Source organism: Notolepis coatsorum (assembly GCF_963971535.1).
Source record: "Notolepis coatsorum genome assembly, chromosome: 17".
Classification (NCBI taxonomy): domain Eukaryota; kingdom Metazoa; phylum Chordata; class Actinopteri; order Aulopiformes; family Paralepididae; genus Notolepis; species Notolepis coatsorum.
In genome coordinates, this window is record NC_140181.1 from 23,007,297 (window position 1) to 23,117,298 (window position 110,002).

A 110,002-nucleotide genomic window follows, 5' to 3' on the forward strand; every position below is an offset into this window, starting at 1 on the left:
CTTCCAACTGAGGGCCCAGTGTGTGTGCCATCTTCCAGGTTATATCCACTCATCCAACTGACTGCCCACAGGTGTAATCAAGCAGGTGCAATCAGCTCAATCAGGAGGATGAGTGGTATCTGGGAAAAGAGAAAAGAAACAGAATTAGAAGATGACACATCACACAACCAAGAATAACATAACCCATACTCATGATACTAATCTGATGTTCACATGGTCTTCCAAATACAGTAATAATGATAATGACCAACCCACGTACGTCACACCCCCATTACAAAAAGATGTTAACCGGGACAGGACACTTGCATTTCAACAATGGGGTCAGTCTGGCGGCTGGGTGGCACAGCGGAGATTGCGCTCGTCACCAATGCAAGAGACTCCGGTCTCGAATCCGGGTGTCAGCAATGCATTGCCTCCGGCTTGGGCCAGCCGTCATACTAACTCATTGGCAGAGTTAGAGGGTGGAAGTCGATGGGTGGGGATTTGGATGTTGTGGACAGCGACTCCTACAGGTCGGTTGGGGGACGCCTGCACAGCAGAGACAGGAAGTAGCAGGGGTAGTGTGAGCCTCCCACACGTTACACCTCGCCAATGAGAGTCCGCGCTGTCTGGTGAAAAATGCGACAGGCTGCCTCCTCGTGTACCGGAGGGGACACGTGATGCAAGGCTTCTATCCACCCTACAACCCACCAGTGGGGGGCATAGTCGAGCAACATTCAAGACAGGGGAGGGGAGAATTGGAAATATGAAATTGGGATGGGAGAAAAATAAGGAGAAAAAGTGGATAAAAAAAAAACAATGGGGTCAGTCAGGGTTTCGTTAACTATGGGTCGTGGGCATGTCTCTGGTGGGTCCCTATTTGATAAGAGTACCAGTATGTTTAAATGTGATTGGGTCCTACAGTAAGACTCATTTGCTCAGATTGCGTCCCATAATGGGAACATTTAATATTAATATTCAATTATGTTACGTTATTTCCATGGCCAAGCTAAGTGAGTTAAGCGAGTTAATCTCTCCCAAAGCTAGAAACCAGAAAAGTAATAATAAAACATGTAATGTGATGTCATCAGGTATAAAGTTTGGAGGTTCTCCATACTTAGACAATGAATGGGAGATGGTGTGAATGTGTAGTGCATAAATATTATCTGGGTAAATAAAGGATAATATGTCCTCCTCTCCTCCCTCCCACTCCCCTCTCCCATCCTCTTATTTTGTCCACTCCTATTATCTCCTCTCCTCCCCTCCTCTCCTATTATGTCCTCTCATGACCCTAGCCATAGGCCATAGGAATTGATTGATTGATTGAAAAGTTTATTAACAGATTGCAGAATGGGTACAGTACAGTACAGCTCAATACATACTATTGTTAAGGGGATGCAGACCAGAGAAAGACTTTCATCTTGTTTACATCAGGGTCCCCCATTTTCAATTTATCATATGACACACACGACATACAGATAGACAGTACTGCTACATCTATACATTTATGACATACCAGATTTGCAAATACATACAATAACATGTATGCATACTTCAGTTGGACTTAGTTCTCCTTTAAGAAGCACAGTCCTCTTTAAAACAAAAGTATTGTCCCTCACCTCCTCTCCAGCCATGACATCATCCTCCCCTGATTGGTATGCAGTATGGTATGGGACAAGGGTAACATCTCTCTCTCTCACACCAAAATAATAATGTAATTCATAATAATTTAATTGGGACAGATGAGAATACTCATCCTCAATCATTTGCAGCTCATATGCATCAAGGACAGAGGAGAGGTATAGCTTACGGGTAAAGCACCTTGATATTCATATTTCACCCCACACCAACATACACACACACACACGTGCAGCACAGAGTAACACCAGAGAACACTACTCCTGTATATAATGAGAAGAGCAAGTTTTGAAAGGAGACATTTGTAACACTAAACAGGTCTGGGAACACGTCTACTTCATATCATCTCTGGAGTCACAGCGTAATGAGCAGAACCTTTATATTCCTACAATAACACAGCAGTTCAGTGGTAATATACACTCCCCCGCCGCAGCCTGCCCTTTCACAAATGTCATGAAGAAGAGGAGAATTAGCATAATAGTGTAACACTTCCTGCTTCTCATCTGGCCAGTCGCCAGGTCACCCCTAGTGTCTTCTGAGACCTGCAGGGTAGTCGACGGTGAGAAATAGCCCTCTGCACGCTTGGATAAACATCTTGAACAGTGGGCGCAGTGCCCGACGTCCAAATCAATGTCTCCGAATGGGATGAGAGCTGTGATCACAGTGAAGCTGCTATATTGAAGTTCTGATAGACCCTGGAACAATGTGATCAAAGTGAAGTAGTTTTATTTAAGTTATACCCTGGAACAATGTGATCACAGTGACGTAGTTTTATTGAAGTTATAATAGACCCTGGAACAATGTGATCACAGTGAAGCTGCTTTACTGGTAATAGTGAGCCCCTAAATCAGTGTTTTCAAAGTAAGGCATTAGAGCAGGTCCCATGGACTAGTGGTTGTTTGACAAATGTAGGCTATCCTCCACTATTAGGGTCAGTGGAATAATATATTGGTGTTAGTTTTAATGAAAGCAGTGTCTGGCCTGGTTTGGTGATACTGTTTATTTATATCTCCACCAGGCGGAACGCTTGGGGACACATATTGTATTCAGTTGTGGGTGTGTGTCTGTGTGTGTGTGTGTGTATGTCTGTCTCTGTGTGTATGAGTGTCTGTGTGTGTCTGCCTGCGTGTGCGTCTGTCTGTGTGTGTGTCTGTGTGTGTGTCTGTCTGCGTGTGCGTCTGTCTGTGTGTGTGTGTGTATGAGTGTCTGTGTGTGTCTGCCTGCGTGTGCGTCTGTCTGTGTGTGTGTCTGTGTGCGTGTCTGTGTGCGTGTCTGTGTGCGTGTCTGTCTGTGTGTGTATGTCTGTCTCTGTGTGTATGAGTGTCTGTGTGTGTCTGCCTGCGTGTGCGTCTGTCTGTGTGTGTGTCTGTGTGTGTGTCTGTCTGCGTGTGCGTCTGTCTGTGTGTGTGTGTGTATGAGTGTCTGTGTGTGTCTGCCTGCGTGTGCGTCTGTCTGTGTGTGTGTCTGTGTGCGTGTCTGTGTGCGTGTCTGTCTGTGTGTGTCTGTCTGTCTCTGTGTGTGTATGCGTGTCTGTGTGTGTCTGTCTGCGTGTGCGTCTGTCTGTGTGTGCGTGTGTGTGTGTATGCTCAGCATAGCCCCGTCAACTCTCTCATGGCATGCCTTTGACTCTACAGATTGCTATTTGTGCAGCACCTGGCACCAGAGAGGGAGAGAGCTTACCCTGGAGAGGGAGAGAGCTGCTCTGTGCTTCCCTGAACTCCGAGTTGCATGTGATGTGTCACTAATAGGTCAAATCTATCATGGTCCAATACCAATACAACTTGACATCTTCAGCTTCATCTCCACAGACAGCATGATCAGGTGTTGACATGTCTTGAAAGAATATAAGATGCCAAATTGTAATTCCTGGTAAAATATCAATGGCTGCTTGTTGGCAATTTGCATATTCATAGATCCTTGCATCTCAATGAGGGTAAAGGTGTAGAGATGCTGCTAACATTATAAGTAGTTTATTGAATCATTTCATGGAGAGAGAAAAAAAACATTTATACAAATTTGTATTCAATATATAACATTTGTAAGGTTTTAAAATACATCTGGGAGGGACGCAACAGATTAAAATGGTAACAGATAGATAAATGAGTGTGTTCACCTGCCCAGCAGAAATAGAACAAGCTCTACATCACATTTCATTTCAAGTCCATGCATGTGCAACAAAGGTCTTCCACACACTCCCAGAGGCATGACTTTGACCATACAGATTGTTATTTATGCTGAACTCCTCTTGGAGGCATGACTTTGACCATACAGATTGTTATTTATGCTCAACTCCTCTTGGAGGCATGACTTTGACTATACAGATTGTTATTTATGCTGAACTCCTCTTGGAGGCATGACTTTGACCATACAGATTGTTATTTATGCTCAACTCCTCTTGGAAGCATGACTTTGACTATATAGATTGTTATTTATGCTTAACTCTTGGAGGCATGACTTTGACTATACAGATTGTTATTTATGCTGAACTCCTCTTGGAGGCATGACTTTGACTATACAGATGACTTTGACCATAATCCTGAGAACCTATCATGGTCACTATAGACCCAGGTAGTCATGTGATAGTCCTAAGACCCACCTGGTTCTGGACGATTGTTTCCCTATGGTCTTTTACCATAGGAGATTATCAAGTTTAGTTTAGTTTAGTTTAGTTTACTCAGTTTATTTGATCAGGGACAGTGCATATCAATCAACAGTTTATACATTTATAAATGAATACAATAAATATATGTAAATATGCCAACATTAGCAGGGTTGCTATAGTTTTCAGTTGTAGTCCCTGGGCTAGATGTAAGCCAGAAAAGAAACAGAAAAATAGAAGGATATTAATATAAAAACAGTTTAAAACATATTCTGTACATTCACTCTCTAGGCATTTGCGCATCTATAAAAATAAATAAATAAAATAATAAATAAAAACTGTACAGGGACAAATCAAAGCTATACATGTATAAACACTGTATAGGCAGGCACACATATGGCAGGCACACATACATAGTCATAAATCACATAATCAGGACAAGTAGGCAAGCATACAGGGTCTGGGCAGCTGGACTGCGACGTGACTTGCTAATGGTCATGGTCACAGACCTGATTTTGTAACAGCCATGATTTGTGTGTGTTGTGTGATGGGATGGTGTTCCAGAACTCTGCAGCTCTGATCGAGAAGCTGGTTTATATGGTTCCACGTATTCAAGTGGTCTGACATTTGACGGGAGCAGAGTTGAGCATAATTAAATTAGATCCATGTTTTTACATTTAAGAAAAACAAGAAAAGGTCATGACTGTGTCAAAGATTGGCGAGGCTTATCTTTGCTTATGGTGTTATAGTAGCCTAAGTTACGACGAAGTAACTATGAAACACATTTTCTCCAAGATTAAGTTAAAACATTTACCTCTATTGGTTGTAACAGTATAATAATGAATGGTTCTATACCTCCTACCTACATGATACGGTTTGGCTGTACTACTAATAGTTTTGATCATCAATGAGTGGCTACAATGGGGAAAAATCACAGGTGGAACCAGGTCTATTGTCCAGCTGTCATCCACGAAACGCTAACTGTTAAACGTGAAACGCTAATGTGAAACTCGTATTATAAATTGATACATACAGTATAATGATCTAGGCACAAAAACAATTATATTTTTCAGCAAATCTCTTAGATTGTCTTAGACGAGATAGAGTTTTGGTGAAACTAATTTATGGTGAACCGTTTAGGAGGCAAACGTATAAAATAACCGGCTTGGTTATTGGCTTAGAGGTGTTCATATATCCTCAATGAGGGCAAAGGTGTAGGAATACTGCAGAGACATTTTCAGTAGTTTATTGAATATATTTGGAGGAAAGAGAAATAGTTCAATATCCAACATGTTTAAAGTGTTAAAACACGTGTGGAGTGGACCTGGAAGGTTACTGGGTGCAGGTCACACAGACAGGAGGGGCAGCTGACGGCGCTCAGGGATCGACTTCCTGGACAAAAGTTCATTATTACTGCTGGTCACAGACCTAGAGCAAGAACACACACACACCATATCACACACACCATATTACACACACACACACACACACACACACACACAGCATGTCATCAACACATACACCTGTATCTGCTGCAACATCACACTGCCCAGCATGGGCTGTAAGGGTGCAGATATCACCTCCTGCTGACTCACAAATGCCACTCTGCCTGGCCTCCTGCTGAGAGGAGGAGAGGCAGGGAGGAGATGGAGAGGAGAGAGGGAGGGAGAGAGAGAGAGAGAGGGAGAGAGAGGTTGGAGAGAAAGGGGGAAGATAGAGAGATAGGAGGGAGGGAGATATACTGTAGAAGAGAGAGGGGGGAGATAGACATAGAGGTAGGAAAGGGGGGGTAGGAGAGCAAGGGAGGGAGATAGAGAGATAGGAGGGAGGGAGATATAGAAGAGAGAGGGAGGGAGATAGACATATCTCTATTGTCTATCTCCCTCCCTTCTATCTCTCTCCCTTGCTCTCCTACCCCCTGGGCCCCCTCTCTCTCCTACCTCTATATGTCCATCTCCCTCCCTCTCTCTTCTATATAGGAGACAGTGGGAGGGAGGGAGATGGTAAATGATAAATGGACTGCATCTTCCAACCACCCAAATCGCTTTACAATTTATGCCTCTCACACACACACACACAGACAGCGACCAACCAGCACGGAAACGGAGAACGGTTGAGAGAAAGAAAGACTAAATGAGAGTGAATGAATGAGAGAGAGAGGCACACAGAGGTGAGTTGGGAGAGAAGCAATCCAATGTTTAGTTTGGATCGATGCCAGAAAAGAAAGAGGAAAAGTAACTAGAAAAGTAAGAAAGAGAGAGAGAGAGACATGCACAGAGAGAGCAGACAGACACACACACACAGATGGAGAGAGAGGGAGAAAAAGAGGCAGAGAGACAGAGAGAGAAAGCGAGACGGAGAGACAGAGAGGGAGGGAGAGAGACAGAGACAGCGAGGGAGAGAGATAGAGAGAGAGCGAGAGACAGAGGGAGAGAAAGACACAGAGAGGGAGAAAGAGCGAGACAGAGAGAGAAAGACAGGGAGAGAGAGCGACAGTGGGAGAGACAGAGAGAGTGAGAAAGAGAGATATAGAGGGAGAAAGATGCAGAGGAGGACAATAGATTGTCTATTGTTTGTTTTCTTTTTCTTTCTGATGACAGTAATAAACAGAAAATAGTATTCCTGAAACAGTGAGACACCTGCCTCTGGAACCACACTCTCCACACGCTCGTCCATGCTCGTCAGAAACGGAGGGCTGATGTCATCAAAGTCCCACTATTATACACGTTGCTCTGACCCTGGAAGGAATTATAAGAACAATACTTAAAATGTTGTTGTCAGCTGTCCAGAGGAGTCTTGAGTTCTATGTTGCAACATATCCGCCTATTTACATATATTTACTATTGTATTCTATATCCATTTTACCTCATTTAAGGACGATTTGGCTGGAGCAGCTGTTACTGTATATGTATGAATGCAGGCTAGATGTGTGATGCTGGACTTAACAATGGATACCATTGTATGATTGCAAGATAGATGGAGACATTAATTATGGACCGCTGCGGATCAGTGTTGTCTGTGCATTGTTAAAGTGTTATTTCTTTGTGGATCTTTAGAGGACTCTATCGTTGCAATGGATGCATATTGTCTTGCATGGAATTACACCATTCATAATTTATTTTGTACCGTTAATCCATAGAATGCATTACCACCAAAGGGATGAACGCGTGTTCAATGAAAAGCAATAGACTTTATTTCCAATGCAACGATTCCCCTCCTATAAACATACATCTCTCTCCCTCTCCCCCTGACATGACTTGACATTTCATCCCCATGCAACCACAGTCAGACTCTGCCACCTGGTGTCCATGTTGTGAACAGCAAGCTGTCTTTATTACTCTGCATGGATACCGGTATATTTCTGTAATACTAATCAACTAAACTAATGGCAGGAGACATGAGATTGGCCGCCACAACCTTTCACCCTTCATCACAGTCCATCATCACAGTCCTTCATCACAGTCCTTCATTACAGTCCTTCATCACAGTCCTTCATTAGTCCTTAATCATAGTCCTTCATTACAGTCCTTCATTACAGTCCTTCATCACAGTCCTTCATCACAGTCCTTCATCACAGTCCTTCATTACAGTCCTTCATCAGTCACAGTCCTTCATCACAGTCCTTCATCACAGTCTTTCATCACAGTCCTTCATTACAGTCCTTCATTACAGTCCTTCATCAGTCACAGTCCTTCATCACAGTCCTTCATCACAGTCTTTCATCACAGTCCTTCATTACAGTCCTTCATCAGTCACAGTCCTTCATTAGAGTCCTTCATCACAGTCCTGGTAATGATTTACTTTCATGTATGCTTTGAAAGCCATTATAAGGCATCATAAACACTTTATGAATACAGGTTCCAGTTTCTCACGCAAGGTTGTATTTTGAGGATGGAATGCTCTAATGATGATGTGACAATGGCTACTGGTCATTGAAAGCTATACAGAGTCCTAGAATTGGCACTCCCTGGGTTAGGGGTTTGATTCCCACCAGGGGAACTGTAAAAGCACGTTATAAAATAGAAAAGAAAGATATGTATATATATAAAAACCACTGTCATGCACACAATATAAAACAACACATACTGTAAGGAGTTGAGTACTATAACTGGGGCAACTGTATAGCAAAGATCAAACTCAACAGTCATACCAGATTGGTAATGTATTATAATGCATGTTATAACGCATGGCATTTTTTTTACGTGACTATAGTTCTAGAATAGCTGTACCGACTGTAAATATACAGTTATCCTGCCTCACAATGCATGTCAAGTGAAGTGTTTGCGTGGTTGACTTATTTCACTATGACATCACAACGTCAAAGCCTCTTTCAAGAGAAGTCAGCTCACTCTGCTAACGGGGACTAACCAGACTAGCAAGACTGGGGAGTCATACGTATCTAAGAATCCGTCTTACTGTACATATCATTGTTTTTCTTTCATATTTGAAGTCACTGGTAAATTCTAGACAACACAGATGAATGGTTAATGTGGTTAAAAAGGACAGTTGTCCTTTTTTCTGCTTAGACCCGCTTCTATGCACTATCCATTGGTTTCACAGAGTCCATTGGTCAGCTTTGTTACCATCCACACAAAAAAGTTCAACCCGGGCAAATCAACGTTAGCCACATCCTTGGCAGCAACACAATCAGCCAACCTAACATTACCCGAGGCTCTCACAATCAGCCACACTAACATTACCCTACGCTCTCACAATCAGCCAAACTAACATTACCTGAGGCTCTCACAATCAGCCAAACTAACATTACCTGAGGCTCTCACAATCAGCCAAACTAACATTACCTGAGGCTCACAATCAGCCAAACTAACATTACCTGAGGCTCACAATCAGCCAAACTAACATTACCTGAGGCTCTCACAATCAGCCAAACTAACATTACCTGAGGCTCTCACAATCAGCTAAACTAACATTACCTGAGGCTCACAATCAGCCAAACTAACATTACCTGAGGCTCACAATCAGCCAAACTAACATTACCTGAGGCTCTCAATCAGCCAAACTAACATTACCAGAGGCTCTCAATCAGCCAAACTAACATTACCTGAGGCTCTCACAATCAGCCAAACTAACATTACCTGAGGCTCTCACAATCAGCTAAACTAACATTACCAGAGGCTTTCACAATCAGCCAAACTAACATTACCTGAGGCTCACAATCAGCTAAACTAACATTACCTGAGGCTCACAATCAGCCAAACGAACATTACCTGAGGCTCTCACAATCAGCTAAACTAACATTACCTGAGGCTCTCACAATCAGCTAAACTAACATTACCAGAGGCTCACAATCAGCCAAACGAACATTACCTGAGGCTCTCACAATCAGCTAAACTAACATTACCTGAGGCTCTCACAATCAGCTAAACTAACATTACCTGAGGCTCTCACAATCAGCCAAACTAACATTACCAGAGGCTCACAATCAGCCAAACTAACATTACCTGAGGCTCTCACAATCAGCTAAACTAACATTACCTGAGGCTCTCACAATCAGCCAAACTAACATTACCTGAGGCTCTCACAATCAGCCAAACTAACATTACCTGAGGCTCACAATCAGCCAAACTAACATTACCTGAGGCTCTCACAATCAGCTAAACTAACATTACCTGAGGCTCTCACAATCAGCTAAACTAACATTACCAGAGGCTCTCACAATCAGCCAAACTAACATTACCAGAGGCTCACAATCAGCCAAACTAACATTACCAGAGGCTCTCACAATCAGCCAAACTAACATTACCAGAGGCTCTCAATCAGCCAAACTAACATTACCTGAGGCTCACAATCAGCCAAACTAACATTACCAGAGGCTCACAATCAGCTAAACTAACATTACCTGAGGCTCACAATCAGCCAACCTAACATTACCAGAGGCTCTCAATCAGCCAAACTAACATTACCTGAGGCTCTCACAAGCTATAATAACATTATGTAATAACGTACAGAATCAGCCAACCTAACATTACCCGAGGCTCTCACAAGCTACAACATTATGTAATAATAACGTACACAATCAGCCAACCTAGCATTACCCAAAGGCTCTCACAAGCTATAATAACATTATGTAATAACGTACACAATCAGCCAACCTATATTACCCAAGGCTCTCACAAGCTACAACATTATGTAATAATAACGTACACAATCAGCCAACCTAGCATTACCCAAAGGCTCTCACAAGTTCATCACATCTAACGTTAGCTAACCCCAAATTAGCCACCTTGAATCCTGTACCGTTAATCATTCATCATATTTATTATCGTCACTTGTTGTCAGCTTACCTCATGCCTTCAAATGATTTTCCTTTCAGTAAATAATCCATGTCTCGTCACTGAAATTACGTCTGTAAATTGCTAAATTATAACAAATCTTCTCCAGTTCAATTGATTTTAATTAACAAAACAGATGTTAGCAATATAGCTGGCAAAATCCCCATACATGTCGGTAAGCTAACCCCCCTCTCTGAGACGGTGTGTTTACATACCAACGTCATAGTGAAATATAGATACATTCCTGCTGTGTTCATATGCGAGTTGTGATACAGGGTCACTTTGCAAGACTGTGTCTCAGTGTTGACAGAAGGGTGGGCAACTGGGCATCAAAGGTGTTTTTTCTGTTTTATGTGTTTCTGTAAAACATTTTAAATACATATGGTTTTTTATATTCACATTATTGTATCTACAGTAGCCTATGTGTCTTGTGCTTTTACAGATGCATGCTGGGAAATAAAACCCTCGGTATTGTGGTTGATTCATATTGATGGGACTATACTGTATCTGTCTAATTAATATGCATTTTAGTTGTCGCTCGCTGTACATTTTATTATTGTTTGTACATTTGGTCATTAAGATTAAGATTAAAATTAAGATAACAACTTTAGAAAAGCTGCTTGATTTTAACCATTGATGCTCATGTTCATACATGGTTTAAAAAAATTTATTATATAAAAAATCTAGTTATATACCGGTATATAAATTACCGGTTTCCCATGAGTGGCAATTGTCAATAAATAAATAAATGGCTGAACTAGAAATACTTGACTTCTGTAGGACACTAACAATACACATTTGTATCCAGATGTTTTGTACAATGTGATCTTGTCTGTCTCTGTTTAGCTATGTGTGTATTAGATACACATTCCATCAATTTGGCCTAACAGAAAAGAAGTCCTTGTAAGTAACTCCTTACTTAAGGCATACAGCTGTAATGAATTATACTTACATGTAAGTGTTGTACCTATCATAGTATCATAGTATTTCCATATGTTTTAGGTCACTACAGTGATGGTAGTGAGCAAAATATTTAGTAAATACCACAATATTACCATTGTGTTATGGTTTAAATTAGATTATACCATGGTATTATAAGTACAAACGTGGTAGCATGGTGATGCATAACTTATACCGTATAAAGTATTTATACAATGGCTGGTGCCATGGTCAAACTGAAATAAATCAATACATCCAATATACTGGATTATTACTTATTATAAGTATCTTTATAATACTTTATAGCTGTTTGTGTTAAGTACAATGTCACAAAAATCCTGATAAATCGGACTATATAAAAGGTAATGCTGTTATATATAGTATAGTATATACTGGTTGTACTGGGCTGGTTGTCATTGTATATACTGGTTATACTGGGAAGGTGGTATCTGTTCATTTGTTTTGTACATGTTAAGTATAATTGGAATTCAATTAATTGTGAAAAGACTATACATCTACAGTAGGCACATAGCCTCTGTGTTGGAATTTCATGTCTAGCTATAAGTAATGTTCATTTTTTTTAAATGGATGTCTCGTTTCTTTTGATATGGTTCATATGAATAGTTATTATGTGATTTAACTATTATTTACCTGCATACATATATAGATACAGAATATATTATAACTATTATGTTGATTGTAGAGAATGATGATTGGAATCATTGAGGTGAAGAACCATGAACAACCATTGACATTTTTACGTTAAAATGTTATACTGTTCATACCTGTATTTTCTTCAATTACATGGGGTCGGTTTCACAGACATGGTTTAATCATAGTCCTGGACTAAGGAATTTCTTTAATAGACATCTCCATTGAAAGAAGATTTTTAGTTGTGTATAACATTTTCATTCAAAATTATTTGAATTTGTTGGTTGCATCTTGGTTGATTCCAACATTTGTGAACGGACTTCCGTAGTTCTTCATCTGAATGCATCATGTAAGGTGTCTGTTTGAGTCACATGCTAATATTATCATTTTCATTATATGGATTTATAATATCCTGTGCTGAATGCTCTGAAGTTCATCCAGCCCACTTGGTTGAATAATGACTCTGTGAGCAGCATATTAAAGCACTTTTAATACATAATGCTTGATAGTGACCTTTCTTTTTTGCAAGACACTACACAGTATATGTTTTGGGGTGGGGTATATGTCTTGGGGTGGGGGTATATGTCTTGGGGTGGGGGGGTATATGTTTTGTGGTGGGGGGGTATATGTTTTGGGGTGGGGGTATATGTTTTGGGGTGTGGGTTATATGTTTTGGGGTGTGGGTTATATGTTTTGGTGTGGGGGTATATGTTTTGGTGTGGGGTATAATGGTTTTATCCCGGATGGGATGAAATGTCCTGATAATACTGACAGCATTCAGAGAGTTATTGAGAGACTGACTGACACTGTTGCCTATTGAGTGACACTACAGATTTTTAGATGTGGATGACATCACATAGCCTGACCCGCCAGATGGTTTGTTACACAGAAGGAACACACCAACTTTTGGGAACATTAGCTTATTTGCAGTCTTCCCCAGAGTCAGACAAGAAGATAGGTACCCTTCTCATCTGTGTGCATGCACTACAAAGAGAGAGAGACCCGCAGCGGACTAGCTAGTTTACACAAGGACTGGAAGTGGATATACGGACCATTAGCTTACCGTCAAAAGTAATGAAATACACTCCAAACAACTCCAAAACCAGCCTCGGCCTGTTCGACCGCCTCAGCCTCGCTTCTTGCCCACTCTACTTCCAGAACCTGTAGTTCCTCCTCCGTAAATGCTGGTTAAAATAGCTTCTTGATCTTGGTTTAAATGTGAGGTCAGCAGGCAACAAGCAGGCAGGTGAGGTCACCAGGCAACAAGCAGGCAGGTGAGGTCAGCAGGCAACAAGCAGGCAGGTGAGGTCAGCAGGCAACAAGCAGGCAGGTGAGGTCAGCAGGCAACAAGCAGGCAGGTGAGGTCACCAGGCAACAAGCAGGCAGGTGAGGTCAGCAGGCAACAAGCAGACAGGTGAGGTCAGCAGGCAACAAGCAGACAGGTGAGGTCACCAGGCAACAAGCAGGCAGGTGAGGTCAGCAGGCAACAAGCAGACAGGTGAGGTCACCAGGCAACAAGCAGACAGGTGAGGTCACCAGGCAACAAGCAGGCAGGTGAGGTCAGCAGGCAGGCAGGTGAGGTCAGCAGGCAACAGGCAGGCAGGTGAGGTCACCAGGCAACAAGCAGGCAGGTGAGGTCACCAGGCAACAAGCAGGCAGGTGAGGTCAGCAGGCAACAAGCAGGCAGGTGAGGTCAGCAGGCAACAAGCAGACAGGTGAGGTCACCAGGCAACAAGCAGGCAGGTGAGGTCAGCAGGCAGGCAGGTGAGGTCAGCAGGCAACAGGCAGGCAGGTGAGATCAGCAGGCAACAAGCAGGCAGGTGAGGTCAGCAGGCAACAAGCAGGCAGGTGAGGTCAGCAGGCAACAAGCAGGCAGGTGAGGTCAGCAGGCAACACGCAGGCAGGTGAGGTCAGCAGGCAACAAGCAGGCAGGTGAGGTCAGCAGGCAACAAGCAGGCAGGTGATGAGTGGTCCTGGACACCAGAGAAGACAATTGATTTCAAGCAAGAAAAACAAACAGGAAGAGCTGAAGGCTAACTTGAGGTCTAAAGAGTGGGCGAGCTGGGCTTGATAAGCAAGATGGGTGATGAGCGGCATGGGTGTAGACAGACTGAGCAGGTGAATGAGATGAACCCATGATGAGGAGAGGAAAAGGAAGATGCCCATAATGTGTCACATAATGTCATATTATGGTCACGGGAAGCTGCTGTGATGGGAGAGCAGACACACACCAGAGTGCAGCGGCCAGATGATACCAGTACCTTCACTCTATGATACCAGTACCTTCACTCTATGACACCAGTACCTTCACTCTATGACACCAGTACCTTCACTCTATGACACCAGTACCTTCACTCTATGACACCAGTACCTTCACTCTATGACACCAGTACCTTCACTCTATGACACCAGTACCTTCACTCTATGACACCATGATACCAGTACTTTGACTATGACACCATGATACCAGTACCTTGACTCTATGACACCATGATACCAGTACCTTGACTCTATGACACCATGATACCAGTACCTTCACTCTGACACCATGATACCAGTACTTTGACTCTATGACACCATACCAGTACCTTCACTAGTATGACACCATACCAGTACCTTCACTCTATGACACCACGATACCAGTACCTTCACTCTATGACACCATACCAGTACCTTCACTAGTATGACACCATACCAGTACCTTCACTCTATGACACCACGATACCAGTACCGTCACTCTATGACACCATGATACCAGTACCTTCACTCTATGACACCATGATACCAGTACCTTCACTCTATGACACCACGATACCAGTACCTTCACTCTATGACACCATGATACCAGTACCTTCACTCTATGACACCATGATACCAGTACCTTCACTCTATGACACCATGATACCAGTACCTTCACTCTATGACACCATGATACCAGTACCTTCACTTTATGACACCATGATACCAGAACCTTCACTCTATGACACCATGATACCAGTACCTTGACTCTATGACACCATACCAGTACCTTCACTCTATGACACCATACCAGTACCTTCACTCTGACACCATGATACCAGTACCTTCACTCTATGACACCATGATACCAGTACCTTCACTCTATGACACCATGATACCAGAACCTTCACTCTATGACACCATGATACCAGAACCTTCACTCTATGACACCATGATACCAGTACCTTCACTATGACACCATGATAACAGTACCTTCACTCTATGACACCATGATACCAGTACCTTCACTCTATGACACCATGATACCAGAACCTTCACTCTATGACACCATGATACCAGTACCTTCACTATGACACCATGATACCAGTACATTCACTCTATGACACCATGATACCAGTACCTTCACTCTATGACACCATGATACCAGAACCTTCACTCTATGACACCATGATACCAGAACCTTCACTCTGACACCACGATACCAGTACCTTCACTATGACACCATGATACCAGTACATTCACTCTATGACACCATGATACCAGTACCTTCACTCTATGACACCATGATAACAGTACCTTCACTCTATGACACCATGATACCAGTACCTTCACTCTATGACACCATGATACCAGAACCTTCACTCTATGACACCATGATACCAGTACCTTCACTATGACACCATGATACCAGTACATTCACTCTATGACACCATGATACCAGTACCTTCACTCTATGACACCATGATACCAGAACCTTCACTCTATGACACCATGATACCAGAACCTTCACTCTGACACCACGATACCAGTACCTTCACTCTATGACACCATGATACCAGTACCTTCACTATATGACACCATTGTTACAAGCTGGCTCAAGCTTGCAACAAGAAATGGAGACACAGGCACAATTTAAGAAAATAACAAAAGGAATTTATTTAAATATACGAAAGAAAAGTACAAAAAGAACTAAATGTCAGCCAATAGGGTGAGTATCAGTGTGTAGGCAGTGCATGGATGAGAGCGTATGTGCAGCATGAATGTTGGAAGTGTAAAAATAAAGGCAGGCTTCTAAACAAACAAAAGTAACAAAAAAGGTGGAGAGAGAAAGGCAAGACCAAAGGAAGCCTCCTTGTATATAGGCCTGGGACACACTGGCCCAGGTGTGCCCCAATTGCCCTGATGACCCTCCCCAGCTCTGCTCTGCCAGCTCCACCCACCAATCCTGTGAGACAAGTAAGCAAGCAGAGCAAGCAAGCAAACCGTGCAGGGGAGGGTCGTCACAACCCCTTCCATAAAACAGGGACCCTAGGGTCACCGGGGCACCTTCTCCTCAACACCCACACGTTGCACAAACCATCAACAACAATCCACATGTGTTTCCACAGGGCTGACCCATCATCGGCATCATGGCAAGCGATGTCAACACCACCACTCCAATGCTTACCACTCCGTCCTTGGTCGCCTCCATTCCAACCACTCCAAGAACAAACCCACATCAGCACTAGAAACAATCACCCTGAAAATCTGTTATTCTCAGTAAAAGACGCCAGAACTCAATCTGCCATATAGCTCCCATGCACCCACTGCGCTGGAACCCCTGCGCATGGACAAGCCCTACTGACTGTTCCGACAGGCCACAACCCCAACCCAACCCCAATCTTCCTGGGAGAAAACATTTGACAATACCAGCTTGGAAAAACAACTCTGGAGGCAAAACCAACCAGATCAGCGAAAGGTGCACAGACCACACGGAAAAGACTACTCTTCTCCACTGTCAAGAAACTCCTACAACCCCCGGACAATAACTCACTCTCCTCCCCTGACCTCTGCAACTCGTTTCTCCTCTTCTTCAATAATAAAGTATCTCTAATCAACAGCTCACTGACTGCCCGCATCGCCAATTCCCCCACCCTCGCCCCCCCCCCCCCCCACCAACATTTTCCCCCCACCTGACTCCATCCCTCCCACCCCTTTTACTGCCTTCGCCCCAGTCGACTCCTCCTTCATCATGGACCTCATGACCACCTCCAAGACCACTACCTGCTCCCTTGACCCCCTACCCACTACTCTCACCAAAGCCTGCCTCCCTGCTCTCATCCCCCACCTCACCGCCCTTTTCAACCAGTCACTATCCCTAGGCCACGTCCCCTCCCCCTATAAACTCGCCGCTGTCACCCCTGTCCTCAAAAAACCCACTCTTGACCCATCCAGCCTCTCCAACTACCGCCCCATATCCAACCTTCCTTTTTTCTCTAAAACACTGGAATGCATTGCTGCCTCCCAACTCCACTCCCATCTCCAGTCCAACACCCTCTATGAACCCCTTCAGTCTGGCTTCCGTCCCGCTCACAGCACCGAAACTGCACTGGTTAAGGTCATCAACGACCTCCTCATCTCCGCTGACTCCGGTGCCCTCAACATCCTGATCCTACTCGATCTCAGTGCAGCCTTTGACACAGTGTGTCACTCCATCCTCCTCCAAAGGCTGCACCAACTGGGTGTTGAGGGCACAGCACTTGGCTGGTTCTCCTCCTACCTCACAGACAGACACCAATTAATCTCCCTCTCCGGCCACACCTCCTCCCCCTCCCCAGTCACACAGGGGGTCCCCCAAGGCTCAGTCCTTGGCCCCCTGCTCTTCATCTGCTACATTCTCCCCCTTGGTCACATCATCCGTAAATACCACCTCAACTTCCACTGCTATGCTGACGACACCCAAATCTACATCAGTACACAATCCCCCCACAGCCCACCCCTCAGTCACATCGAATCCTGCATCACCGAACTCCAAACTTGGATGACTCACAACTTCCTCAAACTGAACAGTGACAAGACTGAACTTCTCATCATTGGCACCAAAACCACCCTCACCAGATCCGGACCCATCACACTCACCATCAATGACTCCACCATCACCCCCTCCCCCTAGTCCGAAACCTTGGTGTCCTCCTTGACCCCACCCTCTCTTTTGACCCCCATGTCCGCTCCATTGTAAAAATATCCTACTTCCACCTCCGCAACATCGCAAAAATCCGTCACTGCCTCTCCCCCTCCGCTGCTGAATCCCTCATTCACGCCTTCATCTTCACGCAACTCCCTCCTCACTGGTATCACCTCCCGCTCCCTCCATAAACTGCAAATGGTCCAAAATTCAGCCGCCCGCCTCCTCACTAACACCCGGTCCTGCGAACACATCACTCCTGTCCTCCACTCCCTCCACTGGCTCCCGATCAAACACCACATAAACTTTAAAACACTACTCCTCACCTTCAAAGCCCTCCACAGCCTGGCCCCCCCCTACCTGACTGATCTCCTTCTTCCCTACCGCCCCACCTGTTCCCTCCGGTCCTCCTCCACTGCCTCCCTTACTGTCCCGACATCCAAGCTTAAAAACTTCGGAGATCGGGCCTTCTCTCGTACTACACCCCGACTCTGGAACTCCCTCCCCCAGTCCATCAGAGACTCCCCTACACTCTCCACCTTCAAAGCTCGCCTCAAAACCCACCTGTTCTCCCTTGCCTTCAACCCCCCCCCCCCCCACCCCCCCTCCAACCTGCTTGATGTCCGTCTCCAGTCTTTTTTGTGCTTTCATGCTGTCTCCCCTGTTCCCCCCATGGTCTCATGTTCCTTTTGTTTTTGTTTCTTTGTTGTTTTTGTTTTTGTTTCTTTGCTTTCGTTTCTTTGTTTGTACTCCCGACTACTGTCAGCGACTTCGGGTTACTGAGAAGCGCTATATAAATTAAATGAATTATTATTATTACTCAATGGTGTATTTATTCAAGCGTTCCTTGTACTTTTTAAGTCGTTTTTGTTGTTCATCTATCTGTCTCCTGAGGTACTCCTGCATTATATAAAAAAAAAAAAAAAATCACAGTTGGTTCTCAGCAAGTAATCTATTTCCCCCCTCCTTCTCAATGTCCAGATTCAAATTACTTTCGAGGGCGGCCAACCTCAGCCCTGTATGGTCAGTCTGGACACATTTTATTACTAGTTGCTTTGTGTGGCGGGTGGCATTAATGAGAAAGGAGGAGGGGCCTCAATGAGCCAGGTTCCGTTATAGGGGGCTACCTGCGGGAGGAACGTTAGTTGGAATTGTTTGTTGCGGCCGGTGCAGTGAGGTAGGTGCACACCTCACTCCGGGATGCAGGAACAAGCATTGCACACTACGGTAGGCATTGGTAGTATTATGGTTTAGGAATAGCGGGTTTTAATATGTGCTGTGCAATATGTGTGACATGGAGTGTTTGTTCCAGATCACTTGCCTGGTTCCCAGCGGGATTGAAGGTAGTCGGTAGGATAATAGGACCACCGACGGACCAGGTATTTTAATGTAGCACTTTGTTTTAGCATGTAATGTTGTCTAATAATTATGTGTTATTGTTTTAATAATAAAGTGTTTTAATACTGTTGTGTTTGTTTCCCGGCAGAGCACCAGTGGTCCAGCTGCTCTGGTCGTGAAACACGTTTTTAGTTATTGTTTGGTAGTTATAATTATGTCTAATCCGCCCGGGCCAGTGGGCCGGTAGACGGGCAAAAATAATTGGGTCTTGCCCTTGGGGCGGATTAGTTTTCTTTATCTACGTTTGTTTGTTTATTGGTGTGTCCGTTTCCCCCCCCACCATAACACCAACCCATGTACCAGGTACCTCTCTCAAACATGAATACGGGCAGGCCTAGTGTGCCATATTATATGGATGCCGTGGTTATGCACACGTGTGCCAATGTTTGATAAAGTTGAATCACCGAGTGGTATGATATCCGTTTACTTCATTGTGAGAAGTTTGATATCTCTTTTTATACAGTTCTTGAAGTGGTATTTATTGATGTGTGATAAAGTTTCCTTCATTGTGTGAAGTGCTATTTATTGACATTTGATATCGTTATGAAGTGCTATTTATTGACATTTGATATCGTTCTCCTTCATTGTGTGAAGTATCACCAGGTTGCCGTGAATCAAACCCTGCCCGGTCAATGCTGATTGGGGTTCCTGACATGAGGTTGAAGTGGGCTTATAATATTTTCGTCCACCCCTTTTTATATAATAAATACGGTTGTTAAATTAACCTACACTCTGTGTCTTTCTTAAAGCTAGGAACTTAGCGGGTGTAACATTTGGATACATCATCTGGTCCCCAAAAGACAGACTAGTAGGCAATGAACTGTTTTGCCTTGCAGCGGAGCCCTTAGCAGAGTGGGAAAAGGAGTTCTGGGCTGGGGTGAGCGGATGATAGGGGGAAAGCCTCTCACAGGACTGGAGCAGTTTCCTCCCTGGAAGTCAAAACAATCAACAGTTTTAGGTCCTTGCACGATCGATTTTCCTTGGCTACTCTCCGACTGGGTCTCTGGTTTCCTCTTTCTCCCCCGGGACGAGTGTTTTTTTCTCCGGAGTCGAATAGGCCAGAGAGCCGCCCTTTTTCACATCCGATCCCAACAAACCCTCCTGAATGGAATACCCCTGAGCTGCACTCTCCATCTTATCAGCGGGGAGAACCTTGCAAACAAGTCCTGCAATGTGGGATCCTTTCGTTCCTTCACCAACTCACTACGAAAAACAGACAACGGGAAAGCAGGCACAGGAAAAGCAACATCTTCTGTTGTGTTACACATATCTCTACCTACAGTGGCTGTGGGGTGACAGTGGCTTGGGAGGTAGAGCAGTCATCAGGCAATCCGGAGGTTCCTGGTTCGATTCCCGCTCCTCCCGGGCAGCGTGTCGATGTGTCCTTGAGCAAGACACTTAACCCCTAATTGCTCCTGATGAGCAGGTTGGCACCTTGCATGGTTGCCTCCGCCGTCGGTGTGTGAATGAATCTGTGAGTGAATGGGTCAAATGTGAGTAACAAAAATTGTAAAGCGCTTTGGATAAAAGCACTATATAAAAAAGTAGCCAGTATACCATCTACCTGGGTCAGTGTTTTCACAGCACAGACTGGAAACACTTCTGGGTTACACTCACTCTTGTTGGGCTCCCCCACAAGAGGTGTTGACATAACCACCAGTGAAGGTGGTACATCAGGCCAGACATGTCTACCAGGGGCGGATTTAGGATTGTAGGAGATCCGGGGCTTAGCCCAGATAGGTGCCCTTTATTTTACATTTTTTTTTTGCAGGCAAGGGGTGGTTTGGCACGACCCCCTCCACGGCAGATTTTTTTTTAATTTAATGAACCTGTACGTGCAATTTCCTGCAATATAGAGCCTTCGATCTTGACCAATAAAGCTGCTCTTTTCACTATAAAACTCAGTTAACCATAACGTAGTTATGGTTAGATTTATATATTGGGGGGGGGGGGTATATCATATTTTTCATATAATCAAAAAGTGGTGCAGCAAGATCATACCTTTGCTCCCCCAAGTTCAATAGTGGGAGAGCAGAGATGCTCCGAATGCTCTTATGGCCAGGCGTCTATGATTCACTGATACAAAGTAAAATAGTGCAGTGCAATAAAATAGTTAGTAAAATAGAATAAAATAATGCAATAATGCATTGCAATAAAATAGTTATCATCGTATTTTTTCGGGAGGCCGGTAAGGAGTGCATTACAGTAGTCGAGTTGGCTTGAGATAAAGGCATGGATCTGGTTTTCAGCGTCCTTTTGATTTATAAATGGCCGTACTTTAGCTATGTTTCTAAGGTGGAAGAATTAAGTTTTTGTCAACTTGTTGATTGTGATTTAAAGCTTAGGTCTGAGTCTACCATAACACCAAGACTTAACTCACTCAAATACAGTTAGCAGCTGGATAGACCACAGATGGAAATTAGCCTCTGCTAAATCTGGTGCAAACATATTTTCATGTAACAATGATGAATTGAAAAGAATTTTTTATTTTATTTTTTTTATAAATAGATTCGGGGCTTTTCAGAATACATTCGGGGCTTGAGCCCAAGTAGCCACCCCCTAGCCCCGCCCCTGATGTCTACCAGCCAAGTTATTTCCCAAAATTACTGCCGCTCCTTCAACAGGCAGCGAGGACCAAACTCTCATGGACACCACCCCTTGCACCAGATCAGAGAACATGAGTTCATGAAGAGGAACTGACAAAACTTGCAACCCCATCCCACGAATCAGACCCCTACGACCAGTATCCGACTCCGATGTAAAGGGCAATGCGGATTCCAAAATGAATGAATTGTATCATTCTCACAAGATTCTAACAGGTACCTTGGATTTATTCCCCACCAATAATGTAAGGCGAATAACCATCATCACTTTCTGTTGTGAAGGGCCAGATTAAACTGAATATATATATGTATCGTTTGATATACTTTGTATATTATTTATATATATACACGGAATATCCCTTTACCTGCGTACAAACCAGAGTAATATTCGCTCTCCTATTGGACAGCGCCCCCAGGCGCCAACGCGCAAGCCCCCAACGGCAAGTTCAAAGACAACTCCAGGCATGTCAGAACATGCCCAGAGTCTGCGTAGTAATACGAGACAAGGACTGAGGTTGGGACTAGATATTCACTTAAGTATAAATACGGCGCAGGTGTAAACAGCAGTAATTCAGTTCAGTACCTTACCACCTTCACCACGAGTCAACGTGCAGTGAAGTGAGCAACCTTGCATCTAAATAGAGCATTGAGAACCGCGTGCGAATAGAATGTTAAAGTGTCAGAGTTTAATGCAGTAACGTTGAGTTCGACTTAATCTAATGTGAAGTAATAGTCGATCATTTATTGTATATCGTGCGGGCACAGTTCTTCCGTGTGTAGCATTACCCATCGGTTCGTCGTGTCTTTAGCTAGTGCACTTATCCAGGCTGTGTGGCCTAAATACGTCGCCCACACCCGAGGAGTCCTAGGCGAGAACCGTTGGACATGTACACAGGAGAATTGGCACCGGCGATTGCAGAACCATTCCTGGTTGGATTATATTGCTTTGGGACCGTGACCACCGGAGAAGAGCACCGTTGATTTCCACTATCATTTGGGATTTAACCTCGTGAGGATTACCACTCTGGCCTGCCTCGTGGAAGGGGCTGGCTAGCTGTCGTCAATGCTGTCGAGCATCTTGGATTACAACTTGCTTTACAGGATTGCTTTTGTCTGCGGATCAAGGGAGTACAAGCACCGACTCCTGTACCTGGAGCCTCTTTATTCCTCGTTGACTCAGACGGAGTACCCGAACATTCCTCTACCCATTGTCTCCAGTTGGTACCGGTGTTGCCCTATATAATTGCTACTATACAACAGGTGGCGTCAGCTTAGACCCATCGTAGGATTCCTACTATTCTTAGTGACTTATAATAATAATAATAATAATAAATCAAATTTATATAGCGCCTTTCATAGAACCCAAGGTCGCTTTACAATCAGGACAAAAAATAGGGCAAGGAAAGTAGGGGGGGAGGGGGAAGAGGGGATGAGGGAAAGTAGGGGATAATGGACCTAATTTAATCTAAAACTAACTGATGGGGAAAGCCTTGGTGAAGGCTGACTTTACGTATATTCTTCGCCATACAAGCGCGACCCTAATTCTCATTCTGTAACCTAACGTTGCCTAATAATAATAAATTACCCTCCAATAGTATTTCTGTGTCAATGCCGTGTTCTTGTGAGTGTTCACCATCTATATTTGATGTACTGTTTGGCCAGTAATTAAAGTACATAACTAGCAGTGGTTTAATATATCACAATCTTTAATACAGTCAGGGTTTTGTAACCCCTCAGTTACAATTGGTCCTTCGAGCCGGAGGGTATCAGTGTAATATTTAATATAATATTAATATTAACCATGGCCAGCGGTGAACACTCCCCAAGCGGCTCTCCAAAGCTAGAACGCCCGCAGCACAAACGTCAGCCACCTCCATATCTAGAGGAATTCGCTTTCGTTCTACCCCCTAGCTTATCTAAACAGACGTTAAATACGGATAAAGCGGATAGTCAAAGCATGTCAAATCCTATCGACTTGGCGACCCTGCCAGTAGAGACCCCAGTGGGTTCAAACGAAACTGACTCAGCTCACGGGGGGGACCAGGTGGGACATGACATGACTATACCTCCAGACAGCGTCACCGGGATAGACCCCGGAGCGCTCCAGGATAAAGAAAGCGCTCCAGGGATAGAACCCGACACACAACCAAGAGAAGAGAAACGCGCCCAGGAGATGGACCTCGGGGCGCGCCAGGAGAACGGATCTCCAACGAGCCTTGTCAGCACCCGATCACCTCCGTCAGTGTCATCCCCCAGCGAGGCGGACCAGATACTGGCGCAAGCCTTGATCGCCACACTGACAGCCTCCACCGAACGCGATCGGCTTCAAGCAAAGACGCTTAGTGAGCGCGAACACTCCGCCACGGAAAGAGAGTGCCTCCACGCGCAACTCCAAGCGCAAGCCCTTAGTGAGCGCGAACACTCTGCCGTGGAACAAGAGCGCCTCTGGGCGCAACAATTAAGTGAGCGCGAACACTCTGCCATGGAACGAGAGCGCCTCCAGGCTCAACAGATGAGCGAGCGCGAACAAAGAGAGCGCCTCCAGGCGCAACAATTAAGCGAGCGCGAACACTCTGCAGCGGAACGAGAGCGCCTTCACGCGCAACTCCAAGCGCAAGCCCTTAGTGAACGCGAACACTCTGCAACTGAACGAGAGCGCTTCCAGGCGCAACAATGGAGTGAGGACGACCGCATAAGACTGGAGGAGAGGCGCCTTCAGACGGAAGAGAACATCGAACGAGACCGCGCCAATGCACAGCGCGACGCCGCCAATGCCCAGCGCGAAGCAGAGCGCGACCGGCTGCAGGCGCAGATGATAGAACAATTGATTGCCAGGGCGACACCCCCTCTCTCCGCACGGAGCTCCCGGAGATCATCATGACAAGGATCTAGGGCACCTTCCCCTCCCCGACCGGTCCATACGAGACCCAGCCACCGGGAAGAACCGGCCTACGTCGACGAGAGACTGACTAGAAGACTCCAGGACCTAGAAGAGGAAGAGGAAGAGGAGGAATGTCAAGCCCACCAGCAGCAACGTACTCTGGACCAGGAGGCCCAGTACAGCCCCGACTTCAGCCCCGAGTCACTGCACTACAAACCCCGACTCAACTCACGGGTGAGTTTGACGTACAGTCAGCACCGAGGAACAGCACCTGGGGACCCGGCCTCTGGTACCCACAAAGTACTAACCCACGACAACACGTACGGGGAGACTCGCCCAGGAGGCCTCTTCCCCTACGCTCACCAATGTGCCAGCCATCCATGGCATCGTACCTTGGCACACCGGCGTTCCCAGACTTTACGCGTGAGGACAGAGCACAGTACACGGAATTACGCATGTGTTTGGAGACTATGATGTCCGACGTCCCCGACGAGTCGTACAAATATGCCATCCTCCTCAAGCATCTCAAGGTGCCCAGAGCGCATAACATAGCGCTGGCATATTCCAACTCAAGCACCCCATACTCCGCGGCTCTAGTGGCCCTCGACCAGCGTTATGGACGCATATGGGACTACGTGATCCAAGAAATAAGGGATATCGACCGCCTCCCCCCAGCCAAAGACAATAGAGCACTGGATGACCTCTCTATCAAGGTACAATCCCTAGTAGGGATGCTGGGGTCCCAAAGGAGAAAGGGAGATATGAACTATATGCAAATTCTAATGTGGAGCGAATACTGGAGAAGCTCCCTCCAGCCCGCCAAGAGCGTTTTCGGCGGCAGAGAGACCACCGTGACCCCGACGGCCCCGAGCCATCCCTCCTAGACCTGGCCGCTTTCCTCGCAAGGGAAGTCAGCAGCCTACGACTGGACACATTCGTGTGGAGTGGATCTAGCCCAAGAGATGGACCTCGGAGGTCCAACGATAACCGCCGGTCAGTGACCGTTATGCACCAGGCCGAGTCAGTGCCGCAGCACAAGAACCACAGCACCCCCCCGACCAAGGGGAAGTGGAAGATTGTATGCCAGTACTGTGAAAAGGAACATTGGCTGTCTCAATGTGACACTTTCAAGAAGCTGACCGCTGACGAGGTGAGTCAGTGGATCAAAGCCAACCGCCGCTGCTTCCGCTGCGCGCACAGCCATATGGCAGCTGAGTGCCGTTTAAAGAAGAAATGCAGCAAGTGCGACGGCGCCCACTTGGAGGTCCTACACGACAGCAACAAGAAGAAACCCGTACCCCCAAGCAGCTCGAGAGTGAACGTCATGTACATAGACCCTGCGAAGAGCGGGAGCTCCCGAGTGCTCTTGAAGGTGGTCCGAGTGATATTAAGCTACGAGGACAAGGTCATGGACACTTACGCCGTCCTAGACGATGGGTCAGAAAAGACTCTCCTCCTCGCATCCGCCGCAGCCCGGCTGGGTCTGCGGGGGAGCGAAGAAACAATGACAATCCGTACCATTAGAAGAGACCTGAAGACCATAAAGGGTGAAAATGTCTCCTTCACGATAGCAGCGGTCGGGCAGCCCGAGAAGCAGTATAGCATTACTAACGCCTTCACCAGCCACGACATAGGCCTGTCACAGTACACCTACCCCATCCCAAAGCTGATGGAAAAATACGTGCACCTACGTCAACTACCTATACCGCTCATCGACGACGCCACCCCGACCCTGCTCATAGGATCCGACCACGCACACCTCATCGTCCCAACGGACCGGGTCCACATCGGGCCCAGAGGCTGTCCAGCAGCGGTCGAGACCCGCCTGGGTTGGACACTACAAGACCCCCTCTCCGGGTCTTCCAACCGACCGACAGCCACTCGCTGCCTCCACTCAAGGATAAACGAAGAAGACACAACCCTCTTACAGCACGTCGAGAGGCTATGGACATTAGACGCAATGCCCTTTAAGAATGAAAAGAAACTTGTTCGCTCAAAGGAAGACACTTATGCCATAACCCTCCTCGAGCAGAGGACAAAGAGAGTCGAGGTCAATGGAGTGATGAGATACGCAACTCCACTCTTGAGGCGAGAGGGCATGCCCACCCTCCACGCCTCAAAAGAAGCGACAGAGCGATATCTACTGAACACCGAGCGGCGTCTAGCCAAAGACCCCACTCAAGCCACTGTGTACCGCGCTGAGATCGACAAGCTGATCACAGCGGGACACAAAGAAAATTGACATTCAAGAGGCCGACCAGACGATCGAATCATGGTACGTGCCCCACCACAAGGTCCACCACAACGGCAAGGATCGCATTGTATTCAACTGCAGCTACCAGATCGGACTACAGAATCTGAATAAAGAACTCTTGCCCGGCCCAACACTCGGCCCCTCTCTACTCGGCGTACTACTACGTTTCCGCCAAGACAAGGTGGCCATCAGCGGCGACATCAAAGGGATGTTCCTGCAGGTGCGACTAGTGGAGGAGGACAAGCCCTTGCTGCGGTTCCTATGGAGAGAGAGGATCAAAGATGAGCAACCATCCATCTACCAATGGGAGGTCCTCCCCTTCGGAACCACATGCAGCCCATGCTGTGCTGCGTTCGCACTGCAAAAACATGTGACAGAAGACCCTGAAGCTGACGAGGAGGTCAGACAAAGTGTAGAGAGGAGTTTCTATGTGGACAACTGTCTGCAAAGCGTCTCGACGCCAGAAGAAGCCGAAACCCTCCTACTCAAGCTCCGCGCCTCACTGATCAAAGGCGGCTTTGATCTCCGGCAGTGGGCCAGCAGTGACCCTCAAGTACTTCGCAGCCTCTCACCAGAGACAAAGGCAGCAAGCAGCGAGACCTGGATGGCGACCATCCCAGGTGAAGCACAAGAAATGACATTAGGCCTAGTCTGGCGCTTCAAAACAGACTCGCTCCATTACAAATACACACCCCTGACCACGGAGCAGGGAAGGTCGACCCCTCTACCGACCACCAGACGGAGCGTATACAGAACACTCGCAAGGCAATACGACCCGCTGGGGTGTATCCTACCTTACACCACCCGGGCAAAAATGATTGTACGAGAGCTGTGGGACAAGGAACAGGGCTGGGACGACCCCATACCCGACCACCTCGCTTCCATCTGGAGAGAGTGGGAGAGAGAACTCAACTCGCTCCAAAATGTGAACATACGCCGAAGCTACTTCCCACCAACAGTGCGGCTGGAGACGTGCCAGATGGACCTGCACGTCTTCAGCGACGCCTCAGAAGTGGCCTACGGCTCGGTGGCTTACTTGCGGGCCCGAGAGGAGGGAGGAGAAATACACACAGCCTTCATCCTGGCTCGCTCAAGGATAGCCCCCCGCAAGCAACAATCGATCCCGCGTCTAGAGCTCTGCGCAGCTCTGGTAGGCGCGCAACTCGCCACGTTAATCCAACGTGAACTCACCATCCCGGTGCAAAGAACAATCTTGTGGTCAGACTCCATGACCGTACTCACATGGATCCAGTCCGATTCTTGTAGATACAAGGTCTTCGTGGGAGTCAGAATCACAGAGATCCAAGACCTAACAGGATCAGCGTGCTGGAGGTACGTGGACACGAAACAGAACCCAGCAGATGTCATCACACGGGGGATGTCCCTAGATGACCTCACACGTCACAATATCTACAGTGACGGTCCTGAGTTCCTCAAGCTCCCGGAAGAGTGGCCTAACCCCACCCCTCGGGAGGCTAGTCAAGAGGAGGCAGAGATCAAGAAATCTATGTTCTGTGGGTTGACGCACACCCCAGTCCCCACTGACCCTAACATAGACGACTGCCCCACCTTTGAGAGTGCGCAGTTAAAGACATTCCTGTGGCACCACCCTGAGGTTCCCCCCACTACCGACATTAACGCAGCTAACTACGAAGAGGCAGAACTCCTTCTGCTACAGCGAGCCCAAAGAGACTCGTTCCCCGACGAGCTAGACTGCCTGCAGGGAACAAAGCCAGTCCCGTCAGACAGCAGACTGCTCCACTTGGCCCCCGAGCGCGACACCCATGGCCTCATCAGGGTGGGTGGTCGTCTGAGACGGGCCCCGGACTTAACGGATGACGTCAAGTTTCCTATAGTCCTCAACAGCCGACAAGGTCACCGAGCTCATCATAAAGAAATACGACGAGGATGTGCACCACGCTGGGGCAGAGAGAGTCTTCGCTGAGATCCGACGTCGCTATTGGATACTGCAAGGAAGAGAAGCAGTACGACGCTTCCAGCGGACCTGTCTAGACTGTCGCAAGTGGCGAGCACAGCCCAGTATACCCATGATGGCAGACCTGCCTCCCTGTCGCCTCCGACTCGGCGATAAGCCCTTTCACTCCACTGGCGTGGACTGCTTCGGCGCGCTCTACGTGAAGAAAGGAAGAGGGACGGAGAAGAGGTGGGGCATTGTATTCAAGTGCATGACCACCCGAGCAATACACATAGAACTCCTTCCGACCATGAGTATGGACTCATTCCTCATGGCCTTCCGGAGATTCACAGCGCGAAGAGGAAAACCGTCTACATTGTTGTCTGATCACGGGACAAACTTCAAAGGCGGAGAAAGAGAGCTGAGAGAGAGCTTCCAAGCCATGGGTCCAGAACTTAAGACCCACCTCGCTCCTTCTCAGATCGACTTCCAGTTTAACCCCCCGAACGCCCCTCACTTCGGGGGAACCTGGGAAAGAGAAGTACGTTCCATAAAGACAGCTCTGTACGCCGTGCTTGGGGCCCAGACCGTGGCTGAAGAAGTCCTCACGACAGTCCTCACAGAGATCGAGGGAGTATTGAACTCAAAGCCCCTCGGTTACGTCTCAAGTGATGTAGCAGATGTCGACCCAGTCACCCCCAACACTCTCTTGATGGGGCGGCTGGACCCCGCGCTCCCACAGACGGTGTACAGACCCGAAGAAGCGAACGGCCGAAGAATGTGGAGGTACAGTCAAGTATTGGCTGACAAGTTTTGGAACAGTTTCCACCTCCACTACCTACCGTCTCTCCAAACCCGCCAGAAATGGGTAAAAGATAGAGACAACTTACAAGTGGGCACAGTCGTTATGATCATAGACTAGTCACTACCCCGAGCTATGTGGCCGGCCGGCCGCGTAAGCAAAGTGATCACTGGTGCCGACGGAAAGGTCAGAGCGGCAGAAGTTATTGTCCAGGGACGGACCTACACCCGACCCGTGGCGAGGCTGATAGAATTGCCGAGGCTCCCTGACTCCCTTGATGATGATCATGACCCACTGACTTTGTAGATTGCCCTACTCCCCACAACAGACATTGAGCAGTTGACAGGACTATTAATCTGTCTTCCTTTTAACTAATTAGGTGCGGACTAATTAGGAGGCGGCTGTTGTGAAGGGCCAGATTAAACTGAATATATATATGTATCGTTTGATATACTTTGTATATTATTTATATATATACACGGAATATCCCTTTACCTGCGTACAGACCAGAGTAATATTCGCTCTCCTATTGGACAGCGCCCCCAGGCGCCAATGCGCAAGCCCCCAACGGCAAGTTCAAAGACAACTCCAGGCATGTCAGAACATGCCCAGAGTCTGCGTAGTAATACGAGACAAGGACTGAGGTTGGGACTAGATATTCACTTAAGTATAAATACGGCGCAGGTGTAAACAGCAGTAATTCAGTTCAGTACCTTACCACCTTCACCACGAGTCAACGTGCAGTGAAGTGAGCAACCTTGCATCTAAATAGAGCATTGAGAACCGCGTGCGAATAGAATGTTAAAGTGTCAGAGTTTAATGCAGTAACGTTGAGTTCGACTTAATCTAATGTGAAGTAATAGTCGATCATTTATTGTATATCGTGCGGCCACAGTTCTTCCGTGTGTAGCATTACCCATCGGTTCGTCGTGTCTTTAGCTAGTGCACTTATCCAGGCTGTGTGGCCTAAATACGTCGCCCACACCCGAGGAGTCCTAGGCGAGAACCGTTGGACATGTACACAGGAGAATTGGCACCGGCGATTGCAGAACCATTCATGGTTGGATTATATTGCTTTGGGACCGTGACCACCGGAGAAGAGCACCGTTGATTTCCACTATCATTTGGGATTTAACCTCGTGAGGATTACCACTCGGGCCTGCCTCGTGGAAGGGGCTGGCTAGCTGTCGTCAATGCTGTCGAGCATCTTGGATTACAACTATTGCTTTTGTCTGCGGATCAAGGGAGTACAAGCACCGACTCCTGTACCTGGAGCCTCTTTATTCCTCGTTGACTCAGACGGAGTACCTGAACATTCCTCTACCCATTGTCTCCAGTTGGTACCGGTGTTGCCCTATATAATTGCTACTATACAACAGGTGGCGTCAGCTTAGACCCATCGTAGGATTCCTACTATTCTTAGTGACTTATGCTCTTGACTGACTTTACGTATATTCTTCGCCATACAAGCGCGACCCTAATTCTCATTCTGTAACCTAACGTTGCCTAATAATAATAAATTACCCTCCAATAGTATTTCTGTGTCAATGCCGTGTTCTTGTGAGTGTTCACCATCTATATTTGATGTACTGTTTGGCCAGTAATTAAAGTACATAACTAGCAGTGGTTTAATATATCACAATCTTTAATACAGTCAGGGTTTTGTAACCCCTCAGTTACAACTTTCCAATATCGGAGCTGCTAATGCAGCAGATTTTGTATGAAACCTAACTGCAGCAATAGGATCAGCCTTACTACTAATAGGAGCAGGTGCGACCAACTTCGCTTTTGCTCTTTTAGGGCACTCGTTCTTCCAATGACCTTCCCCCAAACAATGACAAACTCAACTACGGTCTATTCTATTTTACCACATGAACCTAGATCACACTTAGATGAATAGGCTTCCGACTCTCTCAGACATTTCATTTAGGAGATTACCAAAATATTTCTCTCTGCGAGCCCAATCACTCTGTGCACACTCTACGAAGTTTCCCTTGTGAGTTAGAACGTACTCAACTGCCATCATGGCAGGCTCATAGGCGGTTTTCACTTTCCTCTCATTGATATACGTGGCTACACGTTCAGGGAGGGTATTCTTAAACTGTTCTCTTAAGTCTTCTAGGTTTTCAACCTCAGATGCAACACACCAGCGGTTAAAAGGTTATAGTCTTTAAAAAAAAATTTTACTTATCCGTAGTTATCCGTTCACGGTTCTTGCTAAATAAAAACGTCAGTTTTAAACAACTTAATAAAACACCTGCTCCATTTTTTGTTTCTCAGTCCATTCACATTTAAGGAAGTTATTGACACTTTAGGCTGGTAACGATATGCCTCCTAAAGTGTGTAAACGGAAGTACAGGCTACATGCTTTCCGGTTTCGACAAAACAATTATAGAAAAGTGCACACTATTTCCTCGTTTAAGCCACTGCAACGGCTTTGCCTGAAGAATTTACTACATGACTGGGATGTTTTAGCTTGTTTGCAACAGGGTTCGGGAAAAGTTTGGTCCGTTTGGAGGCAGCTTCCAGCGGAAGTACATCGGAAATTCTACCCCATACACACTTTCGGCAGTAGTTCTTTACCAGGCTTGATCTCATGGAGGAGATAAAACTGGGAACGAGGTTATTGACACAGTAGCACACATGAGGAAGCAGACGATGCAAAACATATTCCTGACACCTTCTTACTTCTCTCAATTTCCTTTTCAATAGGTTGATAGTCCCCTCACTGATGTCCATCTCCGGCAGACAGCTGAGATGTCCTCGAAGACATTCTCCACGCCCGCAGACTGGCTCCCCGTCTCAGGCACCTCCAGCCGATCACCTTCTCACCCATGAGACATGCTGGTGCTTTAGTAGGACATCTAGTGGCTCAATGTTATCTATAGCACCTTTAAAATTAGTACTATGTCCTTAAGAACAACCAAGAATATAGCTGCCTTCACACAGCACCTCGTTCAGCCAATAAGGCAAAAACACTCAAGCCTGTAGATTCAATTTATTTAAGGTGTACAATTTTACACATCCTTCCTGTAAATCCTAAATCAAACAGGGGAAAAAATATATAGTGTATAAACATTTACAATTCATTCTCATGTACAGGGGGGAGCAGGGGGGGTTTTAATGGCACAAGGACGATCCCGGAGACTGAAAAATAAAAGGAGCAGAGATTTTATTTGCAATGCACATAAATTATCATATTTACATATTTGCTTGCTTTGCTACTGCTTGCCTGGGATTTCAATTCTTGATCTACCCAGAACAACATGATGATGAAACAACACTTGCTCCTTTTAAGTCCTGCAGCCTTTTTGCACACTACTGAGATGCACCATATCGGGCTGGATTTAGCGAAAGCATGTTGTGCTGAAATCCCACTTGGTTCCACTAGAAGCCACTGTAGTGTTTCCCCACTTCTATTTCCTTGAAGCGGTAATGTGCTGGAACCAAGGTTTGCTCCCATATCGTTTTCCAGTACCAGTACCTGGTAGAAACCAACATGTTGAAAACCAGTGGTTGAAAGTGGTCCAATCCTAGATACATTTTGGGGAATGCAGACCCTAGACTTGCCAACACTTGCCAAAAAAGCTAATTTCTCTGCCTCCCAAGTTACAGAGCCATCTTCTTTCAGTGGTGCATGATTAGTAATTAACTTCTTCCCTTGTGCATGTCTTAGAAATAGGATTGGTTTAAGTTTAGTTTCATGGACATCATTCATGCTGGTAAGGTCTATAGCTTCCTCTGGGAGAGTCATATGCTTACCGGCATGACTGACAGCTGTGACACCAACCGAGCCAATTCAAAAGTACCGGTATCAATGGATTAGGAAGTTAGCTAGATAACTTGAATCTAACAATATCTTTTCACATTTTCATATTGAATGTGTAAAACTAAACTTGAATATTCAAGTTTAGGAATGTGATTCCGTCGTACACATTGCCAATTGTTACGTAGTTATGAACCACAATATCCAAATGTAGTCAAATTGCTTCACAAATTCACCACTGGGAGTGGAGTTTAACCAACTCTCCTTCATTCTGTTCCACTCCTCGCATAGCAGTGCTCCCAGTAGGAGAGCTTCTGGGTCGAGAGCTACAGTAGTTCAGACTCGGATGTCAAGTCTAACCTCTTACAGACCAGGGTTGAGAGATCAAGCAATTCATTCACAAAAGTGGATTTTCCTTCAAATTCTAAATATTGAAAAACCTTTGGCATGAAAAGGGACAGAGAACGGATGCTCAATCACCAGCAAGAAAATGGCAATTTGTAATTACATTTCTAATTGAATTGGATTGATTCCAACCCTGTCGCAGACTCAATTGACCATTCACACAGAGGCCATTTTGCTCTTCTTATATCATGCTCAGGATTGGATTGGATCAGGAAAGGAATCCCGTCCTGAGAATGACATAATTATGGGCAAAATGGCCACCATGTGAATACAGTCAACCGTGACATCTGAGTCCGAGGAGACTACAGGGAGTCATGAATGAAAGCAGGGACTCTAGCCTCCGCTCTGTGGCGAGTGTCTGACGGCTTGGATGAGATGCCGTGTGTGTGCCCGGGATTAGCCAAGGGACAGCGTTTCTACCGTTTCTATATGAATTGAGTTTTGCCACAGATTCATCAAGTCTTCAAGTTGGATGTTTTCTAAGTTTGGATTGTACTATTATTGTATCAACGAAACGGATACCGATCCCATGGTTAGCAGTGAATGATGTGCATCAGTACACAGGTATCATTACATGTATCATTTATGCTAGCGAGGGCTTGTGCTGCCTCAACAACACTTAGTCTCATGGGCTCCTATCTAAGAACATCTGTTGTTTCTCTCATTGGGCCGACTTCGAGTCAAAGAAATAGTGAAATCAAACTGTACCAATTTGTTTCTGGGGATCCCCTGGAAGATGTTTGCCAGCGCTACCGATCCAAATCAAAAGCACGTACTTGATTTGGACGAAAGAATGTGTCACACACATGATTAAGTACTTCTCCCTAGTAAAGCACCAAAATACTTCAGTACACTGAACCACACTCAATATTCAACTCCCTTCACCGCTTCTGTGTTTTGGTATAGGGCAAAAAACCCATCATTATGATTGATCTTTTATAAATATAAAATAGATTCAACGTGTTAAAAACTCTCCCAGACTCAACTAAAAAGGCTACATATATAGAGCTACACGTAATTTCCTCCGAGCCTTGGCAAAAGATGCATTTGAAATGGCATTAAAAGGGGAATAATTGAAAATAGAAAGAATTATTGGATTCAGTTTGCCTCGAATTAGACATTTTCCCCTTGGCTCTGGGGCTGTTCCGCCTTCTACTTCTTCTTATCGTCGATGCTTTAAGTTGTTTTGGGTATACACGTCAGCTCAATGAATCAATGTAAACATGCTAAATCGAGCGTAGTGTGCACTATAGCATAGAACTCTGAGTGCATGTCAAAATATTTGATGCCATTTCAAATAGTAATTTCTGCCAGGACAGCTTGTCTCGGGCACAGCCTTACAGTCATTCTCTGCACACGTTATGTTAGTTTAAACAACACCACCCCAAGGAGGACAAGGAGGATGTAGGGTTTGGTTAAGTTGATATTATAGATAAGATACAAACATCTTGCTCTCCCAGAGCGCTCTAAACTAGGGCTCGGGTCAATTCACTTTCAATTCAATCTATTTAACGTAAACGATGTGAAACAGTGATTTTGCCCATTTCCCAGGAAATGCAAACATTCACCAACTCCACAGTGAATCTGCACATTAACCAGGAGCTACACATTTCCCATGAAATGTGCAAAATCATGTTTTTTTTTTTATTTACTGCAAGATATCAAACTTATTAACAGATAGTTGGGGATGAATGCTCCATCGCCAGCATATCATATAAATGTATTGAATTTAAAGGAAATTGACCACTCAACTCTGCTCTCAATATGTTTGATCTTGTATTGTAGAATTAAGACTGGCCCTATAAAACTAGGGTCATTTTTAAGTCACATCTCCTTATAAAAAGGACAATTCTGGTTATCTGTTAACCTAGACCTTATGTCTCCATTACGTGGCATCATACCAATTATGCTGACCTAATTGCTGTCATTTGGGCCACTATTGAGAGAGCTATGTTTTAGGCTCTCAACCTAATCCAAATGACATGTTTTGAATCGATCACGATGATGCCAGGTGATAGAAAAATAAAGTCCAGGTTGAAAATAGCCTGAATTATTCTTAATCTCTCATACCATCATAAATATTGGGGGATACAAGCCCCACACAATCTTTTAGCGATTCACAGATCAAATGCTATGGAGATAGAAACACAAGACACTCAATACACCAGTGGCTTTTCCTCTGTCCGTCTGAATAGGGCCGTCCTCGTCTAAACAATTAAACCAGTCGACTAATAGTCGAGACATTTTCCAACCAATCGATTAATTTGAAATTAATTGGTTGATCAACTGATAAACAAATCTGTAAAATCTTGAGTTTCTCACGTGCAATAATGCAAAAGCACCTCCTTAAAAGGTATAATCCGTAATGCCATCAAACAGCGACCTCTAGGCAAAAGAGGTCTTCTTGGCAATGCGCTTTGTTTAGGTTTGATGTACAAGTTACAGAGAAGGTGTTTGTATAAGACCCCGTCCTGTATACCCACTCAAATTCAAGCCACACATCAAACCAAAACAAAGTAGTGTAAAGAAAGCAGCACAGTACCAAGAGGGGCTCCCCTTTGCCCTAGAGATCACCGTTTGATCGCATTACAGATTCTACCTTTAACCAGCAGTGTTGCAGTGCTAGTTTTGGAAGTGGGGGAGCACACCTACTGTTTGACTATGATTACAGAGTGTAGACAGTGCCTACATTTGGTTTCATCATTTGAAAATGTGCTGCCCCCACTACAAACCTGATTAACAGAGATGTGCTTATTTTTTCAGGAAATAACTCACAATAAAAAACATAACAATCGACAAATAAATTCTTGGTGAACTAAGACCAAACCGACTGATTAATTAACTATGAGGGCCCGGGGTGTCAGCCATACCTCTGACAGCGCCAAGACTATCTATTGTGGTGTAGGGGTCATTCGGGATTACACGGTCATCACTCAACTGATAATCAATATTCAATAATAATTATTATGAATCTGTAATCGATATTAAAAAGGATACTGTGGCATTTAGAATTTAGGCAGAATTTTATACCTTTAAATGATCTTTTCACCAGGCACTTCATTATGTTTTTAGCTTACAGTTAGTGGTGCCCCTTGGATTCAGTGACTGCGAACAATGTTAACAAGCGGATTATAATTTTTTTGGGGGGGGGGGGGGGGGGGGGGGGGGGACTGAAAAGACAAATGTACTTTCCCAACAATATGACAAGTGTCTGGTGAGAAAAACAAAAACAAAGTAAAATTCAAAACATCAAGGTATCCCTTTAATGTAACAAAGCTTCTTTGTTTTGTTTGTGAAACTTTCCCCCGCCCTGAAACCAGTTTACCTTAGAGCTGGGTATCATATGAAATGTTTCTATAACGCTGCCAAACAGATAAACAATATTATTTTCGATACCTTACTTTGCTGAGTTATGTATTGTGTGCTGTAGGAGCCAATCAGGGCTTTGGTACATTTTGGAAGAAAAGAAGAAACAGCCAATCACAAAGCCTTATATCTTGTTACAAACATGCTTATTAGCACACCGATGCCAATTAGATTAACTACTTAGATATTGAAATATGGCATTGAATGACAGCATTTTTAGATACTCGATAGTATTGAAGCAATTTGATCGATACCATAAAAGTATTGAATTTCGATACCCAGCCCTACTATCGATCTTGCCGTTACACGGTCAGATGGTCATTCCGGGTAAGAAGGTCTTTCATTCCCTCAAACGGAAAAGCTTTGGAACACACAGATGTCGGTAAAGGATGCTAGGGGGAAACCCTGTTGTCCTATCAGTATGACGTCATAGAGGATGGGTTTCCAGATTCCATGCATAATATGGAGGACATTCTGAGAGACAGGACCGGCTTCCTGTGGTTTTGGCTAGAATTATAAGACGAGGAGTCGGGAGAGCGTCGTCATAGAAACGTTCGATAGCTTCCCCATGACAACCGGGGAAGACCAATCGAAGTTGTGAGAAGTAGTGTCACATCCCCTGGGGTTGAACATCTTCTGTGTGAGAATGCCGAGGCCATGTCCCAATCCTCGCCATAGTATTCTAGTGTTTTGGTTTTGATGAAAAGCGGAAAAACAATAAAATAAGGAAAAACGAATGTACCCACCAGGCATCGAATGGTTTCTAGGGCCTCATGTGAGCAGCGCTAACATGGGTCAGAGGTCAGGACCCCGAGACCCAGCTCCATATCAACAACATGTACACAGCAGTCATGTGTGCACAAACACGTCGCACATGTGCACGTCTTCAAGAGGCTCCCTGATCTAAAGACTGGCAGCATTCCTTCCTATTTAGACGCATCTCCTCCATCGCTCCTCTCATTGTCCATCCATCCGTCCGTCCATCTGTCCACCTGTCGGTACCCCCCACCCACGGGTGTCTCACTCCTGTCCGAAGCCTTCGGTCTCCTCGATGGCAAACATCAGCTTCTCTTTCAGCTGCTCATAGCTCTTGTAGGGAGGCAGGTCAAGTCGGTTGAAGCTAGGAGAAAATGTTTTATATTTAAGCCGACAATAAACTTACCAGTCCGTGGGAGACAAACAAAAAGCTCTGTGTGTTCATTGAGAAGTTAAGGAACCCGACAACAGTATGGGGAATGGGAAACGGATACAGATCAGCTAACCCAGCGGTTGGCCAAAAACACATCTCTCGGAATTTTAAGCTAGGCTAGTGGTCTGTACACCGCTTCCATTCATTTGTGCTAAGATAGGCTAGCTTGCAGCCGGATAGCTTTCTACTGAATGCACAGGAGGAAATTGGTCTTCTTGTCCGACTCTGGAGAAGACAGGAAGCAGCATTTCCCCATAATGTTGACGTGTTCCTTTAACCTCATAGCGTGCACTGGCATGTATACGTGCCGCTTTGCCCTTGCGAGCAAGTCACAGCACTTTGCCAGCGTCTAGCGCCTCGGGGGGCTGCACGGTTTACTCAATCATCTCTCAAAGACCCATTTCTGAACAGATTTTTATAAAATTCTGACCTGTACTACATAAGACTTCAGGCTATGGAATCCACCAGAGAAGAATGTGAGTACACAAGTTCAAGTTCAACTCAAGTTCAGACCTCTGTTACTCTAAAAGTGTAAAACTGTGTAAAAAAAAAGTGTAAAACTGTTGCACTAAAAGTGATTCTCCTTTTTTGCATTAGTAACTTCAGAATGTTATATTTCAAAAGAGACCAGGCTCATGCATGTGCTATAAGTATAAAGCTAAGCTTTGCAAAAAAAAAAGTATGCAGTCCTCAAGTTCAAGTAAAAACAAAAATGGCCACTTTTCTGGGTGCCTGTTGAGTGCCACGCCCCTTCCGGGAAGTGACCTGGCCTTGCCGTCCATTAACCCCATGTAAACGTAGTTGTAGTTTGTAGAGCTAAACCTATATTTTATAGTATAGCTATGGGTCTAATAACCCGGTCGAGTCTCAGTGAGTTGCTTCCAGTCAACGTGCAAAAAACTGATTATTTTTTCATCCGTACATTTCCGTTTTATACCGTTTTGAATATGAATATAGTTTGATTGCTTCCGAGTAATTCCAGGGAAAAGACGCGAAAATAGCGTTTTAGTGTAATTCAATAAACACGTTGTAATTTTTCGCCTGATTATCGGATCTTCCTGAAATCAATGCTAGTTCATCATCATTATCCTTCCTCGTGCAAGCATGCAATGTGGTTTAGACCGGCGTGCCAAACGGCAGACAGCAACACACATAAAACACAGATAGCTTCAATCGTGGTAGAAATAAATATCAGATCAACGCAAGCTTTCATATAGTGTCCTTACCTGGTATCTGATGTAATGCAAAAAAAATTATCCAATTATCTGATCGCCATTCCAGTTATCCACAGCAATCCTGTCTCCGACGTTGTTGGGCATTGCACTTCAACGGGCGGGCGGGGTCAGTAGTCAAAACCATCCCTACAAGCGTGTGTTTTGCCGGAGTGTTTAGGACCCGCCCCCACGCCGCAGCTCAGTAGAGAAAAGAAACGAACCCGTTTCTAACGGGGTGCAATAATGGCTGAAGGCGTTAGAGGGCGGTATAAGACCGCCTGCGAACTCAGACACACTCAGAACAGTATGCACAAGGTGCCCCGCTGAATTATGAATGGCAATAGCGATTAAAATAAATACTGTGAGAAAAACTTAGATCTACGTTTCCGGCACTCAACGATTGGGCGACAGAAACGTAGTTCTACTTGAACGGCACCGGAAGTGTTAAGACTTTGGGTGCCAAAAACGATTAAAGTCGTTTCTGGGCCTAAGTCGTTCAGTGCCAGAAACGTCTTAAGTTGTAAGTCATTTCTGGGTTGTTATTCCTTTTTTTCGATATGTTTATTCATTATCCACCCAGGGAGACTGTTGTACCATATGGAATGAGTCTGAGGTCCCCAAGGTGCAATACCGGCTGCATTCCGCTAGACGGCGGTATCGAGCACCCTTTGTGACCTTGTATCTTTCTCTGTGGGATGGCCACACGTCTCCGGTTTCATGTTTCCTTGTCGGGCGAGGGCAGCTGTTCTGCCGGGTTCCATCGAAACGTGTCAAATAACCCCGATCCATATGTTGTGGTGGATTATGCCGTGAGCCAAATGGACATTGGATGTATCAGATGGCGATCAAACAATTGGAATATTATTTTTGGAATACTCCCGATCACAGGTAAGAATGATCTGACGTCAATTTTAGCTTGATCCTGCAATGCTTTTACACCAATCGGGCTGATAACCGTTTTTAGTTTTCAATGCGAATGCCGTTACTGACAATCAAATAATCAGAAACGAACCTATGATATAGATTTGATTTCGGGATAATAGCGTATAGAGGCAAGAAATGGCAACGTCTATAGTGGAATGGACGTATAGGGCTTTAACCCAGCATTTCATGAATTACCCTAGACCGCTCTAAAACCACTTATATTCACCACGGTATAACACGGGAACGTATGGATGGAAACATTTATTCTTTTTCACAGATTGAACGATAGATAGGTGAGGTAAAATGGGCCATAGTATTGTATTCATAGCTATAATATAGAATATAGTTATAGCTCTACAAACAAGGTGACGGATCCCTATCTATCTACTGGTGGCGTCGCAACAGACGGCTTCGTCTAATAGCTGGCACTCAAAGTGTTAAGAGGTTAAGGTGGAAAAAATGTATGGTATTATATCTATTTTGAATGTTTTATATATTTAATATTTATATATATTTTCTTTAAAACAGTAAAAAAAAATCAATTATTTACACATTATCCAAAACACAGCTCTACTGTGTTTATACACAATACACTAAGTTACAGTCCCTAGATAATAATGGTTTGGAGCTGTGTGTGGTTTCAACTCACCAGGTGTGACTCCTGGGAAGCCAGTTCTCTTTGCCCACCTTCTCTATACAGAACTTCTGGGGACCGTTGCTCCCTGTGAAGACAAACGTATAACAGCACTCAATGTAAACTCCTATATAAAGTAAAACGTGGGATATGTGGACTCCGAGGTACTTGAAACTGTCGACTCTCTTGACCGGTGCCCCGTCGATGCTGAGGGGGCTGTAGTCCCTAGGCCCAGACCTCCTAAAATCCACAATCATCTCTTTCATTTCGCTGACGTTCAGGGAGAGGTTGTTCTCCCGGCACCACAGCGCCAGGTTCTCTACCTCTCCCAGGTAGGCCCTCTCATCGTTTGCAGAGATCAGGCCAACCACAACTGTGTCGTCAGCAAACTTGATGATTGTGTTGCTGTTGTGCTTTGCCACACAGTCATGTGTGTAAAGCGAGTAGAAGAGGGGGCTCAGAACACAGCCCTGGGGGGCCCGTGTTGAGAGTGATGGATGAGGAGGTGCAGTTACCTACTCTCACTGGCAGAGGTCGTAGTTCAAGCCCAGGTCTCTGAGCTTGACTACAAGCTTGTAGTCAATAAATAGCATTCTCACATAGTTCCCCTGCCTCTTGTCCAGACGTGTTAAATGTTAAAATACGGAGCAAGCTTCACCCGCTAACCCACCCACCCACCCGCCCGGCCCTGCACTCCTTCCGGTCCTCCTACTCACCCAAGAGGTCAGCAAAGCCTCCAACAGGAAGTCGACAGGTACCGGTGACAAACTGCAGCAGCCGCATCCTCTTCTCATTGTCCATCTCCTTCATCAGCTGCAGGACAGAGGGATGTACCACTTAGTCTAAAACAACTTGCTAACACTTTTTCATTCTCTTCTCATTGTCCATCTCCTTACCTCTTAACAGGTGAGGTACCGTATTCGGGCCGAACATATAAATTAGCGTTCGAAAGATCTATTTGTTGCCGTTCAAACGCCACCTCACTCGACCAAATCCGTGCCTCGGTTCTCGAGTTACATGACGATGTGTCAGGCGAGCGTCTTTTTACACGTCAGATGACCACCCCGAACTCGCGACACTCCAGAACTGCCAATCATCCGCTGATGGCGAACATTATTAGTCAGCGTTGTAGCCAATGATACCCCACGTGGGGGGTGCGAATAAGGGATCTAGGTGAAAGTTGACGAGCAAAAACCAGAAGTGAATAACACTTCAGAATGAACGGCCGTGGATGAGGAAATGGATTTTGGAGAGCTTTTCTTTTTTTTTGGCGCACGGTTTACCCGAATCTCTCTCAAAGACCCATTTCTGAACAGATCTTTATAAAGTTTGGACCTCTACTACACAAGACTTCAGGCTATGGATCCACAGTGTTTTACAGCTTATACCTTTTTTTTCTTTTTTGCAACCACTACAGAAAGATGCGAGTACACAAGTTCAACTCAAGTTCAGACCTCTGTTACTCTATTTCATTAGCACTAAAAGTGATTTTCCTTTTTTGCATTAGTAACCTTAGTAGAGTAGAGACCAGGCTCATGCATGTGCTATAAGTATAAAGCTAAGCTTTGCAAGAAAAGTATGCAGTCCTCAAGTTCAAGTAAAGAAATTGCCACTTTGCTGGGTGCCCGTTAAGAGGTTAATCAGCTGCAGGACAAAAGGATGTACCACTTAGTCTAAAACAACTTGCTAACACTTTTTCATTCTCTTCTCATTGTCCATCTCCTTAATCAGCTGCAGGACAGAGGGGTGTACCACTTAGACTAAAACAACTAACATTTTGATAACCCAACCCTACAAATAATTTACAAACTAAATGGTTTACAAATGCTTTCTAAAGTATTAAAAGCTATTGTAAATGCAACTATGCACCTATTATTAAAGGATTTGTAAACTATTTAAACAGCATACAATTCTCAATATGTCTTTAAATATGTGTCCACTACATAAATGCTGTGTCTGTGACTTTAGTGTTCTTGGTCTAGCTCCATGTATTCCAGCTATCTGCGGTTCAGCTCGTCCATTGTGATGTCCTGACCTGCCAGAACCAGAGGACCTGCTTGCTGCTGCGAGCGTAGTGTCTGTAAATGCTGTTCCTCTGCCAGTCCGCCAGGTCGATCTCCTGCATGCCACACAGCATCACCTGGAGGAGGAAAAACTCCAGTTCAGATAACCAATATTCTAGCTTGGGGTCCCTAACAACTATATACTGCTCTACACTTTCAGCAGGCACATCTCACAGCATTGGCAAGAAAAGGCTACAACTTTTTTTATCCATAGAATATTTCATCCCTTTTTCTATCTCAATTCTGTAGGATTTCCATGTATTTAAAAAAAAAGCGATACTATTTAAGTTATACTTAATTAATCCTCTGCATTTGACCCATCCTAACCACTCCTAACAGGCACTTTGGATACAAGTGCTATATAAATGCAGTCCATTTACGATTTCCCTAATGAATACATTTGGTAAATTTCCCCTTCAATTAATAAAGGCTCTTTTCTTCCCATACCTCCAGCTCTTTGGCGTCAAAATACTGCAGATATTGCTGAGGAAGGACCTCGTTGAAGCCTTCAAAGAAAGCCTGCGTCTGCTCCTCCACTCCTCTCGACAGCCTCCACTCTGCTACCATCCTGTAGAGGGAGACAATCACACACACAGTATTAGACAACAACATGGATAGAAATACAACCTTGTAGGGAAGCAAAGCTAGCTACTGATTAATATTAGATATCATGCCGATACCAGGCTAAAATAAGGTATAAATACTTGTGAAACATTCACCAGCATCAGTTAAATACTGATACATTTTTGTTTGTGGGATGTTTGTCCATCAGCCATTTTGGCAGATAACCAACCATCAAATGATTTTAGGATCATTTCTACATCATATCCATCTGGCTGGTGGGATCTGGTGAAATACTGAGTTACAGTAGGCTTGTGAATTCTGGGATCCACCAGGCACTATGACTGATGAGTATGTTTCCCGTCCTGATGCACGCGCACGCACACACACACACACACACAAATAAAATGATAACAATTAAATACAAATATAGAAACACCTGATGTACTCCTCCTTGTTCTCCTCCGTGACCAGGATGTCTCCTCCTTCTTCTTTCAGCTCATGGGTGGTGATCTCTCCCAGGATCTCCTTGTCTACCGAGAAGAACATCTCCAGACCACACTCCTCAATGTTGTTGTCTCTGTAGAAGAGTAACACACATTAGGGACTAGTTGTAGAACTCAGGGTCTAGTGAAGAGGAACCTACTTGATCCAGATCAGAGAGTTGTAGAACTCAGGGTCTAGTAAAGAGGAACCTACATGATCCAGATCAGAGAGTTGTAGAACTCAGGGTCTAGTAAAGAGGAACCTACATGATCCAGATCAGAGAGTTGTAGAACTCAGGGTCTAGTGAAGAGGAACCTACTTGATCCAGATCAGAGAGTTGTAGAACTCAGGGTCTATAGACTCCAGGTCCTTCAGGGCCCAGGGCTTGTTCAGCATACGCTTGTAGAAGGGCAGCGAGAAACCAGTGTCGATGAACTTCCCATGGAACATGGCCTGGAGGAAGAAACATAATGTAGACCACTTCATCTCAGAGACATAGACCACTCAATCTCAGATCTATAATAACAAAAGGAGTGTTTACGCATTGGTTCTTTAAACTGGATTGTACGGGACATGAACAGAAGAAGATGAGGAGAGACGGAGAGAGAGATACATACAGTTGTCTGTATTTGTGCCTCTAAATCATATCAAAATAAAACATTCCAAAAGATGAAAAGCACCTAATAAAATGCAGCTGAACAACACCCCCCCCCCCCCCCCCCCCCCCAAACAAAGCCGTAATGACGAACACTCAAAACCAGAAGCCTTTCAAAAGGAGACAAACCAAGTTGTGTCACGTGAACTACATAAAGCCTGCGATGATATTATCGCAAATTGCCCCTTAATTTGGCCCGTGCGAGTGGAAAATAATATTTGGGGGCAACCTTGCGAGTAGTGATTTCAACCCTTCATTCGCATTTCACTCCTAAATTAATCCATACAAATTGGATTAAAAAAATTGTAAAACATTAGCCTACAACCAGGGCTGTACAGTTCGACATTATGTTGCGGTGCTATGAAATAATCTGTCTGCAAATGAATTTACTGCGATAGCCTGTGTGGAAAAAAAGATTTGCGTGTGAAGTGAATCTGGGCCACGCAACTTGGTAGTTGTAGTCTATCGTGCGATTAAATACCATGTCCCGCCTGCGTAGAGTCCATACATCCAACACCAAATCCCATAATTCCTAGCGAACCATCGAAACTGAATGTGGGCTATGCATCGCCAAATAAGAACTTCGTTTCAATAAGTTTAAGCCGCTAATTTTGCTCTGCAAGAACAACGGAGCGGATATCAGTACATCTTATGACAACCACGTCCGATGTGGAGAGATGATAAGAGACCATAGCCGATTAAATTAAGTCGGATCTGGCAGTGACTGATGATTGACGGGGACACGAACACTTCTAACGTTCAGGTTCAGCCATGCATTAGGTGATCTCACCCACTATTAGGACGTTTTTCCAATACTTAAATACTGTCTACTTAAATTTCCCTCCGGGGATCAATAAAGTATCAACCTATCTATCTATCTAATAATGAGACAATATGCAAATAAGATAATACTAATAATTGTCACGGTTCCCCGTATGAAAGTGGCTTGCAACTTACTGCTGGTAAAATCACTGTTTATTTCTCGTTTTGCATAGCATTACATTCCACTTCTATAAACAATCAAAGTCCTACCGTAAGAGCCTCATACGGGTCAATTAAAGCTTTTTGATTAGTCTTTCCTTCGAGCTAAGTTGAACTGAACATTTCACTGTCAAAAGCGCAAATGTAAACAAGGTTGCGTCGCAACACGGTTTTCAAAATCAAAGTCACATATACCGTACTTTTCGCACTATAAGCCGCACCTGACTATAAGCCGCAGCAGCTAAATTCAATGATGTGTACATATATAAGCCGCACTGTACTATAAGCTGCATGTGTTTTAATGTTTAATTACCATATGTAAGGAGTGGAGCCTGCGGCTTAATTTGACTCAACACGGGAAACCTCACCCGGCCCGGACACGGAAAGGATTGACAGATTGATTGCTCTTTCTCGATTCTGTGGGTGGTGGTGCATGGCCGTTCTTATATTGAGCTTTAAGTTCCCACCTCTACAGAGAATGACTCCCACCTCTACAGAGAATGACTCCCATTGGGACACAATACTGTCGGACAAATAACAAGAATTAACTCATTTACAAGTTGTATTAAGTTTAGCAAATAAGGGAACAGATAAATAACATTTCAATGCAGTAAAAAAAAGCAATATTTCAATTTTCGGGTTTTGTCCACATATAAGCCGCACCGTTATATAAGCCGCAGGGTCGAAAAATGGGGAAAAAAGCAGCGGCTTATAGTCCGAAAAGTACGGTACACATACCGTAGTAGGCCTCTCAATTCTTATAAAAAAAGTCCCGGATATACATAAACATGGCATAGTCAGATCTCTATAAACGGCCCAACACATTGATCACTTTAGGCACACCCTGAAACCAGTAACATCACAAATATGAAGCGGGTAATTACCCATACAAATAATAAACCTTTCATGGGGTTATTTACAATAATAATAATTCATTTTATTTATAAAGCACTTTTCATTGTGAAACAAAGGTATGCAGAGTTTCTTGTCCTCCTGATTAATGCAATGGTGTGTGTGTGTCTTGTGGTGATCTCATTCAAGGAGCACTACAAGCGCACGCACACACACACAGTTTGTTGTTTTTGTTCTATTAATGATTTACACACTCTCAGTTGGTTCATTATAAAAGATACAAACCTGAAAACAAACGCACTTAAATGTTAAATAAAAGGACCACAGTAATGAGGCAGGAGGAAATTTTTTTTTGCACTATAATGGTAAAATTGTTATTTAAAAATGTGCCCCTAAAAAATATTCTTTGCCCCTAAATTTCTCATTTAGGGGCAAGTGTGCCCCTAGTGAAAAATCTTAGCGTACAGCCCTGACAGTGATAGTCTCTTCTTCCCTTTTTTTTTTTAAATTTAATTTATTTATTTTTAACACTTTCAGTGCCAACAACGAGATTTCTCGTTAGTTCATGCCAACCGTTGAGTGCCAGCCGACGAGAGATCTAGTTTTTAATCGTTATTTTTTTTATTATCGATTTCCATTAATTTTATCATCAATCTAGCCTCACTTTACCAGTGGGGATCTGTCTGAACTCGAACAGGGAAAATACCGCCCCCTATTGTCTCTACGGATGGTACTGCACCCCTTTGGATTGGATTGAATGAAACGCATGGAGAAAAAAAAAGTCCTGCTTCCACATTTTACTTGTCAAACATAGCACAAGTCCCCTCCGGTACTTGAGGTAACAGCAGTCGCATCTTTTCACCTGCGCAGCTCGATCTCTCAGTGGCGAGGAGTAACGCGTGGGAGGCTCACGCTGCCCCCGACACTTCCTGATTCTACTGCGCAGGCGCACCAACCGACCTGTAGGAGTCGCTGTCCACAACGCCCGATCCCCACCCATCAGTTTCCCACCCCCTAATACGGCCAATGTGTATTAGTACGGACGACCAGCTAAACTGAAAGCAAATGTGGAGCGCTGGGCTCGAACAGGCGAGCCCAGCGTCTCCAGATTTCGTGGCGAGCGCCTTGCCCACTACGCCACGTAGCCGCCCTGATTTGGAATAATCTTTTTGGAGAACATCTGATCTGAGGTAAGGAATCTATTTTACCAGTCTTGGGATAATCAGAGCTATTTTCACCTATATATCAGCGTGTGCCATATGTGTGTGTATGTGTCTGTTTGTGTGTGCGATCAGGAAATAAGATAATCGATTTTTCAGCCCGCTTCTATAGCGTGCATAAGTACAGATATACTCTCGATAAACTAGCGTTTATTTTAAAACTATTCATAAATAGGCCGAAAAATGACAACGTGTTTTGTGTATTCCAGTGTATTCCAGTAAAGGGCGTTTATCACAGAATCGAATTTTTTTTCTGAAACGTTCAAAAAACGAGCGTTTTTCAAAATGGTATAAAACGGAGATGAACCGATTAAAAAACAATCCGTTTCGACAATGTTGACTGCAAACAAGTCATTGATAAGCGACGGCCATATTAGACACATAATTTAAGATATAGTTTATGCGTTCACAAATGTGCTCGTCCTCCCATTCATTAACGTGGTGGCATCCAAGCGATAAATCGCCATATCCGGCTGGCAACCAATGTGTTAAAGGTCCCGTGTCTTGCTATTCCTTTCACTAATTGGGCAACTTTACACAATTCCTGTGAGTCTATGGAACACATCTGTAAAGTTTTTTTTCAAAAAAATGCATTGTTTTGTATTTTTTCTTTTTTTTTTGTATAATTCAGATTCAGAGTCAGAGTTTTATTTGCCACATGGAAACAATACAATCATAGAGTTTTTCATACAAAATCATAAATACCATACCATGGTCAAAAGCAGCAGGAAGAAGATTAATTCTTATTCTTAACCTGCCCCCTTATTCCTTTTTTTTTGATATTTTTTGCACAAATCTCTCCAATATTCAAAACATCTCTTTCCACATCATCATATGCAATTTCCAGGATTTGCCTTTTTCTTTTTTGTAAGAACATACAAAACATGTAAAGGACTCATACAAATACATTAACAACTGACATGGAAAATAAAAAAAAAAAACGAAAAAAGAAACATACTATACTATACATTATGCGTATACATCCCTGATATATATACTTTGCATGTAGACCGAACTACCTTCGAGCAGGTATGTGCTGCATCCTCTATCGGGATGCCACCCTTCTCCATATTGCATGTGAGAGAAAGCGCCCCAGACACATGCAGTTGTGCATGATAACATGCATGCACGCATGTCTCCAACACATGTATGTGGGTACGTGTATCACGTAAGCATGTGTACATGCCTCATATGTGTGTGTGTGCATCTTCCTGGTATGTGACTGTACTCCTATCTCTTGTGTGTGTCTCGTATCCATGTGTGCCTCTGCCCCCTATGTGAGTGTATATCTCAGACGTGTATATATATGTGCGTCTCAGCTACGTATGTGTGTGTCTCCTATATACATGTGTATCCCCCATATGTGTCAGTGAAAGCCTATACTTCAACTATGTGTATATGTAGGTGTGTGTATGCCTATATCCTATAAGTGAGTATGTGCATGTATGTGTGCCCCTGACGTGTATAACTTATCCTTGTGTATATGAGTGTGTGTAAACCTATTATGTACACATATGAATATGTGTATCCTAGATACTTGTATGCGGCTATACCTGCGCACATGTGAGTGTGATAGAGACAGTGACCGTTCCATAGATACACCATCCGGACATAAAATACATGTACATACATACACAATACATTATAAAGCACAAGTACCATCAGATCAGATCCCCTTTTTCATATTCATCCTTGATAACATTGTAATCCCACCTTACTCATTTGTCCCCAGACCGTTCAGTCAGGTGTAGAAAACTGTCCCATACCTCAGCGAAAATATCCTCTCTCCCTGCGACTCTATACGTCACCCTTTCATATGATGCTGTCCGGAACATTAGTTCTATCCATTCTTTAAAAGTAATATCAACAGGTGATTTCCAATGTCGTAATGCAATTCTACATCCTGATATCATGGCCATTCTATACCACATTCCCCGGTATTTAGGCAGTTTAATCCCTTTCGGTACTATACCCAAAACACATGCCATTGGGGCGTTATTTATCTTCACATTCAGAACCTTACTTAGGAATATCACAATTTGATCCATTGTTTTGTATTTCTAATCAAGTACTCTAAAGCAGCATTTTTCCACTTCAAGATTTCAAGCTGTTTTGGGCTGGGCTCCGCCCATAAGCGCAGAGAGTGACAGTCACCCACAGTCTGCACTGGCAGACAGAGAGATATGGAGAGATTGAGGGGGATACTAATTAATTTCGCCGCGGGGGGCATGATCCCATGGGACATTGCATTGGTAACTTGTTTCAAATGACAATATATACCCCTGTGAATATTATTGCACGGATCGGAATACGGGCGCGCGCGTGGGAGCGTGTGCAATGATATTTTGACAGTGATATGTGAGTGCTCCCGACTGCGAGGGAGAGAGAGATAGAAAGGGCGAGAAAGAGAGAGGTAGAGAGGGAGAGATAGAGAGGGACATGGAGCATTTACACACAACTCTCCCTCTCTATCTCTCTCTCTCTCTCTCCCTCTCTCTATCTATCTCTCTCTCTCTCTCTCCCGCTCTCTCCCTCGTTCTCTGCTGTCTGTCGGCACCCGCGCACGTCAACCCGTTTGAGGAAGTGTCAGTATTTCCACTCGCTCTGTTGTTGAGCGAATTGTTGATTGTGGGCGGTGACTACAACCAGTGCCTTACTCACGTCAGAAAAACAGTCAAATCAGAATGGCTTAGTTCAGTGAGGGAGGATCTCGTGAACTTGAGACTAGACTGATGAGCCCAAATGCAAATTAGAGACACAGACCCCATTGATACAAACCCCCATTGCTAGAAAACAATGCTAAACACTGGAAAAGGCAATTTATAAGACAGGGGAACTTTAAAATCAACTTGCCGAATGGCCGACAGATGGTGAACTTTGACACGTAATAATGATTATTACTTATTATTTCACTTGATTGGAGGGCTTTAGATCTCAAATAATCATTATTGCATGGGTAAAAAGCATATACCAAAGATTATAAACATGATAAAGTATGTGTATATATCTTTTCAGAACCTCCTTGGGGGTCCCAAGCCCTATGGCTATTTATTGTTTCTCTTTACCATATAAATCAAGGCAAATATCAGACCTTCTCTTACAAGTTGAAGGTGTTCGGAACATTGCAAAACTAAACCCAGTACAAAACAAGTTGTACAACAGCGATCTCACGGTGTAAACAATAGAGCCTGTGTCTCACTCACAGACAGGAACTGTTCCATTTTCACACGTCGTGTCTTGTATTCACAGGGTGCAGCTTGTAGTGAGTCATCTTCGTCCTATTGAGCAAGTACTCACCATGGCGATGAAGCGTCCGATGAACTTGAAGTATTTGAGGTGGTCGGGGTTGATGTAGGAGGCGGGGTTGATCTGGAGACAGTAGTTGTCTTTCCCGGCGTACTCAAACAGACAGTACATGGGGTTGAGAACCTCGTGGGACAAGAGGAAGAACCACTCCCTGGAGAACAGAGACACCCACATTTCAAAGAGTTATATCATTGTTATGTGCAAGGGTTCAATTAGGACTGCTCCCTCCGTCAATTAATCAGTTGGTTTGATCTTGGTCAACCAAGACCTTGTTATTCTGGTATGTATATGGTAAATGGCTGCTTTTTTATATAGCGCTTTTATCCAAAGCGCTTGTTCACATTTTACCCATTCACTCACACATTCACACACCGAAGGCGGAGGCAACCATGCAAGGTGCCAACCTGCTCATCGGGAGCAATTAGGGGTTAAGTGTCTTGCTCAAGGAAACATCAACACGCTGCCCGGGAATCTAACCGGGAACCTCCGGATTGCCAGACGACTGCTCTACCTCCCGAGCCACTGTCGCCCCGAGCCACTGTATATACATTCTAAAATCTTAAATATAAAACTATCCAGCCAAAAATATACAGACATGTACAGTAATAAGTGTGAAAATGTAAAGCGAAACTTATTACTGTACATTTTACTGTATATTTCTGTATATTTTTGGCTGGATAGTTGTATCTCTGTGACGGCACCAATTAAATGTGTTCCCAAATACTGACTGAACTGTCCTTGATGGCACAACGGCTGTGACCAATGAGTCCATCTTGAACAGGAAAAACATGTGAATTATTAACACTTTGAGTGCCAGCAGGCGGCGCACGATTTAGCGCTTGAGTGCCAGCGCTCTATTCAATGAGAGGGCGAGCAAATTTGCGAACGCATAAACTATATCTTAAATTATGGCTATGTGTCTAATACGGCCGTCGCTTATCAATGACTTGCTTGCAGTCAACATTGTCGAAACGGATTGTTTTTTCATCGGTACATTTCCGTTTTATACCATTTTGAAAAATGCTTGTTTTTGGAAATTTCCAGAAGAAAAAAGAGATTCCACAGGAATCGCCCTTTACTGGAATAATACACAACCCCCCCCCCCCCCCCCCCCCCCCCCCCCGCCAGTCGAATCCAATGGGGTGCAGTTACACAGGGAGAGACGATAGGGGGTGGTATTTTCCCAATGGAGCTCAGAGAGGTTGCTGCACTAGCGTGAGCCTAGATTGATGAAATATGAATTCAAATCGCTAATAAATTTAAAAAAAAGACAAACAAACGCTATATAGCGTTGCTGGCAATAAACGGTCGGCATGGACAAACAAGTTAGCGTCATTGGCAATGAAAGTGTTAACAACTGTTTCAGTTCCACTTGTAGAGAGGATTTAACTGTATGTAAAGCCGAGACTGAAGACTAGAGAACAGATGACATGTTACACAACAATGGCAGAGGATTTATCAATATTCTGGATTTAAACACAGTAGCAGTTCAACTGGAGAGATGCCCAGATGATCAGTCCGGAAAAGTATGTATTGCTCCCCCCCCCCCCCCGATCAGCTGTGAGAGAATGTCCGCGGGAGAAAGTTGGCGTGTGTGTTGGTGACACACCAACTTGGTGTGTGTCTGTGTGTCTTTCCATTGGTTAACATTATTGGGTGAACAAGAAAACTAAAGAAAACTGTAAAATTGTAATGACCCTGCTGTGTTTTGGTTTAGGGACACCAGACACCTGTAGTAAGGGGAGGGGAGGAGGGGAGAAACAGCCTGCAGTGGGTCAGTGCGAGTTGTTAATTTGTTCTGTCCGCTTGTCATCGTGCATGCGTTTACAAGTTTCAACGTTTTATTCATCATCTAAATTTGGCAATACAAGCTTAATATTCAACGTTAAAGATCAATGTAAGCCAGTGTAAAGTAAAGATATTAAGCATAGATTTGCAACCCTAGTTGCACCTAGTGGTATGAGACGTATTCTTCGTATGGCTGCATGTACCACACTGTGACTCCCGTACCGTAAATTCGCAGGACGAATACACGTACCGTTACACCCCTATTATATATACTAAAAGCACTCACACACTCACAATTATCACAACAAATGGAATGCAATGGAATACACTAGATTAGAATACAAACAGGTTGCATTCTCTATTTCAAAATTAGAATACGCTGAAATCACAAGGCTGATCACAATCTTTTACTTGTGAATATCTGCTGATACCAATTCATCAGCTTCCAGGCAACAAGTCCTGTCAATTTTTCTTTTTATTTCCCATGTGCCTATTCTTTAAAAATATATTTGTTACAAGGAGAATGAGGTACAGCTAAGAAGTTTTGACCATGTAGATCATTGACATTACTTATTTGGTTTGAGAATATACACATGACAGACGAGTATCTAGTATCTTTGCCAGGAAGTTCAAACTAAAATTAAATTAATAGATAAATTCGAATGTAATTAAATTAAGAAAATAATTCATTAAAGGTGCTATAGATAACATATTTAAGTAGAGTAATCAAAACAAAAACAAAAAAGTAATCAGTACAAAAAAAAATAAAAATACACCCACAGAGCTTTTAGAAAGTTGCAAAATAAATTGCTTTCCCTCGCAAAAGAAAATATTGATTAATTAATTTATAATTTAAAAAGATTTGGCAGGTCCAAAATGAATGTTGTTGTTTGCCCTCCCTTCTTCTCGTTTCCCCATGTGGAATGCACCCGATTGGATAAATTACATGTTGGTGCTCATATTCTAACCTACCTGTCTTTGTGGTAAACCCTATTATAACCTACCCGTCTTTATGGTAAACAGTATTCTAACCTACCTATCTTTGTGGTAAACCATATTCTAACCTACCCATTTTTGTGGTAACCCGTATTCTAACCTACCGGTCTTTGTGGTAAACCATAATCTAACCTACTCATTCTTGTGGTAAACCATATTCTAACGTACCTGGCCACCCCTCCATAGTCGAGGCCTTCTTCTCCAGGGAAGATGATCCATAGTCTTCTACGAAGATCCTGGGCATTGAAGCTCATGATCTGAAATAGACAGTTAATAGTTTAGTGAAAAGCCTTATATCTTTACCTTAAATAAATAAAAGCTGTGACATTGAGGGGTCAGTGACATACCTTTTAACACCTCCAATGACATTTTTCAATTCATTCATGTTGCTAAGCAACCTCAAACAGAGACTCTGTTTTGCTGGCTGGAACTGTAGTAAACATCAGCTTTAACCATTTGAGGTGTACGATCAAACAAGTGTGATTAGAATTTTGAGAACTGAACATTCTAATGATGATGTCACTTTCAGTGGCAGTTGGTCGAACAGTAGGTCCGCTACTGTTCCTAATTTATGCAAATGACATGTCGTCAGCTTGTGACTGCAACTTGTTCCTGTTCGCGGGCGACTCAGCCCTGCTGGTCTCTGACAAGAACAAGTTACAGGTTGAAAAAACCCTCAGCTCGGAACTAGGCAAAATCTGCACCTGGCTCGCTGATAACAAACTATCATTACACCTGGGTAAAACAGAGTCCATTCTCTTCGGTTCAAATAACAAACTCAGCAAGACCGACGGCTTCTCAGTTACAGTGGGTGACAATATTGTCACATGGAAAGATGAAATTACATACCTAGGTTCCATCCTAGAGGCAAATCTTTCCTGTGACAAAATGGCATCCAATGTAATAAAATAAGTCAACCAACGAATCCTAGAACCCACCTCACCCCTGCCCACTTTGACAACCTAGGATGGCTTAGAGTATACGACAGAGTACAGCAACTTGCAATGGGCCTGGTCTACAAGATACACTACACCAAGGGTTCCCAAACTTTTCAGGCCGGGGCCCAGAAAATAAGGCGTCAGAGAGCCGCGGCCCAATGCACATCGTCAGGCCTTTTTTTTTTCTTTTTTTTGCCAGGCGACCGATTTTTTAAGCCAAATATCACTTCAATCCTATTAAGTTAGTTCAAGTTAGTTATTCATTTATATGTGCTATTTATGAGAGGGCTAACTTGTTGCAAAATAATAATGATAATAATAATAGCCTCATTAAAATACTATTGTTGCTTCGGTTGTTTTCAGCGTGTTATGTGCATAATCTGTTATTTAGTTTGAAATGTTCGTTGAAATAAGTAGATTTTTCGTTTTTGTTTATTTATTAAGTTAATATAAAACCATATAATCACATTTTAGAATACAATAGAATAGAATTTTAGAATACAACTAGAAACACTGTCCTGGCCTGCTTCTAAGTTCAGTGGCCTGACAAAAAAAAAAAAAAAAAAAAAAAAATTTAATCATCTCGCGGCCCACCCGTGGCTGCTCGCGGCCCACCTTTGGGTCGCGACCCCGACTTTGGGAACCACTGCACTACACGACTAAGGTACCCATGTACATGTCAAATTACTTCCCAACGGTCAGTGAATACCACGACCACAACACCAGAGGGAGCTCCACAGATTCGGCTCAAACAAGGGACAAAACACGTTTCGCAATTATGCCACATCAATGTGGAACGCCCTACCCACAGCTGTAAAGGAATGTGAATCACTACCCACTTTCAAAACCACTCTCAAAGAGCACCTACGTGAGACTGCTATTCGAAACTGGCCCCTGTAAATGTCCTAACCCAACCCCCTCCAATGTACAGTAAATGTCCTATTAAACCCAATAATACACAAGACCCTCTTCTTGGGACCAAGTAAGGTTTTGTCGATAATACAATGTACAGTTAGTCTTTCTCTGGTCTGCATCCCCTTAACAATTGTGTGTATTGAGCTGTACTGTACCCATTCTGAAATCTGTTAATACAATTTTCAATCAATCAATCAATCAATTGGTCATAGGAAATTATAAGAGTTCCTAGATCGAACTTTGAGGGAAACAGGGAGAGAAGGGGACGGCAATGACAACTCCCTCCTCAAATGGTTAAAACATTCGATTGCGTCTTTTCTTCAGGATGACTGGTGCAGGTGAACTAACCTGCTGGAAGGAGTCCTCGAAAAGAGTCTTTCTGGTCACAGTGATTTTGATGTGCTGAGGCATTGACAGTTGCTGGAATGAAGGGTGAGACGTCAGAAGTGATTCAGTGGTTTAGCTTAAATGCGTTTCATACTTCTTGCAGTCTGTGATCTACACAGCATCAATTAATGGCAGCGGATACGGATCGGCTAGCCTAGTTGTTGACCAAAAACACCAAAAATTGGTGTCTATCTTCTTGTCCGACTCTGGAGAAGATGATAAGCGTATTTCACATAATGTTGGTGTGTTCCATTAAAAAAGTTAAAATATTCCAGGAAGTATTAAATACAGCTCAGCTAAATTATGTCATTATATATACGTATATAAATAATTCGTAGGTAGTTTGAGGACACCGAGAATGACCCTTACCTGGCACCAGAACCTGAAGTACTGGACTTTGGCTTTAAAGTCTCGAACATAGGTGATCTGAGGTCCATTTTCACTGTGATGAGGGAGAGAGAGAGAGAAAGGGGGACGGATAGAGTGACAGAGAGAGAGACAGAGACGGAGACAGAGACAGAGACAGAGACAGAGACAGAGACAGAGACAGAGACAGAGACAGAGACAGAGAGGGAAAATCATTAACGCTCGACTGCTGACACAGCCTTCATCTACTGGTAACACAACTAACCTTTAATGTCTTGAAATAGAACATGAAAATGTGGGACAGGATGACTGGCAGCCGTCAGAGGCTGTAAGTAATTAATCTAATCCTGGGACAACAAGGACTGGGAGATATATGTCCAGTGATATTAACAATATACTGTACATTATATCAGTTTGTCGCAATAACCGCTGATCAAATATTCCTTTAAAAAGGTTAATTTCCGGGCGGCCGGGTAGCGCAGCGGACTACCACCACAGAGCCAGTGGGATCGAATCCGGCTGTGGTGCCTCCGGCTTGGCCGACCGTCCATACTAACACAATTGGCAGTGTTAGCGGGTGGGAAGCCGGCGTGGGTGGGTCCTGGTCGTTGTAAACAGCGACTCCTACAGTTCGGTCGGGGCGCCTGCACAGCAAGGGAAGGATCTGAGAGAAGGTAGTGTGACCTTCCACACGTTACACTCTCCCAGTGAGAGTCCGCGCTGCCAGGTGAAAAGAAGCGGTGGGCTGGCTACACATGTGTCGGAGGAAGCATGAGATTGCGATAGTCTCCGCCCTCCCAGACCGACGGTAGGGGGTAGAGTGCGCAACGACCAGGAAGGGGACGGGGGAGATAATAAAAAAAAATAAATAAATAAAAGGTTAATTTCCGCTTTAACTTATGTCTGCAAGAACCTGTGGTAAAGGTACATTTCAGCTTTGTAAACTACAATCGTTCTTGTTTGCAACTGGAGTAAAAGGTTAAAAGGTCAGAAAGGTACAGTAGTTGCATTCCTGTCGTAGATACTCCACAGTTCATGTACTCACATTCCGGATACCACTCAACTAACTGGTTTATCCCGTCATGGAACCACAGTGTAATTATCATGATACAGTCACTGTGTTCACAAGTCATTAGCATGAGGTAGAGAGATAGAGAGGAAAGAGAGAGGGGGAGGGGGGAGAGAGAGAGAGAGAGCGAGAGAGCACGAGAAAGGAGAGAAAGAGAGAGGGGGAGGGGGGAGAGAGAGAGAGAGAGCGAGAGAGCACGAGAAAGGAGAGAAAGAGAGAGTGGGGGAGAGACAGAGATGGACATGAGATCTCCCATGTCCCCACCCTCAAGAGATACATGTAGTTAAACATTCCTGCTCTGTGTGTTAAACAGCTCATTTAGAAACACTGCAGAAACATCCCTTGGGAAGATTTTACTAAGTTGAGGATGCTCAACCAGAATACAGTTTAAAAGGCCCTCGGTTGCAAAATTACAGAATCACTTTTAGCCATTTAAAGCCTGTTCAGCCTCACAATGCTATTGATGTTGCTAATGTTTTTTTTTATTTGGGATTTACAGGGTTAACCGGTCATGTCTATTCAAGCTCTGTGAGTTTGTCTGTCTTGTCATTGTAATACTGTAGTCTAGCTTCGTCAATAGCACAGCCTGGCCTAGTCAATGAGAAGCTAAGCTACGGTGGAGGGCATAAATCATACATTTCCATGTGCAAAAAAGTGTAGAAACTGCCCAGTTAAGTTGCTCCGTTCCGCTTGTCATCATGAATTTGATGATAAAAACTAAATCTGATCAAATTAAAGCCCACTTCATTTGCAACTAACAAAGCATTAATAAACGGATATAATATATAAATAGAGCAGCGGAGTAGACTGGCCTCATCCTGTCGTTTGCAGAGATAAACATTCATACTGTAGGCAGTTTGTGTTATTATGAGCTCTAATAAAATCATGGAAACAATGGTTTGTCCCTGTACTTTTCTTCAGCAGCAGGCTATTATGAGCAAACAAAATTAGTTAGATTGGACATTAGATTAATTTTATTACGCCGAGAACGGAACAACCCTTGGCACCACAGATGAATGAAGTTTGGAGACCTATGGGGGGTGGCCAAGCTACATACTGTATGGAGACGGAGATATACACTTTCAATTTTAATGGAGAGAAAGATTCAGATACAATTTCTCAAGTCTTTATCAAACATTTAACATGTTTAGCATGACTTCATTGAAATGCGGGACAGTTTCCTTTTACGTTGCCCATTTTGTCAAATGAAAATATTAATATCAATAAATAAATATTATTAGCAATGACGCAACAGCATGATGCAGGCGGCTTGGGGAGGATGCACATGGAGTCACACGCTCCTGGGCAGGTGCGCTCAGCAGGGATTGGAAAGAGGACTGGTTTCTAACCGTTAGAGTTAACCCCTCCCCCACCTAACACCTTCCAGGTGACCTGCAGGAGAGCAGGGTTGTGGCTTTGTTATTATGGTGTCTATTAGGTGTTTGCAGTTTGATTTATTCCCTAAGATGATGTGGCCACTGTCAATATATGAAGTGCCAATATCGGTGAGATTGGTTAATTTGTACATTAGGGAATGGCTAGGAGTTCCTCTGTGTATTAGTAGTGTGGCATTGTATGGGAAAGGCATTCTCCAGCTACCAGTAACAAGTCTAACAGAGGAGTGTAAGTGTGTGAAGGTGAGAACAGAGTTGTTGTTATCAGGGAGCAAAGATACAGTAGTTAGTAAGTCGCGTCTGTGTGACAAGGGCTTGTGATTAGCGGAGTAGACTGGCACAGTGAATCGCAGCTCTTTTATAATCACAGGTAGAGCCTGATATGCATGTATGATATGTACAGATACATTACACAAACAATCAATTGATCATATTGATTAAAGGAGAGGGAGGAGGGGAGAAACTGCGCAGTTAAGTTGCTCCGTTAAGTTGAACTCACCAACGTGTCTTGAGAGCTCATCGGCTTCCCAAAAAGTTCCTTTTGGTGATGTCACAGAAGAGAGCAGACCTCTAGCAGACACTATTTCTAACTAACTGCAGACACTATTTATAACTAACTAACTGCAGACGCTATTTCTAACTAACTGCAGACACTATTTCTAACTAACTGCAGACACTATTTCTAACTAACTGCAGACACTATTTCTAACTAACTGCAGACACTATTTCTAACTAACTGCAGACACTATTTCTAACTAACTGCAGACACTATTTCTAACTGCAGACACTATTTCTAACTAACTGCAGACGCTATTTCTAACTAACTGCAGACACTATTTCTAACTAACTGCAGACGCTATTTCTAACTAACTGCAGACGCTATTTCTAACTAACTGCATACGCTATTTCCTCAACTGTTTTCAACCGTTAGGAGGCCCACCTTGAGGAAAGTTGAAGAAATAGTAGAGGAAATAGTGTCTGCAGTTCGCTAGAGGTCTGCTCTCCTCTCTTTGACGTCACCCGGAAGAATTTCTCTGGGTGCAGATGTGGCTGAGCTCTCGAGACACAGAAGACGTTGGTCAGTTACATGTCCCATTATCACATGTCCTGCTCAGAACAGAACCATAGGAGCGAGTTACATGTCTGATTATCACATGTCCTGCTCAGAACAGAACCATAGGAGTGAGTTACAACATGTCCGATTATCACATGTCCTGCTCACAACAGAATTGTAGGATTAAGGCCAGGACATTGGGTGGTCTACAAAAGGTAGTAGAGTGAAAGACGTACAGTGATGATTTTCCAGTGCGAGGGTCGATGTAGGTGGTCGTTCTCCTGTTGTGGTCTACGAAGTAAGGGATGCCGTCCACGGTGAACCTCATCTCCCAGCCTTCTGGCAGCGGCTTCTCATTCAACAATCTGATCACAGAGATACAGGCAGGCGTGAGGAAATACCAAGCTACGGTGTCAATATCAGGAGAATTATCCCATTAATAAAACCCAGTACCAACATATAAGATAAGATAAGATAATCCTTTATTGATCCTCTTGGGGAAATGTGGGTATCATAGCAGCATGGGGGGATGGGAGGTACAGGTATGGGAAGGTTAATAGAAGAAAGACATAAATATAGGCAATTAAATTAAATCCGAATATAAAAATATGAGAAAAATAAACAGTGTAAACAATACAATTAACTCTGAATATAAATTAGAATATATATATAATATATATCATATCAGAAATGAAAGCGAAGCTAACTGAAGGAAAAATAACGGTGAAAAGCAGACTTTTATCTTTGATTTATATTTGATATCAGTACTTAAATTCTAAAGTAAATACCGTACTTTTCGGACTATAAGCCGCGGCTTTTTCCCCCATTTTTCGACCCTGCGGCTTATATAACGGTGCGGCTTATATGTGACTCGACGTGACCAAACCCGAAAATGTAAAAATCAAAATATAGCTTTTTTGACTGCATTGAAATGTTATTTATCTGTTCCCTTATTTGCTAAACTTAATACAACTTGTAAATGAGTTAATTCTTGTTATTTGTCCGACAGTATTGTGTCCCAATGCTAATTACATATGGTAATTAAACATTAAAACACCTGCGGCTTATAGTCCAGTGCGGCTTATATATGTACACATCATTCAATTTAGCTGCTGCGGCTTATAGTCAGGTGCGGCTTATAGTGCGAAAAGTACGGTAAACATGTAAGCTATGCTCCAAATTGAGAAAGTAGTTAATGGTGCAAAGTGGAATTAATACAGTTGTAGTAATGAATGAGACTTGAGTAAATATCCCTGAGTTTGACTAAATAAGATGTATAATTGGTTATTTTCAAGAAGAAAGGACAGAAAAGATCACCCATACTTTAAGATCAAGATAACGTCACTTCTCAAAGCCATGTCCTCTTCGCTGCAGTCAGGTGAAAAAACCTTGTATCTGCAATTCTGATTATTTCACGTTTTTACTCGAATTGAAAGTTGACAGGGTGATCCGTGTTGTGAGCCTAAAGGACCTGATCCACCAGACGCCCACAGTCAGGCACACGGAGGTACAGCCACTAACCCTTGCGTGCGCGGATCCTCCCATTGTGTCGTCCTCGTATGGTGATGTACGAAATACACTCTCCCATTGCCGTCCGTTCTCTTCTCTGAAAAGACCATTCAAAACATTATTGTACAATTATGCCACATTGTTGTTGTTGTTTTCCCCCACAAACAACCAACTTGCAATGAACTAAGTATTTTCAAAGTCAAAACAACAAAAACAACAACAGGTGATTATGATTATCATTAAATGACAACCGTGGTCCATTTAATGCAGGTGCATCGGTGCAGGTGTGTGAACACAGTTCTTACCCCAGCCATGCGGCAGGGGGCCCAGGGGGTCAAACTCTTTATTCTGGGCGGCTGGGACCTGGTCTTGGAGCTAGAGAGCAACACAGAGAAGACAAATAGAAATATGGATTAAAGCCACAACGCCCTCAAACCAGAGAGGGAGATGGGGGGTGAGAGAAAGAGAAAGAAAGAGAGACAGAGTAAGAGAGAAAGAGAAAGAGAGAGAGAAGAGAAGAGAGGGAGATGGGGGGTGAGAGGGATACAGAGAAAGAGGGGGAAGGGGTAGAGAGGGAGACAGAGAGAGATAGAGATAAGAGAAAAAGAGGAGAGGGAGATGGGGGGTGAGAGGGATACAGAGAGAGACAGAGAAAGAGGGGGGAGGGGGAGAGACAAAAAACAGCGAGAGAGAGAGAGAGAGAGAGAGAGAGGAGAGAAAGAGATAGAAAGAGGGAATAGAGAAATAGAGAGAGAGAAAGTGGAGAGAAAGAATAAAAAGAAAAGAAAAATAACAATAAAAGAAGCACCCTCACCCCGAATATGAACCTCTGGTTGAACTGCTGCATGGCTCCCTGGAGCTGGCTGCGCTGGTGCTGCCACTGCTCGTAGTTACGCACCGTCTCCATGGTGGGGCGCTGCCACGTGGTGGTGCGCGTGATGTGGTCCACGAAGTAGACGCGTCCCATCGGGTCCACGCGACGCTCCCAGCTATAATAATAATAATAATAATACAGAGCATGCGGGTCAAATCAATCAATTATGAAACTTGGAAATATGAGAAATAAGAAAAGGACAAGGGTGACGGGGTTCTCTTACCCAGGTGGTAGAGGTTCAGGACGCTCCCAAGTCGTTCTCTTCTCCACGTGGTCCACAAAATACAGCCTGCCGTTCTGGTCCACTCTCTGCTCCCACCTGAGACAACACAACAACACACCCATATCAACATCAAGTCAGAGGATACGTGATCAACTCTCAGTGATCACTGTTAGGTATGGATTATATTTTTGTACAACTGAGCATTCTGGATTTTGTTTCATGATGAATCTAAAACATATATTGGTGGAAACATATATATATGGAAAACTAAAATGTGTGTGTTTGATTTCCTAATCTAATAAAATACACACAACCAATACACACAATACATATCTGCATACAGCGTATGTCAGGGGTTCCCAAACGTTTCAGGCCGCGACCCCCGAAATAACAGTGTCAAGAGAGCCGCGACCCCCACTATTATAGGAGGTAAAAAAAAATTAATATATCTTTTAAATTTTTTTTTAATAAATGGAAATGTATGGTTGAAACATACAAACGTTCAAACGCGCACACACACTAATAAGCATTGGAGGCTTTTAACCAGGGCCGGACTGGGGAAATCATTCAGGCCAGGAAATATAGTGCGAAATATAGTCAGGCCACTTTTTAAGCGGGGGGTCCCCCACCAGGACATTTGGTTACAAAGACTTAATTTCCTGCATTCTGGTGTAGGCATTTTTTTATTTGTACCCTTTAATAATAATAATAATTTATAATTTATTATAATTTAATTTATTATAAAGGCTAGCATATGTATGATTAGCAACAACACTGATTTCGATGGATTTTTTGTTTTTTGTAAGGGTCCCGCCTCCACCAATCACATGCGGCTCCCTTTGTGTGTGTGTGTGTGTGTGAGCAAGAGAGAGAGAGAGAGAGAGAGACAGTTCTCCAACTTGTGTGGGTTGCAGTGATCTCCTGGTTGTTCCCCACCTAGGTTATCTAACTATTGGCCTGGCCTGCTTCTAAGTTATATAATAATATACCGTAATTTTCGGACTATAAGCCGTGGCTTTTTCCCCCATTTTTCGACCCTGCAGCTTATATAACGGTGCGGCTAATCTATGGATTTTTTCAGCTAACTGGGCGCGCTCCCTCAGCTCTGTGACCGTCAGATCAGACTCCTAAATCTGCTGCAGCAGTGCACGCCTTGCCCCTCCTCCTCCCCCTCACAGACCCACGTCAACAAACCATTACGGCAAGAGTCTAGTGCAGGGGTGGCCAACCAGTCAGAGACTAAGAGCCACAAAAAAATTACTGTGGTACCACAAAGAGCCACACCATATACCAGCGTTTCTCAACCTTTTTTTTCAGTCACGGCACCCTTCATGTGTTTATAGGTCTCACCCTCTGGCCTCTGAAGTTGCTAATGTCTTTTTTATTTGGGCCTCACAGGGTTAAAAGTACCCTGTGAGACCCACGGTTGCAAAATTACAAAATCACTTTTAGCCATTTAAAAAAATAATGTTTATTTAAAAAAATTTAAAGGGGAACTATTTTACTATTTCTTTCACTATTTGGGCACTTTTACACAATTCCTGTGAGTCTATGGAACACCTAGGTTTTTTTTTTTTTTAAATGCATTGTTTTGTATTTCTAATCAAGTACTAAAAACCGCATTTTTCTACCTCAAGATCTTAAGCCGTTTTGAGGCTGGGCTCCAACCACTGTGTGGCCTGGTGCCAACTGCCACATCAACTGCCACATTATTATGCAGCTGAGAAATCTCTGACATCACAGATATGCACATTTTCAGATGACTCAGTTCAGTGAGGGTGAATATTGTGAGAGGAGAATTGGAAGAATTCGCCAATATGAGAATTAGAGACATATATCCTATTAATATAAGTCCACATAGCTAAGAAACAATGGTAAACACTGAAAAAAGCCATTTATAAGATAGTTCCCCTTTAAGCACATGTATAGTCAATTGGTCCTGTTGTTCAGCCTCACAATGCTATTTGATAGTAAATGTGTTTATATGTCCCACCCTCTGGCCTCTGAAGTTGCTAATTTCTTTTTAATTTGGGCCTCACAGGGTTAACCTCTTAAGCCCGAGATATACAGTAAAAGTGTATATTTTCAGCATTATGTTTGTTTACCAATTATTTTAACTGTTATTAGTGAAATATAAGATTATAGAAATCTCAGGGCATTGAGTCGGAAACCGGCGCATATTGACAGGAGGAAGTGGCACAGCCAGAAGTGAGTGTAGTCTTTTGAAGGAAGAGACGCAGGGCTTTCAAATTTTGAAAAACTACCCTACCCAGCTCACACCAGCCCCTGTCAATCATCTGACTTCTGGATTTACTTTTTAATTTCTCTTATTTTTTGGGATTATCTCCCACAAACCTGAACGTTATTGTCATAAAACAGAACGCAGTTAGTTTCTCTACCTTTCTGTGAACGTCTTGCAAAAAACGGTGTTGCAATATGATGAAAATGGTGGAGAAATTTACATTATAAAAAAGATGGCAGAATTCAGTACTGTATCTACAAAACCTTCTGTTTAATCATCTTCCCTTTATTCATTTGCTTAGATTTTTCAGGTCTGGTCAATTTTAGCTTGGTGTTATTTACAGTCAAAGATAAAAAAAAATTTAAATAGAATTGATATTCTCCTTTGGTTCATTACAATTTACTCAAGCCTAGTAACAGACACACTATTTCTGACACTGATCCATATATGTCCCTAGATTCAGATACCAAGAACATGCAAATGGACCATTTAAAAAAAAATTGTAAATGTTTATTCTACGTCCTTATGGAATGAGTGACATAAAAAAAAAAAAAAGTAAAAAAAAAAAAAAAGTAAAAAAAAAATAAAATTTTTTTTTATTTTTTATTTTTTTTTATTTTTTTTTATGGATGGAAGAGCCGCACATTGACGGGCAAAGAGCCGCATGCGGCTCGCGAGCCGCGGGTTGGCCACCCCTGGTCTAGTGTATGAGCAGCTCAGAGCTCCTCTTTCAACATAACTGAAGCATTAAACAAAATGACCCAATCAACGAACTACTCACTTTAGTTTATTAATGCATGAGGCGTTGTCTAATGTTATCTAGCTACTGATGGCTCCTGATATCATCAGTTTGGCATTCAATTTCGCAGGTGCTGGCTAACTGGCTATCGTTCTGTGAGCTGGCGTTGGTACCTGGCTGGCTAACTAGCGTGGCTATCGTTCTGTGAGCTGGCGTTGGTACCTGGCTGGCTAACTAGCGTGGCTATCGTTCTGTGAGCTGGCGTTAGTACCTGGCTGGCTAACTAGCGTGGCTATCGTTCTGTGAGCTGGCGTTAGTACCTGGTTGGCTAACTAGCGTGGCTATCGTTCTGTGAGCTGGCGTTGGTACCTGGCTGGCTAACTAGCGTGGCTATCATTCTGTGAGCTGGCGTTGGTACCTGGCTAGCGCTAACTAGCGTGGCTATCGTTCTGTGAGCTGGCGTTGGTACCTGGCTGGCTAACTAGCGTGGCTATCGTTCTGTGCGCTGGCGTTAGTACCTGGCTGGCTAACTAGCGTGGCTATCGTTCTGTGAGCTGGTGTTAGTACCTGGCTGGCTAACTAGCGTGGCTATCGTTCTGTGAGCTGGCCGTTAGTACCTGGCTGGCTAACTAGCGTGGCTATAGTTCTGTGAGCTGGCGTTAGTACCTGGCTGGCTAACTAGCGTGGCTATCGTTCTGTGAGCTGGCACCTGGCTGGTGCTAACTAGCGTGGCTATCGTTCTGTGAGCTGGCGTTAGTACCTGGCTGGCTAACTAGCATGGCTAGCGTTCTGTAAGCTGGCGTTAGTACCTGGCTGGCTAACTAGCGTGGCTATCGTTCTGTGAGCTGTCGTTGGTACCTGGCTGGCTAACTAGCGTGGCTATCGTTCTGTGAGCTGGCGTTAGTACCTGGCTGGCTAACTAGCATGGCTATCGTTCTGTAAGCTGGCGTTAGTACCTGGCTGGCTAACTAGCGTGGCTATCGTTCTGTGAGCTGGTGTTAGTACCTGGCTGGCTAACTAGCGTGGCTATCGTTCTGTGAGCTGGCGTTGGTACCTGACTGGCTAACTAGCGTGGCTATCGTTCTGTGAGCTAGCGTTAGTACCTAGCTACCATTACGGTTTAAACAAAAATGTTAATAAATGGGAGCTTCCTCAAACAGCCATCTCTTTCCCGACAATCCCCTCTGTGCACGAACCCTTACATATGGTAATTAAACATTAAAACACCTGCGGTTTATAGTCCAGTGCGGCTTATATATGTACACATCATTCAATTTAGCTGCTGCGGCTTATATTCAGGTGGGCCTTATAGTCCGAAAATTATGGTATATATATATATATTTTTTTTTTGGGAAATCTTTTTTTTTTTATTATTATTATTATTATCATCTGGCTACCCCCCCCCCCCCCCCCCCCCCCCCCACACACACACACACGCGCCGGCTCGCGACCCCCTACCCCCACTTTGGGAACCCCTGGCGTATGTAACAACAAAAACAACATCTCCAACTAAATCAAATAAATCACAGAATACACTACATTCATAGATCACAGACCATCAATCAAAGCATGACTCATCCATCTACAAATTATTCTGAAAACATTTGAGTTAAGTTCAGCCTGTTGTTGTGACAATGACACTACATTTGCACAAAAGGATTCAGCTTTTTATTTATAAAACTAAACTTTAGAGCCAGAAACCAAAGAGACAACTAGATAGAGGATGAGGATGACATTATGATGGCAGTAGAAACGGTTGTCAGATTACCAGATGAAAGCTTATCTAGTCTTTGTATTTTTTTGTATATTTGTTGAGGACTTGATGTGCAATGCATTTATTGCGTTATATTTTCAATGTTAGCACCTTTATTAATCATTTACCTGAACACAAGGCACTGTAAATTCACACACAGTGTGATTTCTCCTTTTCAGTAAGTTATAAATGAATGAATGTTTACTGGGGCTGCCTCTCTAAATTGATCAGCTGACTAACCGGTCATTAGGGTCTATGTCAACTGAGACGTTTTCAGTTGGTTAAAGGATAACTCCAACATTTTGGGAAATTAGCTTATTTAACATCTTCCCTGGAGTTAGACAAGAAGATACATACCTTTTTTGTCTCTGTGCGTGCATTTAGCTTTGGGAACAGACGCTCCGTTAGCATAGCTTAGCTTCATCACTGGAAGTGAGGCGGGACAGTACCCCGACGTTCCCTACAGGTTTGTTGATATTCTCATTCCTTCAAAGGATCTGAACCGATTGAAGTTTATGGATACCATGACTTAAAATCCTCTTACCTTGACGATTAAAAGCCTCCCCAATTTAGAAAACAGTAATCCAATGGCTGGTATTGATAATATACTACTAACTGCTGCACGCTCGGAGCTAACCGGAGCTAACGCAGAACAGGATGTGTAAAGCAAATATAATGACTTCCTTTCTGGGGTTTTCAAAATAAAAGTGCAACGTTTATAGCAGCGGAAAATGTTTATTTTGTACATTATCTAACGTTAACACGAACCTAAACTAACGTTACAACTAACCTAAAGTTAGTTTAGGTTAAAAAAAAAAAAAAAAAATCAATCGGTTCAGATCCTTTGAAGGAATGAGAATATCAACAAACCTGTAGGGAACGTCAGGGTACTGTCCCGCCTCACTTCCAGTGATGAAGCTAAGCTATGCTAACGGAGCGTCTGTTCCGTAAGCTAAATGCACGCACAGAGACAAAAAAGGTATGTATCTTCTTGTCTAACTCCAGGGAAGATGTTAAATAAGCTAATTTCCCAAAATGTTGGAGTTATCCTTTAATAGTTTTTATGCTGCATAAGAACGTTTCTGACATCACAATAATATTCCCAAATATGCATTGGTCTTTATTATTTAGATTTAGATTTAGTGAAGTTCTTTCACATGACTGCGTTCACAGAAGGACCAATACAGGACATTTCATTTTACATATCTGTTGATCCTATGACTATAACCGACAGCAGATAAATTATCACAAGCCACTGTGGAAAACAGTATCAACTCAATATTAAATGGAATGGATATTAAATGGAATTGTATCTACCCGACGAACCCTGGAGGTAGCGGTCCAGTGTTGACAGCGGGAACACTGGCCGCTGGGGCAACACCGCTAGCTGGCGGTCTTGGTACGGTGCCGGGCCCAGAGGTGGAGGCAGAGCCGTTTTCCTGGGCCACAGCCGGGGGGCTGGGGTCTGGGCCCGCGGAGGCTCCAGAGGCCGGGGTCCGAACCGGGGTGTCTGAGCCTGAGGGGCCGTCGCTGCCGTCAGCCAGCAGAGAGCCATTGGAGGACGCTGGGAGGAGAGAGGACATTGTGAGCCATCGGGAAATGCAACGTTCAGAGATCTCACAGCGCAGACGATCCAGACAGAGGATGTTCAAACGTAAACTTCATTAGCCATGTCCTTCAAACAACAGTTCAACTAAAGATTCTCAGTGGGAAGTTAAGCTCAAAGAGGGGGTAATCAAAATAACTGAGGTTTTCTAAATAATACTTTTAATCATCAGAAGGCCTTGCTTCCTTCACTACTAAACGAGTACACTGAAACAGTGCTAGACTTTGCTGGTACTTAACTCTGGTAGAAGAAACAATCCCCTCCACCACAATTAAGAGTTTTCCCAAACCAAAAGCCCTGGGTAGATAAATCCTTGGTGAGGCTCTGGAAGCGCGCACCTCAGCCTACAACACTGGGCTCGTGACAGGCAACATGAACGAGCACAAGGCGGCGAAATACAACATAAGGAGGACAGTAATAGAGGCAAAAAGGCGACACAGGGATAAGGTGGAACTTCAATTTGAACAGGCTGATTCCAGAGGTATGTGGCAGGGCCTCAAAACGATGACAGATTACAAAAGGCACCTCCCACAAGCTGAACAATGATATCGTCCTGGCGGATGAGTTAAATACCTTCTATGCCAGGTTTGAGGCGGTGAATAACAACACCAGCCGACAGACCACTGAAAGAGAGGGGAGCCACTGCCGGTGGAGACTCCGTGTTCAGGATAACAGAACATGAGGTGAGCAGGACCTTTAAGAAAGTGAATATCAGGAAGGCAGCAGGACCGGACGGCATCCCCGGCCGCGTCCTAAAAAAGTCTGTGCCGACCAACTGGCCCCGGTATTCACTGACATATTCAACCTGTCCTTAGAACAGTCCGTCATCCCCACCGGTCTGAAAAAGTCCACCATTATTCCCTGTACCCAGAAAATGAAGTGCTTTGAGAAGCTAGTGAAGGGCTACGGCTGTTCCTCCCTCCCCAACACCCTGGACCCCCTGCAATTTGCATATCGCCCCAACAGGTCCATGCACACAGCAGCATCAAACCTGGACAAAAGGCAGGGGAACTATGTGAGAATGCTATTCATCGACTACAGCTCAGCATTCAATACCATAGTCCCCTCCAAACTCATAGCCAAGCTCAGGGACCTGGGCTTGAACTATGACCTCTGCCAGTGGGTCTTGGACTTCCTCACAGGAAGACCCCAGGTGGTGAGAGCAGGCAACTGCATCTCCTCATCCATCACCCTCAACACAGGCCCCCCCTCTAGTCACCCAAACAACTGCCTCTTTGAACTGCTGCAGTCAGGCAAGCGCTACCGGAGCCTCATGGCCAGTAGAGAGACTCAGAAGAAGCTTCTATCCCCAGGCCATCAGAATGCTCAATGACAATGACACTATGTATAACAATGTACACACTCACTTTAAACAAACACTCACCTTACCACTAACTTTAGACACTTTAACACACTTTATATATATATATTATAAGAGATTTGCACCACATTCATACCTCATTTGCACCCTACCCCAAGTTTTGTACCTCTGCATTCTACCTCACTGTTACTCAGTATTGTATTGACTTTACTTACTTTTTACTTCTTAATTATTTTTATTTTTATTTTTTAACTTACTTTCTCTTTACTGTATGTAGCACACTCTCAGGGGCTCATAAGAAACAAGCATTTGATTATAAAGTATACTGTATTTTGTTCTGACAAAAACAAACTTGAAACTGCCAGTATTGTATCATATATTTTAAATAAATTAATCAAATCATAACAAAATGTGTGATTTGCCAAATATTGAATCATATATCATAGTAGTAGCCTGCGGTTTCTGACCTGGCGAGGAGGTGGGTCGGCGTGGGGTGGGGGGAGGGGGTCTGGAGGGCCTGGGGGGCCTGAGAGGCCTGGAGCCCCCTGACGACACAGAGGGAGACCCTGTACCGTTCACCACCCGACGACCACTCGGCGACGACCTGTGTTCCACACCGTCTACTGCTGGAGAGCTATCCCTGCTCCGGCTGGGAGGAGGGGGCGAGAGAGAGAGAGAGACTTATTTGACTGAGAAGTCTTTCCCGCTCTTTAGGTTGGGACCACCCTGATATAAACACGTGGTCCCTCCGATTGCTGTCACCCACGAGAATGAAAGCTTTTTTCTCGCCGTCATACATTAAACATCCAATGTGAAATGCACACAATAATATTTATTTTCAGGTATACGTATAATAGGGATGGGCACCAGTAATGTCTTCCCAGATCGAGTATTTACTAGAGTAGTGCTCAAGTAATTGTTGTTTAAAGGGGAACTACCTTACTATTTCTTTCACTATTTGGGCAACTTTACACAATTCCTGTGAGTCTATGGAACACACCTGTAAAGTATTTTTAAAAAAAATGCATTGTTTTGTATTTTTATTTATTTTTTCAAATATATTTTTTTGGCGTTTTATCGCTTTATTTATTCTACTGGCAGTCCAGTAGAGAGAGACAGAGGAGGAATGGGAGACAGAGTGGGGGAAGACATTCGGCAAATAACGACAGGTTCGGGAGTCGAACCCGGGTCAGCCGTGTCGCGGCTGAGCGCGCTATGTGGTTCGCCACTGGGGCGCCCCATTGTTTTGTATTTCTAATCAAGTACTCTAAGCAGCATTTTTCCACTTCAAGATTTCAAGAACAGAAAAGAACAGTGGAGGCAGGCTGGAGAAATACCTGTGCTGTTGAACAGCTAGCGTACCTTATACTGTGATCTCCATTTTGTTGCAATTCCCCATTTGATGTACCTAGGACACAGAAACTACATGAATTAAGCATAACATTTCATAGGTACAATATAGACGGACAGGGTTCCAAGATTTTCTTTTTTAAAAGGTAAGAGATATACAAAAAAACGTAACATTTAAATATGAACATAATGGCAAATTGTATAGAATATGTGTATGTGTACATATACATGTGTACAAGTATAAGGATCTCTCCACAGGTACAAAATGTGACGTAAGTGCGTACAGGGTTGTAATAACATGTGTGCATTATTACAGTTATGTAACAGAAGGACATATATTCAGGTTAAAAGGTTCTATGTACATAGCAGATGTGCAAGGCTGCAGATAGAAACTAGTTAATCTTTGGCTCAGCGCACAGCTTATTCAACACATACACCCTCACATGTCTCAGTGACCCCCGACTCAATCTTTGATGTTTGCCCCTGGCCAAAATCAACTCAAGTGCTTTTTTTTTTTTTTTTTATCACTTCTTAATTTTAAGAACAACAGCAGAGGGAGGAGACTGATTATAATATTGTGTAGAATAACAGCAAACAGGAGACAAGATTATAATATTTTGTTGAATAAACAGCAGACAGAAGATTATATTATTGTGTAGAATAAACAGCAGACAGGAGACTGATTATAATATTGTGTAGAATAAACAGCAGACAGGAGACTGATTATAATATTGTGTAGAATAAACAGCAGACAGGAGATTATTATATTATTGTGTAAAATAAACATCAGACTGATTATAATATTGTGTAGAATAAACAGCAGACAGGAGATTATTATATTATTGTGTAGAATAAACAGCAGACAGGAGATTATTATATTAGATATTATATTAAAAAAGCATTTCATGTAAAAGTATTCTGTATTTTTGTATGACAACTAATGAAGAAACTTGAACTTGAACTTGAACAGGAGACTGATTATATTATTGTGTAGAATAAACAGCGGACTGATTATAATATTGTGTAGAATAAACAGCAGACAGCAGACTGATTATAATATTGTGTAGAATAAACAGCAGACAGGAGATTATTCTATTATTGTGTAGAATGAACAGCAGACGAGAGATTATTATATTATTGTGTAGAATAAACAGCAGACAGGAGATTATTATATTATTGTGTAGAATGAACAGCAGACGAGAGATTATTATATTATTGTGTAGAATAAACAGCAGACAGGAGATTATTATATTATTGTGTAGAATAAACAGCAGAGATTATTGTGTAATGTTAAGACGGAGTGGATCTAGCTCACTCTACATCAGTGGTTTTAAAACTGTATTGGGGACCCAACTCTTCAGAATAAATATTTCTACGATCCAAAAGTGATCTGGCAGATTATAGTCTTAAACTAATAGGATACAAAATGTATCCAGCTTGTAGACCATTAAAACAACTATCCTAGAGTGCTTTATTCAACATGTCTCTTTTTCAATGGACTTGAAAGGGCTTTGACTTCAACGTTTGTCTGAGGGAAGCAACAGTTGGAGGATCAAGAAAAGGAGGACGGGTTTGAGATATACAGTAGGTAAATTGTGTGCGACGATATCACAATATCATATGTCATCACGACATTGATGCGATTAGATAACGCAGTACTGTACAGTAATGAATCATCACCCCAACCCTAATACAGCCCTTAAAGCTGTAACCTTCCTCCCAACTGTTTGACCTCTCAGTGACCCCTGACTCACTCACCTTGTTGATGATTGGCCTCCGCTGTGGCAAACATCTCAGGGTCGACGGTCATTCCGTCCAGGCAGACAGACAGGTCTCCCACCACGTCAGACTGTTCCCTGTCTGCACTCAGCAGTAATGTCTGAACCACCTCTGTGACTGCAACGACACAATGGAGAGAGAGAACTGTTTTAATATGGACAATGGGTTTTGCCTAGTCTTTGTATTTGTTGAATTTGGCAGGCAGAACTATTATCTATGCGCTGTGGAATAATAATAATAATACATTCGATTTATAGTGCACTCTATATTTGGAAACCAAATATCAGAGTGCTACAGAGTAAAAACAGACTTTAAAAACATAGGCAATTAAAAAACAAGACATAAAAGCATAAAAAAAGTGATAAAACACACAAGGCATGTATAAAAAGGTTAAAACTAAGGGAAGGCTTTCGTGAAGAGGTACGTTTTAAGTCCTTGTTTAAAGGAAGCAGTGGCGTGTGGTGCTCTGAGGTAGTCAGGGAGGGCATTCCACAGGCGAGGAGCAGCCGAGCAGAAGGCCCGGTCGCCCATGGTGCGGAGCTTGGTCCTGGGGGGAAGGAGGCGGTTTGTGTTGGCGGAGCGAAGGTTACAGGTGGAGGGTTCTGGGGTGAGGAGATCTTTGAGGTAGGGGGGGGGGCATTTCCGTGGATGCATTGATGGGTCAGAAGGGATATTTTGTATTCAGTCCGGGTGGTGATGGTAGAATAAACCCTCTACCCTCTACTGGTAGAATAAATAAAATAAATAACGACACAGGTACTCTTGCCATTTGAAGTCTTCAGATTTATTCATAATAAAACACAAGATACTTGTGCCCTAATGATAAGGATAAGTGTCCAATGAAGAAACCCACATCCATTGCCAAAAGTTATTTCTAACATGCCTAAGAATAATTATTAGAGCCTAAACTATTTTTAGGGCCGATGCCGATATTATAAAAATAATTACTAGGCCAGAAATCCCATGGTGAAGTACCCAATGACTCCATGATGACAATTCATGGTGATCAATTATTGATGATGCAGCACTTCCTGCTTTGGTTAATAGACTTGGGCTTCTCAGTGGGAAAATAGGCTGTTCTTCAGACTTAGCTGGAGGCCACATGGTTGAGGGGTTACAGTGACAATGTGATTAAAAACAATAAGGAAACAAATCAGCTACTGTAAAAGATTGAAATTAAAATAAATAATAATAATAATAATAATAATAATAATAATAATAATAATAATAATAATAATAATAATAATAATAATAATAATAATAATAATAATAATAATAAGTGAGTTTGTTAAACAGCATTTTCTGCCAATTGTTTCGGCACAGTAACCCCAAAGTAACTCTACGTCTGATTACTAGGTTTGAGTGTTCCAGGGGATAACGGATTACAATTTATTTTTAAAACACAATGTCTTCCAGACTGAAGGTAACCTTACCAATCATAAGACGCGGTTAATGAACACAAGCAATGAAAACAAGCAATCTTCTATAATAAATTACATATCGAAAACCAACCTTCTATAATAAATTACATTTTGAAAGCAATATTCCCAATTATCTTTTATTTATTTTATTTAATAATCTGTAATGGATCACAACTTGAACATAACCTTCCCAATGGTGTTGTTGTTGTTGTTGTTGTTGTTGTTGTTGTTGTTGTTATGTAAGCTGTGGCATCAGAGGTGCCAGGGACAGTTACAGGTCAGAGCTTCACAAACACAAAGGTACACAACATAATCCCATAGATCACCGGGAGACACATGTGAGCCTGCAGTACACGTGGACATGAGCACACCTGCCTGTAAACAGCAGGGCTGTGCCAATATTATAACATTAAAATATTTTCCATGGTATAATGATTTTTGGCTGCATTTTTATTTATTATTATTGTTTTTTTATCTACTTTTTCTCCCCATTTTTCTATTTTTCTCCCTTCCCCAATTTCATATTGTCCAATTCTACCCTCCCCTGTCTCGAACATTGCTAGACCATGCCTCCCACAAGCCGGCTGCAATGTGGACCAAGCCTTGCATCACGTGTCCCCTCCGGTACTCGAGGAAGCAGCCGTCGCATCTTTTCACCTGCACAGTGCGATCTCTCAGCAGCGAGGGTCTGTGTGGGAGGGACACGCCGCCCCCGTCGCTTCCTGATTCTACTGCGCAGGCGCACCAACCGATCTGTAGGAGTCGCTGTCCACAACGTCCGATCCCCACCCACCAGCTTCCCACCCCCTAATACTGCCAATTGTATTAGTATGAACGACCAGCCAAGCTGGTAGCAACGCAGAGAGCTGGGCTCGAACCCAGCATCTCCTGCGTTGGTGGCGAGCGCCTCGCCCACTGCGCTACCTAGCCGCCCCAGCATTTATTTTTTTTTACGTGTGTGTGTGTGTGTGTTTTCATGTCATTGGGACTTGAGTGTGCTGCTGACCTCCAGCAAGTGTGCGTGTATGTGTGTGTGCATGCATATTGTGCTGTGTGCGCGCATGCATGTTTGTGTGTACTTACTTTTCATGTCGTTGGACTTGAGCGTGTCACTGACTTCCAGTGAGGCTATGCCCAGCAGCACGTCTGCCTTTAGAGTCTGGTGGCTCCAGACCCGGAACACCAGCCTGCTGAAGGGAGTCACAATCCTGTAGATGTGGGGCAGGGGGAAAAAGACAAACACCATATGTATTGGTTGATTAAAGTATGCACTGGTACATTTTGCAGTATGCCTCTGTGATTGAAAAGATAATGATTCGATGGAGCTGATGAAATAAAGATTAACTGGAATCAGAGAAAGGTGTTCGTTGTCTTTATTTGAATACGGCCGGACACAGTCTTGACAGAACAGAGGATTGTGCTGCGAGAGAGTGTGACATGACATTGAAATGCATGCGCTATATATGCTGTGCCCCCAAGTCTGGACCCATTTGGAGCCGTTGCAGAGGGGATCGAAAGTGTCATGTGCGGAAGTGGCACGGGAAAGCATTCACGGTTTAACGACTAAGGCCTCTTGAGACATAGCTATTGTCTGAGACATAGGCGTTTGTGGCTTAGCAGTTGCTTGTGTGGGTTCCATGACAGAGGGTGCAGTCGTACAGAAACAACTTTTGCGGATGGTAACATATCTGTCATTTCACCCTCTCCAAATTGTTCTGTCCATCAAAACAGAAATGTTTCTGACCATCGTAACAGTAACATAATATATAATATATATTACATATATAATTACTTTTTGTATGAATGCATTTTACTGTAATGTATTGTATTTCTATGTTCAGGACCCCAGGAAGACAAGAGGCACACCTAGGTGGCGCGTCTAATGGGGATTCTAAAATAAACAAATAAATTAATTTGTACTAAACTAGGCTAGCTTGCAGCCAGATAGCTTTCTACTGAACGCACAGAGAGGAAATTGGTATCCATCTTCTTGTCTGACTCTGGAGAAGACAACTCCCGTTTAATATTCACTATAGCCTAGTAGCCCCCTATGAGGCCACCTAGACAACTTATGAGAGAGCTTATCAAATATTAGAAAATAAAATGGTGGTTTAAAAACGGTGTTGAAATAAATAAAACAAAAGGTTAAAACAATGAGTGCATCAGCTAGTGACTCACAAGTGACATTGAGTACATCACCGTGACAGCTGTTTAGCTAACACTGCCAGACAACCCCCTCCCCCCCAAGGGAAAGACATTTGTGGACCGAGGTCTGGTTACTGTCCCATAGTAAACACCTGTTATACAATATAACAGTTTCCCAGCAGGACACACTGAAACCCTAGAAAGACTCTAAATTAAAAAGGTTACAGTATGGACCGAGAGATTCAGAACAGGTTAAAATTAATATCACTTGACATCTGTTGTGCTATTATGTTGAGGTAAAGTGGACGATGCAAGGCTTCCATTACAAGTCACTATATCTACATCCATTCTGGGAGAAATATTTCTATATCCTCACACATTAATAATAATAATAATAATAATAATAATAATTAAATAATAATAATAATAATAATAATAATAATAATAATAATAATAATAATAATAATAAATTTGTATAGCACATTTCATACAAGAACTGCAGCCCATAGTGCTTCACAGCAGTAGAATAAACATAAAATGAGCATATAATAGACATAAAATGAGCATGTGTGATCCCATTTTCATATTAGCTAAGGAATTTAAATGATAATTAGACACCAGTGAAGTGCAGGTACATTTTGTCCGGTGTTGATAAGGCTGTCAATTCTAGCAGGCACATTGGCAGGCAGCCAGCCCTGTGTTCAGGCAGTAATTTCCATTGTAAAATCTACTTTGGCAGCTAAGAAACCAAACGACTAAAATGTTTTACTGTCCTGCACACCAGTCAAGTCTGTGATGATAACCACAGCTCTGGATGAAAACCATAACGGCCAAGCTGCTGAAACATTGTGTGCAGAGAATGAGATCCGTTTGTTCCATGGAGCCAATTCCTCTCTGCAAGTGTGGATACACTGCCAACTTTCTAATGAGGAACAATGGACCTTATTCACTAACATTTTCGTAAGTATCTTCATAATTATCTTTAAGAACTTCGTAAGAACAAACTTAAGAAAGATCCCAGTGGGATTTATGAACGCGTGAATATGTGTTCTTAACTCATTGAGCGCCACGCCCCTTCCGGGAAATTATAGCTAGATGGCCACCGCTTTAATCAATGGGAGGACGGGGATATTTGCGAGTGCTTAAAATATATCTTAAATTATGGCTATGGGTCTAATACACATGTCGCTTATCAATGAGTTGCTTGCAGTCAACATGTACAAAACGGATTGTTTTTTTCATCGGTAAATTTCCGTTTTATACCATTTTAAATACGAGTATAGTTTGTGATTTCTAGTCATTCCAGAGAAAGACGCGATAATAGCCCTTTATTGGAATACACAAAACACGTTGTCATTTTTCGGCTGATTTATGAATAGTTTTCAAATAAACGCTAGATTATCGATAGTATATGTGTCCTCATGCACGATACCGAAGCGGGCTGAAAAATCGCTTATCCGTGCATTGGTCGGCGCCAACGGCACGCACAGACACACACGCTCCGATGGCAGTGAAAGGAACATCTAATTAACCCAAGATTGCTAACATAGATTCCTTACCTCACATCTGATGTCCTGCAAAAAGATTCCTGATCGCCATTCCAAATATTGATCGCGTTTATTGATCCAACGTTATATATATCCAAAACACATCATCCACGCTGCTCAGAGTGTCCTCAGTCAATGTGGTAACACGATACTGCATGCCCGAGAAGGAAAACCTGGACCGGACTTTTTTTTTAATGCACATCCCCAGCCAATCCAATCCAATTATGTGCAATACCATCCAGGAGACGATAGGCGGTGGTATTTGCCCTTTTGCAAACTCAGACCCATTCCCAACGATATCATCAGGTTGGATGGATGAAAATGAATAGATATCGATAATAAAAGAAATAACGATTAAAACCTGACTATCGTTGTGATTGGTGCTCAAGCGTCGGCGAGTTAACCCGACTATCATCGTGACTGGCGTCCAATGAGTTAAGTAGCCAAAGTGTTCTCAGCTGCGCTCCCGGGAATGAGGAATGCAGCCAATTCTAAAATGGAATGTGCATTCAACAGAGTTGTAGTATTAATATGTTCAGTGATACAGGTAAAGTCCGGTAGTAAACATACTGGCCAGCAGAATATCTAGTAAGAGTACGTAAGGGATATGTAAAGATATATAGTATCTAAAGATATGGAAAAGGGATTATATATGCAGATTATATATATATATATAGTAAGAATAAATGAATATATATGGTATATACATGGTGCACCGGCCAGTAAACGCAGACCTAACTGTTCTAAGGAGTAGAACGTGACATCTTAGCGTGACATCTTATTTAGTAAGTGTCAATACGGCATGGGACAAGATAACTGGTGAGGTTAATGTGGTGTCAGGAGAGGAGCTCAGAACGGCTGAAGTGAAAAAGAAATGGGTTCATGTGAAATCAAGAGTCCAAAGACAAAATCGCAAAAAACACAGGAGAGAGAGATGCCGGCTACTGGAGGAGGAACAGCAGGCTCAGGGTTGTCTGAGGTGTGTCAGCTGCTGAGGCCACACGCGGAACACATCCAGCAGTCCGATGCTGCGCTCGACGGTGGAGCGAGTGCACGCATGGCTCTCATTGTAGGCCACATCCTGCTCCGTCTGGGGGTTGGCGAGTGGGGTCATTAACAGGGGGCCAGCCAGAGCATATCCGCGATTTCCTAATAAAACAAGTCTGGCCGTCGCAGATGATTTGAAGTGGTATGATTTGGAGTGGTATTGCTTTCTGTTGAGATATGGAAACGCATCTGGGGAGGGTGCCTTGATGTGCACTTGCGTGCAGTCAATTCCACCGATGGTGTTGGGCAGACCAGCAATGACATGAAATCTAGGGCTGACCTTCGAGTTTTTTTTTGGCATTCGAAGCTTCGGGGCCGAGATTCGATTTTAATTTGAAGTTTAGAGATTTAAAAATATATATATATATATATATTTAAAAAAAAAATTATGTTGTGGGACTTGTAAAGCACTTTGTTCAACTTTGTCAGTGCTGTAAAGTTTAAACCTTTTTAAATCTTAGACAAACGAAACACTTTGATTTTGATTTGATTTGAAGTCTTTATTTCGAACATGCAATGAATACAACAAACAATAACAAAAAAGAAAAACAACTCAATCTGCATGTTCGAAAAGGAGTAGGAAGAAGTATACACTTATTTAATCCTACCCCTTTTCCACTACTCAAATGAGTGTACTATTTTAAACATAAAAAAGAAAAGAAAAGAAAAGAAAAAAAATATATATATATATATGCAAAACAAAAAACAAAAACTATATATGTATAAAATAAAATAAAATAGAAAACAAAATAAAAATGTAAACAACCGTGAATATCAAGTCCCTTCTTCATCCCTGTACCTTGTGAACATAATTTCCTTGTACATCAGTTTGAATTGTCTCATGTTTGGACATTGCTTTAGCACCACATTTAGACTGTTCCACAGTTTCACTCCACATATTGAGATGCAGTGTTTTCTCATGGTAGTGCGTACGTTTAGCACCTTTAAATTGTGTTCTCCCCTCAGATTATAACCCCCCTCCCTATCAAAGAACAATTCTTGAATGTTTCTTGGAAGTGCATGACTTTTTGCTTTATACATTAATTGTGCCGTTTTAAATTCCACAAGATCATTTAACTTCAATGTCTTTGACTCCAGAAACAATATGTTAGTGTGATCACGATAACCTGCAATGTGAACTATCCTTATGGCCCTTTTTTGGAGTATAAAAAGTGGTTGTAGTGTAGACTTATAATTGTCTACACTACATGAACTTTGCGTTCATGAAATATTGTAAGCAGTCATTTGAGGCTTTATAAAAGCAGCACAATGAACACAAATCTGTCAGTGCCGAATCCGACCTCATCGTAAATAACAAACAGCATTGCTTGTTGTAGTTAACAAAGAGAGGCAGAGTTGATTTTGCAAAAATTTATTTTAAAATTTTAAAACAAATATATATATATTTTTTTTTTATATATTCAAATTTTATTTTCCCACTCGAATTCGAAGCTTCTAAGACAGCCCTAATGGAATCCTCTCTTGACTACTGTTGTTCAGTATATGGGAATTTGATGTATTGTGTGGCCAGTTATATGATTCCATCCACGACTCGCTGGAGGCCACGGCTGATGGGTGGCTGTGATATGCCACCCTGTCTCCTAGCTCCCTCTGGAATGTCCCAGAGGCTAAAAAGTCCAAGGGGGACTTGAGTGTCTGGTCCGGCTCCTCGGTGCTGTCTCCAGGGTATTGTGTATTACACAGCTAAATCAAATCAAATTTATTTGTAAGGCCCGACAACCAGTGTTGGGAAAGTTCACTTTCTACATGAACTAGTTCAGTTCACAGTTCACAAATTTTAAAATGAACTACCGGTAGTTCAGTTCATAGTTCATAATTGAAAAATTTGAACTAAAGTTCATGGTTTCAAAAATGAACTAATTTATAGTTTATAGTTATTTTTTCAATACGTTGCTGCAAGCTATTATTTGTCAAATGTATTGCCACAACCCATAATAGAACCACAGAATACTGGCATTTCCATAACGCTTTGCTGCCGCCCATTCAGTCCACACTAGTAGCAGCTGCAGCTTTCATCTCTACAGTATATTTTCAAAAACATGAGGAAAAACGAGCTGCTTGAATAGTCTTTATTAAGTATAATAATCTAAATATACTTAAAGTACCAAAAGTGAAAGTAGTCATTGTGCAAACATATAAACATGTGCCGACAATCCAAACATAACTCTGTACTAACACAACACGAGGTAGGAACCAGGCTGAGGTATGAAACTAAGGTTGTACCTCAAAGTTCAATATTCAAAGTGCAAAACATTTACTGACTTTAACTAAAACTCTTTTAAATGCTCATACACCGACGTCGTAGAGTCTGACTCTGAGCGAGTGCAGAGCCAAGTGCGAGTGCTGCTGCTCTACTACCAGACTCCCCGAAGCTCCGCCCAGAGCGATTGCCAGAATGGGTGGTTTTCCGCATTATTTTAAAGCATGTTTACGGTGTGTTTTAACTGGGTTTTCGGCTGAAAGGCATATGAAATCTGGCACACTTTTGAACGCCGTTATAATATAGTGCTGCGAATGAACGCACTTTTGAACGCCGTTATACAGCGCTGAGAATGAACGCGTTCTCAATTACGTTCATCTAGCGGAAAAAACACCTGTTCAGTTCACGTTCGCCAAAAATACGAACGCGTTCACGAACGATCGTTCATTGAACGCGTTCAGGTACATCACTGCCGACAACACACGTTAATGTCCCCATGGGCCGGACACGTCTTCTTTAAACAAGTCAAGAAGAAACATAACAATAAGTCAAGAACAAAACAAGAACACCATAAGGTCCAACAAATTTAAAATAAATGCAAAATAAATGAATGCAACACTCCCAGACATACCACACGCGAAGGTAAGGAAAAACTCACTAAAACCTAACAATAGGAACAAATGCACCACAGGCAATGTGGAGGAGAGAAACCTTAGAAGGGCCATTCAAGGGGGGGGATCTCCCTTCTTAGATGTCGGTGATAGTAGTGTTGCAGACTAACAGTTGGTAAGCATGCACTCGTGTGTAGTGAAACACAGATGAGTGCATGCAATAGCAACTGAACATTTTGAAAAATTAGAACAGGTCTTGGTAACCTGAAGCCTCCCACTAGGTACACATCGCTCACCGCTCCCTCCTCCCCTCCCTCCTCCCCTCCCTTTTAAATAGTGCAACGGATCACTGATTATTGGATGGCATGGTTCAATTTACATGATTTATGGAATGTTTCACCACTGGCTCTTACAATGTGCACACTAAGCAATGTATAATTATTTATTTTGAATAATAATAAAAGTAAAAACAATATACAAGATGGTATATGGGCTATTAATACAAAATGCCAAATATATAGTGTACATGAAAGGAATGGCATCTGCTAACAGCAGAATGTAGATGTGTCCATTCTATTCCACTATAGCTATATATGTGTGATAAAATGTAGTTCTTATTTATATATTTTATTCATTCACTACCATTTGGGGTGTTTGTGTAGTGCTTTTATTTATTTTAGGACATCATGATGCCTCATTGAATCATGACTATAAATGTAAAACGTAATTGTTAATGATAAATATTCTTGTATTTATTATTATTGTAATTATTTAAATCCGAGGATGTCTGTAGAATCGACGTGAACGCAATCACCAATGATTTCTCACAAATTAATCCTTTAAGAACACAGGTGCACACCAATCTGGCCTAGTATCTACAACTGCTTTTCCACGTTCTTAAATTCTGTTCTTAACTAAGAATGAATCCCAGATAAGAAACCTTTCGTGAATGCCAAAATATAATACCGACTATGAACACTGTTAATACACTGTTATCAATGAAAGAAGAAATGTTTGCAGCTGTGGTAATACTTCAGTTGGTTCATGATAAAAGATACAAACCTGAAAACAAAAGCACTTAAATGTTAAATAAAAGGACCACAGTAATGAGGCAGGAACAAATTGCCCCTAAAGAATATTCTGTGCCCCTAGATTTTTCATTGAAAAAGCTTAGCGTACAGCCCTGCTCTACCATGTCAGCATGACCAACATCTATACTGATGATCCTCCTCTACCAGCATGACCAACCTCTATATACTGATGATCCTCATCTACCATGTCAGCATGACCAACCTCTGTATATACTGATGATCCTCCTCTACCATGTCAGCATGACCAACCTCTATATACTGATGATCCTCCTCTACCATGTCAGCATGACCAACCTCTCATATACTGATGATTCTCCTCTACCAGCATGACCAACCTCTATATACTGATGATCCTCCTCTACCATGTCAGCATGACCAACCTCTCATATTGCTGAAAAATGTATTCTGAGATGTCGGATTGTTCCAAAGTCCAAGTTCCAAAACTGGGCCGTTCACGTCAAAACAACAAGCATGAATGATGATGCACTGCAGTATGGACAGAAGCGCTACAATACTGTGGTGCTAAAATAAGTTTGGCAGCCTCTAAATGGAGCTCTAAAATACAGCCTGTGATGCTGAAATAAGTTTGGCAGCCTCTAAATGGAGTGCTAAAATATGGTCTGTGGTGCTCAAATAGGTTTGGCAGCCTCTAAACAGAGCGCTATGATATAATCAATACAGTTGGCAGTTGACAGTTTACACAGGCACACGCCTGTGTACATGAAATGTCTTGAGATGTGTTTTTTCAGGAGAGCTATTATGGACTAGGGCTGTCAACGAATAATCTATATTCAAATTAAAAAACAAAACATACATTCGATTGTAAAAATGTATATTCTAATTGTGTGAATTGTGTTTTATAATAATAAAAAAAAAATTAAACAGCCCCGGCGGTCTCCCTCTCGACTTCTCGCGTGTGTCTGAATGTGCTGCATGACGGACAGGAGAGACATGATATTCATGGAATATCACTGCGCCCTTTACGTGCACCTTACAAAACCACTGGATAAAAGTATACGTTCACACTAGGGGTGTAAAGGTACACATATCCATACCGAACCGTGTCAGTGTGTACCGTACCGAATGGCTGTGTACCGAACGAATACAACGGTATGTTAACCACTAACGACCGCCCATCGGGGGCTGTTTTTTTTCACAATCTAATATAATAATAATAATAATTATTATTATTATTAAGAAGATTATTAATTTCAATATAGAATATTGACTCACACAGTTAGTGGTTGTTTCCACTTGGGGCTGTGGGTGTTGTTGCATTTCTCCGTCTTCTTGGACTGTCCGTCCACCGTCACTTCGACGTAGGGACTGGGACCAAACCAATTCTTCTTGTTCTCCTTCAGTTTCGCCGATAGCACTGAAGCCAGACAGACAAGACAGGAAAAGGCAGTCGGTAATAAAACAGGAACAGCGGGAGAAGGAAAAAGGACAGAAACACTCTACACAGAAGACTAAAGTTAAAATGTTGCAGTAGAATTAAATTGATCAGTTTCAGCATTTTTATGTGGTAATATGATCATCTTGTAGATGATCTTGTAGACATCATGTGTATCATGTGCGTATAGTGTTTCATAATATAGTGCACTGGTTGGTCAGTTTAGATATTTGATCACCAATAATTCTGTCCCAGATTGGAGCCGTTTCAAATTATTAAGAAATATATATATTATTTTAATTTAATTGTTTTAATTGGTTAAATAGTTTTTATTACTCTTCTTGTTGCACTTTTTATATCGTGTGATGTATTTTCTCAACATCATTGTAAATGAGAGCTTGCTTTCAACAATCCATCAAGATTAAATAAAGATGTAATGAGGTACCTGGGGGAGTCTCATGATAGTTCCAAGACTGAAATGTATTAAATTGGTTGGCGTTTATATATATTTATAAAAATAAAAAATAAAGTCATGACAAGTACAAGACTGTACCTGTTGGCGCCAAATGCACAAGTACTATAATTTCCATTGTACACTAGCCTAATTAACAAGAAAATATGTTTTCTCTACCTTGCTTATGTTGCCATGTATCAGGCTCTGTTGGTCAGAACTGCTCTACTCAAGAGACTCAAAAGATAAGAATTGTCTGAGATTGTTTCTGCAGAGACAATCACTGTAGACTGGAGGCCACCCATGTGATGGTCGGCTAACCTGGCACTGCAGCTGGCTAAGTGAGAACAGACCATTTGACGGGTCAGGTTAATAGTTGGACCAACAGGAAGCTGAAATAGGTAGTGAGGAAGAGAGGTAGTGAGGAAGAGAGGAAGAGAGGTAGAGAGGAAGAGAGGAAGAGAGGTAGAGAGGAAGAGAGGAAGAGAGGAAGAGAGGAAGAGAGGAAGAGATGAAGAGATGAAGAGAGGTAGAGAGATAGTGAGGAAGAGAGGAAGAGAGGAAGAGAGGTAGAGAGGAAGAGAGGTAGTGAGGAAGAGAAGAAGAGAGGTAGAGAGGAAGAGAGGTAGTGAGGAAGAGAGGAAGAGAGGAAGAGATGAAGAGAGGTAGAGAGATAGTGAGGAAGAGAGGAAGAGAGGTAGAGAGGAAGAGAGGTAGTGAGGAAGAGAGGAAGAGAGGTAGAGAGGAAGAGAGGAAGAGAGGAAGAGAGGTAGAGAGGAAAAGAGGAATAGAGGAATAGAGGTAGAGAGGAAGAGAGGAAGAGAGGTAGAGAGGAAGAGAGGAAGAGAGGAAGAGAGGAAGAGAGGAATAGAGGAAGAGAGGTAGTGAGGTAGACAGGAAGAGAGGAATAGAGGAAGAGAGGAATAGAGGAAGAGAGGTAGTGAGGTAGACAGGAAGAGAGGAAGAGATGAATAGAGAAAGAGAGGTAGTGAGGTAGACAGGAATAGAGGAAGAGAGGAATAGAGGAAGAGAGGAATAGAGGTAGACAGGAAGAGAGGAATAGAGGTAGAGAGGTAGACAGGAAGAGAGGAATAGAGGTAGAGAGGAAGAGAGGTAGACAGGAAGAGAGGAATAGAGGTAGACAGGAAGAGAGGTAGAGGAAGAGAGGTAGACAGGAAGAGAGGTAGAGGAAGAGAGGAAAATATTAAGAGAGGCACAGGAAGAGAGGTAGAGAGGTAGAGGTAGAGAGGAAGAGAGAAAGTCAGCGATGAAAGAGGGGTGTGTGTAGGAGAGCAAGGACACACAGTATCAGATGTTATGCCAACTGGTTTTACACCTGTGTGTAGTCTGTGAGCCACCACTAGAGGCAGAGTTTGCATCAGTAGAGCGGTATTGGGCCTGGAGTAGCTGCTCTGCTTCCTCTCCCAACTCTTCACGGTGCCCACATGTGTGCATTGTGGCACAGGTTCCAGCCATATGTTGAATTCTCATCACAATGCCGTACTGACCACTTTGGGATGCAGTCTGGCTCTTCAGATGCACATGATTACCGGCCCATGCTTCCAGGTACAATTGACCTATCTCAAACCACGCCCTTTTTCTTGATGCTCCTCCATGTTTGTCCAATAATCAAGAAAAGAGGGCGGGTTTGAGATGGGTCAATTGGATGATAACAGCAGCATTGGTACAGCAAGTGTAACTGTAGAGGAATAGAACATGCGAAAGCCTTTCAAGGAGAAGATGTTATCTTGAAGAATATAGTATAATCTTGTCGTTTCCCCATACATAGATTTATTCATGGTTCATTATAATATCAGACACTGCAAAGACACTTCCTTGACCAATACAGTGACATATTAGTTTGTTGTTTTATAGTAAACATTTAGTGCTTTTTGCTGCTTCAGATCCAGTGATCCATTATCTTAAAATATTAAGAGGCTAAATTGTAATCTTGGGACATTTCAGAAATTATATGCCTGTTATCAGTATGACCAAATATTTTCCAGCTATACTTTTAGTGGTATAGTTGGGCCAGAATGTCACCAAGTAAAGATCCAACTTCAGGTTTATTTCCCGGTCTAATAATGGGAGGACAGCTTCAGTTTGTTCATCAATTATTACTAGTTTAAATGACACTGCTGGACAAATAAAATCGGTTAATCTTGACCAACAAGAAGAGGAAATGATTAGGTTCAAACTAATCTCAAGAGACACCCCAACAGAACGGCCTCTTTTTAGCCCAGTACTTTGTGTTTTTGGACATCTAAACAGCTGTGAGGAGGCCGATGAGGCCGAATAGGGACTTACCAACGATCTGTAGTTGTGCCTTCATGGGGTGGCCATTTGCAGGCCCGGGCTTGGCGACACCACTGGCCATGACATAGGGCTGGAGTGGAGGCCTGTAAGTGACAAAAATGCGTCAAATCGGTTACTAATGTGAAAGATCGGATCGGGAAAGATCGGTATCGGCAGATACTCAAAATCACATGATCGGGAGCACAAAAAAATGCGATCGGGACATCCCTACTTGTATCTCAATGGGACATTCCTGGATAAATAAATAAATAAAATAGAAAAAGTTATAAATACATAATTTGTCATTTCTTGTGAAATTATTAATATTTGAAGTCTAAAGCCCTCCTCCAATCATTAAAGCAAGTTAAATAGCCTGAAAAGAGGGAAATAAGTAATTATTTTGTGTCAAGTTCACCTTTCCAATGTATGAAAATGTACAAAAGGTGTTTTATAAAATATCTCCGTTTGCACAAGAATACAAAAAAAAACACGTGAGCATACCAGGCCAGTAGGTAGCGATAATATGTCATAAGACTGTATTGTCAAACACCAAACAAAAACATTATGAGCATGTATGTTCGTTGAGCTTGTTCTTTGAGTGGGAGGTAAATAAACCAGTGAAAGTGAACATATTTATATGCCTCTGCGTGGGCATGTAATGATGAAGTAATGCTAGGTTGCCTTGTAAACATGCAATTAAACAGTCCACAACAGTACAGAAAACATTTAAACAAACCGGCAGCCCGCCATTGCTCGTAGGTTCCTGGCACATGCTCTATACATATAAATAGCAACCATGTGTAAGTTGAGGTCATAATGTCAGGGTTTTCCAAAAGCTGGTCATCTGCTTGTTTGTTGCTTTCCTCCAGAGATGATACCAAACCGTGATGTCTTGTGTAGGCCTATCTGGTCTGTACATTTGATTGAATGAAAAACACATGATCATATAAATGGTAAATGGACTGCATTTATATAACGGCTTATATTCAAAGCGCTGTACAACTTATGCCTCACATTCACACATAGGGTTGGGTACCGTTCACATTTGAACCGGTACAGGTACCAGTTCCTGGAGTTCGATATCGGTACCTTTTTCCGGTATTTAACTCTCTGTAATAACAAGAAATGGAATTTCAGTTGTAAAAAAAAAAAAACAAGTCTAAACTTTTCAATTTCAACATTGTTATTTATTTAGAACATTTAGCCTAGTTATTTATTGTTGTAACACACCACACAAAATAAATTACATGATCATGTATTGTGTTTTTAAATGTTTAAATATCAACATTATCTGGCCATCCTCAGTAAATATTATACTCGGTAGTACCGATGTAATTCGGTTGGTACTCTTAAAAGCACAGAGTTCGGTACCCAACCATACTCACACATTCACACACACACACCAACAGCGGAGGCAAAAGGGCAAGGTGCCAACCTGCTCAGGGGTTAAGTGTCTTGCTCAAGGAGGAATCAAACCGGGAATCTTTTTTTTTGTATCCACTTTTTCTCCTTATTTTTCTATTTTTCTCCCATCCCAATTTCGTGTTTCCAATTCTCCCCTCCCCTGTCTTGAACGTTGCTCGACTATATGCCCCCCACTGGTCGGTTGTAGGAAGGATAGAAGCCTTGCATCACGTGTCCCCTCCGGTACACAAGGAGGCAGCGGCAGCCTGTCACGAAGTGTAACGCATGGGAGGCTCACACTACCCCCGCTACTTCCTGTCTCTGCTGTGCAGACATCCCCCAACCGACCTGTAGGAGTTGCTGTCCACAACACGTCCAAATCCCCACCCATCGACTTCCACCCTCCAACTCTGCCAATTGAGTTAGTATGACGGCTGGCCCAAATGAATGAATGAATGAAAACTTTATTTAACAGATTGCAGAATGGGTACAATACAGTACGGCTCAATACATACAATTGTTAAGGGGATGCAGACCTGAGAAAGACGTTTGTCTTGTTTCCATCAGGGTCCCCCATTTTCATTTCATATAGACATTTATGACATACACAACATACATGACATTTATGGCATAGGGACATATAGGTATTTAGTACTGATACATTTGTGACATAAGCGGTATTCAAATATACAGTACTGTTACCCCTAGATCCTGACAGAGTATATATGATGGGGAGGGGACTGTACATTAGGAGGGGGTGGGTGGGTGGGAGGGAAATATACATACGGCGGGGAGGGAATATATACATGCGGTGGGGAGGAGACTGTCTATTAGGAGGTGGTGGGGGTTTTGGGCATTTACGGTGGCCAGTTTCGAATTGCAGCCTCCCGTAGGTGCTCTTTAAGAGCGGTTTTGAATGTGGGCAGGGATTCACATTCCTTTACAGCTTTGGGTAGGGCGTTCCACATTGTTGTGGCATAATTGCGAAACGTGTTTAGTCCCTTGTTTGAGCCGAATCTGGGTTTAACATGATTTGTTGAGCTTCCTCTGGTGTAGTGGTTGTGGTATTCACTGACCTTTGGGAAGTATTTTGACATGTACATGGGCACCCCGGTCGTATAGTGTATCTTGAAGACCAGGCCCATTGCAAGTTGCTGTACTCTGTCGTCTACTCTAAGCCATCCTAGGTTGTCAAAGTGGGCAGGGGTGAGGTGGGTTCTGGGGTTCAGGTCAAGTAGTAGTCTGACCAGTTTGTTTTGTGATGTTTGTAATTTTGTTTTAAGCGCCTTTGAGGTGCTTTGGTACCATGAGGTACCAAGCCGGAGGCAATGCCGACACCCGGATTCGAGACCGGAGTCTCTTGCATTGGTGACGAGCGCAATCTCCGCTGCGCCACCCAGCCGGGAATCTTAAGATTACCAGACAAGACAACCACTCTACCTACTGCGCCACTGTCATCCCAGTTATAAAAGAAGATCAAATATAATGAACCAACATTGTCATTCTAATGGTGGTACATAGTAACCAACCAGACAGGTTGCAGTGACATGGGAGGTGATAAAATGATATTGGCTCTCGACTGACTGGACAAAGGTCATCTCTTCAGTCTGTGTGAATCTGTGTCTGTGATGCTGCTTGTAGCAGCCAGCCACCCTGTACTTCGGTATCAGAGGATTTCCCTGATATGACACCAAGAAGCCTGATGAAGACCCGGTCAGTCAGGTGGAAACATGGCCTTTGAGCCTATTCACGTGTGGTGAGCTGTAATCCATTTGAGCGGAACAGAGGATATTATTTTTGCTTCCATCTATGAGATGATTTCTCTGATACAAAAAGGATCGGAATACCATGAAGCCATATAAAAAATGTCAGACATTAAAAAAGCAAAGTGACTTTTTTTCCTACATTTTCTTTGACACTGTTGGGAGAAAAATGGATCGTATTTCAGGAGTTTTCTATGCCCAAACAAATGGTCTTAGTCTAGTAGTGTGTCCTCAGCACCCGTTGCTATGACATCATGGCTTTTGCCCTAAGAGGCAAACTGCCCACTGGCTCTTGAGAAGTTGGCTGAAACAACATTTGGGGGTATATCCGTTTTAGAGTTTGATCTTTTTGTAACGTTCTGAATCCATCATGAAGAATATGTCTATTTAGTTGGTCTAGTGCAGGGGTCGGCAACCTGCGGCTCTTTAGCCAATCAGCTGCGGCTCCCTGCCCCCCCCCCCCCCCCCCCAAATTATATTTAACTATTTTTTTTTGTTTGTTTTTTGTTCTCTTATTTTGGAGATCGATGTCATACTGTGACACTGAAATGAAAAAATATTTCATCAACTAAAATATTTCATCAACTAAAATATACAGTATGTCACACCCCGCGCCCCCCTCTCCCTGCCGTCTGCAAGTGGCTAATCTTGAGTTTTCCGATCCCCCAGTAAGCTAACCATGGATAAATCCAAAAAAAAGGAAAGTCTGAGGAAAATAGAGGGTTTAATTCAGCGTGGACAGATTAATTTGCTTTCACGACTAACGATGCAGGCTTACGAAAAATTTACTTTTTATTTTATAGATTTTCCACAAATAAGGGAAGGACTCAAATAGAGGGTTTTATTTCAAAGTAGGTCTACAGATGCCAGTGTTTTTTCTCCTTTTCTGTGTTTTATTTCAAAGTAGGTCGTCTACACATGGTAGTCTTTTTTCAAAGTAGACTACTTTTTATTTTATAAATGTTCCACAAATAAGGGAAGGACTCAAATATACCTGAATAGTTCAAGGTTTTATTTCAAAGTCGGTCTACAGACACCAGTGTTTTGGCTCCTCTTCTGTGTTTTATTTAAAAATAGTTCTACACAGCCAGTATTTTTTCTCTTCTTCATAAGAGTTTGAGGTTTTCCTTTGTTATAACAGGTAAAAACAGCAATAAAAAGTCAAAAAAAAATATTTGTGTTGCTTTATAATTCCATTAATGCAACAAACGGTGTGCTATAAGTAGAGTTGTTCCGATACAGATACCAGTATCGGAAATGCCTCCGATACTGCCTAAAATGCTGGTATCGGTATCGGCAACTACGCCGAAAGTCTAGCCTCCGATCCCATGAGGCCTAACAAAAATAATGGTTGGTTTCAGGTTGCCGACCGACCCTGCAGATTTATGTGCGACCCAATTTCTTTTATGGGAGTTTCTATTGGCGGAAAAAAATACGCATTTTGTAGAGCGCCCTTTGTTCCAGTAGAGAGCGCCAGACTCCAGCAAATGGCGCCGTGTTAAACTTATTTCAATTCAAGTACTTGGCACTGAAGTGCAAGGCTCCAGCGCCAGAACCTGTACCCTCCACAAGCCAGTCTGCCTTCGACTTGCTGTTTCGTGCACAGTAACGTATACATTTGCCTCCGCTGAGAACTGAACAAAATTAAAAAGACGAGTTGATGAATTCCATCATCAAGAGCCTCCAAACCAGGCGAGTGGGGTTTTCTGTCCAGGCGAGCACAAACCAAGGCTCAGAATTGGTGACGGTGAGTTAACTATTTTACTCAAATGGAACGAGTCTGTCTGCCATACTAATTGTTATGAAGAATGAGGAGGGGTTTATGCTTCTTTGGGGTTGTTTAATTCCATTGATATCGGTTACATACAGGTGAATACCTCGCTCGTCATCACACACAGCTACATGCTTTACATAGATATAGATAGCCACTAGATAGCCCGCGCTGCCGGCCAATGGAGAGCGACGTCGTCGTAGGGCGGCCATCTTGCTCCAGGCAGCTCAGCTACCGATAACCCTCACTCAAGGCTGACTGGAGCAAAATGGCGGCGGTTCAGCGACGCTGGTGACTCCGCCTTAAGCTATCTAGTGTTCTATATATCTATGCATGCTTACACGTGTATTCCACGACAACAAACTAACTTCCGGTGCCACCCCCTATCTCTCCCGGTCGGAAACACACACCCAGCTAACAGTGACACACACAACGGCAGAACATTATAGTACGTTTCATTTTCATGCAAGCACTGTTTCTGTAATAGTATGAATTTGAGATAATATTTTTTACAATCAAGTTTAATTAAATAGTAAAAAAGTGCAGTCCTGGCATGTCAAGAATGAGAATATATAAAAAGCAAGTATTTCACAATATTTGCACAGCTCTCTGACGTCGGGATATTTAGTGAGTATATTTAGGGGTGGCATTTTTAGTACTACCTTTGTACATTGTACTTTTGTAGTACAGTGTCTTTGTATTTGAACCTTTAGTACATGTGTGGTATTTAATATAATAAAAGCTTTTTGCTGGGAGTCGGAGGCGTGGTATATCTGGTTGTGGATTTCATCCTATTCCTAGATCTGACTCGTTTTAATAACATACATAAATATTTCTTCTTTGATTTGACGGGCAGTGGCAACTTCTAGAGCTCATCTTTCAATCTCTCCATTGAATGATCAGAATATTGGCACAAAAGGTGTGAATGACAGTCTGACATTTTTATATAAAAAATAAACTGACATTTCAATTGTTCTGCGCTTTAAATACGTACATGAATGTCAGAACTTTAATACTTCTGCCCAGTTTGTATTGGAGCTGGCAGAAGAAGCACGTTGTCATGTTCTGTTTTAACCCTGCTGCCCAGTTTGTATTGGAGCTGGCAGAAGAAGCACGTTGTCAATGACTGCATTTGGTCTTTCATGCACTGTTTAACATTGAAGACTTCACTTTAAATAAATGTTCTGTTTTAAAAGGAGTTGTCCATGTCTTCAATACTATAAAAGCAACAATATATGGATATTAAACATCTTGGCAGAGTACATGCACCTGTGGTGTAAAAAAAAATAAAAAATCCCTTTAAAATAAAAAAATAAAATAAATTCCCTACCTACCCATGGCCAAACTGACAGCCAACCTGAAACCAACTATTATTTTTGTTAGGCCTGATGTCATTTATCTCCTGCGGAGAGTGAGGATTATAAAATGAACGTGTTTTAAAGTGTGATGCTGTGTCATTTTAACAGCAGATACACTTTCTTAAATTCCATTGTCCCCGACAGAGCGGTGTGACGGGGAGCTCGGATGTGTTTTGCTTGCTGGTGTTATTATAGCATTAGCTGAAAAGCTAGCTAGTTGGAACAACATCCGCTTTAACGTTACATCAAATCAGATGATCGCCTGTCCTTTCTCCAGGACCTGACACTGTCCGTCTATCAACAATAATGCACCCACGGTGAATCCTATTCAAGCCAAGTAGCTATCAGTAGCGTTAGCTGACTAACGTTATCAAATGTCAATGTGAAAACCTTGCAGGGAAGACGAGCTAGGTCAGCTAGCTTAGCTTGATACCTTGGCTAAAGTTGGTGCTATTCATAATCCAGCAATAATGGCTGCAGACCTGCAAGCTAAGTACAGCAAGTTCCAAGTGCCAAAGGATAAGTCAGAGGCAGAGTCTCAAAAGAGAATGTTGAATATTTATTTTGCATCGAAAATCACAACATAAACGTTACTACTAGCCAGAGAATCTGCTACTAGCTAACAGACTGGGTAGCAAGTGCAACAACGTCTAACGTCCGTGCGGATCCGTGGAACTCATTGGAGTAGGGTATATCTGCAGTGCCGCAGCCCCATACTCATTGATTAATTATACTAATATTAATCTATACAATCACCTGTTGTTGAATAAATACCATTACTTTCTAGTTATTACTAAAAAACAGTATATATAAAACAATATCTAGCTGTAAAAAAAAAAGAAAAAATGTATAATTTATATAATACTTAAAAAAAAATTACGTATGCACTGGTATCGGATCAGTATCGGTATCGGCCGATACCCAAAGCTTAGGTATCGGAATCGGATCGGGAAGGAAAAAATGGTATCGGAACATCTCTAGCTATAAGTATAAAGTATAATAAATTGCTAATTACTTTGGGTATGCAATTGTCAGGCATTTTATGCTAAATGTGGGGTATGCTTGGGGATATATAAAACGTTATACACCGTTATCTTCATTTTAAGGGTAAATAGGTTGTGCGGCTCCCCGAGCATTTTATTTTGTGGGACGGGGGAAAAGTGGCTCTTTTGATAGTAAAGGTTGCTGACCCCTGGTCTAGTGTTAGCCCAGTCCTAGCCAGCTGAGTCAATCAAGTAGAAAATAAAAATATGTCTTCATTCTTTTTCTGTATGTTTGGATCACTGATTGGGCCTTTAACTTGTAAAAATGTGTCATGGAATGCACAATCCTTATATGCAGTGTAAAAGTGATATTGCAGGGTTTTTTGTGGAGGCACACCCCCTCTACTGAATTCTAGACCCCTAGTAATAGTACATTTTTTATTCAATAAAACTTCAGATTCCAACATCTGGTGCTCGGCCAAAACCGCATTGTAACGACGCACCTCCTGGAACACACACACACACAATGATTATAGATGTCATAATATCACAATACAGTTATTGGCCAGAGCAGTTTTACGTTAACCCCTGGATCACCTATGGGCACAAATGGCACCGCTGCGGGTCCCTCCCTCTGAGGCATTTAGCATGTCCACCACTAACTACTTTCCTGTATCTGTGCACTACCGCAAGCTATTTAATCGGTTTATTCAATAGAGCTTACGGAGAAAGACCCAATTATTTCACATCCAAAAGGCCTTGGGTTTGATTACAATGTAAATGTGTCCGCTGCTACCATTCTACACGTAGAAATTAACAATGTTCATTGTCTTGGTTGGTGTGTGTGTGTGTGACTGTGTGTCACTGTATAAAGATAAGCCTGCCAATGGACTTGAACCTCAAGAAAAGGCAACTCCAACTGGCCTACTTCCAAGAGGACAAAGTTACGTTCCCAGTCCAAAAAAGGGAGCCTAAAACAATAGAAGCTACTCTAACCATCTAAGGGAAAACAAAGAGTGGAGAAACACCAGGAATCATGTCAGCTCATGTTCCCCGGAGCGTGGCTCCTTACCTCAACGTGTCTGAATAATATATACTCTCCCTCCCGTCTCCAGGAGTACAAAGGACAGAGAAAGTAGAGATGGAGCAGAAACCCAATAACCGAATAATCGTTGTGTGTTAAAAAAAAAAATTTATAATGCTGGTTATTGCCTCTACCACAAGGCTGACGGTAAAAGAAAAGAATTATCTGTTTATGCAACAAGTGAACAAACTTAAACCGGCTATTTGGTTATTCGTTCGTTCAGATCACCCACCAACTAACAGACCATGAAAAAGTTAAGTTGTGTACATCCCTAAAGAGCGGTGGTGCAGTGGTGATTTCATAGGCGGTTCCACTGTGTTCTAATGACGGGCGACGGCACGTGCACATTCTCCCGCGCATGCGCATAAATGTTCCCTCATGAATAAAGACTATGCCTAATTGCCTCTAGGAATGGCATGTAACACATTTCATTCACCGGTTTTGTGTTGAATGGTCCAACTGTAGTATTTGAGCACACCCGACGACCTGAGCTATTGTTATGCAAAGTAGCCAGGTGGAACGCATTCTTGTGTGCACGGCTGCAGGTGCGTGTGCGTGCTCCTGCTCAAAGAAGTTTGGTACGCCGTGCAACCCCGTCCCATGAGCACTGCATGCCTGCTATAAAGGAGTGGTCACACCAGTTACTGTAGCAGCTCACACACACACACACATCACAGTGTCCACAACAACAGCAACGGAGCATTTTCTATTTTGCAGATCGTCTCGCGTCTCACGCTAGAAAATAGGCTCTGCACTGAATCTCTAGGGTGACATGCCACTGTGCCGCTGAGGCAGGCCATGTGGCTGCTGTAACCTGTTAACATGGTCACTGTGTGGCTGCTCTAACCTGTTAACATGGTCACTGTGTGGCTGCTCTAACCTGTTAACATGGTCACTGTGTGGCTGCTCTAACCTGTTAACATGGTCACTGTGTGGCTGCTGTAACCTGTTAACATGGTCACTGTAACTGAGGGGTTACAAAACCCTGACTGTATTAAAGATTGTGATAGATTAAACCACTGCTAGTTATGTACTTTAATTACTGGCCAGACAGTACATCAAATATAGATGGTGAACACCCACAAGAACACGGCATTGACAAAGAAATAGTATTTGAGGGTAATTTATTATTATTAGGCAACGTTAGGTTACAGAATGAGAATTAGGGTCGCGCTTGTATGGCGAAGAATATACGTAAAGTCAGTCAATAGCATGAGTCACTAAGAATAACAGGAATCCTACGATGGGTCTAAGTTGACACCACCTGTCGTATAGTAGCAACTATATAGGGCAACACTGGTACCGCAGGGAGACAATGGGTTCCCTCCGAGGGTGTAAGGCCTGGAGGGTAGAGGAATGTTCGGGTACTCCGTCTGATTCAATGAGGAATAAAGAGACTCCAGGTACAGGAGTCGGTCCTTGTAAATCCCTTGATCAGCAGCAAAGTAATAATTGTAATCCAAATGCTCGACAGCATTGATGACAGTTAGCCAGCCTCCGTCCACGAGGCCAGCCCGAGTTGTAATCCTCACAAGGTTGAATCCCAAACGATAGTGGAAATCAACGATGCTCTTCTCCGGGTACCACGTTCCAAATCAATATAATCCAACCAGTAATGGTTCTGCAATCGCCGACGCCGATTCTCCTGTGTACATGTCCAACGGTTCTCCGCCTAGGACTCCTCGGGTGTGGGCGACGTATTTAGGCCACACACCCTGGTTAAGTACACTAGCTAAAGACACGACGAACCGCTGGGTAATGCTACACACGAACGAACTGTGGCCGCACGATATACAATAAATGAACGACTATTTACTTCACATTAGACTAAGTCGAACTCAACGTTACTTCATTAAACTCTGACACTTTTACCATTCTATTCGCACGCGGTTCTCAATGCTCTGTTAGACGCAAGGTTGCTCACTTCACTGCACGTTGACTCGTGGTGAAGGTGGGTAAGGTACTGAACGAAGACACGAAGCTAAGCACGGTGTGCGCACCTTGCGCTGTATTTATACTTAAGTGAATATCTAGTCCCAACCTCAGTCCTTGTCTGGTATCACTACGCTGACTCCGGGCATGTTCCGACATGCCTGCACTAGGGCTGGGCGATATGGCCTAAATATGATATCACGATATTTTCTGACCTTTCGGCGATACACGATACACATCACGATGTTTTTCTTTTTTACCCCAAACAATTCATTATGAGGCTTACCAAGACAGTATTTGAGTTTGCAAGCTAACATTAAAGACAAAATAAAATACCCATGCATTTAGCATTTTTATATTAGATTTAGATTATTAGATTATATATTGCATATGAGATATTATATGATTTAGATATGAAATATGATGAATTGAAAATGGGGGACCCTGATGTAAACCAGACTAAAGTCTTTCTCTGGTCTGCATCCCCTTAACAATTGTATGTATTGAGCTGTACTGTACCCATTCTGCAATATGTTAAAGTTTTAAATCAATCAATCAATAAATAGCATTTTAGCATTTTTATTAAACTACTGTATATATGTATGTCTCTAAATGTTTTGATGAATTGAAAATGGAGGACCCTTATGTAAAAAAGCCGAAAGTCTTTTTCTGGTCTTCATCCTCCTGTACTGTATTGTACCCATTCTGCAACCTTTTAATACAGTTTTCATTCATTCATTCTGACGGAAACATAATCATTTTGATTGGCAGTCGAGTCTGCCAATGACGTCACACCGCTTGCACCCGCCCTGCTGTTCTTAGCACCAATCGGCAAGCTCTATGCGTTTTTTACTTCCGCAATTGATTTTGACGAGAGCTGAGCTCAGCTCAACGACAACAACAGCTCCCTGCGGCAGACGAGTGATTACCAGCGCACCGCAGCATGACTAAACAAGCCATAATGATTTTATTGCAACGAATGTTATAATAAAAGCCTTTCCATACATCTGTCTGATTGAAAACTTTATTAACAGACCGCAGAATGGGCATGCACAACTCCGCACGGGCTGAGATATGAACAGTAACGCTTGCTATCTATGTCGTCATGGGACATTGCTATGTTTGGGTAAATACGCTAATGTTATTGAACGTGTAACTATATAACGTTAATGCCACAAAACGAATGCCTTTGTTAATAATAATTAGTAACTTTGATGCAGTAGTGTGTGTGGGGGCGGCGTTGTTCAAAAGTTTGAACGGGTGTGGACCAGATTGACGCGACACAATCCTCTTGGGCAAAACATCACGATATCCACAATACGTTAAAAAAGTGTATCGTTAATGAACTGTACCCGATATTTATATAATATCGTCATATCGCCCAGCCCTAGCCTGCACTTGTCTTTGAACTTGCCGTTGGGGGCTTGGGCGCTGTCCAATAGGAGAGCGAATATTACTCTGGTTTGAACGCAGGTAAAGGGATATTCCGTGTATATATATAAATAATATACAAAGTATATCAAACAATAAAGGTAGATTCTCAGTTTAATCTGGCCCTTCACAACAGTCACTGTGTGGCTGCTCTAACCTGTTAACATGGTCACTGTGTGGCTGCTCTAACCTGTTAACATGGTCACTGTGTAGCTGCTCTAACCTGTTAACATGGTCACTGTGTAGCTGCTCTAACCTGTTAACATGGTCACTGTGTGGCTGCTCTAACCTGTTAACATGGTCACTGTGTGGCTGCTCTAACCTGTTAACATGGTCACTGTGTGGCTGCTCTAACCTGTTAACATGGTCACTGTGTGGCTGCTCTAACCTGTTAACATGGTCACTGTGTGGCTGCTCTAACCTGTTAACATGGTCACTGTGTGGCTAACCTGTTAACATGGTCACTGTGTGGCTGCTCTAACCTGTTAACATGGTCACTGTGTGGCTGCTCTAACCTGTTAACATGGTCACTGTGTGGCTGCTCTAACCTGTTAACATGGTCACTGTGTGGCTGCTCTAACCTGTTAACATGGTCACTGTGTAGCTGCTCTAACCTGTTAACATGGTCACTGTGTAGCTGCTCTAACCTGTTAACATGGTCACTGTGTAGCTGCTCTAACCTGTTAACATGGTCACTGTGTAGCTGCTCTAACCTGTTAACATGGTCACTGTGTGGCTGCTCTAACCTGTTAACATGGTCACTGTGTGGCTGCTCTAACCTGTTAACATGGTCACTGTGTGGCTGCTCTAACCTGTTAACATGGGTTGGCAAAATGAAAAACAAGTGGTTCAGCAGCGCTCGCACACACTGCACACTGCTCAGGTGGGAGGTGTGTCCCAGAACTAAGAGAGAGTGAGGTGCTCTGTCTGGGTAAACTTTCACTTTGGCTTCTGCCTTGCTCTCTGTCAATAATTCATCACCACTGCCGACTCTGAAGCCTTGCAAGTCGGCTGACTGGGTTGATTGAAGAACAGCGTTTTCCCATGATATTAAACTCTTTTAAAAAAGGGAAACAGGCTTACAGAAGATAAGTGTTTGTGCCCTTGTTGTTGTGAGTTATTCAAAAGTAAAATGATCAGAACCTAAATAAATGAATAAATGTTCAATTAAAAAAGAAAATGTAAAACTGGTCAAAACAATAAATGGCTAACTTGATTTATGGTTGATGGTTTGTTCTGAGTATGTCTTCATTTGTATACTACTAGTTTAAGCTACTGGTAATTACTAGTCTATACATGGGCACTGTTGATTTGCCCTTAGCACTCCCTTTACTTTTCTGTGGCTGTTGATGCTACAAGGATTTGAGCCCATTCTACAGCTTCACTTACTGTAAGTTTGGATGAGAGCATTCTTTGTTAAAATAAGTGGTCACTCTGACTCTACATATTAAAATAATAGTTCAACATTCTGACAGCCATTACTGATATAGTGTTTGGGTCACTAACATGGGTCTCCCAGTCCCTGCGCTCTGCAGTAAACAGAAAATACATTGTCTGGTATCGCTTCCCACTTACATTTACATTTACATTTAGTCATTTAGCTGACGCTTTTATCCAAAGCGACTTACAAGTTCTGTACGACAAGACAGCAAGAAGGGTACAACTCTATCAGCTGAGTAACAATGTTCATCAAGTGTTGCGTGTTACAGTGTAGGTTAGTTTATTAGGACAAGTGCATGACAGTAAGGTTAGTCAGGGTTAGATTTTTTTTTTTTTTTTTTTATCATTTCAGATAATGGTTGAAGAAGTGAGTCTTTAGTCGACGGCACTTCATCCAATGAGGAGAGAGAACTTGACATTGAAAAAAAGGTCTGACAAAAATAAGAATTAAAAACAAATATGTGATTGAAACAAGTAAAGTAATCTGCCAGCAAATTTGTCTTGGCAAGATTTATTGAAATAAGTAGGCCTACAAAATATCTAGGGTTCTCTCTCCAGAAAATGTATTGTCTGTTTACTGCAGAGCGGGGGCAATGGGAGGCCCATGTTACTGACCAAACACTTTATATCAGTGATGGCTGTCAGAATGTAAAGCTAATTTAACACTTTTTTAACAATTTTAACAAGAAAATACCACAGTAACAGCTCCTTTAAAAGTGATATTCCACCCGAAAATAGAATTCACGTGTTATTTCTATAATGACATACAGTTCAGTTTGAATTAAATTGAATTCAAGCCTTTATTTATTCTTGAAAAGGACAATTGAGGTCACCCTCATTTTAAATGTCATCGAGACTTAGACATTTCAATCATTTATAATATAATAAATATTAATAATAACTATCTATATAGCAGCAACCTTGACCGCAGCCCAAAGTGCCCCACAGCAAGTAGCACAAAATGAACATAGGCATAATCAGCATACAGTTGACAGAATAAAAACAATAAAAGTAGTGTAACGTAGAACGTGCGGACTGCGGACATAAGAATAGGCATAAAATAAGTACAATAAGTACAGTGTTGCTCGAAGGAATGTGAAACCCCCGGGAAGTTGGAACAGCCACCAGTCCCCAAACACCCCGCACACATCAACCCTCACCACTTCCCCATTCAAGACACACCACCTGATAAAGCATGTCATGATGACCAAAGGAAAACACAAACAGCCCGCATGCCACTCACATCGCCATGCACGGCGACGGGGATGCCACCCCACGCGCCCCCACTCCCAAACTCCACAGAGGAATGACAGGCCAAGCGCCCCAGGACCCGCAGCCACGCCAAAGGAGCAAGGAGCAACGACTCCAAACACTCAAGCAGGCAAACACAACAGCGGTCAAACAAGAAGACATGCAAGACTTAGGACTGAATTAGACTTCTGCATAAGCTATCGCGGCTCCTTTCTCAGACCATTTGTACCTACACATTGTCATTCAGTGTATTGACATTTGAAGCTTGATTAATTTTTTGTAATTATTGTTACCGTGTGTAAATAGACATTTGGCTAAATGATTGTCCTGTTTGTTCATTGTGAGCCACCATACCTCTGTGTGTGTCACTATTAAACATATGTTAGGTTGCAGATAAAAACAATGGTTCCAAACAGTGACCTCTAGGCAAAAGAGCCCCACATGGTACTGGGCTTTGTTTACATTTCTTTGTTTTAGTTTGATGTGCAGGTTGGATTTTAGTGGGTATAGGCCGGGGGAGGTATTTGTATTGCTGACCACACCTTAAAGAGTCTGATGAGGTGTGGCCAGCAACGGCCTCCCATATACCCACTCAAATTATATCCACACATCAAGCCAAAACAAAGGAATGTAAACAAAGTGCAGTACCAAGTGTGGCTCTTTCGGCTAGAGTGATGTAGTTATCAGTAAAGTACACAGTGAATAAACAAGGCTGGACAGTCACCATGAAATGTTATTATTTAACTTTTTTCAACTCATTTTCTGTTCCGATTTATAAAGTTCAAGTTTCAAGTTCAAGTTTCTTTAATAGTTGTCATACAGAAGTACAGAATACTTTTATACAAAATGCTTCTTACTGTTACGCTCCAGAGACTGTGCAAGACAAGATAAGTATGAAATAAAATAACATAGTATAGCATGTAAATTAGAAGTAAAAAATGAGGTCACAGTGTTCAGTATAGACATATGTACAATGTTCGATGCAGAATAGACATAACTGAGTTACCATATAATATACAATAGTGTGCAGTGTACTAATACAATACTATATAGTGCAAGGCAGAAATGGGATGAGGTGCAATTTAGGTACAATTTACAGTGGGTGTACGAGTTGTAGTGCAAATCCTTTATCAATAAATATAAAGTGTGTTTGTGTGGTTTAAGTGAGTGGGTGTGTGTGCATTTGATGGTTGTTGTTGCATAGTGTTTATTGTTCGTTTAGCAGCCTGATGCCTAAAAGAGCCTAAAAGAGCCTAAAAGAGAAAACAAATATGGAGGGAACAATAATATAATATTATTTACTCAATATGTTAAAACTAATTCAGAGCCATGCCCATATGACCAAATTAGGTCTAGATTGCCACCGCTTTAATCAATGGGAGGACGGGGATATTTGCGAACGCTTAAACCTTAAACATCTTAAATTATGGCTATGGGTCTAATACACCAGTCAGTCACTTATCAATGACTTGCTTGCAGTCAACATGTATGAAACGGATTGTTTTTTCATCTGTACATTTCCCCTTTATACCGTTCGGAATACGAGTATAGTTTGAGATTTCTAGTAATTCCAGAGAAAGACACGATAATAGCCCTTTAGTGGAATACACTAAACACACGTTGTAATTTTTCGGCTGATTTATGAATCGTTTTCAAATAAACTATAGATTATCGATAGTATATGTGTCCTCATGTATGAAGAGAAGCGGGGTCTGAAAAATCGCTTCTCCATACTTTGGTCGGCGCGAACCTCACACGCACACACTCCGATGGCGGAGAAAGGAACATCTGATTACCCCAAGATTCGTAACATAAAGGCCTTACCTCACATCTGATGTCATGCAAAAAGATTAATCCAATTCCTGATCGCCATTCCAAACATCGATTGCATCCATTGATCCAACGTTATAGTCCAAAACACAATGATCCACGATGCTCCCAGTGGGGGGACTCAATGCAATAGTATCCAGCTGCATGCCCGAGAAGTAAAACCTGGACCGGACTTATTTTTTTGATGCACAGTCCAGCCAATCCAATCCAATGATGTGCAATACCATCCGGGAGACGATAGTATTTTTTGCCCTTTGCGAGCTCAGACCCATTCCCAATGATAACGTCATGGATGAAAAATGTATGGATATCGCTAATAAAAGAAATAACGATTAAAACCTGACTATACTCATGATTGGCACTCAACGCATGGCGAGTTAACCTGACTATACTCGTGGTTGGCACTAAAGGGGTTGAGGGAAAATAATAACCGTATAGGTAGGTAGCACCGGTTAGTTTACGTCCTCTTTGGGCAGAGATGTTTGACAGTGTGGAACAAGTATCCAACTCCTTGCATTGGTGAATTGCAGCTACTGGCCATTGAAAGCTAGTAAGGAATTCTAGAATTCCAAGAGAATGCTCCATAATACCTACACCTGGAATGATTAAATGGGTGCAACAGCGTATGCAATGCTAGTGGAAAGCTGGGCTGGTCACGTGTAAACCTTGTTCGCTCATAAAATGCTTCCACAACAACAGGATCAGTTAAACAAACTGTTTGGAGCATTCCCAGAGGCGAAACCCCATATTTTAAGTCAATGTTATGACTAACACATAATGTTGTTATTAACGAAAAACAATGACAGACATAGGACACATAGACTAACAAAACAACTAGCATTACCTAACTATAATCTCGTACCAGCCTTAACAAACAGTGACGGCGAAGCAATGACAAGTACATGACGAAATAAGAAGAGCCAAGTCTGACAACCTGGTGGACATCAGAAATACACCGGTGTCGCTCTGTCTGTATGTAGTCGACATTTCAACAACTTGGTTTATGAAATAGATGGCGTGTGGTAAACTTTTCAGATGTTATTACCAAGCGAGCCACTTTCCTCCCAATTGACTTGGTGCTTGGAGGAGTGGAGTTGTGTTCCATTCATTTTTACTGGATGGATTATCATCTACCAACCAGCCCTCTGTGGAGGACAGGCTAATCGAGCTAACGTTAGCCATGATTACATAAACATTATCCGAATTATACTGGTGTGGAACAACAAGCTAACATTAATTTAGCAAGCCACCTGTGCAATAACTGCTTGTCCTGCTCACTTATCGGGCTAGACTACAAGGAGGAGAGGATAATATAGTCAGGGGGTAGTAATGTGCCCAGTAGTTGTTGTGTTGTGTGTTGTGTATATATACGTGTTGAATGTCAGCTGGCCACCCGGGGACTCGTGACAGCAGCTATAGCCGCGTGATTTTCTTCAGTAGCCTATGTTTGCGAAGACGCTCTCTGATTGGCTAGCCTGCGTACAGCGAAGACCCTCTCTGATTGGTTTAGCGCCGAAGGGTCTCTTCCGCATATTCAACAACAATTGATACCCTAACCCTAACCTTAACCCTTAACCTAACCTTAACCATAACCCTAACTCTAAGCATAACCCACTTCGAAAGAGGGCCAAAGCATAACCACTTTGAAGCAGAGAATATAATGTACAAGGCGAAAGAGACCCTTCGGCTAGCCAATCAGAGAGCGTCTTCGCAAACATAGGCTACGGAAAAGAATCCCGCAGCCGAGCTCCCCGAGCTAACCTGGTGCTAGTGGCCCGGCCGCGTCATCATCATGACGGCTGGCTCGAAAGCCCAAGTGCATGGGTGTGTGTAAAAAAAGGATAAATATCACCACCGAAAGACCTTTCCACCGGCCAATATCGCTTACCAGAATCGAAGGGGCGGACGTGAAGTCCAAAACCGTGACGCTGCGAACAAGTTTCCCCCAAATTCCTCACTGTTTTGTTTAGGTTCTCTCGGCGGCGCCTCACTTCAAGGAAGAAACTTCCACCATCTTCGTAATCGCGTCACGTGACCGAAACAAGGTGGGGCGGCACGCTCATTTCCCCCTGCGCCGTGATTGGGTCGCTTAGTCAGAGAGCCGCCGCCACGGACCAATCGTCGCTCATTAGACTTCCAGCAATGTTGTGACAGTGTGACTGACAACTGAACACGGTTGAACATTATTGTACATTATATAATGGAGAGTTACATTTTGTCATTTATTTTCGTCGAATCCCAAACCCTTCCAATCATATTTATATCCACTCAATATTCAGAAACGGCTTGCAAATTTTCGTTTTAAACAGTCTTTTTTTCATTCTAGGTGTTTAGCTGCATTTCACTTTTCTGTTAAACTGTTTTTCTAAGACGATTGTTGCTTATTGTTGACAGAGTCAGCTATGGAGCGACAATAATGTGTTCATGACGACAAGGTTTCTCCTTTGGCGTGGTTTATTTCACATTGCACCCAATAGTACAAGTCAAGTCAAGTCAGTTTTATTTATATAGCACATTTACAAATGACTAACAGCCAAACCAAAGTGCGTCACACCATGGTAAAAACACATACAATGCAATAAAAATATACTAGAATTACAAAAAAGGTAGAGTACAGTACATATAAGAAAGCAAGGGCAAAGTGCAATAAAAGAGACAAGAAAATTAGATAAAAAAGTGCAGAGTGACAGCGGACGTCATGTCATGTATAGATGCTGGGCTAGCTCTGGTCAAAGGCCAGGGAGAAGAGGTGTGTTTTGGGCAGATCTGGGCAGATCTTATGTGGGGGACACATTCTCTTGTGAGAGCGACGGAGGAAGAGAGTGAAGGGGGAGGTAACATCTCCTTTTATTAGGGATGTCCGATATTATCGGCCTACCGATATTATCGGCCTATATCGGCATTAAAATGTGATATCGGAAGATATCGGTATCGTTTTTTTTTCTTTTTACATTTCTAGAACCTTTATTTACCCAGGCAGGCAAGTAAGAACAAATTCTGATTTTATTTATTGTCAAAAGTATGCATAATGTTGTGTTAATTCCACAACAAGAGATATGTAATGTTAATTACCTGAAATTATTCAGTTTTTTGGGGGGGAAACCCTGCATATATCGGTATCGGTTGATATCGGTATCGTAAATTAAGAATTGGACAATATCGGTATATCGGTATTGGTAAAAAAGCCAATATCGAGGATCCCTACCTTTTATACTTCTCACCTGGCGTCAGCTACAATAGCTACGCCTATAGCGCCCTCTTGTGGAAACAGTTAGACAGTTACATGCAATCATACATAACATCTAACTTCAACACTTATATTTTGCGGGGGAAAGTGGTCAAAATACAGCAAAGAAACAGGAGATGGCAGCATTGTACCACTCCACCTGTTTTCTGGCTTCGGGGGAGAGTTGTTCATGTTCATCTTCAGGCATATTGACCGTGTTGTGTATAGACCATAGGACATACCATTGATTGATTCTTAATTTGTGTGGTCATTGAAAAGGAGGGGTGGAGGAAAGATGAATTCTTGCCTCCTACATTTTGTTTAAAATCTACAAGGGGGGGGGGGGGGGGCTACGTGGTGCAGTGGGCAAGGCGCTCACCACGAATACTGGAGCCCAGCTCTCCACATTGCTTTCAGTTTAGCTGGTCGTCCGTACTAATACACATTGGCAGTATTAGGGGGAGGGAAAACTGATGGGTGGGGATCGGGCGTTGTGGACAGCGACTCCTACAGGTCGGTTGGTGCGCCTGCGCAGTAGAATTAGGAAGCGACGGGGGCGGGGCCCCTCCAAAGCGCAGACCCCTGAAAGATCGAGCCGCGCAGGTGGAAAGATGCGACTGCTGTTACCTCGAGTATCGGAGGGGACTCGTGCTATGTATGACTTAGTCCACATTGCAGCCGGCTTGTGGGAGGCAAGAAACAGCGTTTGAGACAGGGGAGGGTTGAATTGGATGATACGAAATTGGGATGGGAGAAAAATAGAAAATGGGAGAAAAAGTGGATAAAAAAAAATCTACAAGGGGGATGGTCTCAACATGTTCAGTTTACAAGCATGAAGCCACCCGGGTTACAGCACCAATGTTTTACAGGCATCATTTATGCTAGTAGCAAGGACTGCCGCTTCATATCCCAGGCTGAAACCTGTACCTTGAACCAGTTTAGAACGGTGAGTCCTGCGTGTCAGCATGGCAGCAGCGCTATCAATTATGCCAATTCAATTGCACATCATTTGGATGAAGGGCAATATTTGTGAACAAGCACCACTATCTCCCAAAGCTATACAAGATAGAGAGAAGGTCATGGGGGTCACCAAAATATAAAGATTTCTTTCTCTTGGGGTCATGAATGTACATAGCAAATTTTATGGTAATCTTGCCGTTACTTTTCTACATATCTTGTTTCACCTGATGGTGGCAGTAGAGGAAAGGTCATGGAATTACCAACATGACATTGGGGTCATGAATGTGCACAGCAAGTTTCACGGCAATCCGACCATTACTCGTCGAGATATGTCCCAGACAGATGTACACAAACACACACAGATGGAAGCCATCACATAACCTCAAGGCTTTGTCTTGTGAAGGGACACTCACACTAAAAACTTTAAGGGGCACTTCACCAAAAAAACAATACAGATTTATTTTGCACATAATCTCACACATCCAAAAACTCCAAACTGTTTTGCACATTTAGTTTGACAGTTATTGAGAGTAAATACGTTTGAATATGGCCACCAGTGTTGTCATCGACATTGAATCCTTGTGTTCCATTTACATCATTTTATGGAGCTGTAATTAATACAACAATTCATTGTCCCCTATATGCGATCACGGGTGGATATATTCAAACTCATTTTACTCTCAATAACCGTCAAACTAAATGAACCTGTGCAAAACTGTTTAGAGTTATGGGATGTGTGTAAGATTATGTGCAAAATAAATTAGCTTTTATTTTTGGTGTAATAATAATAATAATAATAATAATAATTATAATAATAATAATAATAATAATAATAATAATAATAATAATAATAATAATAATAATAATAATAATAATAATAATAATAATAATAATAATAATAATAATAATAATAATAATAATAATAATAATAATAATAATAATAATAATAATAATAATTAAAAAAAAAATTGTATAGCGCCTTTCAGGAAACCCAAGGTCGCTTCACAGTCAAGAGGGCTAGGGAAAGGGGGCAATAGATGAACAAGGGGGGTGGGAGAGGGCAGGTAAAGGGATAATGAAACCTAATCTAAACTAACTAATGGGGAAAGCCTTGGTGAAAAGGTGCGTTTTGAGAGCTGTTTTGAAGGTGTCCAGGGTTGGGGCGTTGCGGATTTCAGGGGGGAGAGAGTTCCAGAGGGTAGGGGACTCCACGCTGAAGGCTCTCTCATCAAAAGTCTGCAACCTGCGAGGGATGGAGAGGAGACCCAGATCAGAGATCTTTGAAGGACAAGTTCTGCTTTTTTCTGAAATCTAGTCTGGCTAGTTAGCCATAACGAAGGTTATCCTATAACCCTAGTTATATGAATACTGGCTGAGCGTTTCGCTCTGCCTTTGGGATTACATTTGTTGCTCATAGCACCTAATGTGCCCCTGCTGAAAAACGTTCACCTGCACCTTTACATCTACCACCGCCACGCCCACCCTGGGTCCCATAAATCCCAGGGCGGGGCCCATACTTCCTCCTTCCGAGTCTGAATTTCACGTGA

At 42.9% G+C, this 110,002-nt stretch overlaps 1 protein-coding gene across 3 annotated transcripts; it reads right to left on the reverse strand.

Annotated features, from left to right (window-relative positions):
- Positions 1–37,208: 37,208 nt before the first annotated feature.
- Positions 37,209–106,293, reverse strand: itchb (itchy E3 ubiquitin protein ligase b). Of its 3 annotated transcripts, none has more exons than XM_084334008.1 (24): positions 106,158–106,293; positions 88,035–88,126; positions 85,117–85,258; positions 76,305–76,429; positions 73,780–73,917; positions 72,034–72,079; positions 71,139–71,320; positions 69,071–69,308; positions 63,011–63,106; positions 62,728–62,902; positions 62,219–62,288; positions 61,926–62,010; positions 60,641–60,769; positions 56,891–56,963; positions 56,483–56,554; positions 54,450–54,538; positions 51,489–51,648; positions 44,803–44,936; positions 44,437–44,577; positions 43,884–44,004; positions 43,409–43,513; positions 42,090–42,186; positions 41,389–41,461; positions 37,209–38,532 (listed from the first exon to the last, which is right to left on the reverse strand). In XM_084334008.1, the coding sequence occupies exons 2-24, from the start codon at positions 88,102–88,104 to the stop codon at positions 38,433–38,435; spliced, it is 2,661 nt and encodes an 886-aa protein (XP_084190134.1). In that variant the 5' UTR covers positions 88,105–88,126; positions 106,158–106,293; the 3' UTR covers positions 37,209–38,432. The 3 variants fall into 3 exon arrangements, with proteins under 3 accessions (XP_084190134.1, XP_084190133.1, XP_084190135.1); XM_084334007.1 differs by having other exon boundaries at positions 69,062–69,308; XM_084334009.1 differs by lacking the exon at positions 60,641–60,769 and having other exon boundaries at positions 69,062–69,308.
- Positions 106,294–110,002: the final 3,709 nt, after the last annotated feature.

Coding starts and splice junctions, on each gene's coding strand:
- itchb (XM_084334007.1), bottom strand. CDS start 88,104: ATGGCCAGTGGTGTCGCCAAGCCCGGGCCTGCAAATGGCCACCCCATG. Junction 85,259..88,034: donor GGCACAACTACAGATCGTTG/GTAAGTCCCTAT, acceptor GTCTGGCTTCAG/TGCTATCGGCGAAACTGAAG. Junction 44,578..44,802: donor AACTCTCTGATCTGGATCAA/GTAGGTTCCTCT, acceptor ACTCTTCTACAG/AGACAACAACATTGAGGAGT.